We start from the raw sequence: 107,092 nt of genomic DNA on the forward strand, positions 1-107,092 counted from the left end.
CTTTCCAGACAGCCATCTGACTCCTTCCCTCTTCTCCTTCGGGTCAAAAGTCACCCCTGATCCAATACGAGGCCTTCCTGACCGCCCTATTGAAAATGGCACCCACTCCCCACACTCCTGAGCCACTTCCCTGCTTTATTTTTGTCGTTAGCTTCTAACTTACCGTATTTTTTCTGAGATGGAGTCTCACTCTGTCGCCCAGGGTGGAGTGCAGTGAGGCAATCTTGGCTTGTTACAACCTCCGCCTCCAGGTTCAAGCGATTCTCCTGCCTCAGCCTCCCATGTAGGTGGGATTAAAAGTGTGCACCACTATGCCTACTTATATATATATATACACACACACACACATATATACACGTGTGTGTATATATATATATATATATATATATATATATATTTTTTTTTTTTTTTTTTTTTTTTTTTTTTTGAGATGGAGTCTTGCACTGTCACCCAGGCTGGAGTGCAGTGGTGCGATCTTGGCTCACTGCAAGCTCCACCTCCCGGGTTCACACCATTCTCCTGCCTCAGCCTCCCAAATAGCTGGGACTACAGGCAACCACCACCACGCCCAGCTAATTTTTATATTTTTTGTAGAGACGGAGTTTCACCATGTTGGTCAGTCTGGTCTCGAACTCCTGACCTTAGGTGATTCACCCGCCTTGGCCTCCCAAAGTGCTGGCATTACAGGCATGAGCCACCGCACCTGGCTAATTTTTATATTTTTAGTAGAGATGGGGTTTCACCATGTTGGCCAGGCTGGTCTCAAACTCCCGACCTCAGGTGATCCACCCGCCTTGGCCTCCCAAAGTGCTGGGATTACAGGCGTGAGCCACCGCGCCTGGCCCCAACTTACTGTATTATGTGCTTATTTGTCCCTTTCAGAGCTGTGCTGTCCAACACGACAGCCAATAGCCACACAAGGCGATTGCCTGAAATGTGACAAGTCCAAATCTTGGTGTGCTGTAAGCAGATTTTGAAAACTTAGCATGAGAAAAAGAGAGTAAACCCCATTCATAAGTTTCTGTTGGTTATATGTTAAAAGAGAATATTTTGGATTTGATGGGGGTAAATACACTAGACTATTATAATTAATTTCACCTGTTTCTTTTTACCTTTCAAAGAATGTGGCTACGAGAAAGTTTTAAATTGCATTGCATTTCCACTGGAATGGAATCCTGGCTCCTTCGGGCAGCGGAGTTTGTTTCTTTTATTTACTGCGATCTCCCCAACATCTAGCAGACAGTGGGTGCCTCACAAACGCCTGCAGTGGACTGAATGAATGCGTGCATTTCTCGTTGCTGTCATCTGGACCAGCCTCGGAAAGCCGACAAAGCTCTGGAATTCTGGGGATACCGAGCCTTGGTAGGTGGGGGTGGAGTTCATGCCCCTCCCCCAAGTGTGCCCAGAGTCCCTGTCTCCAGGAACACAGCCCTCTCCATGTGAGGCCTGGGGTGGGGGTGGTGGAGGGTAGAAGACCCAGCAGCTTGAGGTCCCTTCCTTCCCTCCCTAGGCCTTTGCTGGCTGAGGAAGGGTGGGGGGTAGGCAGGGTGGATTCTGTGCCACTGGAATGGCTCTTGGGGAGCCTTCGAGGGAGCCCAAGAGATGGCTGAACGGGTAGGTGGCAGGGCCCCACACCTCACCCCTGGCTCTGAGGGAGGTGGCTGCCTGTGCAGTCCCCAAGCCTTCACTCCCACTCCTGGGCACCGACCCCAGTCCCCTTACTCTCCTCTAAGCAGGAAGGCTTAGCCCAGGCCCTCGGGGAAAACCGCAATTTGCTTCTGACATGACATATTGATGGGTTTCTGGCGGCCGTGGCCCCTTTGTGTCCTCAGAGCCGTGTGGGCATATAAGGGCCACCCCTCAGCTCGGGTGGGTGGAGGAACCGACAGGAGGCCGGGAGCCCCCATCCACTGCTTGTGGAGCTGCAGGAGCAAGGGTAAGACAGCTTGAGGCAGCCCTGGGCTCGTCCTGCTGCCCAGCCATTGACCCCACCACCTTCTGCCCTCCCGTATGACTGATGGGCACGGAAAGAGCTCACCTGAGGAGGAACTCACCCTAGGAAGGTACCAAGAGGGTGGGTGAAGAGAAAAACCATGTTCCAGATCTGGGGCCGAGAGAGAGGCAAAGACTTGTATACATTCATAGCCGGAGGGGTGGGCTGTGATCCCTGTGTATGGAGAGAGTTCCAGGAGCGCCCATGTTTCTCCCGGCCAGTGACATGCTGCTGAATTTCTATCTGCTGCCTCCTCAGCAGGGACCCCCTTCTGACACACAACCATGCACAGAGGCCTTAGACAAGGTCCCTGCCTTCATGGAGTTTACAGGGAAGAGAAACAAGGACACAAACAGATGCAAAACTGCAAATGGAGATCAGCACCTTAAAATAAATATTCTGGGTGATGTTTAGTGACAGATGGATTTCTTTAGACAAAGTGAAGGAGGGAGGCCTCTCCAGGGACACAATGTTTATCTGGAACCTGAATGATAAGGAGTCAGCCATGCAAAGAACAGGGGAGGAAACTTCCTAACAAGGAACCGCATGTGCAAAGGCCCTGGGGTGGGAAGGGGCCTGGCATGTTTAAGCTCAAGGAGGTCAAAGAGGCAGGCAGGGATTTTGTGGTAATGGCAAGAAGCCTGGGTTTCAACCCAGGGCAGTGGGGAGCCACTGAAGGGTTTAAGCAGGAGTGACAGGTAGGCATAGATGGATATGTGATTGGGTGGGCAAATAAGGAACTCCTTAAAGAAAAATCCCACTCTCTGAACTTAGCAGATTAGCCATGCCCCCACCGGCCACCCCATTCCCTTCTTCAACAAGATTTGGGATGGAGGTGGGGGAAAGAGAAAGACAGGACACGTTAAGTCTAAGTGTTGGGTGTCCCCAATCAGCTAGACCTTCTGAAACAGCCTCATGAGCCAGTGGGAAGCAGGTCCTGGAAACAAAGCTCTCATCCTGCCGTCCTGAAGGGGAAGCCCCTCTGTCTACAGCTGTCACTCCAGACACCCGGCCAGGCTCACTGGGCCACTGAGGACTAAGACTTTTCTGTCAGATGGACTCAGGCTTGAATTCTGACTGTGTCTCTGATTAGTTCTGTGGCTTTGGTCTAGTCTCCTATCCCTTTCGGTCTCAGTTTTCCCATCTGAGAAATGGAACCCAATGAGGGAGAGGCTTGGAAAGTGCCTTGGAGATTTGAGTGCATTGGCAGCTGCACCGTGCCACCTGCGTGTTGGCCCTGCTTACGTTTGGAAGGAGAAGGCTTTCCTGGGAGTGAAGCTGGATTTGGGCTGTGCCAGGTGGGCAGGGAGGAGGAAGGCTGACAATGGGAACAGAGAGGGGAAAGGCTGGAGCAGGACGAGGGTCTCAGAGTTCCTGCTTCTGCTCCTGGTCCTTGCTTCTGCTCTGGGGCCTGGCGACTCCATGCCAGGGGCTGCTAGAGACGGTGGGCACGCTCGCTCGGATTGACAAGGATGAACTTGGCAAAGGTGAGCCCCAGGTGGGCAGTCTGTGAGGGGGCTGCGGCAATGTCAACGACTCAATCTATGTGCTTAGAGCATCTGTTTTAAGAGCAGATAAGAGCAGGCTGTGATTCTCAGCTGCTTAGAGAGCACATTCTCCTGGGAGTAGCTGTGCAGGAGTGAACGTTTCCCTTGCAGGCTGGAATGGGTGATGAATTCCCTCTTCTGGGAGGTGGACTGGGTGATATGGGCTGAGGCTGTGTGGGGACTGCGTGTGGCTCAGGGACAGGGACAGGGTGAGATTGAGAAGGTCGAGAGGAGGGCGCTAGCTGGGCCAGTGTCTGCCTCACATTACTAGGGTAGAGGAACTGTACTTGGCATTTGGTACTACAGAGCCCAGTGGCCCGTGGTGACAGTCTCAGGGATGGAGTAGATGGGTCATGAGCAGGAAATGCTTCAGGGAGGCCCCTGGCCTGCCCCTACTTCTACAGGGCTGTTCCTCCATCCTGCCCTTCCCACAATCTGCACTGAGTCAGGCCTGGAGTGCCCAAGAGAGGAGCAGGGACCATCTCCTCCAGCTGAATTGAGCCCTGGTGGCTACAAGCTCCCCCTTCTTTGCCCTCCCTTACAGTGCTGCAGGGCAGTCCAGGATCAGGAGTCCAAGTTACACTATTGACCCCAACCCAATTTGCTGTGTGACTTTGGGCAAGTCTCTGCCCTTTTCTGAGCCTTAGTTTCCCTACTGGTAAAATGAAGGGATTGTCATGAGATTTGCTCATTCATTCTCCAAACACTTACTGGATACCTCCCATGTGCCAGGCAGGGAGGGTGGCCACAGGCCCTGTAGCGGGAGTAAGAGGCTGTTATGGCTTAGTGGGTTCCACCAGTTGAGTGTAACCGCTGGGTTAATTCCGTTTTAAAAAAGAAGCCTACTCAATCTCAGAGGAAGGAGGCAGCTGCCATGGTCCTGGGGGTGAGGGTGCAGTTTCTAGTACCTTCCTACTTCCCCTCTCTCTGCAGCCATCCAGAACTCACTGGTTGGGGGGCCCATTCTGCAGAATGTGCTGGGATCGGTCACAGCCGTGAACCAGGGCCTCCTGGGCTCAGGAGGGCTGCTTGGAGGAGGCGGCTTGCTGGGCCACGGAGGGGTTTTTGGCGTTGTGGAGGAGCTCTCTGGGTGAATCCCACCTGCTGCACGCGCTACAGGAAGACTTGGCTTTGTTTCCGGGAATTGAGGAGAGATTGACTCTTTTTATTTTGTCTGATAGGCAGTGAGGGTGGTGTGGGAGGGTCGTGATCCAGGTCTAAAAATGATGACTCTACTGCATGCCTGGCAGGACAAGAACAGCAGAAGGCCACTGTGGTTGAGGGTTCCAGCTCTGGGTCAACACTAGTTACTCACTGTGTGACCTTGGGCAAGTTGCTTAGTCTCTCTGGGCTAATCTAGCTATCTGCATGGCTCCCTTTCTCACCTCCTCCAGATGTCCGCTCAAAAAAGGTCTGCACTGATTAGCCCTTTCTTATCCCCACCATACATTTTACAGGTTTGTTTTATGTCTCCTTTGCTAGATTATAGGAGGGGTAGGATTTTTGTCTGACTTGTTTGCCACTGTGTCCCCGGGATCATAAATAGGGACACAGTGGATGCTCAAAAAGTTTTTTGTTTTTTTTTTGAGACAGAGTCTTGCTTTGTTGCCCAGGCTGGAGTGCAGTGGCGTGATCTTGGCTCACTGCAACCTCCGCTTCCCAGGTTCAAGTGATTCTCCTGCCTCAGCCTCCCGAGTAGCGGGGATTACAGGCGCCCGCCACCATGACTGGGTAATTTTTGTGGTTTTAGTAGAGATGGAGTTACACCATGTAGGCTAGGGTGGTCTTGAACTCCTGACTTCAGATGATCTGCCCGCCTCGGCCTCCCAAAGTGCTGGGATTACAGGTGTGAGCCACTGTGCCCAGGCTCAAAAAGTGTTTTTGAATGAATGAATGAAGAGCATCACATTATACCTAATATGTGCTAACTCAATGACCACCTATTCAGGCTTTTCTGTGTGTCTAGCACTGTGCATTGTAAATGAATCATCTCACTGAGCCCAAAGGTAGGACTATTATGAACTGCATTTAACAGCTGAGGAGATAAGAGGCTCCCGGCAGCGAAGTGACCTGCCCAAGCTCACCCAGCTAGGGGAGGAGAGGGGAATGTGTCTGTGTGTTTCATCGCAGCCCACACTGCCTGGTCAAGTCCAGTGGAAACCAGTCTGTGGCTGGTGGACGAATTAGAGGAAGGTCAAACGACAGGGCCCAGGCAAGGCTGAAGCCCAGCGTATGGAGAAGAGTCACTGGACAGGAGGCAATGGGGTGCTGGGAACGGATGGGTGTTCACTTCCCTAAACGGAACATAATGTCCGGAAAGCGGGCTGGTAAATGCTGATGTTGCTTGAGGTTTGCTGTGTGTCATTCTGTGGTAGGTGTTGTCAATGTCCCCATTTTACAGATGGGGAAACTGAGGCACAGCAGCACTGTGACTCACCCAAGCCCATCCAGTCAGCTAGTGGCGGAGCTGGGGTTTGAACCATCTGCCTTTTACTGGCTGCAGTATTAGCAGCTACTCATGGGGTGGTTGCCAGGACAGTGAGTCAATCTGTGCCAAGCAGCTGAAAGAGAGCCGGGCACACAGTAAGTGCTGGATAGATATTATTATTATTATTATTATTATTATTATTGATACAATATTCACTCTCCCTCCCCTGTGAAATTTGCCTTCTCAGTGAGGCTGGAGTCTCAGACATGAACCTGGCATTGTTCATGCCTCGAAGAGCTTCTCATAGGTGGTGGAGTCTGACAGTGAAGATCCCATGGGCTCAGGGCAGTGATGGAGGCAGCCCAGGCAGGGTGGGACAGGTGCTCAGAGGGCATCTGCCTGAGGCAGAAAACCAGGGTGGAAGGCTTCCTGGAGCAGTGCATGTGAACTGGGAGGAGTCAGCAAGCTGAAGAGGGATGCAGAGTTGAAAGAGGGTCAAGGGAAGGGTGTTCCAGACAGAGGGAACAGCCTGGGCAAAGACCCAGAAGACAGAGAGTAATGACTTGTGAGGGGCCGTGTCTCAGAACCCACGTGGGTTGCATTTGTGAGTGTGTGGGGGTACAGTGGGGCGCAATGTCAAGGCCAGAAACCAAACCAAGGCTGAGACTGTGGGGATGGAGTGGGGAAAAGCTTTAATTCCTCGAGCCTCCAGCGGTGATGATGATAGGACATTTGTTGAGCACACACTGTACCAGGTTCTGCACTCGAATTATCTCACTTGTCTTTGCAACACATCTACGAGGTAGGAACTAGTATCGCCCCACTTTACAGATAAGAAGACTGAGGCCCAGAGAGATTAAGTGATGGGCCAAGGGCTCACAGCTGGCTCTGTGGGTTTGAGGTGAGATAGGGAACACCACCAAGAGCCACTCTGGGCGCCGCCTGGTCTGGGATGGTGGAGGCACTGGGGGGTGTCTGGGAGTGGGCAGCCCTCTCCCTGACTCCCATCCCAGTCTGAAGATTGAGGAGCTCACGCTGCCGAAGGAGTCCCTGAAGCTGCTGCCGGGGTTTGGGGTGCAGCTGAACCTGCACACCAAAGTGGGCATGCATTGCTCTGGGTGAGTGTGTCCTGGGGACCTCTACCGTCCTGCTTCCACCCCCTGCCCTGTTGGAGACTCCTACTCTGCTGTCCCCCAACTCCCTCCCCCTGTATCCCCCATTTCCTTTCACCCTATTTCCTCCCCAAGGGACTCCCAATCCTACTGTTTCCCCCCTGGATCCTATGCCATTGCCCTTCCCCAGGGACTTCCATTTCCCTCTTCCTCCAGACCCGGACCCCACTGCCCAGGCTCACCGGAGAGGGTGGGGGAAGAGGGCGCAGGGAAGTGCAAAATGGGGCTGGGAGGCGGAGGCTGAGAAGGGGATGCGGTGCCTAGGGCATTGGCAGGGCCACCCTCAACCCGCCTCTGCTCAGGACCCAGCCGACCCCGGTGGGCGGGGCCAAGGGTTGGGCCTGGTTGCCTGGCCAAGCTCGCAGCGTCCTTTCTTGCAGCCCCCTTGGGGGCCTTCTGCAGCTGGCTGCCGAGGTGAACGTGACGTCGCGGGTGGCACTGGGTGTGAGCTCGCGGGGCACGCCCATCCTTATCCTCAAGCGCTGCAGCACGCTCCTGGGCCACATCAGCCTGTTCTCGGGGTGAGTCTGCAGGCTCCAGCCTGCAACCCCGACCCGCTCGGGATCATCTCGCACTCATCTGGGCGTCTCCCGGGTCTCCCTGGAGCTGCCAGCTGCGTGGACCTGAACTCATCCTACCCCTGCCTGCCCCGCCCACTGGTTTCAACCCGCTCCACAGACCGACAGACTGAGTCCCACCACCGACAGGGACTTCGGCTTAATCCATAGCTTGCGCCACCCACTCCTGGGCATTCCCCTATTCTGGTTCACCGGATCCTGCCGTCCCCTCTCCTCCAGAACGGGCCCAGGGTCTGCTGGGATCCCTCCATCTGCGGGATTTCAACCCCTGCTCTCAGCACATGAGAGGCCCAACTCTGCCTCTGACTTGCTGTGTGACCCCAGGAAGACCCACTCCCCATCTCCCCATTCTGGGCCTTCGTGTCCCTATCTGTACATGTGGAGCTGGATTTGATTATTCGGAAGGCGCTATGACGTCATCTCTTCCCAGGGGCTGGCCAGGTGGCCCTCCCTACACCTTGTTGAATCAGGTGGCCCTCCGTACACCTTGTTGAATCATCACAATTTTTTTTTTTTTTTTTTTTGAGAAGGAGTCTCACTCTGTCACCCGGGCTGGAGTGCAGTGGTGCCATCTCGGCTCACTGCAACCTGTGCCTCCCGGGTTCATGCTATTCTTCTGCCTCAGCCTCCTGAGTAGCTGGGATTACAGGCGCCCGCCACCATGCTAATTTTTGTATTTTTAATAGAGACGGCAAGTTTCACTATGTTGGCCAGGCTGGTCTTGAACTCCTGACCTCAAGTGATCCGCCCGCGTTGGCCTCACAAAGTGCTGGGATTACAGGTGTGAGCCACCATGCCTGGCCTCTGAATCATCACTTTCATGGGACCATGGAGGCCCAGAGGTCTCCTTGTCCAGGATCACACGCACAGATCTGGCGGGGGTGGAGAGGGACTGCTCTCTGGCTGGGTCCAAGGCCTCTGTCAGCACTCTGAGCCAGGCCACAGCTGCCTCCCACTTGTGTCTACTGTTCTGTGTCCACCTTCCAGGCCCAATCCCAGCTCCTGCCCCATCTTTGTTGGATAACTCTGAGCAGTGAGGGGTCATCAGGCAGTTCTGCGTTAGCTAACAGCTTGCTCCTGTCTCCACAAGGGCCCTAAGAATGGGATTCCAGGCAAGGGCTTTGGGCTCCTTAAATTCCAGTGGTTCTGTCCTGCTCCTCCGGGATAGAGGGGGCCTGGGGAGGAGTGGAGCCCAGGACAGTGTTGGTGTCCTGTGGTTGGGGCTCTGTGGTTGCCACCCTGCACCCCCATGGTCTCCAAACAGACCTGAGCCCATCTACATGCACTTATCCTCAGGTGTCATTCATTCATTCATTTATTAATCTAACAAATACTTGAACCTGCACTCAGGGAGCTCAATAGCAATCATTGTCCTAGGCCTGAGTGTCTCTTGTTTACAAATATTAGAGGGACAAAGAAGACAGACATTTGTCAAGCACAGATTGTACACCAGCCACATACACACTCCCATAACCCAGGCAGCAGCAACTCTCTAAGGTGGGCACTGCACAGTTGGGGAAAATGAAGCCATTCCCTGGGTCCCCTGGGGAGGTGGAGCCAGGATTTAACTCAGGTCTCCAAAGCCTCAGCCAACCCCATCCCCAAGAGAAGAGACAGGAGAAATCCAGAGCCCCTAGTGTCCCCCCGACCGTGTCATCCAGGCGGAACCGTCCACCTGGCAGCCGCACCCACACGTGTCTCCCTCTGCTCAGACTGCTGCCCACGCCACTCTTTGGAGTCGTGGAACAGATGCTTTTCAAGGTGCTTCCGGGACTGGTGAGTGTGGGGGCCGCGGGCCAGCATGCCCTCTCCCTGGACTGGGCCTCTTTCTCCCCCAGTTTTGGGTAAAGTTGGGTGCCAGGCGGGATTAGGCTGTACTTCCCTTCCACACCCACCAGGTAATCCCATCCGGGTCTGCTGACCGGCCTTCCTGGCGCGCCTGCTAGTCTGGGGGTGGATGACACGATCCTTTCAGATCCTCAAGCCCGAGTGTGTGGCTCCAGGTGGCCTGGGTCCCCTGCTCCCAAATTGGAGGCTCCTTCTTACCCCCTGCTCTGTTTCTGCCATTTGTATTAGTACTTACTTTATGTTTTTCTTTAAATTAGCTTGAAATGCAAATTGAATCACTTGATGGTTTTAAACTGAGCCCTGTGTTTGGCAATCATGTCTAGAAAAACATGTACCTATATTCATACATCATATATAAACATATGAAGATTAAAGGATGTCTGTCCATGGCCTGCCCCAGACCATCCTGGTTTCCACACCCGAGAGAGCTGGTCTGGCCCAAGCCCCATATCACCGAGGGAGAGGGAGGGCCACATACACAGCAAAGGGCAGTCAGGCCTCCTGGCCCCACCGCCTGGCTGGCTCTCCCTGTGCGTACTTGTGAACGCCGGTGGGGGCGGCAGAGGAATGGGAGCCTAGGGTTGGCAAAACTGCCCTGGGCTTGAGGAAGCCAGTTTGGAAAAGAAGCTTAGCAGGAGGAGGGGCCCCTAGGCAGGACCATGTCAGGCAGGTTTCCCCCAGGGCGTGAGGGTGCACTTCAATTGCAGCCCCTAACTTAGTCTCTGGGGCAGTTGGCCAGCAGCTAGGTTTTGTGTGACACAAAGAGGTTTTGAAAATGAGCATTCATTGCCCACATTCAGCATTGAAGATTTCTCGTAACAGTCCAGATTTGTGGCTTCTATTGTGCAATCGGTCAGCCTGGCTGCCAAATACCTCCCTCCTGTAAGTGGGAAGTACCTCTGGTACCTCCCATCTGGTGCCCAGAGGGTTTGCTTTCTCCACCCCCAGCAGAGTCCCTCTCGTCTCCTCTCATTTCTGTGACTTGCCTGACCTCAGAAGTTCTGGAGTTCGGGGCCCCCACTTGACATGCAACAGCCCTCTTTTGTTTCTCTGAAAGCAGCTGTGACCTTGGACAGGTCACCTTCTTCTCTGGCCTCAGCTGGAGGATGAAGGGCTGGAATGGTCCTCTCTGAGGCTCCCACTCCAGTGGGCTATGGGACTCAGGCTCTGTGATTCCCAGACTCGGATTCTGAAAGTCAAACCGCTTGCTCCCTGTTCTCCTAGCACAGGACTTAGGAATGAGCACGTGGTGATATGCTGGATGGACACCCCAGATCCAGGCCTGACTCTCTGGGTGGAGGCGAGGAGGTGCCCCGCTGTGGGGTCTTGATCCTAGGCTTCCCAGTGCCCACATAGGATGGCAGGGGATGGCCTGTGACTTTATGGGGAACCAAAGCCACTTTTGCCTCCTCAGATGAAGGCCTTGTCCGCATGCCCAAACCAGCCTCTGAAATGTGTCTCCCATGGTCCCCCAGCCACCTTTGGGGGTTTTCTAATGGGGCTCTTGTAACCAAGGAAAGACAGCTTGGGGGCCCACTCAACCCTCTGACACCTCAAGCTCCAGCCCCTCCCCTGCCTCCCACCTGTGTATCTCCTGTCTGTCTCTGCCTTCTGCCTTGGTCCCCAGCACCACGTAGCACCAGATAGCAAAGCATTTAAAGAACGTGCAGCTGTCCTCGCAGCGAGCTCTTCTTTGCCCTGTAACATCCGTCTCTCTGACACAGCTGTGCCCCGTGGTGGACAGTGTGCTGGGCGTGGTGAATGAGCTCCTGGGGGCTGTGCTGGGTAAGTTAGGGCGCAACGCCCTCCTCTTTGCCCCTTCTACCCCTCTCTGTACGACCCCAATGGGGTAGGGTACTAAGGGGAGCCGAAAGGGGCAGGATCTCGGGGTCCTTCAGTTCCTCCTCACACTGACAGGCTGCCCCTTTGAGGAGCCTCATGGAGGAGGCCTGGGCTGAGGCCGCCTAGCAGGGACTGCAGACCCAGAACCATCGGTTCGCTCTATGTTGGGTGCTGCAGACCAACATTTATTGAGCACCTAGTGTGTGCTTGGCACTGTCAGAAACAGGGGGAAGATATGATGACTACCTGATCAGACTAGATGACCGAGGCCCAGAGAGCTCAAGTAAGGAACCCAAGGCCCCGCAGCCCCAGCAGACCCCAGTCTCTCTGTGCCTCATGGAGACACTAGTGCCTTCGGTGTTCATAAAATGGGTTTGGGAAAATATAAAAAGGCACAACCAGGAAAAGAATAGAAAACTTGGGGCCGGTATGTCTCTGTAGGTGGTGTTATGTAAGACAGGCAGGGTGGCAGTGTGTTAGTGGCACCAACTCTGGAAAACAGGAATCCTGGTTTTGAATGCTGTGACTGTGTGGCCTTGGCCTGGTGACTTCCCCTGTCTGAACCTCAATTTCCACATCTGTAAAATGGGGATGAAGTCGCGGCCAAGTGAATGCTTAGCAGAGTGCTAGGCACTCAGCAGACATCAGTAAATGGAAATAGGGGCTATTAGGATTGGGAATCGGGCTTAGGGGGTCGTTCTCACCCCTCCCTTTCCCATGCAGGCTTGGTGCCCCTTGGGGCTCTTGGGTCCCTGGAATTCTCTCTGGCCACACTGCCTCTCATCTCCAACCAGTACATAGAACTGGACATCAACGTGAGTAACCAGAGGGGCCTCTCCTGCTGCTGGGGGAGGCTAGATAGGGGATGTCGGGTTCAGGCGGGTGGGTGAGCACCTCAAGACCCTCCTCGGCCCTGTTTCCTGCCCCTGCAGCCTATCGTGAAGAGTGTAGCTGGTGACATCATTGACTTCCCCAAGTCCCCTGCCCCAGCCAAGGTGCCCCCCAAGGAGGACCACACATCCCAGGTGACAGTGCCACTGTACCTCTTCAACACCATGTTTGGACTCCTGCAGACCAACGGTGCCCTCGACATGGACATCACCCCTGAGCTGGTGAGTGTGGTGCCTGGGGGATGGGATGGGGGGTCCCTGCCCTGCTGTGCCTTGGCATTGCTAGTGCTGACCTACGCGCTGATCAGCCCTGCTGAGCCCTCTTCTCTATAATAAAAGGGAGTTGAACACGTTTAGAGTGTGTACACTGCTATTGTCCACTCCTGTACTTAAGGGAGACGTTGCTAATCGATCGTGGTCCTCTACCTGGTTAAACGTGACTGGGACCTCTGAATCCTTCTCAACTTGGCACTCCAGGAGGTCACTTTCAATTGGTCAGGACTGGCATATGGAATGAAGCCCACTTTCCGTCCCTGTATCAGATGAGCCTTTCTACAGTCTAAGCACTAAAGTGTGAACCACTAACATTTCCACTGCTTTCTCAAGAGCAGATTTGAGTGGGCCAAGAGCAGATTTGAGTGGAAGAAAAGAAAACTAGGCAGGGTGGCTCATGCCTGTAATCCCAGCACTTCCGGAGGCTGATAGGGGGAGGATCACTTGAGCCCAGGAGACACCCCATCTCTACACAAAATACAAATATTAGCCAGGCACGGTGGTGCATGCCTGTGGTCCCAGTTACTTGCGAGGCTGAGGTGGGAGGATCACGTGAGCCTGGGAGGTCAAGGCTGAAGTGAGCTGTGCTTGTGCCACTGCATTCCAGTCTGGGTCACAGAATGAGACCTTGTCTCAGGAAAAAAAAAAGAAAAAAGAAAGAAAGAGAGAAAGAAGAAAAAGAAAGAAAGAAAGAAAGAAAGAAAGAAAGAAAGAAAGAAAGAAAGAAAGAAAGAAAGAGAAGGAAAGAAAAAAAGGAAGGAAGGAAGAAAGGAAGAAAGAAAGGAAGGAAGAGAAAAAAAGAAAGAAGAAAAAGGAAGAAAGGAAGAAAGAGAAAGGAAGGAAGGAAGGAAAGAAAGGAAGAGAAAAAAGAGAGAAAGAAAGAAAAAAGAAAGAAAGAAAGAAAGAAAGAAAGAAAAAGAAAGAAAGAAAGTAAGAAAGAAAGAAAGAAAGAAAGAAAGAAAGAAAGAAAGAAAGAAAGAAAGAAAGAAAGAAAGAAAGAAAGAAAGAAAGAAAGAAAGAAAGAAAAACTCGGGTTGGATTGTACCAAGAGTTACCTGAACTTTTGTTCTGTAGCTTCTAGTACCTCCCAACTTCCATTCTGTCCATTCTGGCCCCTCTCACATCCTGGAAAGCCCAGACCCCAGAGGCCCCACCCAGAGGCATTTATTTTGGTCTCAGCCTGGGCTCCCCACTTGTAGCTCAGGCCCAAGGAAGCAGGGGTTGGTCACTCACTTCTTGCAAGTGGGGTCCAGACAGCACTCTGAAGGCCTCAGGGAGGCTGGAACAGGACCCTGAGCTGCGGGGAAGGTGTCTTCTAGTTGGGGGATGGGGGCAGTCATAGCCAGGCAGAGACTCTGAGTGTAAGAACGTGCCTGTCTGAGCGGCCTGCGGACGTGGGTGTGTGTATAGAAGCATTGGGTGTGTGCATATGAGCATCATGGCAAGAGAGAGGAATGTCAGAGGCCTCGTCCTGGTGCTGCGTGTATGCTTATCCTGTGTGAACAGGGTTGTTGTGAGAAGTGGGCATGTGTAGTTCAGGGCAGGGGGGTCTCAAACATCAGGGCCCCCGGAGGCTGGGCCATCATCAATTAGCAGCCTGATGGGACTGTAGTGAACTGGGGGCCCTGTGCCCCATTTCTCAGGTAATTGCCACTCAGCTGACGCAAGGGGAGGAGGTACAGGTTCAGCGTGACCAGATTTTCCAACTCTTTAGCCAGAAACTGAAAAATTTACATACAACTTCCTGATTTATAAATACTAGAGACGAATTCATAGTTTTTGAAAATACTATTTGGGTAAAAGGCAAAAAGATCTGGGGTCAGATCTCTGGGTCTTTAGATCATGAGCCCTGGCAGAGTAAGTAAAAGGTTCTGAAGTTAGCCTGCCTGTGTTCAAATCCTGGTGTCACCACTTACCAATTGTGTGAAGAGCCTCAGTGTCTCCATCTGTTAAATGGGGGCAATGGCAGCACTCACCTCTTTGAGCTGTTGTAAAGGTGAAATGCGCAAAGGTGTGCAGAGCCCCTAGCATCTGCCTAGCATGCAGTAAATGCTCAATAATTGCTAGCTGTTAGAACAAACTTGAGTGTTTGTAGTGATATGTGTATGAAATTGACAGGGTAGGGGGAAGAGTGGTGAACAAAACTGCTCTGTGTGTGCCGAGGGATTCCTGTTCTGTCTCTGTGCTCACCAACTTTCTCTCCCATTGGGGGTCCAGGTTCCCAGCGATGTCCCACTGACAACTACGGACCTGGCAGCTTTGCTCCCTGAGGTGAGTGACCCTCTCATGGGTTTTGATCATTGTAGCTTTTTCCTGATGACCATGAATGGGCTCCAGAATCTTTCTCAATACAGCTCTCCAGGCAACTGCAATTGAACAATTGAGTCCAAATTCACACTAAAGTGTGAATGACGAACACAGCATCCTTTCCTGATAGCAGATTTTGCTTAGAGAGTAAAGGATTAGCGTTTGACTGCCCCAGAAATCAACTGGGCATTTATCCTATGGAAATTGTTTCTGTAGCACACAAGGGCAAAATTCTTTTCAGGTTACTGAGCTCCCTTCCTCCAATTGGCTTACTTCATCCTGACCTTAGTCTTCAATGTCCCCAGAAAAAAGACTCAGGGTACTGGTCTTGGAGAGGAAAGAAAAGGGAGAGGGTCAGGTGGGTCTCCCTAGTGGACATGAATACATGACTTCAAGGTCTGGCCTCAGCTTTCCCATCCTTCAATTGGGGCTGGACCAGCCGCTTTCCAGCTGTGAGAACTGGAATTCGTACTGAAGTTAAAATGTCTACTACAAGGTCCTTATATAACAGCAGATTCTGAAACAGGTTGGAAAGAGGCCTGGGGGCCTGGGCTCTCACCAGAGAGGATGGAAATGGAAGCTGGTTTTGGGGGTACAGAGGATAAACTCTGAGTCCTTGAAGGTGGTGATTCAAAGCAGTCTGGATGAATGAGGTGGGGGCCTCGGCTTTCCAGAGTCCCCTGGCTAAAGGGCATAGGAGCCTCATGGAAGGGATGCAATTAGAGTCAGACATTCAGAAGAACCTACAGATGGCAGGAGTGGAGAGGGACATGGGGCAGGCAGAGATGACTGAAGCAGGGGTATCCAGATGTAGCAAGTGGGGCCTGCCCCTCCAGGGGAGGGCTAGTCTCTGGAGGCTGAATCCTTTGGCCTCCATTTGCTGGCCTTGCAGCTTCAGAGCCCCATGTGGCTTCAGATTCTGTGGCATGTGAGGGTGGAATGAGGCCATTCCTGGTCCTGATGATCCTGCCACTTGGGGATTCTGGGCTTGAGGAAGCCTAGACTCAAATTCCAGCAGGTAAGCGTCCCAAGGGACGTAATTATGTGTTCTAAGCTTCTGTGGTTCTGTAATTTCCTTAGTTTCATGACGTTGCAATCATGAGACCCAGAATTTCCTGATCGTGTGACTCATTTAGGCAGTCAGCGAATATCCGCTGAGCACCTACTGTGTGACAGGCCCTGCCATGGAACACGGGCACACCTGCAGCTGGGGTTGCACAGAGGGCAAACAGTGAAAGGAGACAAAAGCTTCTGCACTTGAGGGGTTGCCATTCTGCTGGAGGTGACAGACAGTGCACAAATAAACAAAAACAGAAACAGAAGGTGGAAGGCATGGAGTGGTGAAGGTGGCTTAGGAGTGCTGGCTAGTGCTTTTAGACACCACCAGCAAGGCCTCGCTGAGGAGGTAACACTTGAGTGAGGGAACTTTGCAGTTCTCTGGGAAGATATTTCCAGGCAGAGGGAGCAGCAAGTGCAAAGGCCTTGGGGCCTGCCGGGAGCATCCCTGGCAGCTGGAGGAGCAGCCACGTGGCCAGTGAGTCTAGAGGGAGAATGCAGGGAGGGGAGCAGGTGAAGTGGAGAGGCAGGGAGGGGGGATGGAGGACACAGAGCCTGTGGCCTCAGCGAGGATTCTGACTCTGCGTGAGACCGGAAGTCTGATGTGGCAGTCCCGCAGGTTGGTGTCTCCACCCCTGAGTGTAGCCTCGTGGGGGCTGAGACCAGGCCTGTGTTGTTCAGGCTGCAACCTCATTGCCCAGCACGTTGCCCGGTGCCTGGTAGGTGCTCAGTGAGTGTTTGCTGACTGACTGACTGACTGTAGTCCTGGGGCATCTGAGTTCTGCCCCTGCATTTCTCTAGGCCCTGGGGAAGTTGCCCCTGCACCAGCACCTCCTGCTGTCCCTGCGGGTGAAGGAAGCTCCCACAGTCACACTCAACAACAAGAAGGCCTTGGTCTCCCTCCTAGCCAACATCCATGTGCTGTTCTATGTCCCTCAGGGGACCCCTGAATCCCTCTTCGAGCTGAACTCGGTGAGTGGTCAAGGGGTGGGTGGGGGTCTGGCACTGGGGTTCCGAATGGGGCTGACCGTCTCCAGGACTGTGGAGGTGCCGCCCCCGATTTCAGGGTGGGAGCCCCACATAGCCCAGCACAGGAAGCCCCCCAACAACCATTGTCATCATCTGGGCTGAGCCCCAAGACCCTGCCTCAGTTCCTGCCTGCTCCCTCCCGTCATGTCTGCCTGGGCCTGTTCGGGCCGCCCACGCTGCTTCTTGGGGGTCTCAGACATTGCTCCCCATCTCCCCAGCCTCTCTCTGCCCAGCTATCTCCCTGATGACGCTCCAGCTTCCTCCGACCCTCCCTCTCCAGTCGGCTTCCTCCACCCCACCTCTGCACACATCTGGACGGAGGCAGGCCCCTCCCGGGACCGTCTGCCCTGGCTCCCCATGGCCAAACACCTGAGCCTGACATTCATTGTCCTCCTGTCCCATCCTCGCCTTGCACATCCTTGCCCCCTAAGCCTCAGCTACTCAAGTCTACCAGGTCCTCCGCCTCTGGTTTGTCTGTGCTGGGTCCACCACCTGGAGTGCCATTTCCCCCTTCCCTCCACTAGCTCCTCATCTTTCATGATTCAGCTGCTACCTCACTGGAGAGGCCTTCCCTCACCGCACAGTAGGCGTGCTTGAGGGGCTCTCCAAGCCCCTGCAGCCCCAGAGCTTCCTCTCCTACAATACCAATTGCCCTCAATTTTAATACTGTGGTTCTCTGCTGTTCAAGAGAAGAGCAAAACCTTCAAATTACCTCCTCAGAGCTCAGCAAGGACCCTGACACACAGTAGGGCCCCAGTAAGGTTAGTAGACCGAACAGATGGATGGAGGCAGACCTGTCTTCAAGCTCCTTCTGCCGATTGCGGGTGACCTCTGCCTGCTTTGCCCATGCAGGTCATGACTCTGCGTGCCCAGCTGACTCCCTCGGCTACCAAGCTGCACATCTCCCTGTGCCTGGAACGGTAACGTGGGACCCTGGGGACAGGATCTTGCTCTTGTCTTTAGGAACAAGAATTAGGGGCTGGCAGGATCCACCTCCCATTTCTTGGGCATCAACAAAGTTCCAGGTGTTTTCCCAGCATCCTCTTTGCCTTCAGCACCTGCCAGGGAGGAGACAGTGTCAGTCCATGTTATAGACAAGGAATCGGGGGCTCAGAGCAGCAGGCTCGAGTGGGCTTCTTCCACGGCACCCCTTGCTGCTGAAAACCTGCCTCTGGGAGATAAAGCTGCTGCCGGGATGTGGAGTCCAAACTCCTGAGTTAGCAGCCCCAGAGGCTAACCAAGAGACAACCGGCCTTGAGTGTCAGGAAGTGCGTTGTTATTCATGTGGACTTCTTACTTCTCTACTCTCCTCAGCCTCGTGGTAACTAGGCATCCATCATGATAATCATAATGACCAAGATGATGGTCCTTCATCACATGCACAGTACTTTACAGTTTGCAAAGCACCATCTACATGCACAGTACTTTATAGTTTGCAAAGCACTGTGCTGGCCCAGGCTCACACAGCAGGCTGTCCCTAGAGCAGGTCTGCAGTCTGGGCCTCAGTGATGTCACCATGGCGGGGCCCCGGCCTGTCTGTCCCTCCCCTGGCAATAGGGACTTTCCTGGAGATTACTGAGACCTGGTGTCCTGTGTCACAGGCACCCATTGCTCCTCTGACTCCATCTTAGCGCCCCCACAACAGGCTACTGCTGCCCCTGCCTTCCATTGTTGCCTCATTGCCGACTTTGACAGAGGGCCTTGCCTGCTGCCTGGGTGCACCTCCACTTCCTGATGCTAGTTCACGCGTCCGCCTTTTAGGAAGTAGAGATGGCCCTGAATCTGCACTTGGGCCAGATATGATCCATCAGTGAGTTGCTGCCTTGAGTGGGCACCTGCTGTATGCAAGGCACTCTCTGTCCAGTGCTCAGTCTGGGGGAGGGCCACTCTTCTGAAGGGTTCAGCCATCTGCCCAGGGTCAAATAGCCGGGAGTCAGGCAAAGGCGCCAAGGCCAGAGGTGGTGGTCATGATGCCTCAGAAGGGAGGTTAGGTCCCTTTGGGTCCATTTTACAGGTAGGAAAACGGAATCTCCAAGTCAAGGCTGGATAGAGGGAGAGTGTTGGGCCTGTAACCCTGTTTCCTGATCCTGAGAGCTATGGTGGGGCAGGCTGGGGGTGGGACAGGGGTGGTTGGGGGTAGCGGGGGCCCCAGCATCTCTCTTCTCTCCACCAGGCTCAGTGTCAAGGTGGCCTCCTCCTTTACCTATGCCTCTGACATAAGTTCCTGGGAGGGTGAGGGGCTTGGAGGTGGTGAGAGTCTTCAGGTGTGGTGTGGAAAGGGGGTGGCCATGAGTCATGGGCCGTATGGCTGAGCTGACCTCAGGATTGGGCTCTGCCCCAATAAGCCAGAGTGGGCAAATATCAGGGCGTGTGTGGGTGTGTTGGGGGAGGTGGGGGCAGTGGGGAGAGAGAGAGAGAGTGGGGAGCAGTGGGGGCAGTGGGAAGAGAGAGAGAGAGAGAGAAACAGTGATCGTCTTAGGAAAGTGAATCTCATGATCTTCCACCGTCTTGGCACCTCACAAAGTTGTGGACATCTAGAACCTCACAAGGGTCCATCATTCTGGAACTTCACCCAAGTAATAAGTTTCCCAAACTCAGAAAGTTCCATTTCAGAAGTCACAGAGCCCCGAGGTTCCTGCTTCTTACAGAGTTCTGAGGTTCTGGAATTTCACCATGGGCTCAGTTTCTAGAACATTCTCGGAGTCCCTAAACTGACAGGAATCTAAGGTCAGAGCCCACAGACTGGAGCTGGGCACACTTCCTTCCCTCTTTCTTAGGCACTGCCCACCTCCAGGCCCCACAGACTCTTACAGGAAAGCACTTCTTCCAAGCTCATGGGCCCTGGGGTAAAGCCAGCCTAAATCACAGAATCTCTTTCGGGATCGCTGGTGGACAGCCCAGGCCACCCCCAAGTGCCCTGTGCCTGCCAGGAGCTGCGGCCTCAGGCTTGGGGGAGGCTGAGGCGGCTGGGTCCCTGGGTTTCTCTCTCTGGGAAGGGGGTGCTGCTGCCTGCAAAGCCATACCCCAGAGCACCACCTGCACCGCCCTGTGTGTTCTGTTGCAGGAATCGCGTTTAGAAGAATGGCTCAGTCATGTGGTCCGGGTAGTGTATGCACCGAAGCTTAACGGTATGGCAGCTTTTGCTCTCTTGGACACGTGGAGTGTCCAAATATGGGATTGTCTAGTCTGTTGCCTCTCTTTATGGTTCTGATGGGGGCACTGAGGCCAGAGAGAGGTCGGTCCTCATCTGCAAGATGCAGATACTGAGGCACCAATTTTTCCATTTCAATAACATTGATCAGCACCTACATCATGCCAGCCTATGGGCTTCAAGAGCTGATCTGACCTCAGTTCTGCCTTAAGCTCCCACAGTCTCGTAGGAAATAATCATATAAACAAATGATTAGAATATAGATGACCCAGAGTGTGTAAGGGATTGATGAAGCCTTTAGGAGGCTGGATACAGGGGCACCACTGACACAATACAGAATAGGGACAGTTTTGTTTGGGTGTAGGAGGATAAATAGGAGTTTGCCAATAAGAAGCTGATTCCCTGAGAAGAGAACTGGCTGGCTAGTGAAAGTGATGGAATAGGGTCAGCAGGGTCCGAGGGTCCCTAGAGTCCAAGACCTCCCCACCAACATACCTTTGTTTTCAACGATTCTCTCTTCACAGTGGCCCTGGATGTTGGAATTCCCCTGCCTAAGGTTCTTAACATCAGTTTTTCCAGTTCAGTTCTGGAGATCATAGAGGTGAGTCTTCTCTGCAGATATGGTGCAGATGGGCCTTAAGCTTGTCTCTGGAAAGCCCTACTTGGAACTCATGAGGGGAATGCTTTGCTTCATCCTTTTGTCTGTCCCTGACCCATTTTCTAAATTTCTCAGTGAGTTACAAATTACCTAACTTAGGAATATATGACGTGTGTGCTACCACTCCTCCATTACTTGCCCATGGCAGGCATCATCAACCAATCACGGAGTTCTTTCCCATTGGATTCAGACACATGTCTGGCCTCTAGAATGGAACCTAAGATTTACTCACAGAATCACAGTTCCCCTGGTCCAACAGCAACAAATACATATGCTGTCTCTCCCTTATCTTGTGTCTGCAGCAGATATGACCAATGGATCATGACATTTTTTCTTGTGGAATATTGATATGGCCTCACAATCCTTTTCAAACCAGCACAACTCTGGGTGGTGGAATAGCTCTAGGAGGGGAGCAGAGCAGAGAGTTCTGTACCCATTTCTCAGATGAGGACCAAGGCTGAACTAGGTCAGATTTCTGGCCCAAGATCACACAGTAAATTAATAGCAGAAATGGCACTTGAACTTGAGTCTATTAAGTCCTCAAGTCAGAGCCTGTCCCACACTGGATGTCATTTGTTCATCATTAATTTATTCATTTAATGAGTACCTGCTGTGTTCCAGGTACAGCACCAATCCCAGGGCAGGGGGGTAAAGATGGCTGCAGGGATGGGGCATTGCAGAGACTCAGGGGCGTAACCAAGAGTGGTTCTTCCTTACAGAATGCTGTTGTGCTGACCGTGGCATCCTGAGGCTGAGACATGGCCACCAGCCCTCCCTGTTGACTACTAGAGACCACCTGTCCACTCTGCCTCAATTTCCCTCTAGCTGGTGTTGGTGACAGTAAAATTGCCCTCTGGCCCTGCAGCACTACTCCAAGTTTGAGGTGGAAACTGCCTGGGTAACCATAGAATTGCCTCAGAGAGAGCTCTGGGACCTCAGTAGCAAGCCCTGAGCTTTCAATAAATGACTCCTCTATCTCGGTATCTCCTGGCTGGTTTATTCCCCAGTCACACAGGACTTGCCTTGGCCTTTGCCTCCAGTGCCCTCCTTAGCTCCAGGTAGGAGCTTCTGGGAGGTGAGGGGACTCAGGGCCTTGACATTGTAGCTTTGAGTCCCTAACTGACCTTGTTGGCCTGGACAGCCTCTGTGTCCTGTTCTGCCTTCCTCTCTGTCCCTTCCCTCCCACCTCCATCTCTCTCTCTCTTTCTAAATACTTTTACCTTTCTCTCTCTCTCTCTCTCTCTCTGAGTCTGTGTTTTTCTCTGTTTCTGACTTTGGGATGCTTATCAGGAGTGACATCTGAGCTGAATTTTGAAGGAAGAATAGGAGCTTTCCAGGGAGAAGAGGCACTAGCACCCCAGGAAGCAAGGATGAGTGAGACTTGTTCTTGCCTTGTGGTCTGTCGGGGTAGGGGGTCCCTACTGGCTGCACATCAGACGAGCTGTGCCAAATGCCCTTGGTGCAGATGGGGAGACTGAAGCCAGAGCAGGGCTTGGCTGGCCCCGACCCACACACTCTTCCCACTGCTCAAGATGGGCCTCTTTGGTGAAAAATGCCCCCAAGTTGGCACTTATGGATGGCCTGAGTGAAGAAGTGCCAACCAAGTTTCGATCACTGGCTCAGAGGATTTGAGGCTAGGTGATAGGCAGGGTAGACTTGGAGCTCATCTGAAGGTTTGTCTACCACTCATTCATTCAGCTGACCAGCTAGCCATCCATCCGTCCGTCCATCCATCCATCCATCCATCCAGCCATCTTCCTCCCTTCTTCCTTCCTTCCCTTCCTCCTTCCCTTCCTCTTTCCCTTTTCTCCTCCTTGCTTTTCATTCATCCACCCTACATTTATTGGTGCCTGCTACATGCCAGTGCCGGGTGACATGCTCGGGTTTATCTTCCTGTGTCTGATTTCCAGACACTTCCAGTGCTACTGATTCCCATCATGGTTAAATCAATGGCTTGAGTTAGCTGCCCATGTTCAAATCCCAACCTGGCTTCTGGTTGGCCATGTGGCTTCAGGCAAGTCATTTCATCTCCTTGAGCCTCAGTTTCTTCATCAGTAACTTGAGGATGTTCTATTATGGCTTTGAGGATTAAACCAGCACTCAGGATGGTGACCCATCCATAAGAAGCCCCCAGTTCCCGTTAGCTCTTATTACAGTTGCATTATTCTATCTCCTCTCCATGCACAGCTCCAGCTGTCCCTCCTCATCTCTCACAAGGAACACCCTTCCCTGACTCCCACCCTTCTCTCTTCCATCCCATTCCCGTCCTGCCCATCCTTGACCTCCTCTGACCATCTCTCACTGTTACTGACAGCCCTGCAGTGGCTGGATTCCTGGTGCCAACAGGAAAGTCTCCAAGCTCCGAGGCTTGGCATTTAAGGCTGCCTCTGACCTGACCTCAGCTGATTCCTCCTGGAGCATGCAGAGGGAGCAGAGCTGTCTCTGTGCCTCGGGCTCCTCATCTGCGAAGTGGGACTGTTATAGTACTCACTCACGGGTCATCTGGGGATGAAACCAGACAATCCTTGTAAAGTTCTGAGAAGAGTGCCTGGCACCTGAAAAACAAGTAACAAGGTGCAGCCAGGCCTTTGCACGGCTCTTCCCTCTTCCTGGAACATTCCCTCTCCTCCAAACGTACCTGGCAAACCCGTGCCATTCTTCATACACAGGACGGTGCCTCCCCATGTGGCGGCAGGGCCCGGTACTGTATGGGCCACACTGGGCGCTGCCTCAGTCTCACTCTGCCACTTGCCCAAGAGCTCCTCAAGGTCAGGGACAGTGTCTGCTTCATCATGGTGAGTCCTGCAGCTGCAGAGAGCAGACGTGAGAGCAGTTGACCTCTGATGAGCGCTTACAGTGTGCTAGACGCTAGGTCGGATGCTTAACATTCCTTAGTGCACTGAACTTCACAGCCCCCGGGATGGGTGGGTATTATCACCCTGTTCTACATACAAGGAAACTGAAGCTCAGAGAAATGGAATCAGCCAGCTTCTAAGTGGCAGAAGCAGGATTTGAACCAGACCCCTCTGACTCGAATTTCAAAGTCTGCGCTTTCACTGCTATGCCAGAAAGTTCTTGCTGTATTTATTGCACGCTTACTAAGTGCCAGACGCTGTTCTAAGTGCTTTAGGTACGTCATGTCATCAGCTTCTTCAATCAGCCCTGCTTTCTAGGAACTGTCTTCACCTTCATTATACAGTTGAGGAAACTGAGGCATAGAGAAGTTAAGTGATATGCGCAAGGCCCCACAGCTAGGTAATGACAAGGTCAAGGTTTGAACCTAGTACCCACCCCTGCCTCTGGACCCCAGTCTCTGAACTCCGCCCTTACGGTGAGGAATCAAGCAAGACTGAAGGAAGCCCCTTGCAGCCCTGGAGGGCTGAGAGTTCTTGGCAGGGGGGCAGGGGCTGAGTGGAGGGTTGGTGGTGGGTCTGGATCTGTTTTCTAATCTCAGCAGCCCAGTGTGACTCTCTCACCCCTGTGTACCTTGGGGGTGAGTCACTTCCCAGGGAATCTGGGTGTCCTTCCAGCCGTCCCCCACTATGTCCTTCCAGCTCCAGACAAAGGTGCCTTTTGGAAGCTAAGCCCAAGTGATCTCCCCGGCGCCAGGGCTGCCCTAATCCTCTCAAGGCGGCCAGGAAGGACCCAGGGGACAGGTTGGCCTGAGGACTGAGAATGGCACAGAGCCTTGGGTGACTGGCACCACATTCATGTGTGCACCGCACTCTACAGTCTATAGTGTGCATTGCTTCTGCCCTCTTACGAGTGGGGAAAGGAACAGTTGCCCTCTTTGCATTGTATTCCATTTAAAATGGTAATATATTTGTATCACAAGCATTTTTATCACACTAAGTGCCAGGCAATGGCGAACCACAAAGACTTTAAACAGGGAAGACCCAGGAGCTGAGTTACTCAGATGAGTAGCATCATTTTGAAATGTCCTTTCTAGTTTCCCCATTTTACAGGGGTGCAGACTGAGGCACAGAGAAGGAAAGTCATTGTCACAAGTTTATGCTCCTAGCAGGCCGGGCAAAACTTACCCCTACTCAGTGTCTGCTTTCATCAAGGGAAACTAAAGGGGGCTGCTGTTTACGGAAATCCGAGGCTCCAGGGACATTCCACGCATTTCTGATGTAATTCTCAAAACCCTCCTGGGAAAGTGTGATTATGCCCCTTTTGCAGGTGGCCCAATGGAGGCCGGGGAGAGTGACTGTTGAGGCTGAAAGGGCAGGTGCGTGTGGGAACGCAGGAGTGTGCGACTCTTGGAGTCCCTATTTCCCATTCCAAGAACCCCTCCAGCCCGCACAGGAGGTAATGAGGTGATCTGGGCTGAAGCTACTTCCTCATGCCCTCATGGCCCTCCAGACTTGCTGCCATGTGGGACCCAGGATGGTAAGGATGCAAATGCCACTCACTGAGCCCAGCTGTGTGCAAGACCCTGTTCCCAGAGCTTTGCAGGTCAGGCTGGTTCCAATCACCATCTTACAACCAAGGAAACAGCAAGAACCGGCAGCAGAAGCCAAGCCCAGCAGCCAGCTCCAGAGCCTGTGCTCTTAATGTTTCCATCAATGCACGCACTGCAGATGGGGAAACTGAGTTCCAAGGCGGGGTTGGCCCAGTGGCACAGAAGAAGTGAGGGGTGACATCAGCCGAGCTTGGCAGGACCTATAGCAAAGATGCCTGGCTTCAGAGTCCCCACTGCCTCCAGGGAGGAAGGAGGAGGCATCTCCTTGGGGAGTCGGGGGCGAAGCACGTTTATTCCCGGTTTGACTTGAAAGCAGGCCTTGGTGGAGAGAGAAATGTTTCCCCGCCTCTCAGAATTAGCAGACGGGCAGGGTTGGCGCAGGGAGGAGGTGGCATTGATTAAACATGGAGGTAGGGCCTGGGTTGGGGCTGTGGGGTGGGAAGCAAGGAGGCCTCAGGGAGCACTCAGTCCATTGGAGAGCAAGAAATGAGTTCATTCATTCATTCACTTGTTCATTTGTTACACTGGCATCTATGCCTGTGCTGGCCTAGGAGTGGGGCACATGGCTGGTTCGCTGGAGAAAGAACACCTCACTGCGGGCCCCAGGGGTCTCTGGATGGGCCAGAGGAAGTGTAGGGGCTGGGGGAAGCTTCCTACAGCTGTTGACCTTTTGACCCTTAGAATCTGAAGAGGGTTTTGTAGACAGCAGAGATTGCATGTGCAAAGGCCCAGAGGCAGGGAAGCCAGGGGGTGATGAGGAGGGGATGGAAGGAATGAGCAGCTCTGTGTGAAGAGAAGACTGGGATGTGTGTATGGAAGGCCTTGGATGCCAAGTGAAGTGGTCTGGGCTGTGTCCCAGCAGGTTTTGGAGGGTGCAACTGGGAAAACGCAGACAGAACATTCTGGGGTGGTGGAAATGTTCTATATTGTGATAGGAGTGTGGGCTGCATGACCGTAAAAAATGGTCAAAACTCAGCAAATGAACATTTAAGTTTTGTGCATTTCACTGTATTTAAAGATATAAAGAAAGAATCCGAATGGCATGCAGGGGGAAGTGTTTAGTGGTAATGTACTGATGTCTGCAACTTTCAAATGCGTAGAAAATAAAAGATGGACTAACAGATGGATGCAAATGCGACAAGAATGTAAATGGTGGGTATCGTTGGTGGGAACAACGTGGCAACCATGTGTACAATTCCTTCAACTTTGCTGTAGGTGTGAACGTTTCATGAGGAAATAGTTGGGAAAAACCTTGTTGTATCTCATACGTAGTAAACACTCAATAAACAGCAGCTATTGTTATTACTTTGGGACTATTATTTCAGACCCCTAAGAAATGAGTGAGGAATGTTTTTCTGATTAAAAAAAAAATGCATATTCGTGCACCAGTCCCAAGTTTGAGGAGTTGGATTCATATTCGTCTCCCTTAGTCCTAAAATCAGCCCTGTGAGGCTGGTATTAAACTCACTTACCAGATGGAAAGAATGTGAGGCTCAGAGGAGGGAAGTGGCTGGTCCAAGGTCCTACGGTGAGTTGGGGGCTGAGCAGGGTTTGGACCTGGGTCATCCTGATGCTGAGTCCAGCCTGGGCACCTCCTGTCTACCCAGATCATCTGGAATGGCTAGTGCCTGCCTTAGAGTTAGAAACTAGATGCATCTGGGGGTGCTTCCAGTTCCCCAAGCTTGGGGCCTAGCTGGGGTCTCCGGAAATGTGTTCAGCCCAAGGGTTGATAAAACCCAGCTCATGTGACACCATCTGGGGCTGAGTGCAGGTCTTGGAACTAGCCACAAACCACAAACCCTTGTGGTTTTGGGGCTCAATGCCCAATTTGCAGAGCAAATCTGAATTCCGGTCTCTTGTAATTACATGGTATTTCCCTCTCTGGGGTCTGGGCTCAGGCTCAGGCTGCTATATAAGACTGATCTGTGACCAGACTCAGCCAAAAGCAGAGGGGCTGGGGAACGGGACCTCTCAAGACTCAGCGGCAGGGACCTCCTGGGGGTAAGGAGGTGCCCCTTCTCTACTCAGTGTCCGGCAGGGGAGGCAGAGGCCTGGGAAGGTAATAAGGAGAGAGTCCCAGCCTGAAGATCCACCACGATGGCCCCTCTCCAAGTTCAGGTGTCTTGTCTGTAGCATGGGCCTAGTCAGGAGAGTCTCTTGGGAATCAACAGAAAGGCCTGGGTCATGCCAATTACATGCGTGAGCAGAGCTGCACTCGTCTTTCCCAGGGATGTTGGGTACTGAGGGTCCTTGCTACCTCCTGGAGACCCCTCAGCTGCTTGCTGATGCCACAAATCCTTCCATTGGTGCCTATCTTTTTAACTGAAAAGGGTGATTCCTTTTTGAACACAGCTCTCTAGAAAATGAGGTTGGGATGAGGTGAGGAAGCCAGAAAAAAAAAATTCTTGCATATAGTAGTCCTTTATATTCTAGTGTAAATGAATGCCTCTAATATTCTTCTGGGAACAGATAGGAGTGGGGAAAGAATCTGGGGACTCTGTGAAGTCCAAGAGAAACGAAGACAGAAAAAAAAGGAGAAGGTGCCTAAACAGAGGTGGCTGAAACCAACAATTTTTTGGCTCAGATGAGAGGCCATGCCCTGTGCTGATTCTCTGAGGCTTGTGGGTGTGTAGCTGGGGCTGATGGAGTGAGAGAAGTGGGTGAGGGCATGAAAGGAGCAAAAGGAAGCTTCCCAGAGGCTATGCAGCTCATTCCAAAATGCATGTTTTACCTCACCAATCTCATAACATTCCTCACCCACTTCTTAGGTGTCTGAAATAATAGTCCCAAAGTAGTAACAATAGCTGCTTTTTATTGAGTGTCTACTATGTGTGAGATACAGCTTGTTTGTGATTTGGGAGCAGAGGTTCAAAAAGGTAAAGTCTCTTTCCTAAGCATTAGGACCCAGATATCTCTGACTCAGAGTCGTTAATATTAACCACACGGTGTAGAACTGACTCCTCCAAAGAGATGGGAAGAGTGTTTGTCGGTGAGCTGGATGGGTGGAAGGGCGGCTAGATGAATGTGTTGATGAGTAGATAAACTGATGGAAAGATGAATGGATGGATGGATGGATGGATGGATGGATGGATGGATAGTTGGTTGGATGGATGGATGGATGGATGGATGGATGGATGGGAGGATATATGCCCTGCCAGCTGTTTGGATGACAGATGGATGATAGATATATGGGAAGATGGATGGATGGTTGGATGGGTGGACAGATGACTAAATGGAGGGAGGAGAATGAGTAGATGAGTGAATGGATGGGTGGATGGATGGATGGGTGGTTGGATGGATGGTTGGTTGGATGGATGGATATATGGCTTGCTGGGTGTTTGCATGACAGATGGATAATAGATGGATGGAAAGATAGTAGGGTGAATGTATGAATGGATAAAAGAATAAATAAGAAGGGGAAGAATGAGTAGAGGAATAGATGAGTGAGCGAATAGATAGGTAGATGCTGGAGAGAGTTCCTCAGAGCCTACCTGCTCCCAGTTTGGTGTTTTTGTGGGAATCCCCATTACCCATCTACCTGATGCTCAATTTGTCAATCCCACCTTGGGAATTAATTAGACATCCATTCTCTGAAACAGTGTGTTTAATGGGTCTGCTTTATGTCACAAGATTCATTTCCATCTGAAAAACTCAAAAGGTGGTATCTGGAATTCTGGACCATGCCTTACTGTGTGACTTTGGCTGGCTGCCCCTGTCTCTGGGTCCCAGGGTCCTGAGATAACTCTTGGCTAGGGCTGCCTAGTGCCACCTGCCAGCCAGGATGGTGGCGCCTAGCCACATCCGCATCTGCACTTTCTCTTCCGCAGGGAAGCAGTGCCAGCATGTGGACGGCGTGGTGTGTGGCCACACTGTCTCTGGCGGCTGTGTGTGGCACCCGCCAAGAGACAAACACAGTCCTCAGGGTGACCAAAGATGTGCTGAGCAGTGGTGAGTCCAGCCCCGAAGGGGTGAGGGTTGGCACAGGGCAAGCAGGGCAGCTCTGCCAACTCTGAAATACCCAGGGACCTCCTCCTCCTGGCAGAGTCCACATCGGGTGGCTGGGTGAATTCTACTCTCTGGGCCTTAGTTTCCCCTTTTTCTTTTGGCTATCATTTCCTGAGCACCTACTATGTGCCAAGCACCATGCTGGTGGCTTTATGCTTATTCTTTAGAGGCAACAGAGAACAGTGATTAAGGGCCCTGGATCAGTCTTTGTGGGGTTCAAATCCTGACTGTATGACTTTAAGTTTGTAACTTGAGTTCCCTGAGCCTCAGTTTCTTCATCTGTAAAATAGGTGTAATTATGGTCTCCATCTCAGAGAGCTGATATGAGAATGAAATGAAATGACCTTTTGAAAACTTAGGACAGCTCCTGGGACTTAGAAGTCCCTCAAAAGTGGGAGCTATGATTATTCCTGCTTCCAATTCTTAGGAGCTCGCTTTTGTCATCTGGTATGTGAGGACATACTTTCATACTTTCTCCCTCAACACTCATCCCAGGCTATCACGAGCATAAAAAAATGAGATTGTTTCCTATCTAAGTGATCTCTGAGTACCTCACAGGCCTCAATATTTCAATCCACCAGATGAGGACACTTCTGGCCTTGGCTATTTCCCAGGAATCAGTTGTGATAATACATAAGAAAGTTGGGGTTTTTTTTGTTTTGTTTTGTTTTGTTTTGAGATACAGAGTTTCACTCTTGTTGCCCAGGCTGGAGCGCAGTGGTGCGATCTCGGCTCACTGCAACTCTGCCTCCCCGCTTCAAGTGATTCTCCTGCCTCAGCCTCCCGAGTAGCTGGGATTACAGGTGCCCGCCACCACACCTGGCTAATTTTTGTATTTTTAGTAGTGATGGGGTTTCACAATCTTGGCCAGGCTGGTCTCGAACTCCTGACCTCATGATCCACCCGCCTCGGTCTCTCAAAGTGCTGGGATTACAGGTATGAGCCGCTGCGCCTGGCCTGAAGTTGATTTTTTAAAGCTGTAAAGAGCAGAGCACTTAGAAGGGAGGGCGATGAAGAAAATCCATGAAGGGCTGGCTGGCTGATGTCCAAATCTAGTTAAAGTGAGACCACACAAAACCCAGCAGAAAATGAGCTGGCCAGGATGCTAGGGCTAGATCAGCCTGGAGAAGTCCTCCTGTTCAGCCTCTGCACTTCCCTGATGGGAAAAGTGAGGCCCCAGGGAACTGAGCAACACTGCGAGGTGCTGCCTGGGGGCTGGAGGTGGAAAGAAGGGAGGAACCCTGGACTGATGCCCTTGTCTCTCTGCAGCTATTTCGGGCACCCTGCAGCGAAGCAATACTCTCCACTCAGCCCTGAGAGAGGTGCCCTTGGGTAAAGCTCGTGGTGATGGTGGTGGGCCTCTCCTGGGCGGTCTGCTTGGTGGAAGCGGAAGTGGAGGTGGTGGGGGAGGTGGTCTCCTGGGGGGCCTGCTTGGTGGTGGGGGTGGAGGGGGTGGCAGTGGCAGCAGTGGTGGAGGGCTGCTGGGTGGCAGTGGTGGGGGGTTGCTGGGTGGCAGTACTGGGGGGCTGTTGGGTGGCAGTGGTGGTGGTCTTCTGGGTGGTGGCCAACACCATTACAATGACTACAGACGCACTGAATTACCCCGAGGTGTTGGTGGTATTCCCTACAATGACTTCCCTGTCCGAGGACCCCCCCCAGTATATACCAATGGCAAACAGCTTGGTGGTTATTACGCGTATGGTCACATTGAGGCCAAAGACAGCACTGCTCAGCTGGGGGGCCAATACCGATATGGTGAGATCCCTGAGACCGACGAAAGCATCAGGGACCTCCAAAACAGCGGCTATCGCAGTGCCGAGAATGCATATGGCAGCCACAGGGGCCTCAGGCGATACAGGTCAGCTGAGCGGGCGGCACCTGTGGGCAGGCTTCACCGGCGAGAGCTGCGGCCTGGAGAAATCCCACCTGGAGTTGCCACTGGGGCGCTGGGCCCAGGTGGTTTGCTGGGCACTGGAGGCATGCTGGCAGCCGATGGCATCCTGGTAGGCCAAGGTGGCCTGCTCGGTGGAGGCGGTCTCCTTGGTGACGGAGGACTTCTTGGAGGAGGGGGTGTCCTGGGCGTGCTCGGCGAGGGTGGCATCCTCAGCACCGTGCAAGGCATCACAGGGTAAGGAGGGGACAGGTTCTCTCCAGAAAGCCCCCGTGCACCTCCAAACGGGGATGATCACTCCCTGAAGCTGGAGTTGTGGGAGGGAAGGTCTTCAGAGCCCCACACGCTTCAGGGCTTGGCCTCAGGACTGGACGTCTTAAGAGCCCCAAGTTGCATGGTTTGGGTCTTGGCATGAAACAGTCCTAAGTTTGACCCAGTTCAACTTTTCATGTTTGTGTGTCACTTTGGGCCATTGGTATCATCTCTCTGAGTCTCAGTTTCCTCATCTATAGAATGGTCATAGTAATACAGTGTAGTGGAAAAGATCCAGAGGATTTTAAAACTATACATATATATCATAAGTTCTGTTATGCTCAGCCTGCTCCTCATAGTCAATATTTAATTTAACAACTATTCAGAGCTCCTACTATGTGCAGGGTACTGTGTTGGCACTGGGGACGTGACCCAATGGTAAGCCAAGAAAAGACACATTCTCTGTCTCCATGGAGCTTGCAGGCTGATGGGGTATGTGGGCATTGATAAGAACCCTAAAAATAAACATACAGTTTCGACAGTGGCAAGAAGTTCATGGAGAAATAAGAATCTCAATAACAGGGCAGCTCACCTACCTAGGGAGGTCAAGGGAGGCTTCCTGGAGGAAGAGGACCTTAAGTTGAAATCTGAAAAAATGTATAGGAGGGAATTAAGCAAGAGGAACTTACATGTATCGGAGGGAACCAGGCAAGAGGGGCAGGGATGAGCAGAGGGAGGGAATGGCATCCTGACATGAAGAAACGATTCAAAGGAAATACATGGAATGCACACAGCGGGCCTCTGGGCATTGGGATTACGGGTCGTGGCGTTTTTGCCTTAATTTTTCTGTTTTCCACATTCTATCCTTGAACTGCGGGGTGTCTAGACTTTAGAGTCAGGAGGAACAGTTGGGGAGCAGAGAAAAGGGGTGTAGGGGAGGGTGCTCGGGTGAGCGGGTGGTAGTTGGGGTGGCGTTCTTCCCACCGCTCTGTGTCCCGAGCAGGCTGCGTATCGTGGAGCTGACCCTCCCTCAAGTGTCTGTGCGGCTGCTGCCCGGCGTGGGTGTCTACCTGAGTTTGTACACCTGTGTGGCCATCAACGGGAAGAGGTGTGTGCCCTTGGCCCTGGAGGGGTCCCCACCACCCTATGGCCCAGCCTCTGTATCCATAACACAGAGGCTAGGAAGACCTAAACTTTTGCCAGCGCATGCCCACAGACTTGGACCAGAGGCCGTCTGTCAGCTGTGAAAACAGCCTAGCGCAGTGGTTAAGATCTGGGAGGCTGGGCCAGGCGTGGTGGCTTACGCCTGTCATCCCAGCACTTTGGGAAGCTGAGGCAGGCGGATCACCTAAGGTCAGGAGTTCGAGACCAGCCTGGCCAACATGGTGAAACCCCGTCTGTACTAAAAATACAAAAATGGGACGGGCGTGGTGGCAGGTGCCCTGTAGTTGCAGCTACTTGGAAGGCTAGAGCAGGAGAATTGCTTGAACCCAGGAGGTGAAGGTTGCAGTGAGCCGAGACCTCGCCGTTACACTCCAGCCTGGGCAAGAAGAGGGAAATTCCATCTCAAAATAACTAAATAAATAAGTGAATCTGGGAGGCTGGAGTCAGATGATAGCTTGGGTTCAAGTCCTGACTCTCCCATAAGCTGTGTGACCTTGGGCCAGTTCCCCAATGTCACCTCAGTGTCTTCACTGGCAATGCGATAATGAGGTCACCCCCTTTTCCAGGTGACCGTGGCTGTAAGTGGGGAAAGACAAGCAAAATGCCTCCTGGAATAGGGCCTTCCATGCACGAGGTGCTGACTAGAGGACCTCAGAGGGTGGGCTTCTGCGTGGACTTATCCGTGTGGGATGAGGTCGTGTTCACCAAGCTAGGCGATTGGGGGTCACCTTGGAAACCAGAGTGTGTGCTGAGCCCCGTTCCCAGGCTTTGAAGCTCATGGGCTGATGGGGAGATAAACTTGTTCACATGTGACTTGAGGGACCAGGGAAGACTTCTGGTTCGGGTTCCTTAGAGATGAACAAGTTTCATAACAGACAGCAGGAGCAGCAAGGACAGGCCTGGGTAAGGGAGGGCTCCTGGTGGCTGGGGGTTGACTCATGGTCTCCCTGGCCCCTTGGCCTCCTCCAGTCTCATTGGCTTCCTGGACATCGCAGTGGAAGTGAACATCACAGCCAAGGTCCAGTTGACCATGGAACGCACGGGTTATCCTCGGCTGGTCATTGAGCGATGTGACACCCTCCTAGGGGGCATCAAAGTCAAGCTGCTGCGAGGGTGAGTGCCAGCGAGCAGTGGAGTGCCTTGGGGGTTGCTGGAGTGGTCTGTCTTTGGCACACAACATGCCATTCACTTACCCACAGGCACTGAGGTGGGCAGGATGAGGATGCTGTGGGGTGGTGAGTACTCACGCTGAGCCAGCTGCACTGTCACCTCTGTTCCTGACCTGGTACATGCCTGATGGGAATTCATGGGCTGCACCACCAAACCCAGGATGGGGCCTTCGACCAGCCTGGAAAATATGTCATTGTGACACACATTCTTTCCAGCTTTGAAAAGGCTTCGATCTGAATGGTCAGGAGCATGCCCGAGACTCATATCTCAGTTCCACGGTTCCTTGCTGTGTGATTTTGGGTAGTTCTGTTGCCCTCTCTGAGCTCCAGTTTCTTCATCTGTGAAATGGGGTAATCCTTTTTCCTTCGGGAATTGAGATAAGGAATGGAAAACAGTGCATCAACTGGGACATCTTGAGAGCTGATGAACATATGTCCAACAGGGGTTGTGTGTGCATTGGTGCCCCAGATTGCAGGAGCATTTCCCGCTTAGTTCTGCCGAATTCAACCCTGGTGAGGGGATGAGAGTTTTCCTATGACATGCTCCTTACAAAATGTCCAAGTCTCCACCCTCTGGCAAAGTGGTGTCAAGTGTCCGTGTACTGGCCAGCAGTACAGGTGGTGGTCCTGGATGAGGACACACTCAGAGTGGAGTCTCTTTCTCTTCACTCCCTGCCCTCTTCTTTGGCTTCTCTCTTGAAGGCCTCCGACCCCGCTTCTTCCTCTCCATTATTATCCATCTTCTGGCCCAGTCCCCCCAGCCCTTCAAACTCATTGTGCAACTTGAACCCCAAACCTTCTGATTCCTGTGGGCTTCTCGGAGGCTTTACTTCTGCTTCAGAGAGAGTGAAGGCAAAGAAAATCAGTTCCCAGGGCCCAGGCAAGGAGAGGAGGGTGAGGGAAACCCATGGAAACCTCACAGATTTTTAAATTCACATTTTCACTAGGAAGTATATACTTGGTAATACATGGTTCACAAACATAAAGTGACAAAAAGGCACAGAGTACAGGGCTTCCTCCTATCCCGCCTCCCTCTGCCTCCCTCCCACCAAGCTCACCGGTTATTCATCTCTCAATTCTCCTTCCAGTTTCTTTGTACACGTGAAACAAATATGAACATAGAGTCTCATCTCCCCCCTCCTTTTATGCAAAGGGGCACATACTATAAACACTGTTTTACACTTGGCTTTTTTTCATTTTCCCTATTGGAAGAATTTTCTGCATCCAAACATTGAGAGCTTCCTTGTTTAACTTTTTACAGCTGCGTAATATTCCATTGCTTATTTGGCCGGTCCTCTATTGATGGATATAATTTGCCTAATCTTGTGCCCTGACAAGTAAGGTCACAATGATTAACCTTTTATATATGTCATTTTGCAGGAGGGTTGATGAACCTGTTGGATAATTTCCCAGAAGAGGAAGGGTTTGTGCCCTGAATGTACATAAAGCAAAGTCCAACTATCCCCTCAACACACACACACACACACACACACACACACACACACGAAAGCACGCATGCATACACACACATATATATTCTTAAGGCCCTTATCATCTAAGGAGAGGTGGAACCAGGATAAGCCCCTCAAGGTGAATCCACTTAAAAGGGAGAAATGCATAATTAGCTTTGGGAGAAACATTCTAATTAGGGCTTTATCTCAAGAAATTCTTCGCTTTGCTGAATTGGTGCAGCACTGAACAATCAGCCACAACCTCAGAAGGGGGGACCCAGGCGGTGTTCGGAGGCGAGAGACGGAAAGCAGTTCTCAAGAGGTTCAGCTGTCAGGGACACTTTGGTGTAGGATGGTCATGCTTCCTTCATCTCCTTATCACTACAAGCCCCTGGAAACAAATTTTTAGACCAAAAATCTGTCTGTCCATCTATATGTCTTGTCTATCATCGATTTTCCTCCTTAACTACAGCTTGGGAGGGTTAGTTAAGAGCTGGGTGCAGTTGTGTGCACCTGTAATCCCAGATACTCAGGAGGCTGAGGCAGGAGGATTTCTTGAGCCCAGGAGTTCAAGGCTGCAGTGAGCGGAGATTCTACCACTACACTCCAGCCTGGGCAACAAACTGAGACTCTGTCTCAAAAAAAAAAAAAAAAAAAAAGAAGAGCTGTGTGGGTTACTTCTGTGGACCTCGGCCTCCTTGTCTGTAAAATGGATCACCTCTCCCAATTGTTTTAACACCAACTATCCATCCTCTCTTGTGGACCACATGAGCGCATTTTACTGGCCAGTATTTCTCCTTCCCTTCCCTCCATAAACATTTATTGAGCACCTACTATGTACTAGATACCGAGTTAGGTGCTTACATAAATAAACACATTCGTTTTCGCTTGGCGAGGACAATATAAGGTTGCAGCAAATGGCCCATGTGAAGGTCAGATCAGCAGGTGGGACTGACTTTTGCAATTGAAAATCAGCAACATTACAGCCTGGTTCTGACCCATTGTAAAGCTCCAGAAACTTCGTTTATCGAATGAGTGAATGCATGAATTCATGAAAAGTCCAACAATTTGCCTGGGTGGCCTGTCTAGTCAGTCCAAGGTGAATGTACTCTGTCCTCCCAGCTTTCAGAACAATTTTCCAGCACTCCGAGGTTCCCACTGTTCAGAGCCTGGACTAGTGACCCGCAGGATGAACAGCCTTGGTGAGGCCTGCATGGCTGCGAGCCTTGACCTCCTCCCGCTCCTGTCTCCTTAGGCTTCTCCCCAACCTCGTGGACAATTTAGTGAACCGAGTCCTGGCCGGCGTCCTCCCTGACTTGGTAAGAAGCTGTCCCAGGATGGGAGCAAGGGGCACAGGCTTCTCCTAGACCAAGGGGCCATAGTCCAGCCTCCATTCCTGGTGGCCTGCAGGTAACCCAGAGGGACAGAGAGAGCCAGGGCCTGGGGCATATTTTTGGAGGGTCTGGGAAGGACCCTGAGGAATACGAAGGGACAGATTAGTGAAGGGTTAAGGAGAGGGAGCTTGAGAATTGCATAGTTACAGGTTTGAATCCCGGCTTGGGCACTTCCTAACTGGGTGACACGTTGCGTCACCTTTCTGAACCTCAATTTTCCCATCTGTAAGTGGGAATTAGAGACAGCCTTCCCCACAGGGCTGTGGCGAGGACAGTGCCTGGCACAGAGCAAGCAGTCGGTAAATTTTAGCTATCGTTAACTCTTGCGTCCCTGACTCCCTTGCTCTGACTCCCTGCAACGTCACCAAGGCTTTGTGCCGTTTCTCCCCTGCAGCTCTGCCCCATCGTGGACGTGGTACTGGGTCTTGTCAACGACCAGCTGGGCCTCGTGGATTGTAAGTCCTTCCTGCTTTGCTTCACTGGCCAACATCTACAAGTGCCTGCTCTGGGTGCAGCCCTGGGGAAGGCACTAAGGACCGGGTCCTTTCTGGGAGGAGGGCTCAACATGGTGGGAGCCACAGACCTGCCCTTAGTTAGGCCCTGGAAGTGACATGTGGCTAATGCCACAAGGGAGGTGCCACCTGGCTTTCACTCTTGCTCCCAAACACCCCCCTGAGTACCAGAGAGAGGAGCTTCCGCCAGGGTCTGGGAGGTAATGGCTCTGTCCTGGGAGTCAGGAAGCTGGGTTTGAGCCCCAGCTCTGCCCCGGCCGCTGTGTGAACTTGGAGAGACTCTTCCCACTTTTCTCATCTCTCAAATCTCTCAGTTCACAGAGGGGTTGGAGAGTGACTAGCAGGCGACACACTGTGGAGACTGACCAGGGCCTCAGAATCAGGCTCCACCACCATCTCGGACCCTGGATTTCTGAGTGAACATTCCTGAAAGCAAGCCCGCCCTGTATGGCTGTGCCATTTGTGCAGTGCACCGTTCCAGGGACCTCCTTTCACACGGATTATAGTGGAACAGCAGTGCCTCGAGTTGTGCAGTGCACAGCCTCCACAGCCACACAGGGCAGCCCTCTCTGATAGTGCTCCCGTTTCTCTGGGACTTTAGGCAGTCTGAGAATGGCTTTCCAAGACAGGAAAATCTCCTTCCCTTTGTGGCCAGAGATGAGGAGGGAAGAGCCCAGAAGCTGGAACTGTTCATTACACAGTCAAGGAAATGACAGATTCAACTAAGCACTGCATTGTGGAACCCTAAATTCCTTCCCTGGTGCACAGCACTTCAGAGTTTACAAAGCTTATCAACATCCAGGATATCATTGCATCCTCCCCACCCCCGCCAACATAGTCCCAGAGGTTACAGTAAACCCATTTTACAGAGGAGGCAACTGAGTTTCAAGGAAGTGCAATGACTTGCTTGGGTTCACACAGCAAGGAAGAGGCAGAGCTGGGATTTAAACCCAGAACTTTTGCTCTTTTCATGGTGTCTGGAGCTGGAGCCTGGGCCTAACTTGTCCACCCCCAGCCCCAGTGTACAAAGAGGGAAGGCGTCTGGATGGTGAGGGGACCTCCCCGTGACCCTCTCCTTTGCCCGCAGCTCTGATTCCTCTGGGGATATTGGGAAGCGTCCAATACACCTTCTCCAGCCTCCCGCTTGTGACCGGGGAATTCCTGGAGCTGGACCTCAACGTGAGTGTCTGGGGTTCAGGGCAAGGTGTGGTGGCCCTCCTCCCAAAGGCAGGAGTATCAGCGAGGACCTCCCAGGGCTTCTGCTGAATGCCTGGGAAGCAACACTTGATAGGACCCTTTCTGATTAGAAGAAGGCCTTCTCAGAGCTGTGTTAGAAAACATAATCATAGCCAGCATTCCAAATGCTTACTGTGTGCCAGGCACGTTCTGCATGCTTTGTGACGATTAACTCAGCCTATCCTCACAGCAACCCTATGAGGGAGGCACTTCTTATTGAGGAAACTGAGGCACAGAGAGGTTAAATCACTTGCCCAAAGTCACACAGCTAATAAATGTGGACCTGGGATCCGAACCCAGGTAATCAAACTACTAGGTGCTAAAAGAGCTGCTGCTGTGGGACTGGGTGTGCTGGAGGAATAAATGTGCCAGAGGTATGCTAGTAAGCATTTAACCATCAGCTCTCCATGATTTTATAAAAAACTCCTGATTTGTAGCATTGGCCAGTTTCCATGGTTTCAAAACTCCCACCATGGACAGCTTCAAGTTACTAACGTGATGTCAGTGAATGCAGAGTCGGGAAGAGATGTGTGAAATCTGACCTTGTGAGCTGGTATGAGCTGGCTTCTCCAGCACTGGCCTGCATCCGGCCCCTAATTTTGTATGGGGCACACACACATATGTACTTTCCCTAGGCTTCATGAACACAGACGCCTCCATACTTGCTCCAGCAGATACAGAGATGCAGGTGCACATCCGCGCACCTGTGTATGCATATATATTTCCAGCCCCTGTGCATGCACACCTAATATATTCATAAACATACATCCGTTCAAGAGAGATTCATTGGTCACCCATTGTATGCCAGCCTCTGGGCTGAGTGCTGGAGGTACAGTGATGAACAAGACAAATTATCTGCCCTGATGGAGATTAGAATGTTTTGGAGAGGACAGACCATAAAAAAAAATCACTCAAACAAATATACAGTTCTAAATCATGAGCATGGTGATCAAGAATCCGAGGCCATCAGAGCTTAAAGCAGGGGATATGTGATCCACCCAGGGAGGTCAAGGAGGGCTTCCTGGAGGAGGTGACATTTCGACTGAGAGCTGCCAGATGAGTGGAACTTAACAAGAGAAGAATGTGGGGAAGGGAATATCCTGTGGGAAGGCCCCATGGTTGGGGTGGTGGTGCTGCGGGGAGACTGACAAGGCCCTGGTAGCTGTACAGAAAGAAGGTGAGAGGCAGAGTGGCTTGGAGACTGGAGAGGTCTCATGGAGCGGATCACCCAGCACCTTATAGGCTGTGGAGAGGAGTCTGGTCTTTGGAGGGTAGATACACATTGTGCAGATGCATACACATGCTAGTTTATCACTGCAGGGCTGAGTTTGGAGAGGATCTGTCATACCGTGGCTGTAATTGTAAGTGACCATGAAACAGGAACTGCAAAATGTTCCATTGCATCATAAACTGGAGGAGAGTTGGGACCATACATCAAAGAGTCACTCAGACTCAGTGGGTTTAACCAAAAATGTCTTCCTGGAGGCAGATTCAGGGCCTCACTCCAGCCTCCAGTTCCCTTCTTTCCATCTTCTCCCTCCGCATGACCCCTTTCTTCTCTTCTCCCCCAGACGCTGGTTGGGGAAGCTGGAGGAGGGCTCATCGACTACCCACTGGGGTGGCCAGCTGTGTCTCCCAAGCCTATGCCAAAGCTGCCTCCCATGGGTGACAACACCAAGTCCCAGCTGGCCATGTCTGCCGACTTCCTGGGCTCAGTGCTGACTCTGCTGCAGAAGCAACGCGCTCTAGACCTGGACGTCACCAATGGCATGGTGAGTCACAGCCCCGCCGGGGGGAGGTGGGGGGCAGCACACAGCTGCCAGTGACCCTTCTCAGTCCCCACACTTGGGGAATTTGCTGTGAAGTGAGAACTGTAGATGGTCCACCCCTTGACTCACCTCCAGCTCGTGGGTGTGCATCCGTTATGTCAGCGCTGGCCAAAGTGTGGGGCTTGAGAGGATTTCAGGTGGTCCACTGACCAAATCTCACGATGAGAAAGTTGCTCCCTATTCAATTTTATTTAATTTTATTTCAATTGTTTTTTAAAAGCATAATATATATTCACATATATGTACCTCAATATAAATATTTAGAATGTTTTCATTTGGTAAACACTAATACACAAGTAACAAAATGATACATAACAAAATACCACCCTTAGGCATGCTCTAGAGTCATTTTCTTTCCAAACCTTTTCTTTCAAAGACTTTCAAGCCTTCAGAAAAGTTGCAAAATGCTACAACTGATGGACATATATCCTTCACTTAGATCCACTAGTTAAAATTTTGCCACAGTTGCTTCATATCTACCTATGTGTCCGCTCACCCTCCTACCAACCCACTCCTCCATCCATCAACCCACCTATCCACCTGCCCATTCATCCACCCATACTTCCATCTATTTATCCTTCCACCCACCCTTCCATTCATTCATATATCCATCTACGTATCCACCAATCCCTCCATCTATCTATCCATCCATCCACCCACCCACCCATCCACCCATCCACCAATCAAACCACTCACCCATTCATCCACCAATTCATCCATCTATCCATCAATCTGTTTATCCATCCATCCACCTATCCACGCACTCACCCACCCATCCACCATCAATCCATTCATCCATCCACTCATCAACCCACCCATCCATCCATCAACCCATCCATCTATCCATCCATCCACCTATCCACTCAACCACCCACCCATTTACTCATCAACTCATCCATCCATCTACTCATCAATCCACCCATCTATCCATCAACTCATCCATCTATCCATCCATCCACCTATCCACTCATCCACCCACCCATCCACCATCAACCCATCCATCCATCTACTCATCAACCCACCCATCCATCCATCAACCCATCCATCTATCCATCCATCTACATGTCCACTCACCCACCCACCCATTTACCCATCAACCCATTCATCCATATCCACTAATCTATCCACCTATCCATCTATCCATTTATCTATCCATCCACCCAACCATCCGCCCATCTATCCACCCATTTATTCATTCCTCCATCCATTCATCTATCCATCCATCCATCCACCAATCCATCCATCCATTTATATATCCATCCATCCACTCACCCATTATCAATCTATCTGTCTGTCTTTCTCTCTGTCTGCCTGCCTGTCTGTCTACCCATCTATCCTATCTGTTGTTGAGCAATTTGAGTTTTCGGAGACATCATGACATTTCATTCCATAAACTTCACTGTGTATCTCCTAAGAAGACATTCTCCACAAAACCATCATACAAATGATGCCAACATTTGCTTCCATTAAGAGAAAAGTCTCCACTTCGTGTCCATATGTAGTTAGCCCTCTCTTGCACTTGTCATTGTCCCCTTTTTAACTAAGAGACAACAGAGCTCATGCCCAAAGCTCTCCACAGACAATGATATCCATGCAGAAGGTAATGGCATTGTTTTGTTTTTATTGTATTTGGTTTTACAGTGGCCCTCTCTTTGTGTCAAGTGTACTGGCTTTCCATTTTGAGTATTTGAGGTCTTAAGAAGTAAGCTAACTTAAAGAATGCTAAGTAAATAATAGTACAAGTAGTTCAAGGATGTGGCAGAGGTCATGAATTCAGTGGACACTGAGTTATGCAAATAGACTTGATGCTGCTCTCCTTGTTTTAATAAGGAATAACATTTTTTTTTTTGAGACAGAGGCTTGCTCTGTCACCCAGGCTGTAGTGCAGTGTCGCAATGTCGGCTCACTGCAATCTCCTGGGTTCAAGCAATTCTCCTGCCTCAGCCTCCCAGTAGCTGGGATTACAGGCATGTGCCATCACACCCGGCTAACTTTTGTATTTTTAGTAGAGGTGGGGTTTTCATCATGTTGGCCAGGCTGGTCTCGAACTCCTGACCTCAAGTGATCCACCCGCCTTGGCCTCCCAAAGTGCTGGGATTACAGGCATGAGCCACCGTTCTCGTCCAAGAGTAACATTTTTAGAGGAGAAATATTCAGGTTTTGCCTGCTGTTCTTTGAGACACTCCTTGGTTAGCTTAAGTCAGCCCAGGCCACTTAATCACAAACCAGCTACCATGATCTATGTATGGCGATGATGGCTGGATAGGCAGGACCTCCCCAAGGGTCTTTAAGGGAGAGAAAATGCCCTGCTGGCTGTCGTGAAGCAAGTAGGAGTTTAATCACTGTATTAGCAATTTCTGTCTGTACCGATAGCCTCCAAGACTCACATGGCCCTTCTTCTTGTCCTGTAGTTTGAAGAGCTTCCTCCGCTTACCACAGCCACACTGGGAGCCCTGATCCCCAAGGTATGTAAGGTGGGCAGTTCCCATTGCCTTCAGCCTCATTCTCTATCTTGTTGTTTGAGAAACTGGATTGGAAGGGAAGATGCTCAGTGCTGGGGTGGGGTGCTCTCCCTACAACCCCTGCTTGGGAGTGCGGTGACAGTGACAAGGGCTTGCAGGCTAGATCCCCATGGGTGGGGGGGGGGGGACACAGAGGGTTGAGGTGTAAAGACCCTGAATTCTATGGGTGGTCCAGCCTGCATAGGCCTAATCCTAGCCTGGCCACTTCCCTTGCTGTGTGACTTTGGGGAAGAGTCTTAACATCTCTGAGCCTTAGCTTCCTCATCTGTCAAAAAAGGCTACTGATACCTATTCCATAGGTTATCACAGGAAGGTAAATGAGATGATGCATATAAAGGTGTCAACACGGGCCAGGCACACTCAGGTGCACAGTAGCTTAGAGGGAAGAGCCAGCCCTTTGGAACAGGCAGACATGAGTCAGCACATCCCAGTCATATGACCTTAGGCACACAATTCCTCTCTCTGAGCCTCAGTTTTCTCACCTGGAAAAACGGGGTAACCACGTTCACTTCAGAGGGTGGCTATGGACCTGGAGTCTGCACCAAGGCAAGGAGCAGGCATTTGATCAACGTGAACTATTATTACTGTTGTTAATAATTACAAATTATTTCTTTTAAAAAAAGAGCAAGTGTGCTTTTGTCTAATTAGTGACCATATAGTGTTAGAACAAAGTTCTTTCTCACCCCAGTTCTTGTCCCATATCTTGTTCTGGGCCTATTACCTTGCACCTGGGAGCAAAGTGCTCTGTACCTAGTAAGGGTCATGCAGGTGCAATCTATAGCATTTTTAGACATTTTTCACCTCTTTTCTGCCTGCCCTGTTTAGTCCTGGGTGGAATTCAAAGGCTGGAGGGGAAGACCAAACTCAACACGTGGTCACTATTGCCCTCATGTGGCTGCAAATCGAACACCAGACGCATCATTCTCTAAGGTGGTAACAGTGGCAGCTCCAGCTAGTAGGTGGACCCCTCAATCGACTGGACCTTTTATTTACTGGGTCACTTTCTATGTGCACTGCACTTTACAGCTTATGAAATTGTTTTTTAGAGTATACTTTTTCTTTCTTTTTTTGAGACAGAGTCTTGCTGTGTTGCCCAGGCTGGAATGCAGTGGCACAATCTCGGCTCTCTGCAAACTCCGCCTCCTGGGTTCAAGCAATTCCCCTGCCTCAGCCTCCTGAGTAGCTGGGATTACAGGTGCTCACCACCATGCCTGGCTAATTTTGCATTTTGAGTAGAGACGGGGTTTCGCCATGTTGGCCAGGCTGGTCTCGAACTCCTGACCTCAAGTGATCTGCCCACCTCAGCCTCCCAAAGTGCTGGGAGTACAGGCACGAGCCACAGCGCCCAGTCAGAATATACTTTTTCATTTGGTTCTAATTGTTCCCTCTATCCACAGGACCAGAGAGGAGGAGCACAGCATTTACAGATGGGGAAACAGAGGCTCAGAGGGGTCACATGATGAGGCGGTAGCAGAGCTGGGGTAGAAGAGGGACTCAGTCCTCAGTGGCGCTGGGCCTGCAGCAGGGGGAATTCAGGCTGGACACAGCAATGTGTCCTGGAGACCCGGGCTGCACAGTCACCAGGGGAGGGGACTTCTTTCTATTTCTTTTGAAAGCAATATTGTGGTTTTGCCCATTTCTCTATGGTCAGTTAACATAGTTAAGAAGTGTATTCCTTAAAGCATGTATTTTTGATAAGTCAATTATTTGGCAAATGTGGCAAACTGCCATTTTGTGAATTGTCCCTTTAGTAAATTAGTTTTCAGGGAATCAAACTGCAGCAAACAAGCTCAAGTCGCTCCAGCAATCTGGGCCCGGGGCAGCCAGTGGCTTGCCTGAGACCTCCCTGTGGGATTCCCCAGGCGTGGACTTCTCATTTCAGGAACAGTGTTCAGAGGCAGTGGGAGGGCCTGGGCTCCGAGCCCACAGACGTGCCCTGGAATCTTCACTTTCCTCCTGGCCTTGGACAATTTCCTTGGCATTCCCCTCTGAGGCCCCATTTTCTCATCTGTAATGTGGAGAAAAAAAATTACCCCATGGGTGGTTGTAATGATTGAATGAAATTAAGAATGTCCATTCAGCACCTGGCCGGCATCCCCGGGAGACCCCATTTCACTCAGTACCAAGTTTGGAGCATTCCCAGGTGTGAGGCATTGAGCCTGAATTTTGCCGGCATGATCACAGTTATTTCTCATAGTGACCCCATGTGCAAGGCTCAGAGAGGGCAGCTCCTTGCCCAGTTCTCACAGTGGGTCACTGGCTTTGCCTGTGGTTCGTTGAACCCAAGCAGCATGTGATCCTGGTGCTCTGTGTTTAGAGGTTGGCTGATAACCCCCTGGGTACCTCCTATGCTAAGGGCCCACCCACCTGGCCTGGTGCCTGCCCACAGGTGTTCCAGCAGTACCCCGAGTCCTGCCCACTTATCATCAGGATCCAGGTGCCGAACCCACCATCTGTGACGCTGCAGAAGGACAAGGCGCTGGTGAAGGTGTTGGCCACTGCCGAGGTCATGGTCTCCCTGCCCAACGACGTGGAGACTACCATCTGCCTCATTGACGTGGTGAGTGTCTGGAGGTACTGGTGGCCCCAAGCTGGGCCTCAAGACAGGACCACGTGGTCTCCTGGAGCCCAAAGGCCCCTTCAAATCACCTCTATTTCCACCTCTATGACTATGGGCCCAACTTTGGGGCCAGAGGCGCTAACCCAAATCTAGCCTTTACCACTTCCAGCTACATGACTTTGGGCAAGTCACTCTCTGTCTCTGGACTGGAATCTTAACTCTCTTGCCAGCCTTGCACAATTTCCTTGGCATTTCCCTCTGAGCCCCAGTTTTCTCATTTGTAACATGGAGAAAAAATACCACATGGGGTTGTCGTGATGATTGAATGAAATTAAGACTGATTTTCTCCTCTGTCACAGGGGGATGGCAGTAGGGCCACCTGAGTAAGATGCTCAGAGCAGTGCCTGACATACCTGAAAGGCTGCCAAAGTGTTAGCTGATATTATTCTCACAGGTTATATATACCCCAGTGTGTGGCCAAGCCAGTCTTGGTCATTCATTCGGCAATATTTATTGAGCACCTACTATGTGTTATGCTTTCTACTTGACGCTGGGGAAAGGGGAAACGAGACATGTGGTGCCTGCTCTCTTGTCCCTGGTACCTAGCAGGGGACGGATACAAATACAACAATTTTCACAATTATTTCATAGAAAGGAATCCTCTTAAAATGTGAACCATGGCTGGGCACGGTGGCTCATACCTGTAAACCCAGCTCTTTGAGAGGCTGAGATGGGTGGATCACTTGAGGCCAGGAGTTTGAGACCAGCCTGGTCAACATGGTGAAACTCTGTCTATACTAAAAATACAAAAATTAGCCAGATGTGGTGGTGCACACCTGTAGTCCCAGCTACTCGGGAAGCTGAAGCACGAGAATCACTTGAACCCAGGAGGCGGAGGCTGCGGTGAGCCGAGATTGCGCCACTGTGCTCCAGCCTGGACGACAGAGCAAGACTCCATCTCAAAAAAAAAAAAAAAAAGTGAACCATGTTTCTCTTCTGCATTCCTTCAGTTCTAAAATAAAAGCCCATCTCCTGGCAATGGCCCACAAAGTCCTCATTACCATCCCCTCATGACCTCTGAGCTCCTCCATGTTCCTCCAACATGTCAGGCACTGTCTGACCTCAGGACTTTTGCACATGCTGTTTCCTCTGCCTGGGATGCTCTTCCCCCAAGTATCAGGTATCTGCATGGTCACTCCCTTACTTCCTTTTTTTGTTTTTTTTTCTTTGAGGCGGAGTCTCACTCTGTCTAGCTTAAGGCCTAGCACATAGTAGATGCTCAGTAAACACTGCTCAGAGGAATGTGTTAAGCTGTGTTAAATGCCATTTCCCCCTCCATGGTTAAGGCTTCAGGCTTCGGACTCAGACACTTGGGACTTTGGTCCCACCTGCTGTCTTCCTGCTAGTCCCTCCTACTCCAGAGCTCGAGACCAAAATGAGCCACCTCTAGCTGGGAGCCAGGTGCTCCAGGCGGGAGCATGCCAAGCCACAGAGTGTGGGGGTTCTTGTCCGGGCCTTATAAGACGGGAGGTTTAAAGGGTCGATTCTAGCCCATGAGTGGGAATGACTGTCCCAATCTATCCTCCATCCATCAGCCTCTACTGTGTGGAGATTTTCCATCAGCAGCCCAGAGGTTTGTGTGAGCCAGCCCGGCACCCTGCAGTGACTCCTGCTGTCCCAGGGATGCAGCCCTGACTCCTCCCCAGCCCACAGCTCTGCCTGGTTTGGCCCCATTTCACTGCAGCCTCACGAACCCTTTTACCTCCTTGCTCTCTGGCCTCTTGTCTACCACTCTAATGCCAACCTCTTTCCTGCCTCTGGGCCTTTGCCCATGCCCTCCCCACTGCCTGGATTACTCTCCCACCCTCTTTCCATCTGGCCAAGTCCTACATACCCTTCAGTCCTCAGTTCAAAACACCATCTCCCATGCCAGCTTACACCCCTGCCCGTGCACCCAGAGCCCCCAGTTCTTCATCAGGCCAATCATCGTGGTCTTTGTTATCTAATAACATCACCTGAATCTGTTGGGAGCTTACTGTTTTCTCACAAAGCCAACTTTTAAATTCAATTTATTTTGGGTGGGAGACAGGGAAGGAAAAAGGGATTTTCCTACAAAAAGTCCTCTACTTGGAGAGAGAGAGAGAGAGATGAGCCTGAGCCTTTTATATCCTCTCCTGGGGGATGAGACAGTTATGATTGGCAGTGGTGATACCCAATCTCATCATCTAAAGCGAGTTTCGTAGGCTACGAGCCACTCCCCACCCACTCTGAGGCATTGCAGAGACACCTGGTAAACACCCGCTATAAATCATGGGGATCCTGTGACATTTGCCTTACTGAGAAGTGTTCACTCAGCCCTTACTGTGACTCACTTGCAAACGATAGTTAATGTTGGCAACTTATTATTGCAAACTCCTTCCCTCCAGAGGGGGTGCAAATCCATTACATGGTGAGTGTTAGCCAGGAGTCTCATGCTTGTAAAAGGAGGTCTGACCCAGGCCTCGGGGAACAACCTGACATCACGCTCAGGATTAACGAAGCCCTACCTAGCACAGGGCACACAGTGAGCCCTCCGCAAGCACTGGCCAAGACATGATGGCAGTGACGTCTTTCTCCTTTCCTTTCCCTCCAGGACACAGAACTCTTGGCCTCATTTTCCGTAGAAGGAGATAAACTCATGATTGATGCCAAGCTGGACAAGTAAGGGGCTATGCTGCCTTGGGGTCCTGGTGGTGCTGGTGCTGCTCACGGAGGAGCCCCCAGGGAGCGGGTAGAGGTCTCCTGTGTGGCCATCAGGGTTGGGTAAATCCAAGGAGCTGCAAAGGTGACAATGGCTCATGCCTGCCAAGACCATTGTCACAAGCCAGGCAAGGTGGGTGAAGCTATGAACTTAGAAAGAAACTACTGCCAAAATCAACAATGTCAGTAATAATAATGATGCTAGGGGGTGGGCACAGTAGCTCATGCCTGTAGTCTCAGTGCTGTGGGAGGCCAAGGCTGGAGGATTGATTGAGGCCAGGAGTTTGAGACTAGACTGAGAAACATAGCAAGACAACATCTCTACAAAAATAGAAAAATTAGCTGGGCATAGGTTCACACCTGTTGTCCTAGAAAAAATTAGCCGGGCCTGGTATCATGTGCCTGTAATCCCAGCTACTCAGGAGGCTGAGGCAGGAGCTCAGGAGCTCGAGGTTGTGGTGAGCTATGATTGTGCCACTGCACTCCAGCCTGGGCAACAGAACGAGACCTTGTCTCTAAGTAACAACGATGATGAGGAGGAGGAGGACGGGGAGGAGGAGGGTGCTGGTGATGAGGACGTACCAGGCTCTGCTCTACGTACTGGAAGTGTATGTATTATCTTGTTTCTCCCCTCCGATGGTCCCAGTGGAAGTGAGGGCTATTATTCTCCCTTTGTAGGGAAAAAACTAGGGCTGGAAACAGTGGATTTACTGACCCAGGGCCACCCAGCAAGTACATAGAGGGGCTGTGAGCCAACCCAGTTTCGTGTGACCTGCTGTATTGGCTGGGTACCATCATGCGCTTTGGAGCCAAGCAATATGGGTTCAAATCCTGACGTGACCACTAACGGGCTGTGTAATATTGGCCAACCAACTTCACCTGTGAGCCTCAGCTTTCTCATCTGCAAATGGGGATAATAGTCACTACCTCATAAGAGTCATAAAAAGAATAGTTATTATTCATTGGATGCTTTCTGTGTGCCACATATTTGGCTAAGTCCTAGGTGTGTCTTCATTTAATTCTTTCTTTTTCTTTTCTTTTGAGCCAGGGGCTCACTCTGTTTCCCAGGCTAGTGTGCAGTCATAGCTCACTGCAGCCTTGACCTCCCCAGCTCAAGCGATCCTCCTACCTCAGCCTCCCAAGTAGCTGGGCTTACAGGCATGCGCCACCACACCCCACTAATTTTTGTATTTCTAGTAGAGACAGCGTTTCACCATGTTAGCCAGCCTGGTCTTGAACTCCTGGCCTCAAGTGATCTGCCCGCCTCAGCCTTCCAAAGATTTGGGATTACGGGCGTGAGCCACTGCACCCGGCCTTCCTTTAATTCTTGATACCAGCCTATGGAAATAAGTACTATCATTATTTCCATTTCAAGATGAAATGAGGTCATATGAAAAATTTTTAGCACGTGACTAGATCATCGTAAGCTTTTCTTTTACGACCAATATTTCTTAAGCCCACAAATGGCAGTTACTCATGATTAAGATAGTGCACATCAGAGACATCCAGGAGTTCCCAAGGAGGCAAGAATCAGCCTGTGGCCTGGATAAGGAGTAGAGGCCAGCTGTGCAAGAGTTGGGGGTTTCCTGCAGAGACAGCAGCACAGGCAAGCTTTGCAGAGAGGAAAAGGGCACAGATACTGTGGGGTGCAGTGCCTGAGGGGGTGAGAAGGCTGGGTGACGAAGTTAGGAAGAAGAAACCATGTCTGAAGTGGAGAGTCTTCTTTCCGTAGAAGGTGCCTTTATTTCCCTCCTGCTGGACACTGAGCTGATGCTTCTGAAAAGCCCCGAAGGATTTCCGCCCCACGGGCAAGCCTGGTCTGGCGTCTCTCGGGTAGGACTGTCAGTTGCAGCAAGATTCACGTGCAGCAAGACGGAGGCCCTTACAGAGCAGAGCAAGACCTCAAACCCCGGCCTCAGCCTCCCGTCTCAGAACAGCACAATAGCGAGAGTGCAGGTTCAGGGTGTGAGACCTGGGCTATCCCTCCCTGGCTCTGTGGCCGCAGTAAGCTACCCTGGAGCCTCAGGCTCCTGCTCCACTGGATGGCTGGAAGGATTACACGAGGCGGTGGCGATCACTCATGCGCATATGGCAGGGCCTCTGGAGCAGCGCTTTATAGAAATACCCCCTTTAGTCCTAGCAGCCACCCACTTTGCAGATGAAGAAACTGAGGCATAGAAAGGTAAAGTACTTTGACTAAGGTCACAAAGCTAGTAGGTGGTAAAGCTATGATTTGAGCCTTCTCTGTGTGGTGCATGAAACCCTGGGCATGGTGTCTGATGTGCAGTTAGCGCTCAGCGTGTAAGAGCCAGCATTGTTCTTATTAAATCGCCGCAGATGGAGAGTGATCGTGAGGATAGGGGAGGGGCTTCTCACAATTTGTTGCAATGCAAGAGACTTATGATTTTCAGGCAATCCCTGCTTCTCACAGGCTGTTTTCTTCTTCTACAGGACCAGCCTCAACCTCAGAACCTCAAATGTGGGCAACTTTGATGTAAGTACCATGCTCAGGTCCCAGGACGAGATCTTCTGGGAAGGAGCCCAGGACAGGCCTTCCGGGAATGATGTTCCCGTGAGGCCGGCTGGGCACAGGGAGTTTGTCCATTCCAAAGGCTCCCGTCAACACTCTCAGCCCTCATTATGCAAATGGACAGATGGAGAAACTGAGGCCCAGAAGGCAAGTGAGGGGTAGAGGACAGACTTGCAGCTCCTTCTACTCTGCCTCGGGTGCTGTCCCATGTTAACTGGCTGCCCCATGGGGGGCCAGTGGGCCCCAATTGCTCCACTTCAGGGTGGGGAGGCACAGTGGCAGCCTTGTCCTACAGGAGCCCTTTCCTCCTGGAGGTAGGAGCCCCTGACTCCTGTGTGAGCTTGAGCGATATCAACCCACTCTGAGCTTCCGTTTCCCCATCTATAAAATGAGTAAAAGTTGAGTTCATTCCTAACCTCCCTTCTTCCCTTCTTGGCCCTGGGTTGTGGAATTCTGCTTTTCCAAGGGTCCAGGAATCGGAGAGGCTCACATTCTAGGTTGGGTCCTGTTTTATCTCTTTGTTCACTCTTGGGTGCCCCACCCCCACCTAAGGCTTCAGAAACACTCCTTCTCCCCCACCCCTCACCTCTACTTTTTGTAAATTGACAACTAAGCATCTGCTAGCTTTCTGGGACAAGCTTGGATGAGATTTCCACGTGTGCAGAAAAAGTCAAACCCATTCATTGTGTTGCTTATTTTATAGATTTCTAACCCAAAAAGCTGCAGCCTGTGAAGCTGGTCTTGGCAGCTTCATTTTATAGGGAGAAACCGCCCAAGGCTTCCCAGCTGGTTGGGGCAGAGTTGGGACTAGAACTGAAATCTCTGGACTCCAAGCGAAGAAAGGGGCTGACAGTGTGAAATTAATGAATATGAAGCTATCGAGATGTGCCCTAGGCACTGAGTTATGCTTTTTTTCTCTTTTAATGAGGCTTTCTCATTTAATCCTTACCACCTTATTATGATTTTGGTATTATTATTACATCCATTCTTCCAAATAAGGAAGGTAAGTTCAAGTGACTTGCCCAAGGCAACAGAGCTAAGAAGAGGCACTGCTGGAAAGTGAGTCCATGCCCTCACCCTGTGCAGACTGGAACATCCGACATTTTACATACAGGGGCTTAAGTCTGATTTTTATAACCACCCTCTGAGGCAAGGGTTACTCACTCCTGTTTTCAGAGGTGGAAACCAAGGCTCAGAGAAGTTAAGGGAGATAACATATGAAAAGGCTCGAGGCCAGGAGTTTTACGTGATCTACTCACCATCCTCACCGCATCCTTACAAACTCAGCTCACTGACCCATTTTGCAGCTGAGGAAGCTGAGGGTTAGAGGGTGAAGGAGCCTGCCCAGAGGCCCATGGAGGCTGAGCTGGGATGGGAACCCGGGGTGTTGGCTCCAGGGCCATTGGGCCTTCCGTGATGCCATGATGGTACCATCGGGGCCAGGCCACCCTAAACCCTGTGCTCTGTGCCTCCCAGGGGAGGAACTAGGCCTCCCTCAATCCCTGCTTCATAGGGGCCTTGGATCAGCGCCCACGCTGGGCCTCAGTCTGCCCATCTGCATAATGTGCAAGTGGACGGGGGGCACCTTAAGGCTACCCGTGAGAAATTCTGGGGTCCCAGGGGTTCTAACTGCCAGAACCTAGACTTTCCCAGAGCAGCTCTGTGTCTCCACCTTGAGCCAGGGGAGCAGATCCAGGGGGCCCTCTGGAGCTAAGCAAACCCCTTGCCCAGGCTCAGTCCTCCTTCTTCCTCTGCAGATTGGCCTCATGGAGGTGCTGGTGGAGAAGATTTTTGACCTGGCATTCATGCCCACAATGAACGGTGAGAGCGGGTGCCTGCACCTCTGGGAGCTTGTGGCTTGGGTACTGGGGGATACTGGCTTGTTAGGCATGCTGGATGTGCATCTATCCTACCTCAATAGTATTTCTGAGCACTTCCTTTGAAGTGTATTGATGAAAGCCTCCAAATCCAAATGAGGCCCCCAAAGTTCCAGCACCTTCCTTATTTGCTTCTTTCCTGTTTGGCTGATTGTATTATTTTTCTGATTATCTATGAAAATTCCGATTATGTATGGACATTGTATGTGTGCAAATTTTAGAAAGTATAAAACGATTAAAAAACTCACCTCACAGAGGCAATGAATCTCAACATCTGAGTATATTTCCTTCTAAACCCTTTTTTCTCCATTTTTTCCCCATGTGATTGAGATATTTTCTGACTCACATTAAAAACTGTATTTAATTTTAATTATAAAGGAACTACAGGAATACATTCTCATTTTGAAAAGTTCCATTGGCGCAGATAAAGCTAAAGTCGCTCTTACCGACGTCCCCAACCTCCTTCCTAGTCCAGAATCTGCCCCCCTGGGCGGCCATATCAAGTTAGGAGGTTTTCTTGCCCGACTTTATAAACAGAGTAGACTGAGCTTGCTTTGCTGTCTGTGGTGTCTCAGGAATGTTACTGGGAAGGCTGCTTGTTGAACTATGGGGGTCATCGGCTACTCACATTCTGGGACTGGGAAACTGCCCGATCCCTCAGGCCACTGGGCCCCAGACTCTCTCCCACTCCTGCTTCCTGGATGAGAAGACAAGGAGGGCTGGCACGTCCCAGCTGATGTCATCAGCTACACCAAAGGGGGTTCTTTTGGAGCCATCTTGATGTCAAACTAACCCTTGTTCTGGGCCCTGTGGCCAGAGGACGCTGAGTCTCACTGGTGGGGAAAGTGGTGGTTCCTCCGTGAGAGACGACGGGGTCAGGAGCTGGGCTGGGCCAACCTGGAAGGGAAGAGATGGAGCCTCTTACATGGCTTAATCACTAAGAGTGGTATGAACTTGGGGGCGAATCTTTTAATCATACTGAAATGCAATTCACTATTTTCAAAATGAGATCTTAGACTAGGTCCATAGTCCCCAAAGTGAGCTCCGTAAAGCAGTCCCACAAAATACCCTGCAAAAAGGGTTCCATGACCGAGCAAATTTGGGAAGTGCTGAAGATACTCCTGCAGGGTAGATGCACGATGTCTTTAGCTTTTTGAAAAGTCCTGCTGGAATAGGGAAGTCTATTAAATTTCACTTAATTTACTTCCCCAGCCACTCTTTCCTATCCCACTTCTTTTTCTCTCTTCCTGCTCTCTTTCCAGAACAGTAATTAGCAGGTTTACCTAGGCTCTGACAATCTGAAAACAAACAGCACATCCCATGGCAGAGTCAATGGTTGGGGCTCCACGTGCACCTTTCCATTACTTCACTCGGCAAACATTTGCTGTCTCCTCTATGACCAGGCAGACCAGGCAGACCAGGCAGACAGCTGGGTGATGCTGGGGACACAGTTCTTTTTTATTTTATATTTTATTTATTTATTTATTTATTTATTTTGAGATGGAGTCTCACTCTGTGGCCCAGGCTACAGTGCAGTGGCGTGATCTCGGCTCACTGCAATCTCTGCCTCCCGAGTTCAAGAGATTCTCCTACCTTAGCCTCCTGAGTAGCTGGGATTACAACTGTGCACCACCACGCCCAGCTAATTTTTGTATTTTTAGTAGAGACGGGTTTTTGCCATGTTGACCAGGCTGGTCTCAAACTCCTGACCTCAAGTGATCCACCCACCTCAGCCTCCCAAGGGGATACAGTTCTTGCCTTCAAGGAACTCACAATGTGGTGGGAGTGACAGATACAGAAACAGAGAATTAATATTTTATAGTTTCTCTCACAGAGCAGTTCAGAGTTGGGATGGGGGTGCTGCAGGAGCCTAGAGTCATTTGGGGTCCAGAAAGCCTTGCAGAGGAGGTAACATCTGAACAGTCTCGGAGAGGGCTCAGAACTCACCACGGATGCTAGGGTGAGAGAACGTGCGCCAGGCAGGAGGAACTGCAAGGACAAAGACCTAGAGGCATAAAAGAAATTGCCAGAGCCAGGAGTGGTACCTCACGCCTGTAATCCCAATACTTTGGGAGGCCGAGGCAGGTGGATCACGAGGTCAGGAGTTCAAGACCAGCCTGACCAATATGGTGAAACCCCATCTCTACTAAAAGCACAAAAATTAGCCAGGTGTGGTGGCGCATGCCTGTAGTCCCAGCTACTTGGGAGGCTGAGGTAGGAGAATCACTTGAACCCGGGAGGTGGATGTTTCAGTGAGCTGAGATCACGCCACTGCACTTCAGCCTGGGCGACAGAGCAAGACTCAGTCTCAAATAAACAAAAAAAAGAAAGAAAGAAAGAATTGTCAGGCGTAGGCGCCATGGCTCATGCCTGTAATCTCAGCACTTTGGGAGGCTAAGGTGGGGGCAGATCACCTGAGGTCAGGAGTTCAAGATCAACCTGGCCAACAGAGTGAAAATTTGTCTCTACTGAAAAAAAAAAAAAAAGCAAAAATTAGACTTGTTGGCGTGTGCCTATAATCCCATCTACTTGGGAGGCTGAGGCAGGAGAATCTCTTGAACTTGGGAGGTGGAGGTGGAAATGAGCCAAGATTATGCCATTGTACTCCAGCCTGGGCAACAGAGCGAGACTCTCTCTCTAAAAAAGAAAAAAGAAATTGCCAATCTTCTTACAAATACTGCCAGCTTCTGGTGAGACCACCACCTCTCGGACCACTGACGATGTCTGACTGTTTTTTATTTTACAGCTGTGCTGGGTTCCGGCATCCCTCTCCCCAAAATCCTCAACATCGACTTTAGCAATGCAGACATTGACGTGTTGGAGGTAAGAGGAGATGGAGCTCCATTCTGCTTTCCCTCCCTGCCCTTTGCTCGTCACCTTTGACCACTGCATTCAGGCCAGGAACTGGGAAGAGGAAAAGAAGAGGAGGGAAGGGGAGGAAACAGGGTCCTCTTCCTTCCAAGTATGGGGCTGAGGGAACAAGGAATGGAGCTGTTAAGGATCCTTAAAGACACTCTCACATTCACAGTCTCATTTAGCCCTCACTACAGGCGTCATTGTTGCCGTCTTACAGATGGGAGAACTGAGGCTCACAGCAGTAAGGGGTTTACCCAAAATTGAATGTGACATAGTTCCTTGGAGCACCTTTATTGAGCACCTACTCTCTGCCAGGCACTGTGCAGGGGCCTGGGGATCCAGTAGTGAACAAAGACAACCCTGGCCCTTGCAAAGCTCTCTCAGCCCAGTGGGGAGATGGCCTTTGGGTAATATTCCTGAAGTAATTGGCTAATTATAATCATGGCAGGTGCTTTGAAGTTCACATGCAAGGGCTCTTGTTTCCACAATAAAAACCACCTGTGGTCAACATCTGAAATTTGGAAAATACGAAAAAGATTAAACAAACATGTATGCATATATATATATATATATATATTCCAGCAATTACTCCTGAGAACATTTTGCTACTTTTCATTCCAGTCTTTCTGAAGTTTTATTTTTAAACATGGCTTTGCTCAGGGAATCAGTAGCATTGGGGTTAAAGAACGAGGGCTTGGAGCCCAGTGACCCGGGTTCAAATCCTAACTCTGCCAGTTTCCAGCTGGGTAACCTCTCCAAGCCCCCATTTATTTCCTCTATAAAAAGGGGCTAATCCTAGTACCTACCCATAGGGCTGCTTTTAGGAGAAAATGGGATTCTGTGTGTAACGTGCCTTGCACAGGCCTGGCACATAATAAGCATTTCTGGAAGTGTCCACCATTATAAATACCATCACTATAATAAAGGATGCTGCAGTGAACATCTCAATGCACAAACTGTTTCTTGATTCTAGATTTAGTTCCTTGAAACAAACTCCCAGAAATGGAATGAATGAGCCCTTTGCACCAAATTGACAATTTCCTTGCCAAAGGAAATTGCCCCTCACATTTGTCCCTCACATTCATGACAGGCTCAGACTCAGGGAACAGCCCCCTTCCCACATTGCGGGGACAGTCAAGGGAGGTGGACAATGACCTTTGATGGGCAGTGCGGGCAGGGGTCAGATGCTGGCTCTGGGACAGTCCCCTGCCCTGACCCCATCTCTTGAGATCCTACAGGACCTCAGCATTGCTTTGAGTCTCAGTTTTCTCATCCGAAAATGGGAAGCAATAATGGCCACCTCATACAGTTTGTGGTGATAAATTAAACGAGATACAGCATTTTATTATAAAATGTTATTATTCACTTCAACAAAGGGGTTAGGAAACACCAACAGGATTGGCACAGGTTTACCTTCATCATCATCATCATCATCATCTCTACTATTTACTGAGCTATTCAGTGCCCCATGCATAGTTTTTCATGGATTTGGCCTTATCACAGCCCTGGTTGATGTTTGCCCTCACTTAATAGATGAATGACTTGAGTATCAGAGAGGGTAGGCCGCGTGCTCAAGGTCACCCAGCTGGTGAGAATTAGCGTTTCCACGGAAACAGTGTGAAGCAGCTCAAACCAATGGCTCTCAGTGGGGCTGTACTGCACCCTCCGTGGCCCCCAGGGCCTTTTTGAAGTTGATGGGGATGAATTTTTCTTTCCTGAATGCGTGCAAATTTTCATATCAAAATACATATTGTTTTATTATAAATGACTTACCTTTTTTATCCTTTATATTCTGGTAAAGGAATTATACTGGTTTTTGAAATACATGTATACACAGGTTATAGAATCTGTGAAATTTATTCCAGAATAGTAAGATAGCACAAATGCCTGTGATAAATGCGTAATGGGTAATGGGTTTGAAAGGTTTAAAGAAAACCTCAGTCCCAGGCTTGGCCCTGTAGGCTCCCCTGTAAGTGGCAGCTGCTATTATTATTATTATTATTATTATTATTATAATATAGGTCTTAGCCATTTATTTTGACTTTTTATTTTGAAATAATTTTAGGCACACAGAAAAGTTGCAAACATAGTACAGAGAGTTCCAGAATACCCTTCTCCCAGCTTCCCCTAATGTTAACATCTTACATAACCAGAATACCATGATTAAAACCCAGAAATTAACATTGGTACAAAATCGTGAAGAATCTGCAGATGTATTCACCAGTTTCCTTTCTATTGCCTTTGGTCTGGTTCAGGGTCTAGCCGAGGACCCCCTCTTACATTCAGTTGTCACGTCTCTTTAGAGTCCTCTAAGGCGGGACAGTTCCTCACCTTTTCCTTGTGTTTCATGACCTTGACATTTCCGATGAGTCTGGCCTGTTTTGTGCAATGTGCCCTGGAATTGATGGACACTTTTTTCACGATTGGATTGAAGTTTTGTATTTTTTGGCAAGGACACCACAGAAGTGACGCAGTCCCCAGTGCATCCTTTCAGCGGGTACCGATGTCCATGTGACTCATTCCTGGAGGTGTTCACTGTGGGTGCTTGCTTAAAGTGTTTCTTCACTGTAAAATTACTATTTTTCCCTTCGTAACTAATCAAGCTCTTGTGAGGAGGTACCTGGAGACCATGCAAATATCCTGTTTCTTGTTAGACTTTCTCCCACTAATTTTTGCCATTCAGTGTTCATGGTTTTGCCTGCAACTGTCATGACTGGTGTGTGCCTAATGGCGATATTCTGCTTCTCTAGTTCCTTTGACATGTGTCAGTTGGAATTCTACCAAGGAAGAGCTGTCCCTTCTCCTCCATGTATTTATGTATTCATTTAATTATTTATTTCTGTCGCTAGAGACTCATGAATAGTTCTTTTGGTCTATGGGTTATCATCTCTTTTATTACCTATATTACTGAAGTTTTTTTGTTTTGTTTTGTTTTGTTTTTTTGAGACAGAGTTTTGCTCTTGTTGCCCAGCCTAGAGTGCAGTGGTGCGATCTCGGCTTGCTGTAACCTCCACCTCCCGGGTTCAGGCGATTCTCGTGTCTCAGCCTCCTAGCTGGGATTACAGGTGTGCGCCACCGTGCCAGGCTAATTTTTGTATTTTTAGTAGAGATGGGGTTTCACCACATTGGCTAGGCTGGTCTCGAACTCCTGACCTCAGGTGATCCGCCTGCCTCAGTCTCCCAAAGTGTTCGGATTACAGGCCTGAGTCACCACACCTGGCCAAAGAATTTTTTTTTAATTATGAAAACTGGATCTTGGAAGACTGTGAAGAGAAACTCAGGCCTATTTCGCTTATTTTGGGGAATAAGGGGACGGGAAGTGTCTTTCCCAAGGTCCTCTGTACAGGGCCGGATAATGACACAGCCGGGTGCTCCTCGGGCCTGCATGACCCCTTTATCTCCGCTGTTCAGAGTTACTGCTTCCTGGAAACATGACCAGCCAGATCTGTAGGCAGGTGAGTAGCCAGGCTCTAGCCACAGCCACCCCACCCATCACCAGCTACTCTGTTCTGCCATCCAAGGACCTTCTGGTGCTGAGCGCGTGAATGACAGAGGCAGAGATGCTGCTGCAGCTGGAAGAAGCCGGAACCAGTCTCAGAGAGGCTCGGCCTGGAAACAGACCCCTGCCCAGAGTCCTCTCAGCCTCCATGACAGGTCCCTCCCTGGCCCCCCAACCCTCTTCCTCCCTTGCCCCAACCCTAAGAAATCGTCCAGCAACTACCTGTTGGCAAACATTCCCTTCCATGGTCAGCCTGCCAGGAGGAGGAGAGTCACCTTAGGGCTGGAGGCCTCTCAGACCCCATCCCGACAGCAGGTTGAGTATTCCCACTTTCAATAAAAGACTCCACTTTCCCTGCACTTGTGACGAGTTTCCATGAAGGACCCTCCCTCAGGGTCTGGGTGGTTTGGGGATTTTTCCCTCTTTGGCTGCACCTGGGCACTTGGCAGTTGTAGCTACAACTGGGGGGAGGATGATCCCTCTGGGGACAGCAGGGGAACCAGCCTGTCTCTTCACATTAAAACAACCACAAGCATTCTACAGAGGGGTCCCCTGCCACCAGGACAGCTTCATACCTCACTACTCCCGACTCTGACATCAGGAGGTCATTAAAGTGCAGGAATTTTGGAGTAGGGAGGATGAGGTTCAAATCCCAACTCTGTCACTTGGTTGTGTGACTTGATGAGGTCCTTAGCCTTCCTGAACTTCAATTTTCCCATCTGTAAAATGGATAATAGTAATAATTATTATACTCCAGAATGAGTGTGAGGATATTAAATAAGGTCAGGTGTTTCTGAAGTGCTTAACACTGAGGCTGACATGCAGTAGGTGCTCAATATAATAAAGTGTGAGCATGTGGAACCCTTTGCTCTAGTCAGAGGTAAACTGAGGACAAGGAGAAGTCCTTCGCATGTCTCTTGGTGAAGACAATGCCCAGGGGACCCCTCCTAGGGACAGTGCCACGTCTCCCTGTAGAGCCATAGGGCACAATCAGGGCAGTTTAGGAGAGTTATTTGATCCCAGCCTTGAGGGCATGCAGAAATACTGAAGTCCCTTTTACATAATTAAGGATTTTTTTTCCTCCTAGTGATTTTTAAAAAGACTGTTTTTTCATGTCTCGTTTGTTTTCTTTTACTTAAATATCAGGAATCCAAGCTACTGGGCTGTAGGGTTCAATATTAGATTTCTGGCTTCATCATCCATCCATTCTTGAATTCACTGACTGTCTGGCAATTGTTTAGGGACTGGGATTTCTACACTTGACAAGGGACACAGGGCTTCTGTCCTCGTGAAGGTTAGGTTCTAATCCATGAGACAGACATTAAGTAATTACAGCATAAGTAAACAATAATAAGTAAATCAATAAACAGAGGCCATTTGAGATTGTCATAAGAGCTATAAAGGGAATAAACAGGGACTCATATCGGGGAGGGAAGGGGCGGGAGGTGGCACCACTGGGTGGTCAGGGAAGGCATCTCTGAGGAGGAAACAGGAGGAAGCACATCATCAGAGACCCCTCTGAGGGCCTTCACAGCCCACCACCCTTCCCTCCGCAGCTTCCTGGGTCTAGGTCCCTCCTGGTCTCCTTAGTAATGCCCAAACCCTAACTAACCCCTTGGAGGAGGAAGGGGCTCAGAGAGAAGTAAGGTGGGACTTCCTGTCCAGCCGGCCCAGGGAAGGGCTAAAGGGGAGGAAGTCCTGACTTACAGGGTGGTGCTTGGGAAGGAGGCTGCTCCATTCCTGTCATGGCTGACCTCTCTCTCCTTCCGCTGTGTTAGAACCACCTGCTATAAATCCTCATGAATTCATCCATTTGTTTTCATCTCTACACCACCCTGGTTTCACTCCCATCATCTCTCCCCTGGGCCGCTGCTCCAGCCTCCCCACTGCTCCCCTACCTTCCACTTCTGCCCTGACTGATACAGGGCAGGTGAACCCCAGAATTGGGGCTTATCCCAGGAGGGGTCTTGGCTTCTCCCAGGAAAGAATTCAAGGGCAAGCTGGTGGTGTTAGACAGCAGCTTTTATTGAAGCAGCAGTGCACAGCAGCAGCAGAGGTACTGCTCCTTGATGAGCAGGGCTTCCCCACAGGCAGTGTGCCCAGAGGAGCAGCGGATGGGCTGTTGGCAGCTGTATATCTACCCACTTTTAATTATATGCTAGTTAAGAGGTGGGTTATTTGGAACTTTCTGGGAAAAGAGCTGGAAGTTTCTGGAACCATTTAAGGTAACTTCTGAGTTGCTGCCATGGCCCATTGCCATGACATTTGTGAACTGTCATGGTCTTGTGGGAGTGTCCTTATGCTAATGAGCAGTGAGGGCGGCAACTAGAGTCGTTTTCGTGGCCATGTGCTGGTTTTCCCTGAATTCCCCACTGCACCCTGTTTTGACCAAATCCTGCTCTGATTAGCAGGGTCATGACCAAGGTTATGACCAGTGCTTGGAAAACAAGTCCTGGTGATCTCCTACCTCTCTACCATCCATTTGCCACTCAGCTGTAACAGGGCTGGATTTTTAAAACTGCAGATTCGATCACCTTCCTCCCCAGGTTTTCCTTCCATGAGCTTTTCGTGGGCCCAGAGCAAAATCCAGACCCTCACCCCTGCCCACGGGTCTTCCCCCATCCCCGTTCCCCAGCCCACCTCTCCCTAGTCTTCTGCTGAAGAAGGGAAAGTGAAGCCCTCCACGGGGCCCTCCCACCCTAAAAAAAAGGTTTGGCGTTACAAATAACTCTTTTCAGCCAGGCACGGTGGCTCGTGCCTGTAATCCCAGCACTTTGGGAGACCAAGCTGGGTGGATCGCCTGAGGTCAGTTCAAGACCAGCCTGCCCAACATGGCGAAACCCCGTCTCTACTAAAAATACAAAAATTAGCCAGGTGTGGTGGCATGCCCCTGTAATCCCAGCTACTTGAGAGGCTGAGGCAGGAGAATTGCTTGAACCCGGGAGGCAGAGGTTGCAGTGAGTCAAGATCGTGCCACTGCACTCTAGACTGGAGGAGAGTGTGAGACACCGTCTCAAAATAGATAGATAGATAGATAGATAGATAGATAGATAGATAGATAGATAGATAGATGATAGATAGATAGATAGATAGATAGATAGATAGATAGATAAAAATAACCCATTTCATTTTCCATTGGGTCTGATTTCTCAAAAGTCAAATGACATGCTCGTGTGTTCTTGTAACGTGAAAAAATGGAAGGATTTGGGAGACTAGGAAAGGAGGAAGAGACTGGATTGGGCCAGATGAGAATTTGGGCAGAGCAGCATGGGGCTGAGTGCCCAGATGACGGTGGATGGTCAGGAAGGCTGGGAATTTTGGGGAAGAGGGGTGAAGCAGGATGTGATTAGTGCTGCTGACTCAGGAGAGGGGCCTTAACACCCGGCCTGATGATCCAGGGCTCAGACCACACTGCTCCATTCTACTGCTCATGACAGTGGATCAAACCATCACTGCACCCTGCGTTGACCATGACAAAACCAAGTGAACGGTTGTTTTAAATTTAAACACAAGAAAAGCCTCACTGAGCATCTCCACCAGTTTGGGATGATATTGAGGTTTCACTGATGACCAGAGATGCTCCTTAAAATGTCAGGATTCTGGCTGTCTGCCTGCGAGTGCTCTGGGCTCCCGGAAGCCTTGTGCGGAAGCAGATTTCATGCCAGAATATGCCATGTATCTCCGCTAATGTCTTAATTCAGTTGTAGATGACAAATAACAAACTTGAACAGCCTCCTAAAGACTTCACTTAGTAGATGTTTCTGCTATTAATCCTGAGTAACAAACCATCTCAAAACTTAATAGCACAAAACACAATTTTAGCTTCCTCACAGATTCTGTGGGTCAGAACAGCTTATCTCTGCTCCAAGATGTCTGAGGGCCTCAGCTGGGAAGACTCAGACAACTGGGGGTGATTTCACAGCTGGGGGCTGGAATCATTTGGAGGTTTCTTCACTCACCTGCCTGCTGGTTGCTGGTTGATGTTGGCTGTCAGCCGGGACACCTGCACATGGCCCCTCTGGGTACTGGGTTCCAAGAGCGAGTATCCCAAGGGAGCAAAATGAAAGCCGCATGGTACTTTTGTGATCCAGTTTTGGAAGTCACGTGTCATTTCTGCTTATACACAGTTAGTCAAGGTGGTCACAAGAGCCCTTCCAGGTTCATCAAAGTGGCCACTTCATCAGCCTTATCACAATGGCATAGAACCCTGATGATACCGGTGGGCTGGGGAAGGTCCCCAGATGCCAGTGGGACCTTGACTCCAGCCAGCATCCAGGCTCTTGACACCATTGCAAGAAGGAATTCAAGGATGAGTCAGAAAATAGTGGAAGTATGGAGATTTATTACAAAGTGAAAAGTATGCACTCAAAAAAAAGGGAGTGCAGGTGCCCTTAAGACAGTCATGTGAGGGGGTTTGAGGCTGCTGCCTGTGTGGGTTTCTTTAATCAAGGGGTGGAATATTCATAAAGATTCCTGAAAAAAGGTGGACGTTTCTTGGAACTGTGGTGCCATTCATTTTTACACCAAACATGGATGTTCCTGGAACTGTCATCGTGCTGGAGAGTATGTGATTTGGTATGTTAATGAGCATATAATGAGGGCCTAGGTGAAACCTAGGTCAAATCCAGCGCCATGTTTGGTCCAGTTGGTCTTAGCCAGCTTGGTGCACACCATTTTTCACCATCTTATCAGCCCATACCCTCCGCAGGTATTTCAACAGTTTGATTTCACCAGTCATGTGAAATTGCTGCCTGGAATTTTCCATTCTCTTGCAACCACCCAGTATTATTCATACCTCATTTTCAGTGACCCTAGCATCTCTGAAGTGGTTCACTTTGTTTCTTCTTAGCTTCACCACCCTGACCTTCAATCCCACACCATTAGTCTTAGTTGTATGCTGACTACTAGAAAGAGTACTATGCTACTCCTGTCCTCCTATTTCTCAGATGAGGCAAGTGAGGTTCAGAAAGACAAAGAGCATCCCCCAGAAGCAGCAGGCTGGTGATTCCCAGGAAACACTTGGTTTCTTATGTACTACTGCATCACAAGCCACCTTGATATTCAGTAGCTTAACAAACCCAACTCTTTATTATTTTTCATGCTTCTGTGGTTTAACCAAGCAGTTCTAAGTGTGGCGTTGGCTGGGGCACTGGGATAGCTGAACAGTCCAAATGACCTCACTCACACAGCTGGTAGTTTTGTCAGCCACTGGTTAGGAGCTCAGCTGGGACTCTTGGCTAGGGAGCCTCTGTTCTTCTCCATATAACTGCTTAAGTTTCCTCTTAATATGGTAAGATTCCAGAATGGCGAAGGTGAAAGCTACAGATTTCTTAAGGCCTAAGCTTGGAAATTAATTATACAGTGTCGCTTCTACTATTATTTTTGTCAAAACAGCCCATGAGTCAGCCCAGATTCAAGGAGACAGGAAGTGGACTCAGCCCAGATTCAAGGAGACAGGAAGTGGACTCCACCCAGCAATGGAATGGGTGGCAAAGAATATGTGATCATCTTGAATTCACCACAGGCTCTCCAGTTGGTAGTGAAGCAGGTGAACAAAGTTGAAAGCCCAGGGTGTCAATCCCAGAGTGGTTTGTAAACATGAAGAACAACTAATGCACAACGGGAGGAGGATAGTTAGAATAATTATGTTCAATGTATGCGGTAGAGTACTGTATCACTGTTAACAAAAGACACAGAAACGTATTTGTAATACATTGGTACATGAAAAAAGAGTTTATAAAAACACTGCGCAGGGCATAATCCCATTTTTATTTAGGGAAAATTTTACCCAAGTTTACCTGTATGTGCACAGAAAAGCTACTGGAAGAACATACACCATCATTCTCGTGATGGTTATCTCAGAGGGTGATGTTAATTTCTTTTCTTTTATTCTTTTAGCAAATTTGTATTTTCTTTTAAAAATTACCACAGAAATTGATTTTTTTTAATAAAAAAGAAATTCCCAAAGAGCACCAAAACAACCCAGTTATTCCCTCTGGGGACTGCAGCCAGGCACTGCGCCTGAGGGCTTCCCTTCAGTGTAGCCCTCACTAGTGTCAGTGCAGCCCCAGCTCAAGAGAGCCTCTTTGAGTAAAGACTTCCCAAGACCTCTTCTCCTGCCCTGTGCTCCCAGCCAGGATCCTCTCCCAGTGACTTGGGAATCCTGGACAAGGCAGCACCCACAGCTCCTCCTAGGGGCTGCTTGGGTGAGAAAATCCTTGCGCCTTCTGGTGTTAGTGGGTTAGTCTTTGGATTAGGTGAAGTGACCTCTTGCGTGTAAATTCACGGACACAGGTCAGGTGTGACAGACAGGATAAATGGGAAGGAGCTAGTGTTTATTAATTGCCTAGCAAGTGCAGCAGCAGTGCCAGGCATTGCCCATTGATATGGTTTGGCTGTGTCCCCACCACAATTTCAACTTGAATTGCATCTCCCAGAATTCCCACATGTTGTGGAAGGGACCCAAAGGGAGGTAATTGAATCATGGGGGCCGGTCTTTCCTGTGCTATTCCCATAATAGTGAATAAGTCTCATGAGATTTAATGGGTTTTTCAGGGGTTTCCACTTTTGCTTTTTCCTCATTCTCTCTTGCCACTGCCATGTAAGCAGTGCCTTTCACCTTCCGCCATGATTCTGAGGCCTCCCCAGCCCCAGCCATGTGGAACTGTAAGTTCAATTAAACCTCTTTTTCTTCCCAATCTCAAGTATGTCTTTATCAGCAGTGTGAAAACAGACTAATACAGTACATTGGTACCTGTAGAGTGGTGTGTTGCTGAAAAGGTATCTGAAAATGTGGAAGCAACTTTGCAACTGGGTAATAGGCAGAGGTTGCAATAGTTTGGAGGGCTCAGAGGAAGACAGGAAAATGTGGGAAAGTCTGGAACTTTCTAGAGACTTGTTGAATGGCTTTGTCCAAAATGCTGGTAGCAATGTGGACAATAAGGTCCAGGCTGATGTGGCTTCAGGTGGAGCTGAGGAACTTGTTGGGAATTGAAGTAAAGGTAACTCTTGTTATGTTTTAGCAGAGACTGACAGTATTTTGCCTCTGCCCCCAGAGATCTGTGGCACTTTGAACTTGAGAAAGATGATTTAGGGTATCTGGAGGAAGAAATTTCTAAGAAGCAAAGCATTCAAGAGGTGACTTGGGTACTGCTAAAGGCATTCAGATTTATAAGGGAAGCAGAGCATTAAAGTTTGGAAAATTTGCAGTTTGATTATGTGATAGAAAAGAAAAACCCATTTTCTGGGGAGAAATTCAAGCTGATTGCAGAACTTTGTATAAGTAGCAAGGAGCCTAATGTTAATCCCAAGACCATGGGGAAAATGTCTCCAGGTCATGTCAGAGACCTTCATGGCAGCCCCTTCCATCACAGGCCCAGAGTCTCAGGAGGAAAAAATGGTTTCGTGGGCTGGGCCCAGGGTCCCTGTGCTGTGTGCAGCCTGGGGACTTGGTGTCTTACACCCCAGCCACTCCAGCTGTGGCTGAAAGGGGCCAACATACAGGTTGGCCTGTGGCTTCAGAGGGTGGAAACCCAAGCCTTGGCAGCTTCCACATGGTGTTGAGCCTGCACAGAAGTCAAGAATTGAGGTTTCGGAACCTCCGCCTAGATTTCAGATGTATGGAAATGCCTGATGCTCAGGCGAAAGTTTGCTGTAGGGGCAGTGCCTTCATGGAGAACCTCTGCTAGGGCAGTGCAGAAGGGAAATGTGGGGTCACAGCCCCTACACAGAGTCTTTACTATGGCACTGCCTAGTGGAGCTGTGAGAAGAGGGCCACTGTCCTCCAAACCCCAGAATGGTAGATCCACTGACAGCTTGCATCATGCACCTCGAAAAGCCACAGACACTCAATGCCAGCCCATGAAAGCAACTGGGAGGGAGGCTGTACCCTGCAAAGTCACAGGGGCAGAGCTACCCAAGACCATGGGAACCCACTTCTTCCATCAATGTGACCTGGATACGAGATATGGAGTCAAAGGAGATCATTTTGGAGCTTTGAAATTTGACTTCACCACTGGATTTCAGACCTACATGGACCATGCAACCCCTTTGTCTTGGCCAATTTCTCCCATTTGGGATGGCTGTATTCACCAAATGCCTGTGCCCCCATTGTATCTAGGAAGTAACTAGCTTGCTTTTGATTTTACAGGCTCATAGGCAGAAGGGACTTGCCTTGTCTCAGATGAGACTTTGGACTGTGAACTTTTGGGTTAAGGCTGAAATGAGTTAAGACTTTGCGGGACTGTTGGGATGGCATGGTTGGTTTTGAAATGTGAGGACATGAGATTTGGAGGGGCCAGGGGCTGAATGATACAGTTTGAGTGTGTCCCCACCACAAACTCAACTTGAATTGTATCTCCCAGAATTCCTATGTGTTGTGGGAGGGACCTGGGGGAGGTAACTGAATCATGGGATCTGGTCTTTCGCATGCTATTCTCATGATAGTGAATAAGTCTCATGAGGTCTGATGGCCTTAGCACCTGCTCCCTGAGGGAAAAGGAGAGCAACTTGCAAGCTGTGAAGGGCGGTACCCATTGAAGGGGCTGTTGGTCTTTCTGTCACCATTCACAACCTCAGCGTGACTCTTCCTGGAACCCTCTTGGGGGGTTTGAGGAACGTGAGAGCAGGAGGAGGCTGCAGCCCAGAGAGGCTGAGAGGCTCAGCCACATCACACAGCACTGACCCCAGTGGGCCTCTCCTGATCCCCCCTGCCATCCCTCTCAGGTACCCTGGCTCTATCCAGTGCCCTCTGAGTGCCACTAGTATAGGAACGGGAGTCAGCCACAAGGTGGCTGGGACACTGCCCGGGGATGGCTGGCTGGCCTCCTGTCTGCCTGCAGGCTTTTCACCTGTTTCATACTTTACTCAGCAAGAGAAAGAAAAACGGCGGCATGTCCCAGCTGCTCCACTTGCTTGCTAGCTGGATGAACCTGAGCTGGTCGCTTAAGCTCTCTGAGCCTCACATCCTCATCTGAAGTGAGGATAAGACTCCTTATTGCCCAGGATGGCTGTGAGAGTTTCACAAAATAATCAATGGGTATATTAGAGAAATCTGAGACAGAGAAGAGTCAGTCCCACGACTGGCCAATGGCAGAGCTGGGACCTGCCCTGAAGCCCCGGTGCAGATTCCAGATCCAGCCTTGGATGCTCCGAGGGCTCTGGGTGCCCCTGTGGGAAGGGAGAATTCTGGTGCAATGATTGGCAATTCCAGAGAAACGGTGACACTTCTCTCAGCCAGCACCAGGATTCCCTCAGGAAAACCAGGATCCCTTAGGAACATTGCCAATTCCCTAGAATTCCATATATCTCCAGAAGGATGCATGAAAACCACTGGTTGGGTAAGCATAGACACAGAATGCACAAAGAGAGAGGGAAGGAAAGAAAGAGAGAAGGAAAGAAAGGAAGGAAGGAAGGAAGGAAGGAAGGAAGGAAGGAAGGAAGGAAGGAAGGAAGGAAGAAAAACATTGGTGAGGTGTGTGATCACAACAGGGTTGCTGGGTGGCTAGGAGACATTGGTGGGAGGCAGGTTTTTCACCGTACATTTTTCTGTCTTCTGAATTTTAAACCACAACAATGTATTCCATATTCAAAAATAAACTAAAGCATTTAGTTAACTCACTTTCTATATGCAGTCAAAAATAAATCAAGGCTGGATGTGGTGGCTTATGCCTGTAATTCCAGGACTTTAGCAAGCCAAGGTGGGAGGATCCCTTGAGCCCAGGAGTTTGAGAGCAGTCTGGGCAGCATGGTGAAACCCCATTTCTACATAAAATTTAAAAATTAGCCGGGCGTGATGGTGGGCACCTGTAGTCCCAACTACTCGGGAGGCTGAGGTGGGAGGATTGCTTGAGCCCAGAAGGTCAATGCTGCAGTGAGACGTGATCACACTGCTGTACTCCAGCCTGGGCAACAGAGCAAGACTCTGTCAACAAATAAATAAATAAATATAAAAATATATACTGAACAGCAGGCATCATTTAAAAATTTTTGTATATGGGCTGCCTTTCTCACCCACAAATGCCAGTACCTGTTTCTGAGTTTGAGAAAAGCCTTTAGAACATCTCCAGACACCTGCTCTGGGAGGACAGTGTTGCTTACATAAGAGAGGTGGAGAAGAAAAGCCCAGCGACTTGTCCTGGAACTCTGGGCGCACCCCGGCAGGTGACATCCTAGGCCATTCTTGCTGGGCCCTCCCTCTGGTGGGTCCCTGGGCTCAGCTCAGCCAGCCCTCCTGCTGTGTGCACAGGTTGCTCAGCTTCCTCAGTGGCTCCACAGTGGACATGAGCATCATGGCTCCCTTTGTGCTCTCCCAGACCAAGCTGGGCCAAATCTCTCTTGACTTGCAGAACTGCCAGCCAGTCTTCACTAGGATCCACATGCGAGCAGGGTAGGTACAGTGCAGGGAGGGCTGAGTGCCCTGCAGGGTGCAGTGTGGGGACAATGCCATGCTGTAGTGATCACCAGGCTTACTGGGGCCAGAACTCCAGAAAACTATGCCACCAGAATACCTCTCTTCTTATTTCAGAGTCCCCTCTCCTGCCCAGGTTTCTCTACCAGGGAGGTTAGATTTCTAAGCAGGAGGAATACTTTCTTTCTGAAAGCACACACCTTCCTTCATAGTGCCCCTGCCTATAGGGAATCTGGCATGCTCACTTTTTTGCGCTTACATAGAGAGATCCTGGACAGGATCACTGTCAAATCACTTCCCACTCTGTGTTGTAATTGTCTGCATATGCCTGAGTGAGCTCTATAGGAGCAGAGGCTGCCTTAGACTCATCATTTATTTATTCAACAAATATGGAGCCAGGTAGGCACTGTGTTGTTCCTGGAGAACAAGACGGAGAAAGATGGGTGGATGGTTAAATGAATAAATGAATGAAAGTGCAGATAGGAGGAGGGGTGGCTGGGAGGATGGATGGATGGATAGATAGATGGATGGATGGATGGTGGTTGGATGGATGAATGAAGGATGGATGAGTAGATAAATGGATGGAGGCAAGGACGGATAGAGGGATGGACTGAAGTATAAATAGAACAAATGATGGACTTTAGTAGACTACCCTGAAAACTTTAGTAGACTACCCTGAAAAGACTTTAGTAGACTACCCTGAAAACCTAAGTTTGGCTCACGAGATGAGGTCTAAAAACACATGCTTACTTAATTTAAGAGCCATGCGCTCAGGGTTAACCAGGTTCTGTAGCACTCTATTTCAAACAGATCATTCTCTAAACAAGCGTCCAGAGGCTGGGCTGGGGACCCAGTCACCATGATGATCTCTAAGGTCATTATTTCATGGTTGAGAAGGATGCGATAAGCCTCAGGGAGGTGCTATAAATCAGGAGTGCTACAGTTCAATTTCATCATGGGTTTAACAAGGTAGGCAGGCAAGACTGAGAATTCAACCGCATGATCTCTGAGATCCTTTCTAACTCCCAGATTCTGAATTCAATGCCTTAGGACATGCGTCACATGCTCAAATGCCTATTAGGGGTAGGAAGGTAGCATAAATTAGTAAGCGGGGTCCAGTTTAAAGAGTTTAAAGAAATACAACATTTGAGTTCAATTTCAATTTTCGGGATGCAATAGAGAGTGGCAGGGACTGTAGCAAATTGGACAGCACATGTCTCATCTGAAGCGGGTAGCCCCTCCTTGGCTCCAGTTGACTGTGGCCATATGGGAAAGCTGGCCCAGTCTTGCCAGTTTTCTGTATTTTGAAGAGACTGGAAAGTAAATTCTGAAACCTCACTGTAAAAATTTAAAAGACTATTTTTGCAAAAGAAAACACACCTATGGGCCTCGTGTGGCCTGCAGCCTGCCATTCTACAGTCTCTATTTTAGAACCTGATTTCTAAGGAGAAATGCCCTCTAAGTGCCTTAGGTCAAGTCACAAAGAATGTAAGACACTCCTTGTTTAAGAGAAGGCAGGTACCCTGTGGTGAAGGGTTGAATGCCCTCCAGCCAATTTCTTTCACTCATTTAGTCTTCACAACAACTGTATTTTACATTTTATAGATAAGAGGCACAGAGAGGTTATATAAATTGGACAAGGTCATACAGTCAGGAAATAGTGATGCTGGGATTCAAGCAATCTGTGTTTTTAACTATGCAGGCAGTTTGAGTTAACATATGCCATGAACTTAGACTACTCCCTAGAGCAAAGGAAACCTTTTGTAACCTTTAGCTATAATTGTTATTATTTCTAATGTTCCTACTCCCCAGCCTGCTCTCTGCAGTGATGGAGACCACGTTGAAATGGATCCTGGATACCTCCCTACCCAACATGGTAAATTTGAAAAGGGAAACTACGCAGACCCTGTGCAGCTGAAGTATGGAGGGGTAGCCAAGATGGGAGCCAAGATGCCAGTTTTATTCCTGGGCTCTCTAGCCTCCCAGAGTTTTGCTTTCCTGTCCTTTTTATGGGTCCCTGATGCTGGGCAAAGGGGAAAGAAAGGGACATTTCATGAGGGACAACTATATACCAAGTAGTTTACACCTGTGGAAGACGGAGATTTGCATTGTGTTACAAAGAAATCTGATAGAATCGTTCAATCTCATCTGATAAATGTATTCTCCAAAGAGAAAGGTGTACAGATATTTTCTTATCAAGAGAATTCAGCATCTGTTTACTGGTTACAATTTGATCAATGAGATTTCCACCAGCAAGTTCATTATTACAAGGTTGGTAAACAATCAGCTTCTTCTGGCAAACATGGATTTACAACTTAAATGAACAATCGCAATTCCCTACAACAGCCTGTCTAATAAATGCAGTGCCTCCATCACAAATATGCTTGGATTAAGGGTATACGTTGCAGTGCTTGCAAAATAATTTAAGAATTTTTTTTGAAAAAGAGCAGTGTGTCCTACTGACCAGATTTGGATTCCTCCAGGAGCAGACACTGAAACAAGGGTTTGAATGCAAGCAGTTTATTTGGGAGGTCGTCCCAGGAAGCACAAGTAGGCAAGTGAAGATGAGAAACAGGGAAGAGGAGGCAGCTCATATGGTGTGATATCAAGCTAGTTACCATTATGAGCACTGGAGCTTAGTCTCCTTGGGTTCAGTGCATAGAACATGACTTAGAATTACCCTACCCAAGGGTGAGGGAGCTAGGGTATTTATACACCAACTACCATCAGTCTTTGGCTGAGGGCTGCTCCTGGGAGCATTGATTCCATGGTACTTCCAGCCTATGCACAGGCAGGAAAAGCAAGCTTTGGAGGCTCCAATAGACAGATGCAAGTGGAAGCTGGACTCCAGTGGCAAAGAAAGGGAGTATGGGAAGGTATGAACAATGTTTTCCTGACCTTCTTAGCAACCCAGCCAGAAATCCAAATCTATGATGACAAGCTAGATAATAAATATAAATTTCACCTAAAGCATTTACCCCACCTGAATAAAGCTATTTATCCTTAGTTCTCTTACACTAACTATTATGTGAATCTCCAACTTACTCCCTTATCTTTTAACTAAAGGTAATAATTAGCTCTTAGGATGCACTCACAAAAGCATTTTGTCAAAAGTCGTTTTCTTAGAAGTTTCTTATTAAAATGCCATCACATCTACTGATTTGTGCTTCTGTTCTTTAATTTTGTAGAACATTGGATTAATGCATTTGAGGCTTATAAGAATATGCTATAATTGGCTGGGTAACATGGCTCACGCCTATAATCCCAGCACTTTGGGGGGCCAAAAAGGGCAGCTCACTTGAGGTCAGGAGTTCAAGACCAGCCTGGCCAACATGGTCAAACCCCGTCTCAACTGAAAATATAAAAATGACCCTGGCATTGTGATGGTTGCCTGTAATTCCAGCTACTCAGGAGGCAGGAGAATCACTTGAACTAGGGAGGTGGAGATTGAAGTGACCTGAGATCGTGCCACTGCACTCTAGCCTGGGCGATAGAGTGAGATCTCATCTAAAAAAAAAAAAAAAAAAAAATGGAGAGAGAATGCTATAATAATTAAATATTTGAGGCTTACAATTTTGTCCCCCACATGGCCATGTTATGAGGTGTAGACTATAATTCCCTATATTCTTGAGATGAGAAAAAAGGCTCAGAGAGGTGGAGTGAATTGCCCAAGGACACTATGTAAGTGTTAGCTGTTATCATTGTTATACAGTTCATTGCTGAGTGGAACTCAAACTGATTAAAACATTGGTTCTCAGTTCAAGGTATGTTTGCATGCCAAGGGATGTTGGCAGTGTCTGGAGACATTTTTGATTGTCACAACTAGGGGAGTGCTCCTGGCATCTAGTGGGTAGAAGCCAGGGATGCTGGTTAACATCCTACAGGGCACAGGACAGCCACGCATGACAGAGAATGATCTGGTCCAAAATGTCAATAGTGCCAACACTGAGAAACCCTGAATGAAATGGTTGATGTTGATGGTGGTAATATGATGATATTTCTATCATGTAGGAAATGGCAGAGCTCAGAATGGATTAGATTGATTTAGTCCCTTGATGGGGACCTGGAAGCCCATGGAGGGATGGGATCTATCTAGGGTCATACAGCCAGGCAGAAGCAGCTGGGCTGGAAGGGTGACCCAAGGCTCCTCTCACCGAGACCTCTGTTTGTCTGTATTTCAGCTGTGCCCAGTGGTTCTGGTTCTACATCATCAATCAACAGTTGAACCTTCTGAAAAGTGAGTTGTGCCAATGGTTTGAGACCAAATCTGTTTAGACCATTGCATACCCCTTTCACCTACTCCTGCTTTCTCCCCTTCGTGGCCGCCAGAGAGATTTTTCTGGATCACACCTCTGATCAAAATCTTCTGCAGATGACCAGGAGGATCAAAGGCACATCCCCAAGGCTGGCAGTTGAGGTCTCTCCTGCAACTGCTCCATCCAGCCTTAGTCTTGACTTTCCTTTTGCTGCTCCAGCCGGTTGGCCTCAGCCACCCCCACATATTCCAGCCCCTTTTGAGACACAATGACTTTGCTCTTGGAGACTTCCTACACCCTCTTTCTGTGCCTGGAAAACTCTTTTACCCCTTCAAGGTGTGACTCCAATGATCTGTCCTTCCAAAGCCTTTGCAGATCTCTCCAGGCAGAAGGACTCCCTCCTGAGGACTTCTGCAGGACTGTGCACACCCATCTGTTACTCATCATATAGCATAGTAACTCTCTGTTTCTTGGCTGTGTCTTTATCTAGACCAGAAGCTTGTTAAGGGTGGAGACTTTGTTGTACTCTCGTATTTGTCTCAGTCCTTCTTGGGCGCAGAGTAGACCCACCATGTCAATTTTGTTGGCATATGAACTGGAAATGAAAGGAAGGAATGTGGATGGACAGAAGTATGAATGAATGATAAAATAGAAAAATGAAAAGATGAATGGAAGAATGCATGGATAGAAGGGTGGATGAGTGATAGTCAAATAGAAGGAAGTATGGACATGAAATGATGGATGGAGAACAAAGGAAGGGAAGGAGAGAGGGAGGGAGGGAGAGAGGAAGAAAGAGAGGAAGGAAGGAAGCAAGGCAACTTAGATGGATAAAAGATGAAGAATATGTGGATGGATGGATGGGAGAAGCAAAGGGAGAAAGCTGGATAAAAGTATGAAAAGAAAGAAAGAAGCAGCCGGGCGCGGTGGCTCACGCCTGTAATCCCAGCATTTTGGGAGACAGAGGCGGGCGGATCACGAGGTCAGAAGATCAAGACCATCCTGGCTAACACGGTGAAACCCCGTCTCTATTAAAAATACAAAAAATTAGCTGGGCATGGTGGTGGGCGCCTGTAGTCCCAGCTACTCGGAGGCTGAGGTAGGAGAATGGCGTGAACCTGGGAGGCGGAGCTTGCAGTAAGCCGAGATCGCGCCACCGAACACCAGCCTGGGCGACAGAGCGAGACCCCGTCTCAAAAAAAAAAAAAAGAAAGAAAGAAAGAAGGAAAGAAGGAAGGATGAATAGGAGGATGAATGGATTAAAGTGTACATAAATGGTGGATGGATAGGTGAGTGAATGAAGGAAGTAAAGATTTATTACTGGATGTGTGGGAAGATGAATGATGGCTAGATGGATGGATAAATAATAGATGGATTAATGAATGTGTGAAGGAAAAAAGCTATAGAGATGGATGAATGAAAAAGAAAGAAGGAAGAAAAAAGGAAAATTTGGTGGCTGGGTGGATGGATGGGAAGATGTGTAGAAAGACGCTGATTAGGCAGGCAGTAAGGAGAGCTTCATGGCTGGACAAGGAAGAGAGACGGATTACAACATGCCAAGTTGAGAATGCTCCACTGTCTGTGTCAGAAGACAGTGGGCCTTCTAGCTGCAAGGTAACAGTTTGAATAATCTCCCTCTCCTGCATAAATCTATGGATGACAGGGGAAATGAATGAGCTTTATAAGCCTCCAACTCAGTTGATTTATCTCTTACATTTCTCTTGTCCACCCTTCCCGTCGCCCCCTGTCTCCCTCTGTCTCCATCAGATGTCCACTCACTCGGATTATTTGGGGACCACCTCTCGCCTCTCTCCCAAATACCCCTGTTGTCTCAGCAGTATTACCGCCTGGACTTTCGGGTAGGAGCGGCTGCTTCTCTCCTGAGGAATGTTCTGGGATTTGCCTCTGAGATTTTGTTCACATCTGAGACTAGCTCAATGGTGCCCCTTCACTCACTTGAGTCTCCCAGGCAAATGTGCCCGCAGCTGTCCCCTTAAAAGAGAGAGTATGTGCTGTGGCTTCAGAGCCAGGCAGGCTCTGCTTCTGCTTGACTGTGCAACCCTGGGCAAATCCCTTCCCCTTTCTAAGCCTCGGTTTCTTCCTCCATCAGGTGAGGATGATTAGCATTCCCCACACAAAGCTAACATAGTTCATCATTTGCAAGACACGCATATTCCTTACATTGTAAATTTCTTAAATTGGAATGCTTTGTATATTCAATGGCATTTCATAATTTAATTGGCAATTTAAAAATTTCTTAGTGGCACATTAAATAATGCATATCTTAATCAATGGTATTCTAGTGTGTGTGGAATATGATTACATGAGAAAATGCCTGGTTATTTATATAGAACAGACTAGGAGCTCAAACATTAGTAGTTTATTCCTCTTTGCCCTTATTTTATTATTTTATTTTTTGTATTTATTTATTTTTGAGATGGAGTCTTACTCTGTCACCCAGGCTGGAGTGGTGCAATCAAGGCTCACTGCACCTCCACCTCCCGGGTTCAAGTGATTTTCCTGCCTCAGCCTCCTGAGTAGCTGGGATTACAGGCACCCACCACCATGCCCGGCTAATTTTTGTATTTTTAGTAGAGATGAGGTTTCACCATGTTGGCCAGGCTGGTCTCGAACTCCTGACCTCAGGTGATCCGCCTGCCTCAACTTCCCAAAGTGCTGGGATTACAGGCGTGAGCCACCATGCCCAGCCTGCCCTTAGTTTAAAATGTTACATTAAGTGAGTTACTTGGCATCATAATATGCGGGGGTTTTAGGTCCATGGTGGGCCTGCTTCCCTTTCTTCTCAGCTTCTCCCAAGCCTTAGCATAATCCTGCCAGCCCCTCTAACTCATGAGAATTCTTGAATTACAGATAATGTGTTTTGTTCCACAAAGTGGAACCTTCAGGGATCTTGGGGCAGAGTCATCTGTGTGAGTCTTCTTTCCTTGTCCATAATTCTTATATTGCAAGGTTGTTGTGAGGATTAAATGAGAGGCACAGAGTCTAGCATACAATAGGTGCTCAACTAATGTGGGCTATCTGGTTTTTTTCCCAGGACAAATACTTCCTGGGCTCTTTCATTAACTGGCTGCTTGAAAGTAAGTTTTGTTTTACCATATATGCCTCACTGTCCCCCAGTCCTGCCTCCCTCTTCAGGGCAGAACAGCCTTTCCTCAAACGTTGGTGTAAAATCATAGGGCCTCAGAGCACCTACCCGACACAGAATTTGTGCCTTGATCATTGCACCAAAGCGCGGTTTCTGAATAGTCAATTTCATGGTGATCAGGGTTGCAGTGTGGTTCCTGAGATAGCCCACACCACGGTGATTACTGTTACAATGCATTCTAGGGCCATCCTATTCCATTCTTGTTATTGAGGGATCTCTGCAGTATCCATCCCATAGTGACCAGTGTTAGGTTCATGGGATAGCCCACTCCACAGTGACCAGTGTTAGGTTCATGGGATAGCCCACTCCACAGTGACCAGTGTTAGGTTCATGGGATAGCCCACTCCACAGCGACCAGCGTTAGGTTCATGGGATAGCCCACTCCACAGTGACCAGTGTTAGGTTCATGGGATAGCCCACTCCACAGTGACCAGTGTTAGGTTCATGGGATAGCCCACTCCACAGTGATCAGTGTTAGGGTGGGTCTCCTGAACTGACCTACTGTGCAGTGAAGGGCTTTATCATGAGCTTCCCGTGATCATGCACTCCAGGATGACTAGTCTTCTGGCGAAATTGCTGAAATTTCCCACTCCATAACAATCAGTGCTGTGGGAAGACTATTATAGTGAAACTCCTAAAATATTTCACTACTGTGGTGTATTATTGAAATAACTGACTTCATAGTGAAGGCGTTACCATCGCGCTCAGGACTGGTCCCTTCCATTGGTGTTAAAGTGAAACGTTGTGGTTATTATGGTTTTGGTATTATGGCTACGTTCCTGGGCTATGCCACTTTTTAGTGAAGAATACAGGGCTGGAATTCCTGGGATAGCCCACTGCTCTATCATGAGAAGCTTTCCGGAACTGATTTCTGAGTCTGGAGGAATTCTTTAAAAATCACTGTGCTTCCATTTCGTTTCCCACATCCCCTGTGCTTACTGTTGGGGCAAGAGCGGAGGGACGTAGGCAAAGAAGGAGAGTTGTCCTGGACCAGACTTCTGGACTAACTGCCATTATAGGGTGCCTTGCGCCACTTCTCAGTTTCTCACCGAGGCTGGGTCCCAGGCAGGAGGCAGGGAAAAGATGGGACACCCCTCTCCTCCAATCAGGCAGGGAAGCCTACTGTTCCCCTGGGGAACCAGGGAAGGTCTTAAGCCCTCTTGCTGTTTCTCTGGGACTTCTCCAACATTATGGTGAAAGCCAGAAAAGGTGAGCAGAAAGAGCCCTAAGCTGGGGATCCTGAGACCTAGGTTCAAGACCCAGTTCAGACACTAACTCTCTGGGAGAAATTATGCCAGCCCCACCCTCTCTGGGCCTCTCTCCTCTCATCTGTAAAGTGTGCCCAGTCTCCAAAGGCCTTTCCTTCAATAATGAGTGTTGGGAAGGTGGAAAGCAGGGCAAAACCTTGGCCACAACAGGTCTTTCTCATGGTGGCATATTCTAATGTCTTCTGTGCTGTCAGTTGCAGTGACCCAGCAGTCTTCCTATTTCTAGGATGAGTCTGGGACCCCACCAGGACTACGGTAAGGAGGTTCAAACACTGGAGCATCACTGTGGTACTCTCTGACCCCATCTTGGTGGCTATGACCTTGATCTACCCACCAATGATTTCCCACAGTCAAACCACAAATAGTTCCCTCATTACAGCTTTCGTTTGGATATGCCCAAAGCTGATAAGCTGGGAAACTTCCCAAGGGAAGGTAATTCAGCGTGGAGCTGATGGAGGTAGAAGAGCCTCTAAGAACCAGACTAAAGGAACGGTGCCTGACAGGGGAAGGACAGACAGTGAATGCCCCTCTCACTTCAGACAGATGGTCAGATTTATAGCTTAGGGTTTGAGTATTCTTGAGGACTATCTGAAGCTGATGAGACGTTCCATCCAGCAGGACAATGGCATTGCAGTAAGATTTATGAAGCCAGGTTGCAAGCCTGTCTCTAAGTCTTTTAGAACTAAAGGAAATAGAGGCCAGGCATAGTGGCTCCTGCCTGTAATCACAGCACTTCAGGAGGCTGAGGCAGGAGGATCGCTTGAGCCCAAGAGTTTGAGACCAGCCTGGGCAACATGGCAACATCTTATCTCTACAGAAAACACAAAAATTAGCTGGGTGTGGTGGTGTGTGCCTGTAGTCCCAGCTACTTGGGAGGCTGAGGTGGGAGGATGGCCTGAGCCCAGGGAGTCAAGGCTGCAGTGAGCCACGATTGCACCACTGCATTGCAGCTTGGGTGACAGAGCAAGACCCTGTCTCAAAAAAAAAAAAAAAAAAACCTAAAGGAAATTGGTGCTAAATGTAAGGTTACCTGAAACCCTTGGGCTCTCTGCATTTCCAATTAACCACATCTCTGCACTCTGCTTTCCTCTCCTGCATAAGCAAGGTACTCCCAAGCCACTTTCTCGATGAGTGAGGTTCACTTCAGGACCTGCCAACGGAAATAAAGGAAAGAACGCCAACATTATACACATTTAGAATTCCGGAAGGTCAGAATCTTGGCCTTAGAGGTCCTGTGAACTCCGAGACCTTGGCAATGGGTGGGACTGAGCAGAGGTGCTGGGCCTGCTGGGTCCACAAGATTGAAGCACTGAATCCTTTAATTGCATGAAACTCCCATGATGCAGTTGTATGCTGGGAAGTAGGTGGCCGCAGTCATGGCTCTTTGGTGTGGCAGTGAAAGGGACAGGCTTAAGGGTCAGGTAAACCTGAGTTCAAATTCTACCCTTCCAACGACTCGGAATCTCAGGTTCCTCTTCCACAAAATGGGAATGAGAATGATACCGATTTATAGGAAAATTGTGAGAAAATGCATGAAGAAAGCCTACGCTCAGAGCCTGGGTGACAGAGTGAGACCCTGTCTCAAAAAAACAAAAGAAAAAGAAAAAGAGTGAAAGGAAATGACTGCTAAATGTAAAGTTACCTGGAACCATTGGGCCTTGCATTTCCAATTAACCATATCTCTGCACTCTACCTTTCCTCCAGAGAACCAGAGGGTGGTCAAGCAGCTCCATCTCAAACACCCCAATCCCTGTGGTACCAGTGGGGGAAACTGAGACCAGAAGGGCATGTAAGACTCAGCCAAGACACTGTAGGGTGCCCCCTGCCTGAGGCTCTAGTCACCTAACCCCTCCTGCAGCTCCTGCCCGATGTCAGAGGACCTGGGTGTGAAGCTCAGCTCTGCGTACTTCCAGCTGTGCGGAAGTGGGCCAGGCAGCTCACCTCCCTGGGCCTCAGTTTCCTGGACTGTTGAATGAATATGAGCACTGGCGGATTGTCTACACACTACCAGAGGGAACAGGCAGCTTGAGCTAAGGTGTGGAGTGAGGACTTGCAAGGAAGGGGCTGTGAGAACCCGCAGTCACACTCTCTGCCTCTCCCTGTTCCCTGTAGACAGGCACAGTCACAGAGGCTGGACACTGCATGGCCTTCCGAGCCTCTCCCCCGCTTCTGGCCACACACAGGGAGCAGCAGGAATGGCCTGGGCACAGGCAGGGCTCCCGGGCAGATGGATGGGGGTGAGGGCAGGCACAGTTCTCAGATTTTGCCACAAGGAGGAGTTGTGACCATGCTAATCCATGTTTCTCACACTTGTTAGACTTGAAGGATATTTGCATAATGCAGCATTTGATTTTTATTTTTATTTTTTATGCCAGGCACTGTGCTGGGCATCTGGCTTTCAGGATCGCATGTGATTTTCACAGCCACCTCTCAAGGTCAGCAGTATCATTATCTCTATTTTAGACATGAGGAGACTGAGGTTCAAAGTGGTGATGGGACTACATGGATGGACAGGGGAGTCAGAATCAGAACCGGGCTCAAATCCCAGCTCTTTGGCCTACCAGGGCACACAACCTCTCTGTGCCTCAGGCTCCAAAGGGGAAAAATGGGGCCAATGATAGCAATAATATTTTGAATAGACCTTAGCTCTTTGTGGATTGTTTATCCTGTGCCCAGCCATGGATCATTTCATTCAGCCCTTTACCCACCCTAAGAGGCAGCTGTTCATACATATTCATTTTGCAGATGAGGAAACTGAGGCCCAGTGAGGTTAACTGCTGCCTAGCCCACTTCTGCACAGATGGAAGGAGGCAGAGCTGGGCTTCGCACCCAGGTCCTCTGGCAGCGAGCAGGAGTTGCAGGAGGTGGTGGGTGTCTGGAGCCGGGAGCAGGGGGGACCCTACTGTGTCTTGGGTGAGTCTGCCATGCCCTCTGGCCTCAGTTTCCCCACTAGTACCACAGGGATTGGGGTGTTTGAAGTGGAGCTCCTTCACTACCCCCTGGTTCTCTGGAGGAAAATGCAGTGCAACAGCCAAGAAGCCATATCCAGGAGGCTCCTGGGGCTGGGGGGTGGGCCCTGCAGCAAGAGGAGGACCCTAAGCTCCTGTATGTCTCCCCATGCCCCAGCCAAAGCCACCCAGAGCTCAGTCCATGCTGGGCATCCCTAGTGTCACTTGGGTGCATGGCTGATGACACATACGACAACGTTTGTTTTCTCAACCTTTTTGTCAGGACCGTCTTTGTGAACAACCTGAGGGCCCTGCAGGCTGCAGGGAGAGTCATATAGAGCCTGAGGGTGGCACCAGGAAAGGAGAGAAGAAGCAAGTGGAGCCGGCCTTCAAGGTTCCTGAGTCTCCACAGGCCCAGGGCACCTGTGTTCTTGATCCAGCAATAAATGCTCAGATGGATGGCGAGGACTTGGGTCACCACAGGATCCACTATGGGAGGCTCTTGGGAAATATCACCACCATGACACTCATTCTTTCAGGCAGTAAACATAGCCAGGTTCCATTTGATATGAATCTGACCTGCAAATTTGCAAGTGTCCTACAACATATTAAGTTTTACATGGTGAACAGAAAGTTAAATAAAACATATCCCCTCCTCCCACATTTTCCACTGTTAAGAACACACACCTAACTTCCTCAAGTCCCTCCCTTCTCAGGAAGAATAAAGGTTCCACCTGTAACTACACATTCCCTCCACCAACCTCCTTCCCTCTCTCGTCCCCTTCGTAGCCAAAGTTCCTTAGAACTGTGCTTCTCCACCTTGAACACACACAGGAGCCACCTGGACTCTTGTTAAGATGCAGGTTCTAGGGCAGCTGGTCTGAACTAGGGAGAGGCCAGTGGTCCATGGGCCCCCCTTTGAGCAGCATGCTTATTTTGGATACATCCACCCCACCACCCATCTTGTTTCCACTGGTCACCCCACCAAACTCGCCTTTACCAGGTCCTCTGTGATCACCAGGTAGAGGAAGCCAGTGGACCATAGTTGAGGTCAGCCTCATCTTGACCATAGCACACATACTACTTCCTCCTCCATGAAATCAGTTCTTCCCTTGGCCTTCCTCCCCAGCCTCCTCCTCCTCCTCTGACCATTCTACCTCTGCCTTCTTTGCAGATGTGATATTTGCAAATTGGCCAACCAGTGGCTTCCTTCACTCTGGCCACTCTGATTGGTTCAGTACTCAGCATGTAACCTTAGCAGGACCAATGGGAATCAGTACTAGAACTTTTGAAGAGATGTTAAGAAAGACATACTCGGCCGGGCGAGGTGGCTCAAGCCTGTAATCCCAGCATTTTGGGAGGCCGAGACGGGTGGATCACGAGGTCAGGAGATCGAGACCATCCTGGCTAACACGGTGAAACCCCGTCTCTACTAAAAAAAAATACAAAAAAATTAGCCGGGCGAGGTGGCGGGCGCCTGTGGTCCCAGCTACTCGGGAGGCTGAGGCAGGAGAATGGCGTGAACCCGGGAGGCGGAGCTTGCAGTGAGCCGAGATTGCGCCACTGCACTCCAGCCTGGGCGACAGAGCGAGACTCCGTCTCAAAAAAAAAAAAAAAAAAAAAAAAAAGAAAGACATACTCTCTTTCTGCTAGACTATTAAGAGAGAATGTGGACCTGAAGCAGTTGGTGGCCATCTCTGCCACCTCTTGGGGGGATGTCAGTTTGAGAAGAAAGGCAAGCCAAGTCATGGAAAGAAACAGAGGCCTGGAGATTTCTTTTGAGCACCTAGATTCAGCCATGCCTGAAACCTGTGGACCTGCTAGTTACATGAGCCAATGACTCTCTTTCACATCTAAGTCAGTTTGGGTTGTGTTTTCAATTACAAATATAACCCAAAGAATCCTGACAAATGCAACTGACAAACATTTCAGTTTATTGGCAAGCCATAGTGGGAAACCAGAGATGAACCCCAGACAGAACTTGGCCTCCTGGAACTGACAATGGAGGAGAGACAGCTGTGGGTGTGTAGGCAAGGAAGAGACCTGTTCAAAACTGACAAGGCAGAACGTGAGAAAAGGTCAGCTGGGTGACTCAATGAAGGCTTTATATAAGAGGTGCTTGCAGGATGGGGAGAATTTGCAGGGGGGGTGACATCCTCAGACCTGGTTCTTGGCACTGGGAAGAGTTGATGCAAAGAAATTCTGGGAGGCCAAAGAGGAGGCTTTGGGAATTGTCCAGCAGAAACAGAGAAGTCTGACAGAGGTGGTAAGCCAAGACCCCACAGACACAAGTCCTTTGAGGGCCCTAGAAGAAAAGACAAGGAGCTATGGTACTTCTCCCATGGTTTGGGATTTTTTGTTGTTTTTTTCTGAGACAGAGTCTTGCTCTGTTGCCTAGGCTGGAGTACAATGGTGAGATCTTGGCTCAACTCAACCTCTGCCTCCCAGGTTCAAGTGATTCCTCTGCCTCTGCCTCCCGAGTAGCTGGGACTACAGGCACCCGCCACCATGCCCAGCTAATTTTTGTATTTTTAGTAGAGACAGGATTTCACCATGTTGGCCAGGTTGGTCTCGAACTCCTGACCTGAGGTGATCCACCCGCCTTGGCCTCCCAAAGTGCTGGGATTACAGGCGTGAACCACCGTGCCCAGCCTCTCCCATGGTTTTGATTCACCCTTTTGATTGAGTGGCCACCACACGATGCTCCAGGACTCTGCATTCCCCCTTTTATTTAATGCCTCCCCAGTCCCTACTGGCCAGGATTGCACCGATTTTAGAGAGCAGAAGACACTGTCTCAGAGCGGCCGTGCCGTGCCTAACATCACGCAGCTGCTCAGTGGCAGAGACTGGAGTGAGGCTCTGCCTTCTTTCCCACCCTTAATCCTGCTGCTGGGCGTGACACTTCTGCATTATCTTCAGTGAGCACTTATGATGTGCCTGATACTGGGCTGACTCTTTTCCAGGCTTAAGTCCCAGATCAGCTGTTTCAGGCGGATGATCATGGTCACCATTTTGCAAATGAGGCAATAGAGGCCCAGAGAGGTAATGTCACTTTTCCAGAGTCACACGGTTAGAAAGCGGCACGGTTAGGACCCAAACTGAGGTCTGGTTGGTTACCCAAAGCCCCTGCAAGACAAACACACCCAGACTTACCCACGTTTTGGAATCCTCCCATCCTTTGTCGTCTATATGATCTGTCTCCACCTACCCCACAGTGTCATAGCATTTCCTCTTTCCACTCCCAAAGTCAGTTCGACCCCATTCAGTGCTTAAAGGAAGGACCTTCACCAGGGCGGGGCACTGTGCCAGGGACAGCAGCTGCCTATTTGCTTCGGGCCGTTGATGCACAGAACACTTGCAAGAACCGTACCTGCTTTGTGGAAAGTAATTGTCAGTGTGTGTGTTGGCCTCTGCCCCTGCCAGTGGGGTCTGAGGGTGGACACATGTGGGGGTGCTCTGTGGGGCCCAGAGCCCCACATGGGGCAGGACCCAGGTAAGACGCTCCGTACGTGTGTGACGAATGAATGAATGACAGGATGGGTGGGTGGAGGCAAGGAAAGACTCTTCTTGCTGATTCTGGGTCTCATCTCCTACATTCATCTATACAGTCTGTGGATTAACTTGCTTTTTTCGCTTTAATTAATTGTGGTGTTATTGGGATCCACCAAAAGCCAGGCCCCAGGCTGCTGCTGGGGACACACAGATGGCAGAATCATGGTCCCCAACCTTAAGGAGCCCCAGTCCAGCGGAGGAGAAAGGGCTAACTCACATGCCTTCAACCAACAAGCTTTTATGAAGGGATTCCCCGGACACAGGCTTGGGGCTGGGGGTGTTGGCACAATGCAAATGAATCAGAAGGACCCACACAGCCCAGGGAGGATTCTGACGATTAGAATATAAGTGGCAGTGCTGCCAGGCACGGTGGCTCTTGCCTGTATTCCGAGCACTTTGGGAGGCTGAGACGGGTGGATTACTTGAAGTCAGGTGTTCGAGACCAGCCTGGCCAAAAGGTAAAACCCCATCTCTATTAAAAATACAAAAATTTGCCGGGCATGGTGGTGCATGCTTGTAATCCCAGCTACCTGGGTGGCTGAGGCAAGAGAATCACTTGAACCCGGGAGGTGGAGGTTGCAGTGAGCCAAGATGGACTTTGTTATATATATATATATATATACACACACACACACACACACACACACACACACACACACACACACAAATGGCAGTGTACTGTGAGTGGCTCAGAGCATGGACTCCGGAGTCAGGCTTTCTGAGTTCAAATCCCAGCCCTGCCACTTACTAGGTGTGTGACCTTGGGCAATACACATTACCGCCCTGTGCCTCAGTTTCCTTGTTTATAAAATGGGAATAAGACAGTCCCTGCCTCTGGTTGCTGGGAGGGTAAATGCCTTCTTGCCAGACGTGAGCCGATCGAAGCAACTCACCTACTGCCCTGGAGGTGGCTTGTCTCTGGGACAAGGACTGAGCTTCAGACATCTTTGACTCCATCACAGGGCTTGGGGTGCCCACCAAAGGGTTGTCAAAAGCATGAGTGGTTCCAGCAGAAAATAATTTGCCTTGTAAAGTGAATGAACAATAAATAAATGGACAGATGACTAGGTGCAGGGCCAGGCCCACTTTAGCCAGGAGGATCTGGAAGATGAGACAGGGCACAGACAGATTGAGGGGCCAAATTCCAGGGAGCAAGGTGAGAACAGGGAGGGACCCAGAGAGCTCGCTCATGTCAAGAGGCCCACCCACCTGGGGAAGACAGAACGTCAATGCCCATGAGCTGAACCAGACCCTAGGCTGGGTACTGGGACCTTGGAGATGGTGTGGTCTTGCCCTCAGAGAGTGGAACTGGTGGGACGTGGCTGGCCTCCCTCCCTCCCTTCTTCTCTCGCTCTTCTCCTCCCTCTCTTCTTCTCTCTCCACATCCCCTCTCTCTCTTTCTTCCTTCCCTCTCTCCTTCCCTTTCCTGTCTTTCTTCCCTCCCGCCTTCCCTCTCTTTCCCTCCCTCTCTCTTTCCTTCCTCTCTCTTTTTTCCTCCTTCCCTTTCCCTCTTTTGCCTTTCTTTCTCCCTTCTTTCCTGCCACAAACATCATTTGACTCCTGCTGTAGACTAGACCGTTCCAGCTCTGAGGGAACCAAGGTGAACAAGACAAGGTGCCCAGACTTCAAAGGACCAGGGGAGGACGCTGACCCGGTGAAAACTCCTTTAAATTTTCTCTGGGAGTGTTGGGTGAAGCATTCAGGCACCATTCCATGGGACAGGAGGAAGAAGACTCCAGCCTACAGTGGGGCAAGGCCCCCTCCATCAGTCAGTCCATAGGAAGTGGCTCCCCATATTCTAGGGGCAGGACCTGAGTGGGGTCTATTAGTGTCCAGATGTGGAATCCGGGACTTAGGGAAATACTTGAGAGCTGAAAGAATACAACTGTCACCTTCAAAATCAGGAAAAAAACCCAGCAAAGTCAAAATTAGTAAAAGTTGAATTAAAGGCCTTCAGACTGTAACATTGTGACAACTTTATTAATTGCTCTATTGAGCAGTCATAAGAAGGACAGTAACGTGTGAAAACATTTTGTTGCTTTGATCTTTCTTATTTGCCAAGAATTCCTGAGTAGGCAGTTCAAGTGTGACAACCTAGGACCTACTAGAAATTGGATGGATGATTCGTACCTGACTGATTTCACAAGCAAAATGGTGACAAGCCTTTCAACAATTTTACTGGCAAAATAAGGCAATTATCTTTGATGGGTGCGATGGGAGTGCACATCTGTGTGTTTGTTACCTGGAGAAGGGGTGGGGGCTGCTTCTGTCGGTGGGGAGAAGGAAGGTCAATGGGGCAGAGCCTGGTTAGCTGAACATCCCCCAGCCTGGCTGGCCCCTTGTGCAACCCCAGCCCTGTCACTCGCCTTCTCTGGTCTCAGTAGGCTGCGTGACCTCTTAGGCTCTTTCTAGCCAGGGCACTGAGCCATGTATGGAAAAAGATACCAGCTTGGAGGTTAAGGCTGGGCCAGTGGGACCAGGAAGCTGCCCCAGCTGGGGATTAGCAGTCATGCCAGGGGTAGGATGTCCTAGTCTTGGCACAGCTAGTCTTTAATGCCTCGCTGGGAATTTTCAATAAGAAATTCATCTCGCGACCCTCACGGCTGGGGCCTTTGTCCCTGAAAGGCAAACATCTTCCATGTGAGAAGACTTTGTGTAACCTGGAGAGGGAAGAGGAGGAGGAGGAGGAGCACACAGGCGGAGGTGTCATTGCTTCTCTTTCCGGAAGGACTCAGACTGGCCAGCCTGAACCACGGGTGACCTCTGAGGGTCCCAAACTCCCCACCCACCAAAGACCCTGTATTGTATATTATATAATATTAATCTTATGACAGATGCTCCTCATTTTATTTTATTTTTGTTTGTTTGAGACGGAGTTTCACTCTTTTGCCCAGGCTGCAGTGAAGTGGCACAATCTTGGCGCACTGCAGCATCCACCCCCCGGGTTCAAGTGATTCTCCTGTCTCAGCCTCCAGAGTAGCCGGGATTACAGGTGCCCGCCACCACGCCCAGCTAGATTTTGTATTTTTAGTAGAGATGGGGTTTCACCATGTTGGCCAGGCTGGTCTCAAATTCCTGATCTCAGGTGATCCGCCCGCCTCGGCCTCCCAAAGTGCTGGGATTACAGGTGTGAACCACTGCACTCGGCCAGATGGTCCTCATTTTATAATAAGTTATGTTCCAATAAACCCGTAGTAAAGTTGAATTATTGAAGTCAAACCGTGGTAATCTGGGACCATATGTGCACATATTCATCAGCATCATCTTCACCATCTTTGCTGTCGCCGTGCATCAAGGGCCTACCCTAAGCTAAGCCTTCATGGTTGTTACCCCACTTTGACCTCACAGCACGCCCATGAGGTGAGCACTGTTCTTAGTCCCATTTCACAGATAAAGAGCCTGAGACTCAACAAGGTGCAGTCTCTGGCCCAGGTCACATAGCCAGCAACCAGCAGAGCAAGTATTCAAGCCCGGGAGAGCCCAAGCCCAGTGCCAGGCTCTGAGCACTGCCCTCAAAGCCCCTCACCATCGCTTTGATTTCCTAGGTCCTTGCCTGTCCACTATGCCTCTGAGATCCAGGAACAGGATGTTTACCCATTTTACAGATGAGGCAACTGAGGCCTAGGCCAACACCAGGTCTCGAGGTCACTGCATCACGCTCAGCACCCTGGGCTGTGTTCCTGGGCTGGAACAAACTGCCTTCACGAGATTTCAGCACAGCCCTTGGCTCTGTGCTTCACAACTGAGGGAAGAGCGGGGCTCAGATGTGTGCAGAACCCAGCGTCAGGCAGCCAGGGAAGGACGTGTGACAACCCTTCAAGACCACGGGCAAGACTGCAGCAGTGCTCTAATGGTCTGGGCTCTTGAGGCCTGGCCATCACCTTCTCCCTGCAGCCGCCCAGCTCTGTGCTATAACAGCGGAGCCACGGTTAGCGTAGGAACAGCCAGCTCCTGGAGCCACCAGTCTTGTCCCAATCTTTGCCTGGTTGCGTCATTTTGAGGACGGCCCCCCCCCCCGAGGTCCTTGCTGAGTTGCAGGTGGGTAAGCAGAAGGGCAGAGACCCATAGTGACCCTGAGCTCTGTGCCAGTCCTTCCCAGCCTGAGGCCAAGTGGGCACCCACCTGAGTTTCCTGTGCTGTTCCGGGTTGACACAGGCCCAACGCAGCAGGCGTTACAACCAACCCAAACATCGGTGGCCGAAGCAAAAACAGGATATTCAGGCCCAGGGACTCTCCCTCTTTGCTAACTGACCTCAGCCTGATATGGGTGGAAGGGTCTTCCCTGGGGGCCCAAATGCCTGGTTCCTGTCCTTGCAAGTGTGGACAAGCCACCTCCCTCTTTGAACTTCAGCTTCCTCAACTGGAAAATGGAGCTCTGAAAACCTGCCTTAAAGAGTTTTCATAAGGAATAACAGGAAAGTGCATCTAAAGTGCCCTTTAGGGACACCAAGCCCAGTGTCAGCACAAGCAGTTGCCAGGCATCTGCTGCACCTGCCGGGTGCAGACCCCTGGAGGCAGGATGCTGTACACTGGGAGACTGTCTGACTCCTTGTGGGCCACAGTTCTAGACCCATCTCTGTCCCTGTCTTGCTGAATGACCCCAAGCTGGTAGCTTCCCCTCTCTGAGCCTCGGTTTCCAAGTGATGACAGAGTTAGACTGAATGGTCGTTATGGGTCCTCCTGCCAGGACATTCTCCAATTCATTCATTCTCGGTCTCTCCCCAGTCCTCACCCACAAGGACCAAGGACCACCCCCTTGGTAGCTGCAGGCTCCATGAGGACCTGGTCTTAGTCTTGGCAGAAAGCCCTCTCCATAGCCATCCATTTCAATTCAAACATCCTGGGTGACCTTTGGGTTGGAAATCTCTCTCTCTGCTCATCCTGAGAGGGGTATTTTCCTTGGAGTGTCCTTGGATGATCCCAGAACCAAGGTTTGCTTCTGTGGGCAGCCTTCCATCCCATCTCCACCATATAAGAGCCGCCACCATTCAGCAGAATCCCAGCAGACTGTGCAGGGGGCAAGGATTTCATGAGCATCCTCCTCTAAACCTGTGAGTGGCGTGCTTCCCCCACTGGCACCACACATGGTGGTCTTCAGAAGGCTTTGGGGGCAAGAGGCAGAGGGGTGGGATTGCTTGGGTTAGCTAATATTTTGCATATAGCAGAGATAATCAATATATCTCTAAATTTGCTCTAAATAGCAACTTAGTGATGGGTACTCACTAAAGATTCCATTTCCTTCTGGGCAATTCTTACTCCTGTTCCTCCCATGACAGTCCAGGTATCAAGACAAATAGCAAATCAGAGCAAATTTAGAGATCTATAGATTATATTAAAATAAGCGTCAAACTAATGAACAATGCAGGTTCATGAGGTGGTCTCCACTGATTTCTTCATACTTTTATTCAACAAATATTTATTCATTTACTGTACTGTACTAGGTGCAGGCTTTTTACTGGTGCCTGAGGATTTGACAGTGAAATAAGTCACAGTCCTTCCCCTGTGGAGTTCACAGCCTGGTAGGAAAGGTGGTCAAATAATCAGGGAAGTGTTACCCAGGACCTTGATCAGGATAATGAAGGCAGCAAGGTGGGACTCTCCCAACTTAGAATCTGGGGAGGGGCCTACAGTAGGCTTCACAGAGGGCATGATGTAGGAATTGACCTAAGTGGAAAAGTAAGAAGAAGAAAAATATTTTAGGCAGAGAAGACAGCGTATGAAAAGGAACCAAGAGTATGGGCTTGGAGTCAAGTCTGACTTTTCAAATCCCAGCTCCTTCACTCACTGGCTGTGTGTCTCCGGGCAAGTTGCTGTAGCTTTCTGACCTTGGTTGCCCATTTGTAAAATAAGAAATAACTACATCTATCTTAATGGAATGTTAAATGTTAAGAGTAATGGGAACTCACTGAAGAGACCATTTCCCTCTGGGCAATTCTCACTTTGTTCTTCCCATGACTGTCCAGGTGTCAAGACAAAAGATGCTTCAGCTTTGGAAATTTGTTCTCCTATGTGGCGTGCTCACTGGGACCTCCGAGTCTCTTCTTGACAATCTTGGCAGTGACCTAAGCAATGTCGTGAATGAGCTGAAACCTATTCTTCACGATGGACTTGAGACAGTTGACAATACTCTTAAAGGTAAATCAACGAGGGTTACGAAGAGTGTCACCTAAATTAGCCTCCTAAACACTATGCCTGCATTACCAGAGGCTGCCACTAGGGGCTACTCTTTATGGGTGGTTTACTGAGAAAAGTGGCTGTTGAATTCCTGGCTCATTCATTTCTTTCTAGAAACAAGCAATGCCACAATGACTATCCTTTTACATATTATATCCTGATAAACGTTTGCCAATATGTGCATAAGATAAATTCCTACAAGTGGGATTTCAAAAGTTCAAAAACTATGCCGTTGACAAATAATCTCCTATGTTAACACTGTCTCCAACAGTCTACAAGAGTGTTTTTTTTCCCACCCCTTTTCCAGCAGTGGGTCTGGACAACTTTAAATGTTCTGCCTGTCTCACAGATGAAAAGCTATAACTTATTTCACTTTGCATTCCTCTAAGTTCTCCAGAGACCTATCATAAAGACACTTTGCCCTCCTCCTCCTATAAGAATTACTGCTTTCTTTCTTTTCTTTCTTCATGCTTTTGGTGTCATGAAGTTTTTGCCCATGTCTATGTCTTGAATGGTATTGCCTATGTTTCCTCCTAGGGTTTTTATGGTTTTGGGTTTTACATTTATGTCTTTAAACCATCTTGAGTTAACTTTTGAATAAGATGTAAGGAAGGGGTCCAGTTTCAGTTTTCTGCATATGGCTAGCCAGTTTTCCCAGAACCATTTATCAAATAGGGAATCCTTTCCCCACTGCTTGTTTTTGTGAGGTTTGTTGAAGATCAGATGGTTGTAGATGTGTGGTGTTATTTCTGAAGTCTCTGTTCTGTTCCATTGATCTGTATGTCTGTTTTGGTACCAATGACCTGCTGTTTTGCTTACTGTATCCTTGTAGTATAGTTTGAAGCCAGGTAGCATGATGCCTCCAGCTTTGTTCCTTTTGCTTAGGATTGTCTTGCTATATGGGCTCTTTTTTGATTCCATATGAAATTTAAAGTAGTTTTTTCTAATTCTGTGAAGAAAGTCAATGGTAGTTCAATGGGAACAGATTGAATCTGTAAGTTACTTTGGGCAGTATGGCCATTTTCACGATATTGATTCTTCCTATCCATGAGCATGGAAAATTGACAAATGGGATCTAATTAAACTGAAAAGCTTCTGCACAGCAAAAGAAACCAGCATTAGAGTGAACAGGCAGTCTATAGAATGGGAGAACATTTTTGCACTCTACCCATCTGACAAAGGTCTAATATCAAGCATCTACAAGAAACTTAAACAAACTTACAAGAAAAGAACAAACAACCCCATCAGAAATTGTGCAAAGGATATGAACAGACACTTCTCAAAAGAAGATATTTATTTGGCCAACAAACATATGGAAAAAAGCTCATCATCACTGATCATTAGAGAAATGCAAATCAAAACCACAATGAAATACCATCTCATGCCAGTAAGAATGGCAATTATTTAAAAGTCAGGAAATAATAGATGCTGGCAAGGCTGTGGAGATATAGGAACACTTTTACACTATTGGTGGGACTGTAAATTAGTTCAACCATTGAGGAAGACAGTGTGGCTATTCCTCAAGGATCTAAAACCAGAAATACCATTTGACCCAGCAATCCCCATTACTGGATATATACCCAAAGGAATATAAATCATTCTACTGTAAAGACACATGTACACATATGTTTATTGCAGCACTATTTACAATAGCAAAGACATGGAACCAACCCAAATGCCCATCAATGATAGACTGGATAAAGAAAATGTGGTACATATACACCATAGAATACTATGCAGCCATAAAAAAGAATGAGATCACGTCCTTTGTAGGGACATGGATGAAGCTAGAAGCCATCATCCTCAGCAAACTAACACAGGAACAAAAAATCAAACACTGCATGTTCTCACTCATAAATGGGAGTTTAACAAAGACAACACATGGATGCAGGGAGGGGAACAACACACACTGGGGCCTTTTGGGGGCTCGGGGGCAAGGAGAGGGAGAGAATTAGGACAAATACCTAATGCATGTGGGGCTTAAAACCTAGATGACGGGTTGATAGATGCAGCTCACTACCGTGGCACATGTATACCTATGTAACAAACCTGCACATTCTGCACATGTATCCCGGAACTTAAAGTAAAAGAAAAAAAAAAAGAATTATTGCTTTGTGGGCCTGCTGCAAAGCTGTCATTCTGGGACTCTCATTTGCCAGTTTCATGGATTGGAGCCATTTTTTCTCCTTGATTCTAGATTTTTCATTTCTTGAGTGTATTCTCTCATTCTTTCTAGTTTTTCAAACTCACGTGAGCATCTCACTTAACACAATAGACCCCTAAGTCACTCCTAAACACTGGCGTACAATCAATATCAATTGCCTGGCCAATTGGTTGATTGCTCTGTTGACAAATAATCAGAATATATTATTAATAGTATGGAGGCAGCATGAAGGAAACAAGAGTTCCCTGGGTGTGTGGCTAGACACATTTCTTAACCATCTTGAGCCTTTTTTTCCTTAGTTGTAAAAAAGCAGACAATGACAATATCTACCTCACTGAGTTGTTATAAAGATTAAATGAAATAACATAGGCAAACAGTCTTACCCGGTACCTGGAGCATCGTAGCTACTTCGTAAGGGATGCATGACACAAAATGGCGATTGTTTTTGGCAGGTGTCCTTGAGAAACTGAAGGTCGACCTAGGGGTGCTTCAGAAATCCAGTGCTTGGCAACTGGCCAAGCAGAAGGCCCAGGAAGCTGAGAAATTGCTGAACAATGTCGTTTCTAAGCTGCTTCCAACTAATACGAACACTTTGGGGTGAGTTGGTGCTTCAAGGTGGAGAGGTTTGCTCTAAGAAAAGGGAAACATATCTTTGAGGAGGTAAGTTTAAGATGAAAGACAAGCCTCTTTCCCCTCCCACAGAGCCAAGGTGGTCTGAGCGAGGTCAGACCCACCAGAGCTTGAGTAAATTAGAGGCAGGGCTACAAGGTCAATCTGGGTGTCTTATGGGTTTGGGCTTCCATGTTCTTTAATTTCAGGGTCAGGGTGAAGGTTATATTCATCCTTACCTCTACCTGTTTGCTGGTACACAAAGTCCCTTTCCAAGGAATAAAACTTTTCTTTTCCATATGTAACTGGGGGTAAAAGCCCAGATCCCTTTAGAGGAAGGGAAACTGGAGTCTTCACCACATAACTCCAGGCAGTGGATCCACTCATAAACTTTTTATTTTATTGTTATTATTATTATTATTATTTTGAGACGAGGTTTCGCTCTTGTTGCCCAGGCTGGAGTGCAATGGCACGATCTTGGCTCACCATAACCTCGCCTCCCGGGTTCAAGCGATTTTCCTGCCTCAGCCTCCTGAGTAGCTGGGATTACAGGCATGTGCCACCACACCCAGCTGATTTTGTACATTTAGTAGAGATGGGGTTTCTCCATGTTGGTCAGGCTGGTCTCGAACTCCCGACCTCAGGTGATCCACCTGCCTCGGCCTCCCAAAGCGCTGGGATGACAGGCATGAGCCACCGTGCCCGGCCCCACTCATGAACTTTTAAAGTCAGACTGTTCTGGCCTCAAAATCTGCCTCTGGCACTTACTCCCCTGGAGATCTGGGGGAAATATCACACCAGCCTGAGCCTTGGTGTGCTGTGCCATAAAATGGAGAGAATCAAACCTCTGAACAGGGCTATAGTGAAGACTAAAGAAGGCAAGGCTGACGAGGCCCAAACGCTCAACTCAGGGAAGTGCTTGGCAAGTGGCTGTTATGAGGAGTGACAAGGGTGAATTGTGGGTTTTACACAGGTTGAAAATCAGCGACTCCCTCATCCTGGATGTCAAAGCTGAACCAATCGATGGTGGCAAAGGCCTTAACCTGAGCTTCCCCGTCACCGCGAATGTCACTACAACCTTGTGAGTATGCGCTAGAATCTGAGATTTGGGAAAGGCAGTGCAACCTGGCCGATGGATGCCCAACCTGGGAATCAGGCACCTCCTCCTGTTACTGGGTGACCTTGGGCCTCAGTTTCCCAATCTGTGAGTGAGAGGACCCTTCTGGGTCTAAGATCTCAATCCTTAATATGTTATAGAGAACTCTAGCCATAATCAAGGGTCTTTTAAAAATAATACTCCAATGAATGTAGTTTTGAAATCATGACATTTATCTGGTTTTAAAATTTGAAAAGTTGAGAAAACAAGCATTTATTATTCCTTGGCAAAATTTCCTCCGGCATTATTTTGTCTCTCAAGATTCTCTCTAAATTGCAGAGACCATTACAGAAAAATTCATAAAGTAATACACACTGTATAATAAAGTATGTGTGTGCAAAATATAAGTTTAAACTCTTTTAATTTTAGCTGGGAGTGGTGGCTTATACCTGTAATCCCAGCAATTTGGGAAGCTGAGGTGGGAGGATCGCTTGAGCTCAGGAGTTCGTGACCAGCCTGGACAATATGACAAAACCCTGTCTCTACAAAAAATACAAAAATTAACCAGGTGTGGCGGTGCACGCCTGCAGTCCCAGCTACTTGGGAGGCTGAGGCAGGAGGATTGCTTGAGCCCGAGAGGTCGAGGCTGCAGTGAGCCCTGATTGCACCAGTGCACTCCAGCCTGGGTGACAGAGTGAGACCCTGTCTCACGAAAATTAAAAAATTTTAATTTTAAAGGAGATAGACAAGAAAGGAGCATGTGTGAAAGCACTTCTGTAAACTACATGCACTAATGGTGCCATCCATCATTTAGCTATGAGATCTTGGGAAAGTTACTTAACCTCTCTGTACCAAGGTTTCCTCATTCAGAAAATAGGGATAGTAATAAATGAATCCAGGTAAAATACATTTTAAAATACCTACACATAAATTGTTGTCAATAAATATTAACTATTATTATTTTACCTATTAGTGTAATGTTGTATAAAAAATTCATATGAGCTAAACCCAAGTGGCCAGGAGAAGAAGCCCCTAATATAAACATGTAAATTTCATAGAGGATATGGACCATGTTGATATTACCTGGGCCATGTTGACATTACACGTAGACATTCTGACTCATGTCCACACAGGTGGAAGAACCCAACTGGGCAACAGGCAGGACCTTCTAGACTCTGTTCACTGTGCATCTTACTTCCTGCAGGCCCATCATTGGCCAGATTATCAACCTGAAAGCTTCCTTGGACCTCCTGACTGCAGTCAGCATTGAAACTGATCCCCAGACAAATCAGTCTGTTGCTGTCCTGGGAGAATGCGCCAGTGACCCAACCAGCATCTCACTTTCCTTGCTGGACAAGTAAGTCCTGTCATCTTAGCAGAGCTGGGCTCTCAGGGAACTTGAGGACCCCTAATTTCAGCTCTAGTCCTATAAATAAGAGGAGGCCTCGTGGTGAAAGTGTTCAAGCTCTGGGGTCATGTTGACCTTGGTTTAAACATCAGCTCTGCCACTAACTTGTAACTTTATCACCAACTTGATCCTCTAAGCCTGTTTTCACATCTGTAAACTGGGGGTGTTCATAATAACTACTCATAGGCTTCTGAGATGACCAGATGAGAAAATACAAATATTTAGCATGCAGCCTAGAACATGCTGCCTCTCTCCCTGCTGGTTCTCTCCATTACTGAGACTGGAGTGTTGAGCTCCCCACCATAATCATTAATTTCTTCATTTCACCTTTCAACTCTGTCAGTTTCTGCTTCATACCGTTTGGAGCTCTGTTGTTAGGTGCATGCACATTAGGATTGTTATGACTTCTTGGAGAATTGTACCCTTTACTGTTATGTAATGTCCCTCAATAATAATAATAATAATAATAAAATTATATTTACCTTCTTGCCTCCAGAAGGAGGGAGAGGGGAGAGTAAGCGCCTGCCATGGGCTCTAATTTCAGATTGTCCCCAAATTGTTCTCCACCCAGTGGAAATTTCCTGAAAGGAGATCTTGAAAACTTAATCCTCCCCATTTAAATCATTGATCCCTTTTAATCCACAAAATCTACATCTTAAGCTCTGTGCTTGAAAGAGCAGGTCTGACTCAGACAAGAGGGTGGAGGGAAAAAGAGTGACACTGGCCGATGGCTGGGAGAAGAAGAATGACCCAGAAGCTGAGGGCTGGGGCTATTTGGCCTTGGCCAGGAGCAAGGCTGGGTCCTCAGCTCTCAGCCCTGATGGCCATGAGCAGAGGACACTCCACTTGCCCTGCACTGAGGGATCTGAACACAGGTTGCCCAAAGACCCCTGAAAACCAAAGAAGGTTTCCATAGCCTGATGTGAGTTGCAAAGGCTGGGATGTAAATTCAGAGACCGGAGTCTGGCTGGGTGCTATCTTCCCAAGTAGCCTCAGGAACTCCATCCTGCTGCACTGGGTCTGTGCCCACATCTGTGAGATGGCACCACTCTGCAGCTCCAGATCCTTCCAGGGCCTTTCTTTGCACTTGTGGTTCAATCCCAAGTGCTCCCCATGGTCATATAGGCTCTGTTTGATCTGGCCCCACCCTTGTATCCCTGCACCCTCCCCTTACTCACTGTGCCCAGATACAGTGGCCTTTGTGCCGTGCCTCAGATAGGCTCTTTCCCAGCTCAAGACCTTTGCATGGGATGCTCTGGCTGCCTAGAGCATCTTCTTCTCACTCTGCTTCAATGGACTGCTGCATCCTGCAGGGCCTTCACAGGGCTCCTCCTATTCTCTCTCGTAAGAGTCTACTCTTGCCTTTAAAGCACTTGTCACAAGTTCTCAATGTATATTTAATTGCATGTTCACTTTTTTCATTCTTTCAGCCAAAAATGTATTGCGACTGAGCATGGTGGCTCCACACTGGTAATTCCAGCACTTTTGGAGGCTGAGGTGGGCGGATCAGTTGAGGTCAGGAGTTCAAGACCAGCTTGGCCAACATGGCAAAACTCCATCTCTACTAAAAATACAAAAATTAGCCAGGGTTGGTGGCAAGTGCCTGTAATCCCAGCTACTTGGCATGCTGAGGCACACGCACTGCTTGAACCCAGGAGGCAGAGGTTGCAATAAGTCGAGATGGTGCCACTGCACTCCAGTCTGGGTGACAGAGCAAGACCTTGTCTCAAAAAAAAAAAAAAGGTGTATTGAGCAAGCACCATTCTGGGCTCTGGAGAACTGATTGGTAATGACAAACAAGGTCCCTGTTCTTGCGGAGCTTACCTAAGGGAAAGCTAAGCTGGCCTGGATCTGTGTCCACATCTGTGAAATGACACCGCTCTACAGTTCCAAATCTTCTCAGGGCTTTTCTTTGCACTTTGGATCAAATCAACCCAAATTCAGTCCATCAGTAAAGAACGCTCCAGGGAAATATGAGTCCTGCACAGAGCATTACCCTTAACAGGGCACTGTGATAGCAAAGCCCTCTCTTAGATAAGTAGTCAGGGAAGGCTGCCCTGAGGAGGTGGCAGTTATACTGACAGTTGAAGGTGGGAGGAGCCAACCTTGGCAAGAATTGTTTAGGTACCACATTAGGGTATGTTTGGACCGTTAATGTTTAGGTACCAGGTTAGGGGATGTTTGTACTTCGCTCATTCGGTACCAGGGCCCAGCTAGGTTCCTGGTGCAGAGTTGGTGCTCTGTGAATATGGGTTGAATGAATGAACAAATAAGGTCTCTGTGCTGAGAATCTCATGAGGCCCTGGGGTGAGCCACTGGTCAGATGTGGGATTCTAAGTGATGATCCATGTGGCTCTGTCTGTAGTTAGAAAGGAGTTTCCATGTCCCTGGGATTTCTCTGACTCCACAGTGTTTCCCCCCAGCTTTTGGCAGTTTCCCCCATCTCTTGCCCACTTGACTAGGCTTTAACAGTTCCTTGTGTTTGCAGCCGCAGCCAAATCATCAACAACGTCGTGAATAGAGTGATCAACACACTGAAAAGCACCGTATCCTTCCTGGTGCAGAAGGAGGTAAGTCTCCCACTCCTTGGGGCCCAGATCCAGGCCTGGTCGTGGCATTTTGGGGAATTTGCAGGCCTGGCTGTATCCTCTGGGCACTTTTCCTTCAGAGGTGAAAGCTTCTCCTTGGGAGGTCAGCTGGAACTTCCTCCCCTACTAATCAGCCTTGGGGGCAGCAGGGGAGAACAGAGGCCTGACATCAGCTGCAATTGCCAGGACCCAAACTTGAGCCACTCAACATATCCATGCACTACCAATATGCTTTTGCAGCTAACATCTTCGACACAATTTTACTTAAATACATTTCTTTAGAAGCATTTATTTTTAAAAATAAAACTTTATATCCCTATCACAAATAGAAAATTAATATCACATATCATACAATCAATGGAAAAACTAAACACAGACTTATAAAATAGTTTTAATTTTTTTTTCCATCTGTGCATCATCCAGAACCATAGGTACCATGTGCAGGATTCCTAGGCCCACAGTTGCAGATATACTAAATCAGTCATTCTGGAAGGGGACCCAGGAATGTGGGTTTATAAAAGAAAAACCCTCCGGATGGCTCCGTGACCCACTGAACCAGAGTTTATTTGTATTCCAAGTGTGGTCCTCCACTAGCTTCAGCCTCAGCTGGGTGCTTGATAGGAACATGGAATCTCAGGCCCCACCCTAGACCTGCTGAATTGCAATCTGCAGGGAACTGTGTACACACAAGAGCATGAGATACTCTGCTCTACAACCTCAGGGCAAACGCCTCAGGGCACCATTTGACCCTTTAAAATTCCAGGGTTCCAAAGCTCAACAACATGGGGATGTCAACACTCTAGAATGTAGATTTCTGAGGTCCTAGAATTCTAGTGTTCTAAGGTTTTAGGATTCTAACACCCTAGGGTTTCCAGATTTAAGATTGCTGGGATCCCATTTCTCTAAAATTCCAAAGTTCAGGCCAGGCACGGTGGCTCATGCCTGTAATCCCAGCTCTTTGGAAGGTCAAGGTGGGCAGATCACTTGAGGTCAGGAGTTCAAGACCAGCCTGGCCAACATGGTGGAACCCTGTCTCTACTAAAAACACAAAGATTAGTCATGCATGTTTAGGTACCAGCTTAGGGGATGTTTGTACTTCGCTCATTCGGTACCAGGGCCCAGCTAGGTTCCTGGTGCATAGTTGGTGCTCTGTGAATATGGGTTGAATGAATGAACAAATAAGGTCTCTGTGCTGAGAATCTCATGAGGCCCTGGGGTGAGCCGCTGGTCAGATGTGGGATTCTAAGTGATGATCCATGTGGCTCTGTCTGTAGTTAGAAAGCAGTTCATGTTCCTGGGGTTTACAGGCACATGTCCCAGTCTCTTGGGAGACTGAGGCAGGAGAATCACTTGAATCTGGGAGGCGGAGGTTGCGGTGAGCAGAGATTGTACCACTGCATTCCAGCCTGGGCAAGACAGTGAGACCCTGCCTCAAAAAAAAAACCAATAAAACAAAATGAAATCCTAAAGTTCAAAGGTTCTAAGATCCCTAGAAATGAGCTCCTCTGTGGGTGGCAAGCAGTTTGTTTCTAGCCCAGGAGAACGGTCTGTTCTTCCTCCTTCTCCTGACCGTCCTCTTCCTCCTCTCTCTGGCTGTCAGATATGCCCACTGATCCGCATCTTCCTCCACTCCCTGGATGTGAAATTCATTCAGCAGATCATCGGTAAGTCAATGGGGAAGTGGGGACCTTCTGGCAGGCCTGGAGTTCTGTGCCCACCGCATAAGCAGTTCTGGTCAGGAGACCCTGGAGAAGCAGAAGAACCCACTGTCCTAAGCAAATTAGGAGCTGTGGCTTCCCTTCACAGGCACTTGGGGACTCTCTTTGGCTTTTGGGTCTACAGGCATGGCTGAGGTTGCTGGGGAGAAATGGAGTAAGTAAAGGTGTCAAGACCCTGGAGGTGACCCTTCTATGAAAATAGCCACAAGTCAGCCAGGAACGGTGGCTCACACTTGTAATCCCAGCACTTTGGGAGGCTGAGGTGGGCAGATCACTTGAGTTCAGGAGTTTGAGACCAGCCTGGGTGACACGGTGAAATCCCATCTCTACAAAAAAAATACAAAAATTAGCCAGGTGTGTGGCATGCACCTGTAGTCCCAGCTACTCAGGAGGCTGAGGTGGGAGGATTGCTTGAGCCTGGGAGGCGAACATTGCAGTGAGCCGACATCATGCCACTGCACTCCAGCCTGGGCGACAGAGTGAGATCCCGATCTCAAAAACAAAAATTTAAAAAAAAAAAAGAAGAAGAAAGGAAATAGCTGCAAGTCCAGTCCCTTAGGCAGTCACTTCGTGCTCTGTACTCACTATCTCACTGGATCCTTGCAACAACCCTGTGGGGTGGGTACAGTCATTGTATCCACTCTACAAATGAACAAACTGAAGCTCAGAGAGGTGTAGTAACATCCCTGGGGTCCCACAGCTGTCAGGTGACCTGCAGGAGAGCGGCATCTTTTGGAGTCTGGTCTCTATTCAATTTTCCAGAGGCAGAGACTAAAACCTGCTATTGATTTTGTTTCAGATAATCTTCAGCATGAAACCCAGCTGCAAACCCCCATCTGAAGAGGATGAATGACGAGGACCACTGTGATGCCTGCTGGTGAGGAGCCAGGCTCTAAGCCCCAATGCACAGGGCCTATGGTGAAGAAAAGCCAAGCATGGCTTCCCTTCTTTTTGTGTTAGAAGACTGTGCCTTCATCTCAGTCATAGACTGAGCACTGGCCCCTGTCCCAGGCTAGGGCCTGATTCTGGTCACACTCTGAATACTGAGCCTTAATCACTGAACTATGATTCTGGCCCTAGACTGAGCCTGGATCCTAGTCACAGACCGAGCTTTGATGCCAGTTATTGACTGAGCCTTAGTCTTGGTCACAGACTGAGCCCCAACCTTGGTCTCAAATGGATCCATGATTCTGATCACATATTGGGCCCTGAACCTGGCTCCAGTGGTGGCCTGCAATCAATCTTTCCACATCTGCCATTGTTCTGAAGGAGGGTGAGGGGAATGTAGATGAGTCAGTGCTAGGTGCCAATGAAAGACCCCAAACCACAGGTCCCAGTTTCTTCTTCCCAGGACTTAAACCACATGGGGTATTGTGGGAAAGAGCTGGGACACTGGAGCCAGGTCAACTTGGGTCCCATCAAGTGCTCAGTGGATGACAGCTGGGTATAAGGGCAGCCTAGCTGCAAATGTCCTAACCCCCTGTGGTCTCATTCCAGATTGGTTCCCAGTGGCTTGCGCCACCCCCTTATAGCATCTCCTTCTGGGAAGCTGCTGCCACCACCTAACCAGCGTGAAAGCCTAAGTCCCACCAGAAGGACCTTCCCAGATGCCCCTCCTGCTCACAGTCAGAACAGCAGTTTCTACACATACTCTCCTGTCCCTGGCAATAAAGCCTCCTTTCTGCACCCTTCTGTGTGGCTCATTGTGTTCCCTCCATTTGGGATTTGTTGGTGGGAATTGGGGAGGGAGGTTGGGGACTGCAACTAGGGTGGGAGAGACCTGGATCCAGAGCTAGAAGGCTCAGTGAGAATATCCAGCCCCATCTCCTGGTTCTATAAAGGGGGCCACGGAGACACAGAGAGGCAACAAACCAGCCCAAGTCTCACAGCCAGTCTGTGGCGATGGCAGACCTCTGATCTATCCATTCACGCATTCAACAGGTATGTAGTGAGCACCTACTCTGTGCCAGACAGGCAGTGGGAACTGGAAAGTCACATTCTGGGAGCAGTCCCACCCAGCGCTTTCCTCCATTCCTCTCCAGGGGCCCTGAGGATTCTCGGAGAATCAGGGGACACCCCGCCTGACTGGAGTCAGGAGTATAAGGCAGAGTGATGCAGGCTCAGAGGCCTGTGGCCCCATCTCCACCTGCCCTGTTGGCCCCGCTGCCCTCTAGGGGCCCCACTGGAGCAGAGATGTCTTTTCCAGGGGGTGCTGAGAGTTCTCAGTCTGCAGCGCCCTCACCCACCCCTCCCATCACCTGAGAGCCTGTGCACCCCCCTGCCAGGCTGCCTGGAGGTCCAGCTTCCCTAGTGAGGTCGAGAACCCTGGGATGCTCACCTATCCTATGGAGACCAGCTTCTCCCTCCACCCAAAGCCCCTCCATCCACACCCCAGAATGCAGCTCAGCCCATGCTGCACCAGGCTGTGGCAAAGACAGCATCACACTGCTCACAGCAACACGTCATGGGGGGCTGCCTTTGTGCGGCATGCGGGCTCCATTGATTCCTTACCACACCCATGCACCAGGAGAGCCATTATCACACCCATTTGACAGAGAACTCTGAGGCTGATGGAAGCAAAGTGACTCCTCCGGGTCACACAGTGAGCAAGGGGGCAGAGCCAGGCTTTGAATCCACAGCTGTAGGACCCCTGGATTTACTACAAATGAAGACACTGAGGCACAAAGAGGGCCCAGGCTCAGAGAGGTGACATCCTGGCTTCCAGGCACTTTGGCCACTACTCTTGCCAGTCTCCAGCAGGCTCCACTTCCCTGGCCCAGGACAGACAAGGCGCTCTGGGTGCTGTTCTTCTCCCCCATGTGTGGACCCTCGGCTCTTCCTTTGTTCTAGAAGGGGCAGGACACTGCCCGTTCCCACAATTGCGTTTGCCTCAGCAGAGATGCAACATGGGCCACACACTAATGCACGCTGTCGCCTCATGATCCCAGCAGCCTCTCTTTTCCAGTAGGGAACCCAGCCCCAGGAACCTTTGCCAATTTTGCCAAGCAGCCATCTCATTACTCTGCACAACTCTAGGAGGCAGGGATGGCTCTTGTCTCCACGAGAAACTCAAACTCAGAGAGGCCAAGGCCACACAGAAGCCTGCACCCAGCTGCTAATTCACTCGAGGGCTTGCTCTCTGATGAAGGCAGTCTCACGGAGTCAGGTGGCCTACGGGGGCCCTTTGATTCCTTAAAGTTGCCTAGAGGGCCTTGGACCAGCAAGCCGAATCTCCTCCCGAGCCCCTCTGCTGAAGACCTCAGATCTGGTTATGACTGTGAGTTGCTTGACACAGGGTGAAACTGAGGACTTAGGCAGATCTGAGCTCAAGTCTGCCACTTTCTAGCAGTGTGATCTTGAGCAAGTTACTTAACCTCAGCTTTCTCACCTGTCAAATGGAATAGAAAATCTGCCTCACTAGGCTTGTGAGGATTAAATGAGGAGTCAGTGAGTGGAAAGTGTTTAACCAGGGCCTCATATCAAATAAGCACAGGATGAATGTTGGCCTCTACACCCTGAAACTACTGTTATAACTGCCATGCTCAAGTTTGTTGACTGACTGATAAAAATATGGTAGAAGAATCATGGCCCAAGGAGATCTTGAGTTTCTACCTTGTCTCTATGAGGGAGGACTGCTAACTAACTCCCAGTGTGCATTCTTCTCTCCCCAAGATTTGGCTAGACATATGGACCCCAGCCAGAGACCACATCTCCCAGCCTCCCTTGCAGCTAACTGTGGCCATATGACTAAGGTCTGGCCAATGGCATATAAGCAGAACTAATTATGCAAATTCCACTTTGTGCTTTAAAAGGAAGGGGATTCCCTCAACTTCCTCCCGGCATTCTCCCTCCTCTGCAGTTAGAAATGGAAGCAATTGGAGCAACTGCCCTGGACCCAGAGGTGGAAGCCCTGTGTTGAGAACACCACAGCTGCTCCAGCAGCCCCAGACCACTCAGCCCTGGGCTCTTAAGGGAGAAAGGAATGAACTTGCTTATTTAAACCACTATGTTGGGGTCTTTTTGCTAAGTCTGCTTTGTCTACGTTGTACCTAACTCATTCTTCCACTCACATGCTGTGTGACCATTAGGCAGCCAGCTTCCCCTCTCGGAGCCCTGTTTCCATATCCCCAAAGGTTCTTCCCACTCTGACAGGACAGAAGCTAATGTTTCTTCCATAACTGAAGAGGAAAGGAAAGAATAGACATTTGTTAAGTTTCTACTACATGCCAGACACTGTATTAGACTGATGATGACTTTGCCCTCCAGGGAACATTTGGTAATGTCTGGTGTGAACCCCGAAAATTTGAGACAGGTCTCAGTTAATTTAGAAAGTTTATTTTACCAGCGTTGAGGATGTGCGCCCATGACAGCCTCAGAAGGCCCTGACAACATGCGCCCAAGCTTGGTTTTATTCATTTTAGGGATATATGAGACATCAATCAATATATGTAAAAAGTACATTGGTTCTGTCCGGAAAACCGGGAAAAACAGAGACAACTCAAAGCAGGGAAAGAGCTTCCAGATCACAGGTAGGTGAGACAAATGGTTCCATTCTTTGGAGTTTCTGATTAGCCTTTCCAAAGGAGGCAGTCACAATATGCATCTATTTCAGTGAGCAGAGGGATGACTTTGAATAGAACTTCCTTTCACACTGGCAATATTTTCAGTTGTTACAAATGGATGAGGCGTGTGCTACTCCAGGAGAGCACGTGAGTAGAGGCCAGGGTGGTGCTAACCATTCCATAGTACACAGGACAGCCCCTCACAATGGAAGCATCCAACCTAAAATGTCACTAGTGTTAAGAAACCCTGTAGTAGGCAACTGGTGTGGGCTGAGGACAGTGAGGGCCAGGACCCTGGGGCACAGCCTCAGGATTCCCCACCCTTGCAGCTGGGGAGCCCGGGTTAGGCAATTTGTGGGTGACCATATCTGTGAAGGACTTTGCCGTCTGTGTTTTAGGACCTGGGGAGAAAGAACCCCGTCCCCTACCCCTCCTCCCCCATTTTAGATACCCCAGAGGGACTCATTTTGGGATTCCCACTGACATTCAGGAAGGACACAAACCCTTCTCTGACCCCAGCCAGCCCGAGTGGCCACCTGTCTTTGCCACAGTGACCCTGCTCCCATGACCCTGCGGTGTCTCGAGCCCTCCAGGAATGGCAGGGAAGGGATGCGGAGCCAGCAGGGAGACCACGGGGTCGCTGAGGAGCTGTGCCCGAAGGTGGTGCATGTCTGGAAAGGCCCTGCAGGAGCTCCCACAGGATGGTACTGGGGAAATACGTCCATGGAGCCAAAGATAAATTACAAGAGGCACCAGAAGGAACTTCCTTGATTAGAGATAGCTCCCATTCAGACGACCTATTAACAATATCTGTTAAAACATCAGCTGGACCAACTAGTCTTCCAATCAAATACCAAGATGGGAAATTCAGATTGCACTCTGTCCTTTGTGGCAAGTGTGGATTCATCTAATTGACTGCTATGTTCAGATGAGCAAGGATGAGCAGACGGGCGGGAAGGTTCCAGAACGGCACTGCTCACCTTTACTGACCAAAGCACACTACCCAGTAGCCCTGATGAGGCAGGAAAATAGGGCCTGGAGGCAGGGAACGCAAGGCCAATTCACACTTCAGCTAGGACAGGAAATACCCTCTCCATAGGGCCTACACTGAGTAAATGACTTGGTAACTTTACTTCATCCTCTTCATTTACACAGGGCGTACCCCAAGTACAGGGTTTTTAAACTCACAAAAGCTCTGTAACAGGGCCTTTGAGCCCCTGTGCTCCGCCCTGCACCCACACTGTGGAGTGCACTTTCTTTTCAATAAATTTCTTCATTCCTTTTTTGCTTTATTTGTGCGTTTTCTCCAATTCTTTGTTCAAGACGCCAAGAACCTGGACACCCTCCACCAGAAACACCGTCTCTACAGCAGCTCTGGGAACCCCTCACTGACACTCAGTGATCTCTGGGAACCCCCCGCTAACAGGCAGTGATCTCTGGGAACCCCCCGCTAACAGGCAGTGATCTCTGGGAACCCCCCGCTAACAGGCAGTGATCTCTGGGAACCCCCCGCTAACAGGCAGTGATCTCTGGGAACCCCCCGCTAACAGGCAGTGATCTCTGGGAACCCCCCGCTAACAGGCAGTGATCTCTGGGAACCCCCCGCTAACAGGCAGTGATCTCTGGGAACCCCCCGCTAACAGGCAGTGATCTCTGGGAACCCCCCGCTAACAGGCAGTGATCTCTGGGAACCCCCCGCTAACAGGCAGTGATCTCTGGGAACCCCCCGCTAACAGGCAGTGATCTCTGGGAACCCCCCGCTAACAGGCAGTGATCTCTGGGAACCCCCCGCTAACAGGCAGTGATCTCTGGGAACCCCCCGCTAACAGGCAGTGATCTCTGGGAACCCCCCGCTAACAGGCAGTGATCTCTGGGAACCCCCCGCTAACAGGCAGTGATCTCTGGGAACCCCCCGCTAACAGGCAGTGATCTCTGGGAACCCCCCGCTAACAGGCAGTGATCTCTGGGAACCCCCCGCTAACAGGCAGTGATCTCTGGGAAGCCCCTGCTAACAGCCAGTGATATCTGGAAACTCCCTGCTAACAGCCAGTGATCTCTGGGAACCCCCTGCTAACAGGCAGTGATCTCTGGGAACCCCCTGCTAACAGGCCGTGATCTCTGGGAACCCCTTGCTAACAGCCGGTGATCTCTGGGAACGGCCTTGACCAACAAGACTGTTATTTGGAAGAATATCTGTTCCAGGTATAAGTGGGGATTTTTTTGTTTGTTTTGTTTTTGTTTTTGAGACTAGAGTCTTGCTCGGTTGCCCAGACTGGAGTGCAGTGGCGTGATCTCAGCTCATTTCAACCTTCATCTCCCAGGTTCAAGAAATTCTTCTGCCTCAGCCTCCCAAGTAGCTGGGATTATAGGCGCCCACCACCATGCCCAGCTAATTTTTTGTATTTTTAGTAGAGACAGGGTTTCGCCATGTTGGCCAGACTGGTCTTGAACTCCT

The 107,092-nt window shown here is 49.5% G+C and overlaps 3 protein-coding genes and 1 long non-coding RNA gene across 6 annotated transcripts; 3 read left to right on the forward strand and 1 right to left on the reverse strand.

The window, feature by feature from the left end:
- Positions 1-3,301: 3,301 nt before the first annotated feature.
- Positions 3,302-21,553, forward strand: BPIFB3 (BPI fold containing family B member 3; the record flags this gene model as incomplete). The annotated part of the gene is given in 16 exon segments (NM_001194330.2): positions 3,302-3,379; positions 3,381-3,480; positions 4,474-4,630; positions 6,982-7,086; positions 7,521-7,661; positions 9,431-9,494; positions 11,291-11,351; positions 12,132-12,223; positions 12,341-12,520; positions 14,789-14,842; positions 16,736-16,906; positions 17,816-17,883; positions 19,137-19,179; positions 20,028-20,091; positions 20,639-20,715; positions 21,492-21,553. Coding segments are annotated over 15 exon segments (1,407 nt in total), but the record flags the coding sequence as incomplete, so codon positions are not given.
- A 7,511-nt stretch (positions 21,554-29,064) lies between these two features.
- Positions 29,065-59,082, forward strand: BPIFB4 (BPI fold containing family B member 4). Its single transcript, NM_001243263.1, is given in 16 exon segments — positions 29,065-29,185; positions 30,512-30,574; positions 30,851-31,370; positions 32,389-32,493; positions 33,519-33,662; positions 36,425-36,488; positions 36,958-37,018; positions 38,163-38,254; positions 39,883-40,083; positions 42,552-42,605; positions 45,052-45,222; positions 47,855-47,922; positions 50,413-50,455; positions 52,249-52,312; positions 55,115-55,191; positions 58,746-59,082. Coding segments are annotated over 16 exon segments (1,857 nt in total). The 5' UTR covers positions 29,065-29,079; the 3' UTR covers positions 58,770-59,082.
- Positions 59,083-71,413: 12,331 nt separating this feature from the next.
- On the reverse strand, positions 71,414-87,854 carry LOC144331557 (uncharacterized). The gene is made up of 3 exons (XR_013398843.1): positions 83,920-87,854; positions 78,849-78,968; positions 71,414-72,638 (listed from the first exon to the last, which is right to left on the reverse strand). It is a non-coding gene; the product is annotated as an uncharacterized LOC144331557 (long non-coding RNA).
- BPIFA2 (BPI fold containing family A member 2) lies at positions 82,898-101,761 on the forward strand. Of its 3 annotated transcripts, none has more exons than XM_077948608.1 (9): positions 82,898-83,032; positions 90,282-90,453; positions 93,109-93,253; positions 94,239-94,346; positions 95,566-95,718; positions 98,258-98,339; positions 99,958-100,021; positions 100,875-100,952; positions 101,573-101,761. In XM_077948608.1, the coding sequence occupies exons 2-8, from the start codon at positions 90,297-90,299 to the stop codon at positions 100,913-100,915; spliced, it is 750 nt and encodes a 249-aa protein (XP_077804734.1). In that variant the 5' UTR covers positions 82,898-83,032; positions 90,282-90,296; the 3' UTR covers positions 100,916-100,952; positions 101,573-101,761.
- The last annotated feature ends 5,331 nt before the right edge of the window (positions 101,762-107,092 follow it).

This window comes from Macaca mulatta, chromosome 10 (assembly GCF_049350105.2).
Source record: "Macaca mulatta isolate MMU2019108-1 chromosome 10, T2T-MMU8v2.0, whole genome shotgun sequence".
In the NCBI taxonomy this organism is placed as follows: domain Eukaryota; kingdom Metazoa; phylum Chordata; class Mammalia; order Primates; family Cercopithecidae; genus Macaca; species Macaca mulatta.

What these genes read in the sequence shown, in the direction of transcription:
- BPIFA2 (XM_077948608.1), top strand. Translation starts at nt 90,297, where the DNA reads ATGCTTCAGCTTTGGAAATTTGTTCTCCTATGTGGCGTGCTCACTGGG. An exon ending in ACTAATACGAACACTTTGGG is followed by an intron (nt 93,254 to 94,238) that starts GTGAGTTGGTGC and finishes GGTTTTACACAG; the next exon opens with GTTGAAAATCAGCGACTCCC. An exon ending in ATTCATTCAGCAGATCATCG is followed by an intron (nt 100,022 to 100,874) that starts GTAAGTCAATGG and finishes ATTTTGTTTCAG; the next exon opens with ATAATCTTCAGCATGAAACC.